Source organism: Primulina eburnea, chromosome 16, assembly GCF_022965805.1.
Source record: "Primulina eburnea isolate SZY01 chromosome 16, ASM2296580v1, whole genome shotgun sequence".
Lineage (NCBI taxonomy): Eukaryota > Viridiplantae > Streptophyta > Magnoliopsida > Lamiales > Gesneriaceae > Primulina > Primulina eburnea.
This window is the reverse complement of record NC_133116.1, coordinates 7,127,604-7,270,009: the sequence shown is the minus strand read 5'-3', so window position 1 is coordinate 7,270,009 and position 142,406 is coordinate 7,127,604. Positions and strand designations below refer to the sequence as shown.

The window sequence follows — 142,406 nt, the reverse complement described above, 5'->3', positions numbered from 1 at the left end:
ATTCTTCAGATCCTTTTTCATCGATCTCCCTCTGATCATCAAACCCTCGCCTGGATATTCTTCCTTTACTACATTCTTTCTCTGCAACTCCTTAGAATTAAGTGCATATCTCACTTCAGAAATTGTCAAGTTCACTTTTCCGTATAGTGTTGTATCAACGAAGTATTCATATGACTTTGGCGAGGAACTCAACAATAGAATGGCATAATCTTCTTCATCGATATTTATATTGATGTTCTTGATATCAAGTATTAACTTGTTGACATTATCCATGTGTTTCCCTATGTCCTTGTCCTCCTCCATATGAATCGTATACAAAGACTTCTTTAAATACAACCTATTTGCTAGAGACTTCTTGAAATATAGGCTCTCGAGTTTCTTCCATAGATCAATCGCAGAGGTCTGTCTATTCAGCAACTGCTCAAAGCACTTCATCACCCAATGACAGCAAGATCGCGCTACCTTCTTTGGAATTATGATCTGCAATTTTCTTTTTGTCAGTCAAATTAAACTTTCCAAGATTAATGGATTAATCGCATATGATAATTCATTGTGCACCAAGAAGTTCTTCATCTTGATTCTCCACAGACTGAAATCATTGACCTCTGTGAACTTGTCAAGATCAAATTTCGACATTGCCATGATCGCCTAACCTGGACTCTAGTACCACTTGTAGTGAAAAACAGCTCAAGAACTTTACTTTAGCTTAAAGATTCTTTGGCCATTTCACAGTGTGTTTCAGTGCATGAACTATATGAGCTGTGTATTGGATATGGACTAGTGATCGTGTGTTAACTATTTGAAAACAATCAGAAGAAATGAACACGCAAGATTTTTCGTGGTTCGATTTGTGATCTAATCCGCGACAGCCAACAACAGGAGAATTTTCCACTCTAAATAATGAACAAGAACAATGCAAATGCTCCTAACTAGCAATTTACAACCGCTAACTGAAATTAATAACTAGTTTATCATTGATTTTATAAAATACTATAAATAAATCAAGCACATCAAAAATAAAAATATAACATATATTCTGGACATATAATATTCATATATATATATATAAAAAAAAATGGTGGAAAACAAGAAATTTCCCTCCAAACTCCAAAAATTTATAGTTTCCTCGTACTAAGAAACCAAAATCCCCGAGTGATTTGGAGTGAGAAATCGCATTGAAGCGACTTCTGTTTCTCACTAATTGTTTTCTGTCAAATAGCTTTAAATGCTGGTGTGATACTTGTCCACTCCTAAAAATCACGCACCGTTAACTGCTTTAATTTTTTTGTTCTGCGTCTTTGCTTAACTGGAAAAAGGTTTTCTCCAAAAGGGAATTCACAAAATCTTGTCTTTTTTACGTTAAAAAAAAAGAAAAATCTTGTCCATTTCATTTCTCACGCTTCTTTCTTTCTTTTGAAGTCTGCGGAAGTAAGAGGTAGCGCCTGGAAACCTGTGTTTCGTGGGGTGTTTTCGCTGTATATACATGCATTCGTCGAATTTATATGCACGATTGGATTTATCTTTGTTTGAAAATTTGGTTTTTGTTTATTTGTTGAGCGTTTTTTTATCTTTAGATTTGTTTCCACCACCTGATAAAGAATGGGTTGTATTTTTCTTGGGTTTTTCTTTGTGATTCTTGATTGAATTTGCATGAGTTGGATTTATTTGCTGAAAGACTGTACTTTTTTGGTTCTGCATTGGTGTTGTGCGTGATCTCTTCCAAAACAAAATTGAGGGTTAGATTGGATTTATAGCTGTTAGATGAAGATTTGTTTTAGAATTTGTTATGAAGATGGGATTCACCGTGCTCTGTAGATTGGATTTTATCTTATGTTACGGTATCAAATCAGGTTCTTCGCCTTTTATCTTCTAGGGAGCCTTTGAACTTGTTTAAAACTAATTTAACATGGTCATTCACCTTTCGAGTATTTTCGCTTTATGTGATCATGCATGGATTGTCTTGCTGACCAAGATTGCTCTGGATTTTGCCCGGATATACTTGTCTAATTTGTAAAGTGAGTGCTTGTCATAAATTATCTGATATATTGTATGCATTGAGTTAAATACATAGGTATTTTAGCAAAATTGTATTGGTAGATAGCCCTTTATGTTACTTACTTCTATCTATGGAAAAATATGGATTCGACGTTGGAAAGTATTGGATGAATGTGTGGGTTAAATCGTCAATATTAATATTTGTTTGTTTTAGGTATGATTTTTCGGTTAAAACTTCTTTTAATCTATGTGTCCCTTATTGGAAACAAGTGTTTGAAAAGTGGTTAACTAGTTGCGCAACTGTTTTATGGGACTTTAGAAGCGGGAGGCGGTCTTTAACGGCTTCTAAAGATTCAGAAGCGGTTTTTTTCCGTTTCAAAAGAGACTGAAGTGTTTCACATAATGTTTGTTAATTAAATAAATTCCTTAAATCAACAGTCAATCAACATTGCATATGTCATCTACTCCTTTTGTCTTTGGTTATTTTTATTCGGTTTCATCATGAAATGATAAAATATGTTCTACAAGCTTCTGAAGACCATGAGAGATTCATTTACACAGGCTTCATAGTTCCATGTCTTTTAGTGTATTAACTCCATTCCTGCTTTAGTTTCCATAACTCTCTCTTTTTGATGCATATAGTTTTTGCTCCCAAACTGGTCCCTATGATAATATGGAACATTTTCTCACTGAATAATTATGATGGATGCAGGTTATTAGCATCTAGATTCGAATGATATTTAAAAACGATCTTTTATTTTAATGTTGTATTTATCTGGTATAGTTTTAAATGAATCTTTTATTAAATCATGAGTACGTATGCGCGTGACAATTGTCATTCAAACTACCGCAGATATGACAACCCCAAGGCCAAGATATTCTGCTCAGGAAGTGGCGAAAGCCTTTGTGACGAAATACTACATGATTCTCAATAAATCTCCTGAAATTGCCCACAAGTTCTATCAGGAGTCGAGCCTACTAGGCTGGCCAAGGCTCAATGGTGATATCAAGACCGTGACAACCTTAAGTGTAATCCTCTTGAGCCGTTTGAGTCACAACTTGACATTAGTTGATTTGTTCCTCTTTCAAACAGTTAATTTTACACAAAATTATCATCTTATCAGTTTAAATTACCTGGATATAACATATTTAATTTCTTCGCATAAGATTTCCATGGTGACAGTTGTCATGGTTGATCACACATATGATTGAAATTGCTTCCAACGAGCTACTTTCATTAATTATTTAGCCGAATACCAAGAGCTAAATTTCAGTTCATCGTCAAACTTTTTGTTCAGTTATTACTCAAATCTTATTAAAATTTATAAAGGACAGAATGTAAGAAATGATTTCAAAACTTGATGCAGGGCATTAATGGTGAGATCATGTCCTCGGATTATAAATATTGCTTATTTGAGACAGAAACGGTGGAGTTCCAAGAATCTTTGGAAGGAGGGATCCTTATCGCTGTAGCTGGTTTGTTGACTCTGAAGGATGATGTTATAAAGGGTTTTAGCCAGACGTTCTTTCTGGCAAAACAAGAGGACGGCTTCTTCGTCTTGAATGATATTTTACAGGTCGTTGATATATCTGGATTTTTCACCAATACTGCTATCCAAGATAATCAAAAGAAGGATCAAGTTGCTCCAACACAAAATTCAGGTAGAATCTTACCCTGTAGCTGTATATTTCTCCTAGTTTGTGCTCTTGATTTGTTCTCTGCGTTTATCTTTTACTCTCATATTAGTCAATTTCTTAAAAATGTTAGGTTTCATGCTTTCAGTTCCATGCGGTAAATCAGATCACCCTGCATCACCTCAAACCAAAGAAGCAGATGAAAATGCTAAGAAACCATCTGACTCTTCAGTTTCTAAGGATACTGATGCAAAAGTTGCTGCTACTAATTCTTCTGAAGTTGCATTGTCTCAAACCAAAGAAGCAGTTGAAAATGGAAATGCCAAGAAAACATCCGATTCTTCAGTTTATAAGGATACTTATGCAAACGTTGCTGCTACTAATACTTCTGAAGTTGTATCATCTCATACCAAAGAATTGGTTGAAAATGGAAACGCCAAGATAACATCCCCTGAAACTCATCACAACCTCGTAAGGGCGTTGGACTCTTCAGTTTCTAAGGATACTAATGCAAAAGTTGCTGCTACTAATTCTTTTGAAGTTGGATTGTCTCAAACCAAAGAAGCGGTCGACGATGGAAATGCCAAGAAAACATCCGATTCTTCGGTTTATAAGGATACTTATGCAAACGTTGCTGCTACTAATACTTCTGAAGTTGTATCATCTCATACCAAAGAATTGGTTGAAAATGGAAACGCCAAGATAACATCCCCTGAAACTCATCACAACCTCGTAAGGGCGTTGGACTCTTCAGTTTCTAAGGATACTAATGCAAAAGTTGCAGCTACTAATTCTTTTGAAGTTGGATTGTCTCGAACCAAAGAAGCGGTTGACGATGGAAATGCCAAGAAAACATCCGATTCTTCAGTTTCTAAGGATACTTATGCAAAGGTTGCTGCTGCTAATTCTTCTGAAGTTGCATCGTCTCATACCAAAGAAGTGGTTAAAGATGGAAAAGCCAAGAAAACATCCAACTCTTCAGTTTCTAAGGATACTGATGCAAAAGTTGCTGCAACTAATTCTTCTGAAGTGACGGCTTCGTGTGAAAAAGCATTTCCAGTTCTCTCGCCAGTGTCAGATGTTAAGAAAGAAGCATCCCCGAAAATTACATATGCTTCTGTGGTATGTTATTGGATGCTATCTTGAAGATTTATATATTATTTCCTTTCGTGATACCATATTCTTAGTAAAACTTGGATTTTATCCAAAGGTTGCAAAGGCGAGTCCCCCAGCTTCTCCAAGAAATACGAGTATTCATTCAAATTTTGACAAGAAAGCAGCAGCTCCTCCGTCATCCAAAGCATCGGCATCTCTTGTTAATGGTGCATCAAACGTATCAAATCCTAGCAGTACCGAATCAAAACCTTCAGCTCCTTCAAACGCCGCTGAACCTAATATGCAACCAGGTAGAAATGGTTAGACTAATAGTAGTCTCTAATGCAGAATACATTCTTCTCCATTTCTAGTCCTATTTGTTTAGAGCTTTAAGTCTTAGGCATCTGATTTTATCATACTGTTTAAATTGTGTGATTATCATCATAGCCAAGAGAATATACATAGGAGGATTGCCATATGATATTACCAAACAAAGAGTCCTGGAGGTTCTAAAACAATTCGGGCCAGTTAGAAGAAATTCAGACAGTATTCAGATTAGAAGACATGAGGTCCGCATCGGATTTGATTCAGACATTTATCATTACAGTTTTATCTCTTAGTATCTTTCTGACTTGGTTCAACATTCTTTGCCAGGATGGTTTTTGTTGTGGATTTGTGGAATTTGAATCTGTGGATTCTGCACGCCGTGCAATTGAGGTGCGTATTCCTTTTCAAAATTGAATGAAACTTGTGATATTTATCCCAACTTACAAACTGAGTTGATAACTGAGATCTTTTTCCACTTATAGTGGTCATATATTATACACTCAGACGATGTAACGTGAACATTTTTCCCTCTTGAAGATGTTTTGTTTCTTTTACTCTAAATTCTTCAGTTATTGATTTAATGTTTTTTCAGGCTCGTAGTGTTAAATTTGGCATAAAGGAATCCTACATGGCATACAGGAGATCGTCCTCCGATCGCGGTAAGTGGAAGAATTCTTTTACTTCCACATGTTTCCTGTTATACAATTTATAAATTACACCTTTATGTAATAGTTTGTTTAATCTTCTTCTTGATATCTATTGATTTCACGACTTTTAATGGATTGGTGCCATTTATCTTCTCCATAATCTATATTTTTTCTATAAATTTTACCCCAAGATATTGCATATTCTTTGCACAGGTATGAAAGTGTACCATATAATGCTGTTGAAAAGATAGCATCATTAATGTATGGTTAAGTTTTCGAGTATGACAACCGCGACAGCAATAACTGCACGTACTACTATGCACATGCGGCTTTTTATACTTCGTGTAGTTGTATAATTTAAAAGATTAAATGTGATCATGCTCGATCCTACACCACTATCATGCAAGACTTAAACAATCGTTTATTAATTGTGAAACTCCGAACACTCTAAATTGTAGCAATAATAGAAGAATTTCATGTTTTCTCAGGTAACAACGAGAAAGGAAAAGGAAGTTCTCCACCAAGAAATAATGGTCTAAATGCCAGGCGACGTATAATGGCTCAGATGGAAAACGCGAGGACTCGAAATTCAACTAAACCCAACGATGTCACGAAGGCGTACCCGAACAGATAGTTGGTCGAGTTAGAAGGGGGAGATTTGTTGAAATAGCTGGAATTGATATGCATTAATCTCCCTGCATTCCTGTGCAATAGACTACAATTTTTTGGCCTTAACAACCACATTCATTTACCTTACTTCATGTTTTTTCATTCAAGATCAAGAAAAGAAACCAAAAACAAAAAAATTGAATAGGCTTTGTGTGTTGGGCTGTCAATCTAAATTGAGAAACCATATGGCCCAAATAGTTTTCAAACCAAACGGATTGGTGCTGGTTTTTTACTCCTTATATTTATTATACATACTAGCAAACTTGTGCTTGGCTTTGTATAAATAATTATTGTTGGAGTTATATTAATATTTAGATTGCCAAAAATTTGTATTGAAAATGTTAATTTTAATTATTTTGTTATCTTTTGTATTATTGTGGATATTGTGCTGTTTTTTTTATTTTTAAATTATGATGTAATTTGTTGGAGGGATGAGGGTAGTATTATCATTTGGAAAATATTTTTTTAGTTAGTATTGTTATTTTGAAATGGTCTATACCAGGAGACAAGTAGATACTTTATATAACAACATAGTATATATTTTAAAACTTATGATTATGATTATTCATGAATATGTCATTAATCAGGTATACTGGTTTGTGGGCAAAAACTCATGTGAAATGGTCTCACGGGTCGTATTTGTGAGACAGATATCTTATTTGGGTCATACATGAAAAAATATTATTTTTTATGCTAAGAATATTACTTTTTATTGTGAATATGAGTAGGGTTGACCCGTCTCACAGATTAAGATCCGTGAGACGATCTCACATGAGACCCACTCTGGTTTGTGATGGTATATTATGGAGGGTTTAAATCTTCAAATCTATCGGTTTCAAACATAATTTTAAGATCACGTTCTGTGAAGATATGTCTAATATTGTGCGATAATTTTTTTGATTTACTTGGATGGATAAAATTCAAGTAGGTTCTACTCCCAAATTATTCCGTCCAAATCAAGTTCATCAATTTAAGTGCAATCTAGTTTGAGTGAGTCTCATGTGAGATCGTCTCACGGATCATAATCTGTGAGACGGGTCAACCCTACCCATATTCACAATAAAAAGTAATACACTCAGCATAAAAAGTAATACTTTTTAATGAGTGACTCAAATAAGAGATCCGTCTCACAGATATGACCCGTGAGACCGTCTCACACAAGTTTTTATCATCTAGTTTTTGAGTACTGGGGAAATGCAAAGTGTGTGTTGATAGTATTTGATGAGTTTAAAATATAATCATTTTTAGTTGAAATAATAAATGGAAGGGGAATTTACTACAAAGTATTATTTGAAAAATTAAAACCCAAAAAGTCTTACTAATTTTCACACCAAAAAAGTCAAATTGCTAAAATTGATATATTTTGGTTCCTAAAATGCTCTTTGTCAATATGTATTTCAAATAATTAGATTACATATATATATTTTCGATATATTGTTATGAAATTAAATTAATTTCTCATTGAGATATATAATAATAAGTGCGAAGATTTAGCCTGATTTTGTTAAAAAATTTAAAAAAAAATAATGAATTTTTCGAGGGTTCTTTTATTATGGGGACCCGGACGCTAATCATAATCATAATCGTCATTGGGACTAATTAATCAATTATAAAACATGGTCTAATTTTTTTTTTTAAAATGCGGAATGTAGTGAAATCAAACTAAGATACAAATCGATATATAATAAAGTACAAGTCCTGTACCGTCTACAAATCAGTACAAACTAAGGTTCAACAACTACTATCAAGTGTTCAGACCCTATATACAATCCAAGTCCGGAGTCTCCACTCTATCAAGATCTCTCCTCATCTCCTGGACCCTGAACCTGTCCCACCTGTTGTCAAGTACACATACAAACAAGACAACAGCCGGATAACTCCGGTGAGAATAAATCCCAGTATAAATCAACGAACATGCAGTCATATAATCAATATAAAGCATGAAACATGTGACAGTAATACAAATCAAAATCAGAAATGTAAACAATATCAATCTGTCGACAATACTCGTGACTCCACGATTCAGACTAGACTCAATCCTAGCCTAGGGATCCCGGTGTCCAGATGTGGCATTCCTATATCGACAAACAGTAATAGAAAAGACTCCAGTTCTATCCAAGTCGATATAACCAACATCCAGTGTCCAGACGCATCCGTCATAGACTATGGTCTATCGTCATATCTTGTGACATCGTGCAATGTACCCGTGGTTACCTGCCACTATCAGGTACTTCTGTCACAAGATTACTCGTCTAATGCATGCTCCTATAACTCCATAGAACAAGCATTTAAATCAAATCATTAAATACAATGATAAACAAATAATAAATATGTGATTTAGGGAAACTCAAGTACATCCTACTTGAGTCGATGTCCCAATACACATTGACTTATACCTTTCGTTGCAGTTTCGGTCTGGAATCCAAACTCTGTCAATCCCTCAATCTGACAATGGCAATACCAATAATCTCATATCAATATACCTTTCGAATTACTAACAATCTGAATTTAATTCAAAATCAACGGCATAATGGTACAGTCTCAGTATCCCCGTCAATACCAAATCACCAGACATCAATTACAAATCCTAACCCATATCCATTACAATCTGTAATTCAATCACCATTCAAATCTGTCTGGTATAAATCAATATATCCTAAGAATTCATAACAATTCCATAATCAGTCCGTTTCTCGATCTGACTTTGATTCTACGATGTCTAATATGTCAAAAACATCATATATGAATTCTATTCAATTCTGACAACATCATAATTTCAAAGTATATCAAAACGTAGCAAAACTTACGTCAAGTTGTAGCCTACGTCGATAGGATTGCAGTACTGAAGTCGGATTACAATTCAAACGGACGGATTTTTCAGAAAAGGCGTAAGGATTTTTAGCTCTTTCACAGAAACCTTTCTCTACGATTCTTTTCTTTTCTTCTGATTAATTGCAAGGATATACGTATATATATATCCCAATTGCATGTATAGCTACGTGGCTCATTTTCACAATTTTCAGCCGGCGTTCGGGCGGTCAAGAATTACCGCTCGGGCGCGTGCTTGGCGCTCGAGCGGTTAAAACTTACCGCTCGGGCGCGAGGTGTTCTGCCTCCCGATTACTCTTTGGCGCTCGGGCGGTCAGAAACTACCGCCCGGGCGCCACATCTTCTGTCCAAGACCTGTTTTTATGGAACTTTGGCGCTCGGGCGGTCATTTCTTACCGCTCGGGCGCTACTGATTCTGTCCATCTTTCTCGAATTTCACATGTAGTCTTATTTTCGTGTCCCGATTAATCCTTTCATAATCATATCAAATTATATATCAATAATTATAGATTACTAGGATTAAATTTCCGGGCATTACATTTATAATAATAATTTTAATAAAAAAATTATATTTTGGTCATATATATTTATCTCGTTATAATTTTGGTCATCTACTGTGTTAAGTTTCAGTCTTATTTCGTTATTTTTGTTTTTTGTAATTTTAGTCATTTTTTCGACGCTACATCGATGACATCAATGCAATTTTGGTTCAATGTAATGTTAATGTATTTGGTATCATGTCAGTCAATCTTGTGGGAAAAAAAATAAAATTACCAAAATCGAAAAATAAATTATTAAAATTGAAATTTACATCGGTGTATTCAACGTGGGAAATTTATTTACTTTTAATGACTTTTGTAGATTTTAAAAATCTAGAGGTATTCAATCAAGACTTTTGTATACTCTATAGAAGTCTTGTGGTATTCAAAATAGACTTTCATGGAGTTTTAAAAAGTTAAGTGGTATTCAACATTGACTTTTATAAACTCTATAAAAGTCTACAGGTATTCAAATTTTTCATGGACTTTTAATAACTCCATGGAATTCATTGACATACAAACATTAAAGCCTAAGGTACAACTACAAATTGTAAAAAATTGTATTTGGTTCACCCCAAAGATTTGAATGGATTTTTAAAACTTTTAACTATCTCTCTGTCGCTTCACATCACATATCTTCATATCTTCTCTCCTCTCATCTATTTCTATCACTCTCTCAAATTTTCGAAGTGTATCTCTATATATATTTTCATCTTTCTTTTTCAAATTTTTCATTTTTTGGCTGATTGTTCATTTAATAATTTTTTATTTTAATAACACGGGGAAATTTTGAATTATAGAATTGATTTTGTGATTTTTAATTTATGATTTATACAAATTAATGTAATATTCAATAATAATAAAAGATGATCAAAAAAATGTTGTTTAATTCTTAATAATTGAATAGTTCCGTAACAACAATGATTTTTTAAATTTATTTTCGTATTTTTAATTAATATGTAAGCTTTCAAAATTATATTCACACAATAATAAATAATATTATTTTTACATTTATATTATCAATTTAAAAATAAGATTACATGTTAATCAATTGATGTATTTTAAAAAATTTACAAACATGTATATAAACTCACATATATATACATGTAAGGATTAAACGATTTAATTTTTAAATAAGTAAATTTATTTATTAATATAAATATTAAAAATAATTTCAAATTGAATATGTTATATATGTCAATTAATTATTGGTTCAAAGAAATTAATAAAAATCACATGTTATAGTTAAGTACAAAATTTATAAAATTCTATAAAAAAAAAAATCTACAAAAGGCTATAAAAAATCTTGCAAAAAAGTCTACATAAATCCATATAAATTTGTTTATAAATCTGTGAGATTTCATAAAAGTCAATAAAAATTTATCAAATCCATAAAAGTCTATCTTTTAAAAAAATCATTAAAAGTCATCAAAACTCTGAATTGAATACACCCCACTTAATAACATATATAATCATATATCCTCCCTAAATTTTGTCATTATTAGCTAGTCGTACAAAAATTTTGAAAATGGATAATTTTGCCCACTACAAATACGGATTGAGATCCTCTGCTGTGGGGAATGCTGTTGGTTTCCCCACAGCAGCGGATACTATGCATTAATAAAAAAATTAATTTTTTTAAAAATTTATTTTTTTAATATTTTAATTATTTTAAAATCAAAATTATATTTTTTATATTAAAATATGTGATTAATAATCCAATTTAAAGTTATAAATTTAATTTTTGGTTACAAATATATGTTGTGGGGGTAAAATGACGTGTCTCTTATTACTTTTTCTTTTATAATTATTTCAACTAGTTTTTTTTTTAAAAATTAATAAAATTTTAATTTTTTTTTACAAATATGTGATTCCGAACGAACGAGAAAAAACGACGGTACATTCAATTTTTTTTTAAATATTATAGTTCTTTTTTAACTTGTGAATTTTTTATTTAGAACTTAAAATTTTATTAATCACATATTTGTAACAAAAATAAAATTAACGTCTAAATACATGAAATATATTTATTTTTTAGAGATATAAGAAATAATCCAAGTAAAAAAAATTCAAAAAATTTAAAAATGTTGAATAGATCGAATAATTAAAAATAATACCACAAAATTGACACGATATAAAAAGAAATTTATATTGTATAATTTTTCTTGTTCAAACGCTTAGTTTTTTTAAATTTTTTTTTTAAAAAATTGGGTTATTTCTTAAATCTCTAAGAAAGGAAAAAATATTTTTTGTATTTAAAACTTTAAAAGGAAGGAGAAAAATTAACAATGCAAAAAAGGAGAAAATAGTTTTTGCAAAATAATTAAAATATAAAAAAACTAATAAGATTATTATTTTTATTATAAATATGTGATTAATAAAATTTTAACTTCTAAATAAAAAATTAACAAGATAAAAAAAAGACAACATAGTTTTTTTAAAAGATCTATAATATTAAAAAAATTTGAATGTACCGTCATTTTTTCTTGTTCGTTCGGAATCTTATATTTGTAAAAAATAAATTAAATTTTTTATTATTATTTTTTAAAAAAAATTGAAAAAATTATAAAAGAAAAAGTAATAAGAGACACGTCATTTTACCCCAACAATATATATTTGTAACTAAAAATAAAATTATAACTTTAAATTGGATTATTAATCACATATTTTAATATAAAAAATATAATTTTAATTTTAAAAAAATTAAAATATAAAAATATCAAATTTTAAAAGAAAATAATTTTTTTTATTAATGCACAGTTCCGCTGCTGTGGGTTTCCCCATAGCAGAGGATCTCAATCCCTACAAATACACACAATGGTACTAAATTTTAAATCTAATATGATAATATCCTCATACTTAACTAATAATATATATTGTTTACATTATTAAATTTAAGTCACGAATTATACTACCAAGTCACAAAAAATGTTTATAATAATAAGACTTGCCAATAATTTTTTTCTAAAATATGCATAAAAAGAATTTAAAAATAAAATGGAGAAAAAAAACATGAAAAAAAATATAGGGCCCTACCGGATTCGAACCGGTGACCTATTGATCTGCAGTCAATTGCTCTACCACTGAGCTAAGGACCCCTTTGTCTTCTTTCGAAGACAAGATTTTATATATTGCAACATATTTTGTTCCTAATTGCATACAGCATAGCATTGTCAATGATCATATTTACGGTCCAAGATTGTTGAAGAAGATAGATTACCATTCTGCACAAATCTTTTCATTCCTGAAATGTGATTTTAATGGAAGTTTGAGGCAATTTTTGCATCTACCGGAGTTATTTGAGTCGTGATTAATACGAGACAAATAAATAAACTTCGAGTCTAACATTGTTCCATGACTTGCATCATCATTGGCTTATGTACATACTGTACCTCCATCGGAAGTCCACCAGAGCTCGCCGGAACACCCAAAATTAAATTCACTATTTGCCCAACAAACATTTTCTATGGTGAAGTGACAACTGTATAAATCTTTAAGATACCAAGTGGTCAAATATTCAGACTTCAAGGGGAGTTTTTATTTCTAATCTTCGGATGTGTAAAGGTACTTTATCTAAAAGATATTTTCTCCTTGTACAAGAAATATATATACACTCATCCTTTTATGTCTGAGTTCTAAATTCGTCAAAATTAAAGACAAAAGCAGAACCTGATCTCCTTTTCTCAACTATCTTCTTTATCAAAAGAATTTCTGATTCATCAGCTTCCTCGTCTTCACTGTCCGAATCCTCATCCAACATCAACCTTCTCGACATCTGCCTATCCCAAGTCCGACCCACATCTTGAACGAAATCCTCTTGTCCTCCATCTTTTTCCACAGCAGCATCATGTTGTGAAACTTTATTTTCTTCATTAAATAGACCATAGATTAATTTTTGTACAGACGAATGCATTTCAGGATCGCTGCCACAGCTACTAGCAGAGTTTTTCTCACCTCGTTCTTGCTTGTTATCTGTCGCCCTTACTAAAGTACCATTTGCCTCCTTGATTGAATCCAGGGAATTGCTAGAGATATTCCTAACCAATGATCCATCGGTCGAGTAGTGTCCATAATTGTTTATCGGGCTTTGGGGAGAGCATGAATATTCTGTTTCACTTAAAGAAAGTCTTCTTCCGGATACAATGCCTTGAGAGCCAAGAAGTTGAACTCTTCTTTCGCTGTTACTAAGAGCTATTTCTAGCTCCTTGATACGCGCTTCAAGCCTAGACTCTATCAACTTATGGAGGCGGAAACTCAGCTCCCGTGGTGAAACTGCGTAATTTGGAGGCTGAGAGTTATTGGTGGTTGTACCTGTAGATTCATCACCGGACTCAGATGCAGTATCTCGAGCTTCCATGTCCATCATTGCCTTTAAATCTCCTTGAGCAATATCTGGTTCGTAATCCGGATCAAGCTGGAAAATAAAGACAACGCTGAATCATCTTAGGGATATAAAAATTTGATCAGAAACTAATCCTCCACAGCGACTGGGATGAAGCAAAAGTTAGGTATCTAACCAGTGTTCTCTGCAGAATTTGAGAGACTGCAAAATTATATTAGTTCGAATAATTGAATTTCACATCTTTTGAAATTTGAATGATCTAAGAAACAAAAGTATTATTCTCAAAATAAAAAGAAAGAAGAAGAAACAAAAGTATCATTAGCATCCATCAGGGATCCAGTTAACAAAGTGAATAGTACATGTTTAGGTGAATGCCAGGCGGTCGAGAGACATTAAATTGGACATGCAGACTTAACAGATGGAAAAAACTTTAGGCAAAAAAGATCGAAGATTAACTGAATTATAGACCAGTTTCATGATGTTCATTAAAGTATTCAAATTCCAAAGGTAAAACGGTCTTACCTCCACAATATTAGATATGTTTTCAAGAGCAGATGCATTCATATTGTGTTCGAGCATCTCCAGTTCAGCCTGAAGCTCTTCCTCAATTTTACACCTTAATTTGAGATTCTCAGCAATATCATCGCTTGCCATAAAACTGTCAAATTTGGTCGATTCTTTTGCTTCTTTGTTAGGAGATGCAATTGGCTCCCTAATTGACGAAGGTGTATCATTTTTTTGAGGGGGTTGATAATAGCCCTCGTTCACAATCTCCTTCACAGTAATCATTTCTTTCATATTAAGTTCATCATGCAAATCTTGAACTAAATTCTGTCTCTGCGTTAATTGCATTTTCATACCATCTACTTCTCTTTTACTGGCCGTTTTACCAGAAAATATTCCAACACTCAATCCCATGATAAAGAGAAGCATTCCGTCATGTCCTGGTAACAGAAAAAAAAAAGTACAAATGAGAACTTAATTAGGCCCAAAAATTCAAATCTATAGCTTTCTCCCAACCACCCTAAACTTTATATATCTGCAGTTTATTGCTAGACAAATAAAGTAGCTGAATCGACCATCGATTTCTTGAACATGCAACGAAGTCATGTTTCTTGATGTACAATTAGTCCATTAATTTTTTGAGAAAACAATATCACTGCTCATCTCTCACCAGACCCCTGAAACAAATACTTAAGCAGAACTACTTTCCGAGGTAGTAAAAAATGCAAGCAAGTCAACAGGCAAAACTAAGACAGCATTTAGACACCAATCATATCGGCAAGCCATGATACAACCTGTACAGACATTCATCTGAGTCTAGATTTGATTACATTACATGTCCAAACAGTTACTTCAAATGACAGGCAAAAACTACAAAGTTAGCTTCACAACTCCTTAAAGCATTTCATTGACAAAGAAAATTTTTAAGTAAATATTCAGAGGTGACCAGGACAACGCAGTTCAGATAATCAATATGTGCACGCTGCATACAAATCAAATGAGTAAACAAGAGCAGACGGACAGACCTGATGAATCAAAAAGTCTATTAGGCACCTCATCAGCGGAACAATTCATTCGTGCAAGGCCAGAACTCCTTTTGGCCTTCCTTGGAAGCACAGCCGAATCAATATGTCCCATTGAATGAGACCTAAACATTGTACTCCTCACTTTTGAGCCAACAATATTTTCTCTCCTCCCCTCCTCCACTCCACCATCAAAAAGCGCCAAGGATGAAGCGCTACTCGATCTGCTGGTCAATCCAGTTCCATCAGTAACCAGCAGTGGCCTCACTGTAGACACAGAAGGAAATATGCCAAACACATTTTGTTCAAATCCTTCACCATCTTTACTTAGCTCATAATCAAGGTCATTTTCTACAGAAATCAATGGCATCGGAATATGCATGCTACTCCTCCTACTTCTAACGAACTTACCCCTTTTCAATCTAAAGGAATTTTTACTCTCGCCATCTTCAAATTCCGGAATTCTTTGTCCCGAAATGCCGGTACCACTAGAAGCTAAATCTTCATCATCTTGCACTCTGTTTTGCTCTAATCTGCGTAAGGGGCAGGTATTATAACGTATCTGCTGCAGGATATTCATGGATTCTGATTGAACATTGCCTGGATACTTAAGAGCCGGCTCAAACAAATCTTCGTTTTTATCCACCGATAAATTTTGCAAGTTCTTGGCTATGTATCCAGCTCCAGCAGCGGCTGCAACTACCCACAAATCCATTCTTCCTCAACACAAAAATATCCCCCACAAAATGGATTTTTTCCAATTTCCCGGAAAAAATACATCAAGCTTGACGCCCATGACAGTACTAGAGATCTTCAATTCATAGCAGAGCCCGCAAAAACAATGAAAATCATGCAGAAATCACACCCGACAACAAACTCGTGAAGTCGAAAACAGTTGATTATATGAACTGAATTGCTGAAGAATCCCTTTTTCCCTGATTTGGCGGTGAATTCAACGACGAATGAACCCCGAAGTTTGAAAGATTATCAGTAAAATCTATTTAATTCATGGTCTCGGTTGGAAGCGCGAATGTTCGACTCAAGTTTTAATATTATTTATTTTCAAGTGAAAAACAAGCAATTGTTTTGATTTCGAGGGGCCATGACTTGCAAGAGCCACTTGATTGTGGATAGTGAATTTGAGACCCTAATTTAATGTCGACCGTTGAATTTTGTTTGCTTTCAAACATTTTCAATTACTTTTTTTTAGTATTTTCAAGAAAATATGACCCCAAAAGTTATATAAAAATAATTTATTTTTCCCTTGGAAGATCCCCCTATGTCCCTTTACATCCTAGATGGTTTGTTATATATAGATTTCGAGACTGATATTTCATCTCAAACTTTATCGATCGTCCTGAAAATAATTCATAACTATTGAAATCAAGGGTTTATTTCACCCTACTTGTGAGGCACTGCCTCCATGAGGTGATCAAAGGCCCAGATTTAAACACACATACACCCCATGAAGTGATCAAAGGTCCAGATTTAATCACCATATAAAATCAATGGCTGAGATCCTGTGAGGGCACTGCCCCCACAGGTAGCATCTACTCTACCGAAATCAAGTTTACATTTTTAGTTTGAAACTCTTTTAGTTGTCTATCAAACAAATTATTGAATCTATTTCTCTCCAATGAAATTGATTAGTTGGAAATATAGTCTACATCAATGATATGTTGGGAAATATTAGGGATATAGTTAATGATACATTCATGTGTATATATTGCATGATAAATTACAAAAATATAATTGAATTCAATTAAATTTTTTTATTCTTTGATATAAAAAAAAAAAAAAAAAGTCATGTTGTGTATCAATTTAAATGTAAATCTAACGTGACTCTGACACGGTTAATCTAGAACAAAAGCACATGATTGTGTACATTGTACACTGCTAAAAAAATTGAGTGGATCGGATCATACACACTTTATGTTATTTTTGGCTGCAGAATGAGCCAACAAAACATTTAACTAAAAAACATAAAAAGACTTTATGACCAGTTATCAAATTTTATGGTTTTATGCATGTAGCTGTGGGTTGTGGCTGCGGCATGACTTAGTCTCTACCATGACTGAAAAATACCATTCTAATAAATTTATTTATTTAAAAATAACAATTATTTTACCGTCAAAAAAGAAAAAAAAATGTCTCATTGGAAAAAAGGGTATTCGTGGCTTCATAAAATTGCAACCAACAGTGCTTAATTGAAACTTTTGAGATCCACAACTTAAAAATGGTATTCCCAATTTCTTTCCCTCTGTTGCTCTTTCTATAAAGACTAGAAATGCAACATATCTTCAAAGGATTCAACTTTCTAACCTAAACAACTCCGAGGAAAATTTGCACCTCTATAGACACGTCAATCAAGATGCAAGGGTTGTACTTGAGCAGCTATCGACACTGCAAGCCAAGATATCTCTATAATCCCGGGATATTCTGAATGAGTCGTGAACCTTTCCATCGCTGCTTCTCTTGTACTCGAACAACAAGTTTGAATGGTCGAATGCCGTAAGTTTCACAAAGCCATAATCAGAATCCCTGAAAATACTCCAATTTGGTTGTAGAGTAGAGAAGCCGGTGAGACTGGCTCCTCCTCCTCCGGCAACAACATGTATCGTTCCATTCAAGCTACCTTGATAGTAGCGTTTTTCATTGCTTGTACAGTGATTCTACAGCAACAAAGAGAATAGCATAATGAGATAGTACATATTACAGCAACAATTTCTTGTTGTCCTATGCATCTGGCTATGTAGTACATCGCTTGAAATATGACAACTGGACTATTGTAAATACTAAAAATATTGAGTTGCATAGTTACTATTAGCTATAGAATGACAAATACTCAGTTCTATATACTATATAGTCTATACATGTGTTCAAATAAATTAACAGATGAGTTATTTGTAGTTTGGATAAGCTTTATCTCACAAAGTATGGTAAGTGTTTTTTCGGTGAAAATTTCAGCTTTTTTTGCAAATTTTAATTCATAATTTCAAGTATTATTTGCTCCAAAAATCTAGAATATGACTTTCACATGCATGTATCGACCATCACTTTTGATATTTGTGTAGTGTTAACCAATAAATCAAAGAGTTTCAAGATATACCTGATACGCAGGACAAGTCCTTTCATAACAGTGTGCATGCCCGTATATGGCTATATCAACTTTATACTTCTGCCAAAGCTTTTGAAGGTCGTCTCTCCCCATTGGTTCAGCAAAAGATCCTTCTTCTGCGTAAAATGCAGCGGAAGAATAACCAAGTACTCGATGGGCAAGAAAGATCAGCCAAGGCTGCTTCTGTCTATCTACAGACGCCAAACAGTGCTCAATGAACTTATATTGTTCGGTACCCTCTCTCCAGTCATGTTCTGTATCAGCAATGCAGAACCGAAACATGCCATAATCTGTAGAATACCTGCCATAGTAATGAAAAATTCCAAGTCTTACATTCTTCACTCTGAAATAAAACAATATCAAAGCATAAACTGAAAATTTTATATATCCATCTATGCTCAGTTACAACATAACACGGATAGTTTTGCAAGTCTTTCCTGATACATTATTGATCTAATTTAAGACAATACCATCATACCAGAACTTAGCTCGATTTTCAGCAGGAACATAAAACATAGTTTCAGCTAAGACCCCGCATTCTCCACCTGAATCATTGTTCTCGTAAAATGAACCTGATCCAGGCCAGTCTCGTTCATGGTTGCCACTGCAAGGATAACCATCAACATCACACACACAAGAAAAGAAGAAAATGATGATAATGCATAAAGATTTTTTTGAATATTATAGTGCACCTGGCAATCATGTATGGTACTCTTGAAGCAATCGGCTCGACTTGAGAGGTGAACTGATCCCACTGTGAAAGATACCCATTGGCATAACAGATATCTCCAATATGAAACACAATGTCAAAATTCTTCAAGTCATCAATCAGTTGCTTGGTGGTGTTAAGGGAGGCACGTTGAAAATTATTATACTCATTGGAACCATCAGCCTCATCCTGTAGAGAAATAAAAAACGAAAAATAACAGCAGCCATGTTGTTAGTACAATCAACTAAAAAAATAAAGGTACCAGGTAAAAGAAAACACTAGGAAGGTGTTGCACCTTGCCCAAATCACCAAAAATGATAACACGTTGTAAAGAGTTTTGACCAGGATATGGAGATGCTTTGAATTGACGCATATCACTCCACAAATAAGTACCATTTAACAATTTATGCCCCAATTTGTAAGTGTACCTGCATCATCAATGTTATGGTCATTAATCGCAAAGCAAAATATAAAAGTACAATTCCGTCTTCTGAGAAAAACAATTGGAAAATATGGACACATAGTTTGCTCCTAGGTCCGGGCAATAGTCGGGACAGTTCCTCACACTAATATCCAGTCCTGTATTAAATAAGACAGGATTTGACGCTTTTTTGTTTGGAGTTGTTATGTTTCTGAAACTTTTTAGTATTTGTTTGCACAATATTTGGTGTTGCGGGCGTGCCAGGTAAGAAGTGCACCAATTTGCGTAAAAACAACGAAAATCTAACTTCTAAAAACTTGACGATTATGGATCCTAAATTCGACCGTCAGTTCTAATCTCCTAAAATGACTACGACGCCAAAATAAAGAAAACTACTGGAATTTGGGGAATAAACTCCTGACATCATTTATATTTTCAACAAACAGTAGGAATTTACAAAATATGGAAATATAACACAAATAATTGCTGAAATCTAGAACTAGAAGACGCTAGAAATGTACTGGAAATACTTGAAAACTAGTGCAATGAAAGATTGAATTTTGCAGAGCGTATTTGCAGATTTTGTCTGTGTAGAGTTCTGTTGTGTGTAGAAGAGTTGTTTCTGTGCTTGCCGATCTCTTTTCTTCCTAGCAACGGGCCGTTTCTCTCCACTCCCCCATGACCCCATGATCTTTCCCACTTTTCACGCCACGATCTCAACCTCCCCTCCCATGATCTTTTCCCTTTTCAGCGCTTCATGATCAGTTTTTGAAAATAAATATGTTGCACTTGATGGGCTTCTAATTAACTTCTACTTGAATTGGTCTTCTAATTAAATAATTAAATTGGGCTTCTAATTTAATTATTTTAGCCCAAACAATTGCCCCCCGCAAGCATTGGCCCTTGGGCCAAAATGCTTGTATATATGCCCAATTATAATTCACTCATAGTGTGGCCCAAAATTGCATTTACTTGGGTCATCTGTTTTTGGGCGGGATACAAAAGCCCGCTTTGCTGTAAGATTTCAAATCACTGAGAAGTGAATCATCCCGCTCTTCTTCAAGCTCCTTCACTCCTGGCCTCACTCCCCTCAATATCCTGTGATCGCGTGCCACACATATACATATTTCAATCCATGCTTTTGTTTCGCTATGTTTACAATATTCTTGATCCCCATGGTATGACCCTTCTTGCTTTGGAACTTATTGTTTTCTTTGATTCCAGTTAACCTCAAAAGCTTTGGTTGCTTCACCTGTGATGCTTCTTTCCAGATTTCTTTTGGTTTATCCTCATCGCTTCCCACTGACTGCAAACCGTCGTCGATTTCACGAATTTTGGAGGTGCCCCACCAGCTTCAGGACTATGAAGATTGGCCTCCACACCTTCTTGAGTCACCTCTTGGTAAGAAAGCATCCCAAGTACACTACCCGAAGTAATCCACAATTTGAGGCAATTTCTTCTCCTGTCTTAACTTAAACATTCTGAGATGGAGTTTCACAGCCAGGATTGCTTCGTTTATGGCTCGTAAAGGATTATTACCTAGCACTGATGTACACCGAATGGGTGAAATTCAACGCCAAGATCTCATTATCCCCACTCTCTAAGCATAATTTAAGCCTACTCCCCTCACTCCCCTGTAGACTAGCTTTAAATGGACCTTCAATCAAAGGCAAAAATACTGTATAAACAATCTTATTTTCTTCATCCCCATCAACATCCGACTCCAAATGGGATCCATCCTTAGTTTCCACCAGCAAAAACTGTGTCTCCAGCGGAATATCACTCCCTCTATCTCCCATTCTCTGTGCATAGTTGGTTGCTTTCGTGAGGCTCAGCGTTGGTTATCACTGCAACGGTTTTATGTTTTGCAACTTCAAAAGCACAACTAAGGCCAGCCAGTCCACTTCCAATCACAGCAAAATCAAAATATTTTATATATCCATCCCTCAATCATTATTTGATTGTTACTCTGCTTTGCTTCCATTGCTCCTTGGATTTGGAATTATCATGGCTATTTTTATTGATTTGAATTACTTTTGGGACCCCAAGAGACCAAGAAAGCTCATTCTGCATTTTGGTGCCATTTCTACATGCGGTGAAAAGATGGGTATGTAGTCTCTTGTTGTATATGCGATTCGCATGTTTGCTCTTCACAGGTAATGCTGGATTGAGAATTGGCCATGGGTTGGCCTCAGTTCTTCATCGTATTCGACACCTAAGCATTAGTGTCCTTTGGGGTATCTTGCAACACAGGTACTTCTCAACTCTAATGTGCCCTTACGTGCCCTTATGTGTTGCATCCACTCAAGATGACTCCCTTATCCCTATCATTATGCATTGCACTTCAGTCGGGCCCCTTTCCCACATACACGTATATGCATCTGCACTTCAGTCAGACCCCTTATCCCGCATACACGTATATGCATTTGCACTTCAGTCAGACCCCTTATCCCACATACACGTTTACTTACTGTTCTTGCATGCGGTGACTCCACTTTTGATTTGTTGACTCTTGGTTTTGTGTTGTGGTTGTTGGGTGATGGATGTTGAATGAGGGTGGGTTTGTATGTAAGGTTGTGTATTGGAGGTTTGGGGAGGAGTTTCTATTCGTTCTTAATCCATTTAACCCAACTCATTTCAATAGCTTCAATCAAAATAATAGATTGGCTTAAAACTCCCCGCTCGCGATTATTTCCTCCCCTGATCTTTTATCAAAACAAAATGAATTCAATACAATAAAAGTGGCCTCCTGGCCAACTTGAATTGATCATCTTTATTTTTAAACCATAACGAATATTTACACTAGTGGCCCTAAGGCCTACTTCAAATAAAATCCCACTAAAAACATGCAACAATGCCTTATTAGCCTATTTTCCTTCCAAAGTCAACTTCTAGGTCTTCTTGGGGTTTGCATATTGCCTTTGTTCTCTTCAGTTCTTCCTTTATTACTCATTGTCCGCCAGGTGAGCTCAACTCCCCGCTCGCCTTTCCTGTCATATTCTAAGTGGCCTCAAGGCCTACTTCATGAATCTGTCACTGCACATGCAAACAGTCAATTTATAATGGCAGTATGGTCTATTCCACCATGATTTTTGGTACCATAAAAATATTGGAAATAAGTGGCCATAAGGCCGACTCCCTATCCCACTCTCCCCGATCAATTTTATTGTTGAATCATAAACAAAATATATTTATTTCAGTGGCCCTAAGGCCTACATCACATGACACCTTGAAATCAGGAACTTAATATATACACAAGTGGCCCTGAAGGCCAACTCCCCACTGAAAAATGCCAACTCCCCACTGAAGATTAGCCTTCGTGATTGCTTTACTTGCAAGCTCTTCCTACTTCTTCCCTCATACTTGGAAAATACGGCTTGAGATACTTGCCGTTTATGCATCTTTTGTGTGGATGGCCATCTATGCTTGATAGCCAATATGCATTTCCGTCTAATACCTTATGTACCTTGAATGGTCCCTCCCAGTTGGGAGACCATTTGCCCAGCTCCCTATCCTTTGTTCCTAGTGGTAGTATGGTCTTCCACACTATTTCTCCTTCATGGAAACTTTTCTTGTTCACTCTTTTGTTGTAGATTCTCGTCACTTTTTGTTTTTGTAACAGCAAAGCATTGTACGCTTGGATTCTCAGCTCATCTAGTTCTTCTAACTCCATGATCATTGCTTCATTATAATGCTCAAGGGAAAGTTCATTTTGCTTTGCCACTCACATTGATGGCACCATAATCTCTAATGGGAGCACTGCATCATGGCCAAAGGTAAGGGAAAAAGGGCTCACTCCAGTGGCAGTCCTCTTGGATGTCCTGTATGCCCACAAAGTTTCTGATAATAGCCTTGGCCAATCCCTAGGATTCTCTTCCATCATCTTTTGTAGAATCTTTATCAACACTTTATTTGACGCTTCTGCTTGCCCGTTGGACTGTGGGTAATGAGGGGATGAGTTTATCAATTTAATTCCATAGTCTTCTGCAAACTCCCTCATATCTGAGCCTGTGAACATAGTTCCCTGATCCGTGGTCAATGACTCTGGAATTCCAAATCTATGAATAATATTCTCTTTCACAAAGTTAATGACATCCCCTTGCTCCGCTTTCTTCAAAGGCACTGCTTCTACCCATTTGGTGAAAAAATCTGTAGCCACAAGGATGAACGAGTGGCCTTTAGATGATGAGGGGTAGATTTTCCCTATTAAGTCCATGGCCCAGCCTTTGAATGGCCATGGTTTGACAACGCTGTGAAGTTCATCCGCCGAAATTCTTTGGATGTTCCCGTGTCTCTGACATGGCTGGCATCCCCTAGCATATTTGATGCAATCTTTCAGGATGGATGGCCAATAGTAGCCATACCTCATTATCAACCATCTCATCTTTATTCCAGATTGATGGGCTCCACACACTCCCTCATGGACTTGCTTCATGATCTCCAAAGCCTCTGGGAAGCCTATGCATCTGAGGAGCAGACCATCTAACCCTTTCCTGTACAAATCACCCTCCACTAAAACGTAATTAAGAGCTCTCATTTTTAAACCATGTGGAATATCTTTCCCGGTTGATTCTAGCACCATTTTCATGTCATCCCTCCAGTCCCCAGCTAAGTTTACATCCAAGTTGAGTGTGTCTACCTGAATCCCTCTTTGCTGAATTGAAGGGTGGTTTTTCTTCTGAATCAACACTAGTCTGTGAGTGAGTTCTGGAGACATCTTCAATCCCGAAGCAACATGTGCCAACTCGTCTGCCTCCCAATTTTCTTGTCTTGGGACGTGGACTAATGACACTTCTTCGAAATCATCTAGAAGTTGGGATGCGGCGGTATGGTAAGGTGCCAAGGACAAACTTGTGCATTTGAACTCCCCTGACAGCTGTTTGAGTACCAGCTGAGAATCCCCTGATATCAATAATTCTCTTGCCCCTAGATCTTTCAGAATTTCCAATCCAATGACCAGTGCTTCGTATTCTGCTTGATTGTTGGTGCATGGGAAATCCAAATTAAAGGATAGAGCGGTTTTCACACCTCTTGGGGAGGTGATCACAATACCAGCTCCAGCTGCTGTTTCTGTGCTTGATCCATCGAACTTCAACTCCCAGGGTTGGACTCCAACTCCACAAACTGGAAACCCAACCTGTTCTCCAATAAACTCATCAAGTGAAGGGTGATCAGCTAAAAAATCGGCGATAGCTTGGCCTTTTACTGATTTTTGGGGATAATATGTCAATGTAAACTCGGCCAATGCTAAAGACCATTTGCCAATTCTCCCAGAGAGGATGGGTCTATTAAGCATGTATTTAATCAAATCGGTTTTAGCCACCACAAACACTCTTGATTGAATTAAATAATGTCTTAACTTAGTACATGCATAGTACAGTGTTAAGCATAGCTTTTCAATCACAGAGTATTTCACCTCTACTGGAGTAAGGAATCTACTCAAATAATAGATAGCTTGTTCATTTCCTTCATGATTATTTTGAACTAGTAGACACCCAATTGATTCATGAGCAGCAGAGATGTATAATTTAAGGGGCATTCCATACCTGGGAGGCATAAGAACAGGTGGATTAGATAGATATCTCTTAATCACATCAAAAGCTCTCTGATGCGACTCTTCCCATTTGAACTCCCTGCTGTCTTTGAGCTTCAACAGCTGTGAAAACTCCTTTGTCTTCCCTGCAAGGTTATAAATAAAACGCCTCAAGAATTCACTTGCCCAAGGAAGCGTTGCAACTCTTTCTTGTTTCTAGGCGGATTTGCTTCCATAATGGCTTTGGCTTTGTTTTTATCTACTTCAACTCCCCTTTGATGTACAAGAAATCCCAAAAAGTTTCCTGCTTTTACGCCAAAGGCACATTTCAATGGATTCAACTTCAATTCATGTTGCCTCATTCTTTGGAAGCTTTTCCTCAAGTGTTCAATGTGATCAGCAGCTTGTTTAGACTTCACAACGATATCATCTATATATACTTCAATGTGATGCCCTATCATGTCATGAAAGATGGAGTTCATAGCTCTTTGATATGTGGCTCCCGCGTTCTTTAGCCCGAATGGCATAACAAGCCATTCAAACGTACCAACAGCCCCTGGGCATCTGAATGCAGTTTTGTGATTGTCACTTTCTGCTATTTTGATTTGGTTGTAGCCAGAGAACCCATCCATGAAAGATAACAGCTCATGTTTAGCCACTGAATCAATCCACATATCAGGTATCAGCATTACATACACATCCTTGGGAGTTGCACAGTTCAAGTCTCGGAAGTCGATGCATATTCTGACCTTGCCATTCTTCTTCATTACCGGCACAATGTTTGAAAGCCACTCGGTATATCGGATTGGCTTTATAAACTTGGCCTTCAACAATTTCTCAACTTCCTCTTTCACTTTCAATTCAACTTCTTTTGACATGCGACGAGATGACTGTTGAAATGGTTTGAAACCTTCTTTGAGTGGAAGTCGGTGTTCGACCAATTTTCGGTCCAACCCTGGCATGTCATCATAACTCCATGCAAAACAATCTTTGTATTCCTTCAACATGCTGATCAAGTCTTGCTTCAACTGCTCTTCCAGTAGCTTACTCACATATACCACTTTTGGATTCTCAAGCTCCCCCAAGTTAATCTCTTCCAACGGGTCTTGAACTTCATGTTGGCCATCTTCCAGTTGAGATGGCGCCATCAACAACTCATCGACTTGGAGCTCATCATCTTCGTATTCTTCTTCTTGGACAACTTCAGTTCCATAAGTGTCCCATGCTTCTTCTTCCTTTAGTTTTTCTAGTACTTGCTGCACATGTGCCTTCCATATAGAGGTTGCAGCTACCTCCTTTTCTTCTTGGTTCGAATCAATCATCAATCTCCTCAATCAGTGGCTGAATTATCGGCCTCGACGGCACGATAACAGTAGGTTTGAGGATTCTTTCCAACACCGAGCTTGGAGTTGGTGTTTGCATGTACAGTGGATTTTCTTTCTTGCTATTGCTACGGATTTTGATGGGCCCAAAATCCCCATTGTAATATCTGGCTTCTACTGCACTTGCACTTGTTTGGAACGGTTGTCCATCCGCTTCTACGACCTCCACGTCATCCCCCTTCCAAAATAACAACAGTTGGTGCATTGAGGATGGTATGCACTGGTTTGCATGGATCCAATCTCTGCCTAACAACGCTTGGAAGTTGGCGGAGGAGTTTACCACGAAGAATGCACATAAAGATGACATACTCCCCACAGTAACATCAGCGGGGAGTACCCCAATGGTCTTGGTAGTTTCCCCTGTAAATGCAGCAACCGAAACTTCTGAAGGAATCAAGTCTTCCTCATTTTTTCCCAGACTTTTCAACATTCTTACTGGGAGAACGTTTACCGCTGAGCCATTGTCAATCAACACTCTAGACACTGGCTTTCCATTCAAGTGGGCTTTGATGTACAACGGCCTTATGTGCTTGGTCATGGCCGGTGTAGGCTTTTCAAGTATCACCTGCTGAGGCTTGTTTCGGTGACCCTCCTTGATAATCACTTTTGAACTCCCTTCAGGGAGTTTACTTGCCTGATCTTCTTTTTGCGACGATTCATGGGGTATCAACTCCCCGTTCCCTTCTTCTACCATTTTAAATCTCCCGGGTAGTATCACCACTCCAGTGGCACAATCCACAGTGATGTGAAATTCCCCAACGCGAAAATTAATTGATTTCCTTGCTTGATCATCCTCTTCGCTTAATAAATCATCATCGTCTTCAACAAACTTGTCCTCAGTAGCCGATCTTCCAAACTTAGATTTACTCCCCACTGGCTCATTGGAGACTGGAACATCAATTTTGGATTCATTCCTCAGCTTAGCGGACTCCTCTCTTCTTGCAATAGCTCTTTCTCTCAACAGTCGTCTCTTTTGTGTCCTGGTCGGTGGCCTAGGGAACATTTTGTGTTGGGCCACTCTCCAAGACTCACTAAACTCCCCTCTGGCTGGAAGAACGTATCTCGGCTTTACTCCATTGTTCTCAATCATTTTTCCTTTTGTGATTTCGTATGAACGCCGTTCTCTGCCTTGATCAGCTGATAATTTTCTAGTTTCCACCTTTCGTGACTCAAATGCATATGCATTTCTCCTGTCCGAATACCTTTGACGATGATTGCAAGATGACTCCCCTCTAAACCATTGTTTCTCCACCACTGGTCTTTCAAGGAAATGTTGATTCCTCGGCCTAAAGGCCGCGGATTCACCAACATTTCTGGGGATACGTGGTTGAATTGTGCGCATTCGATCGGCACTATGTCTTCCAGGTGCTTCAAACATTTGACCCTTTGGAATCCAGTATTTCTTGATTACCCGGTCTTTCACTGCAAAGGATCGGCTTCTTTTCTCATTGAGAAGATCCCTCAAATCTGTCACGTTCACATTAACCAAAGCTACCGGGGGAAAAGGATCATCATCCACCGCCATAGACTCTTGTTTGTTGGGGAATTTCACAACTCCCTTGTTAATTCTATCTTGCAAAATGTTCTTGAACGCCCAACAAGATTTGGTGGCATGATTATAGGAGTTGTGGTATTTACAATACTCTCGTCCCTTCAGCTCTTCTGTAGGTGGCATCTTGTGATCAGGCGGGAATGTGATGAACTTTTCTTTCACCAAGAAGTCGAAAACTTCTTCGGTCTTTGAGACATCGAATGTATACTGCATGTCTTTGGGGAGTTGGGAGTTGTTCTTCTCTGTTGCCTTCTTTTTTAGCAGCGGAACTGTGTAAGACCCGGCCGATTGCATCTCTGCCAATGCCACCTCTTCCACCTCCTGATAATAAGACCCCATAGTAGTTTTCTTCTTGTACGACTCTTCCCGCAAGAGTTCTTCGTATTCAGCCACTTTGGCGGCTAGCTCGAAGAAATCCCTGAACTCCATTCCCTGGAATTTCTTCCTTAGTTCAAAATCCAGCCCTTTTTGTGCCATTTTCACGAACTCTGTCTCCGGTAAGAACACCTTGCATCTATTCTTCATCTTTTTGAACCTGTCGATAAAATATTCCACGGACTCTCCTTTCTTTTGAGTGACTCTCGATAAGTCGGCAATGCACACTTCTGGTTCTGTTCTGTAGAATTGAATGTGGAATTGTCTTTCCATTTCTTGCCAACTCATCACGGAATTTCTGGGGAGTGAGGCATACCAAGCGAATGCGGTTCCAGTGAGGGAATTTGGGAATAGCCGCAACTTTAGATTGTTTAAGTTCTCCAAGTTGGCTAACTCCCCGCATTGAATGGTGAATCTGGCTATGTGTTCCATGCTGTACTGGCCATCTTCCCCGGAGAACAAACTGAAATCATGAACTCTATAACCCCTTGGGTACGGGTTATTCACGTCAATGTAGTCTGGATAGGGTTTGTGGAACTCTGGGCGGCCAATTTGTTTCAAGGCCGGCCCATATAACTCTTGAACAGCTTCTCTCACCATTTCTGGATCAATCCCGTGCATGTTCCGAGCGGGGAGTTGTTGATTGTAGTAATTTGCCCCCCGAGCCTGGAACCCTGCATTTAGACCAAAATTACGTCCTGGGAAGCCCACATCTACTCCTTGATAATCCATGTGTGACATATCTTCATACGCTCCCGGTTGGTATAGAGGATTGGTCACGCTGTACACTTGACTACCTAGTTGTTTCGAGCTCCCCACTCCATGAGCACGTGGATATGGCTGTGATCTTCCACCTAAAGTTTCTTCTTTCTTATGAGGTGGTGTGTACCTTCTCTCTGGATGATTTGGGAGAGTGAACTCCGGGCGGCGAGGATCGCCAGCCCTTGAGTTTCCAACTCCCTGGTCGAATTCATGGACTTGGTTGCTTCCTTGGCCAGTCTCTTTGACGGTGGTATTTTGCTCCCCTCTGGTAGATTGATTCGGTCTACTCAATAAAGTCTTCAAACAGTCGGCCATTGCCTTGGACAGGGCCAGTGAGATTTCCTCAATCTTTATAGCAGTTAACTCTTCCATCACCTTGTTTGAAACTTGATCGTATGTAGTAGGAATCTGCAGATCTACTTCTTCAGTATGTGGTTCAACAGTAGGTTGCTCTGGCTGTGGAACCTGAGTTCCCTCTTGATTAGCCAGAGACTCCCCACTCTCCTGGTTGACGTTTTCTTTTCTCCTTGGCGCCATAGTGCGGGTCCCACCGGGCGTGCCAAAAATATGTTTGCACAATATTTGGTGTTGCGGGCGTGCCAGGTAAGAAGTGCACCAATTTGCGTAAAAACAACGAAAATCTAACTTCTAAAAACTTGACGATTATGGATCCTAAATTCGACCGTCAGTTCTAATCTCCTAAAATGACTACGACGCCAAAATAAAGAAAACTACTGGAATTTGGGGAATAAACTCCTGACATCATTTATATTTTCAACAAACAGTAGGAATTTACAAAATATGGAAATATAACACAAATAATTGCTGAAATCTAGAACTAGAAGACGCTAGAAATGTACTGGAAATACTTGAAAACTAGTGCAATGAAAGATTGAATTTTGCAGAGCGTATTTGCAGATTTTGTCTGTGTAGAGTTCTGTTGTGTGTAGAAGAGTTGTTTCTGTGCTTGCCGATCTCTTTTCTTCCTAGCAACGGGCCGTTTCTCTCCACTCCCCCATGACCCCATGATCTTTCCCACTTTTCACGCCACGATCTCAACCTCCCCTCCCATGATCTTTTCCCTTTTCAGCGCTTCATGATCAGTTTTTGAAAATAAATATGTTGCACTTGATGGGCTTCTAATTAACTTCTACTTGAATTGGTCTTCTAATTAAATAATTAAATTGGGCTTCTAATTTAATTATTTTAGCCCAAACAGTATTCGAATAAGAAGTTTTGGCCTCATCCTCCAAACATTTGTAGTCTTTGAACTTTTTCTGTTCTACTGTTAGGGATACTCGCCAAACCCCTTTGCACAGGCGGTGTTAATTTTTTTAAAATAAAGTTAGGGTTTTAATGAACTTTTGCAGAATATAAATATTCATATTAATAGTAAACCACAGTTAATCATATATAAACCCAATGATTTATTAACTAATTTTGTCTAAGCAAAGGCAAGAAATTTTTTGGAAAAACTGGGTATAAAGATTCAGCTGCACTGTGTACTTATGAACATTGCGAAAACTGAAAGCATGACATGAATCAAATTTTTAACTAGAACGCACAATGAATTGGGCCATAAATCCTTCAGAAAACTAGTATGAATGAATCCAGGATCACGCCATCCAACAGTTCTTGCTGGTGCACCTACAAATTTGTACACGAATGATAAATATTTATCATTATACTTAATATTACAAGGCAATCACTGGTTGTTTTTTAGCAGCAAACTACTAGAATAAAAGAATTTATATTGATTATAATCTCTCTCCAAAATTTAACTTCGGTAGAGTTAACGCACCGCACATGCTGTTGCGATCAAAAGTCAGTGTAACTGCTAAAGAACGCATTTGTTCTCCTCCTTTTTTACCCCATTCAACAAGTGGCTCTGCTTCATCAGTACTATACCCGCTAGTCCAGGTTATAGTCATCTAAATACCAATTTAAAATTATTCATTTTACTAGAGTTGTATATATTACAAATGAAGGTTAATCAACAAAAATATAAACTTACTTCATTCCATGTTTTTCCTTGGGCTAAACGTGGATAAAGGGGCACATTTGGATTAGCGAAAGCTGCTACATTTGATACTGCCACCAGCTTTGGCTGTTATAAAGTTAAAAAAGAGCCATAATAACAAGATTAATTATGGCCAATCATTTCAGCACTCCAAATTTTCATTCTACCCTCCATTTCAGGAGTATTTATGGGTGCTAAACACAATGGAGTTTGCTATCAACACCCTTGAATAAAATAAAATAAACTACCATTATCTTAAATGTTTCAAGCTTGATATCCATAAAAATACACAATGAGACACCGTTTGGTTCATGTGATGGAGTGATAAAAGATGTATGATAAGGGTATATTAAGATATGGATGACAAAAGGATATAAAACTCCATTATTGTAGAACTCGAGTCAAATGCTATTTGAAACAAAAATGTGGAAACAATCAATGTCTTATCATTCACATCAAACGGTGCCTAAGAAAATCGCATCTAGCGGTTTCAAGGGAATTCAAAGTTAGAGGAAAACAAACTAATGAATTTAATTTATTTTCTCCTTCATATCCACGATGTCATGCAAAAAGTGAAGCCATCTACAGATATATTACCAAGAATAGATATATATTATAAGTCATTGTTATTTCCACTCCAGTAAATGCTTTCAACTCAATGGTCTTAGCTGTAAATAGATGAAAGAACTTAGAGTTGTCATGTTAATCACTAATTTAACTTATCTGCTAAAGATTTTCTTACATTATTGAGATACAAAGACTAAACCAAAAGAACTTGATAGATTCTGGAAGACCTACTTTGGATAAGCCACCAGAAAATAAAGCAAACGAGTAGTCTGATCTCTGATTTATCAGCTGGAGCTTCAGAGATCCTCTACCTGTATCCTTGTACTTAGGACTGCTGAAATTAGCAAACTGATACTGCATAGGAATTGAATAAAGATTATATCATTAGGCACACAACCTATATATATGCTAGTTATCTGACAAATTCCAGGTAACAAGTGACTGGACAAACCTTTACGGGCGCTGTACATAAATATGGAGGGCCAACTCTGGGATTTTCTGAAATGCAGATTGACGAGCTGACAAGAACACATAAAAATTCTGTAAATAATGATTACTATATACCATTTATGTTAAATGCTCAAAATGGACAAAATTCTCACATGACAAAGTTGGATCCTTGGAGGAGTGGAGCTTAAGAAAATTGAAAAAGGTGAATTCGTGAAATTAATCCGTGTACATTGACACATTTATTGTACCTGAAATTAGCAGGAGAAAACACTCCGATCCAATCATCTATAGATGGATTTGGGCTGCTATATTTTAAAGTAACCAATTCATCGTTTTGCCCCTAAAACAGAGAGGAAATAATTAAACATGGAGAGAAGTTTACAGTCGTACAGGTTTTCATGCCAGTTTAACAATAACATAACATATGGCTGGATCAAATCTCTTACGCACACTGTTAAAAGAATGTATTATGTAGCCAAGACTTACGTTGGCTCCAAGAACTGATGGAGAGCATGTAATATAAGCCGAATCTTCTAAAGCAATAACAGCATTTTCAATAGAAATTCGTGAAAGAGGCTGAACCCCGTGTGATATAGCCCCTTCAAAAGTCGACAGAACCCACAAAACCACCACAAAATTCCCGAAGAGTGGCATTGCACAAGACCTCCAGTCTGAAAATAATGCAACGAAGAAAGAATTCAAAATAAATTTGCAAAAATGTCATCCCCGATCTTGAACACACCGAAAAGGCACCTTCAGCAATAAATAAACATATCAAAAACAAAAAGGGATCAGCAGAAATCTTACTGTAAACACCGTGAGTTTTTTTATCCTACCGATCAAAAAAGCATTGGCAAATAACGGCAGAAGCTAAAGGCTTAAAATTTCAATGCAACGCCCTAAACGAAACTTGGGAGCAGTACAAATAATCTTGAATCTGATAAAGTTGCCATATCAAGGATTAACAACCGATAATATTTTTAAATGTGTGGCAAAATGCGGGATACGCGAGCGAAGCCCACCAGGGCAGTGGCAATCTTCAAAGTTCACACATAATCATTCTAAAAAAATGGAACTTCCAAGCTAATCATTTCACTTCCACTACAGATGCGGGGTCACTGACTGCTAAATGCAGGAAGTAAAAAAAGCATAAAATTTGGACCTCGATGCAACAAAAAAGTAATCGGCACAGTCTATTCTACAAGATTACAGCAGACTTTGTAACAATTTCACAAGCCCACAAAATTTCCTTGGAGCTTCCGAAGAGCACACGCCGATTGTAACAATCAAGAATCAAGAAAAACGAATCAAATAATATCCAAAAAAGGAAATAGCATAGATTGAGCCCAAGTATGGGTACCCTTTTGCTGTCAGCACCGAATTTACGCGCACTGATTAGTCCGTGCTAGGCCAACAGTAATATATAATATATATTTTTCCCAAAGTATTACTTTTTTCTATTTTTTTATTAATATATATTTATTAAATTTTGTATTCTTGTAGTTTATTAAGACATCTTAAATATTTATTAAATAAAGATAAAATTTAAAAAAATTTATATTTTGGCCTTTTTCAATAATATTATAAATATATATATATATATTTATATTTGAGACCATAAAAATATATTCAATTTTATTTTAATTTATTTTATATATAAAATGTATCGTTAAAAGGGAATGTGGTTAAGAAAACAAAAAATATATTAAATATATTAATATTTTAAAAAAAAGTAAATAAACGCAATATGATAGTTGTGTGATTGATCAAATTAAGTTAAAAGGGAAATATTAAATCGAGGTTGAAAATTTATATAAGAAGAATATAATAGAAGGAATCAAAACAAAGAAGGAAGACTCGCTCGCTCTAACGTCAGAATATTAGAATATTCCCAATTTTAAACTTTAGTTGACTGTGTCCCCAAAATTTCTACCAAGATGCCTTTGGGTTTCACACCACAATATATAATTATAAAAAAATTATTGACGATATTTTATGAAAGACAACACGAATATTATTTTGTGAGACGGATCTCTTATTTAGGTCATTCACGAAAAAATATTATTTTCTTTTACTAAGAGTGTTACTTTTTATTGTGAATATCGGTAGGATTGACTCATCTAACAGATAAAGAGTCGTGAGACCGTTTCACAAAAGCCCTACTCTTTATGAAAATGAATATGATCAACAATCTAAAGAAAATGACTTCTTCAAATGTATTTAATATATACAGCAGAATCTGATCGAAGCCTTAATACCAACAAGTGTATATACTCACAGTTGTTTAATTCTTTTTTTTAACCATCATTAGTTCAATATCATGCTAATATTAAAATTGACCAAAATATTTGGTACGATATATCTATATTATATATATCTATAATATATAATCATGACACGAATATGGCCCTAACTGAATATTACACTTTAATATAGATTAAAAACATAAAAATTGTAGGTGAATTTCAAACTGCTGGAATAGCTCAGTTGGTTAGAGCGTGTGGCTGTTAACCACAAGGTCGGAGGTTCAAGCCCTCCTTCTAGCGGTCTCTTTATTTTTGTTTCGCTGTTTGCTTTAAATTTTCCTATAGTTTTCGTTTTAAAAAAATTCAAAATTAAAATTTATAACTAAAGTTTCCGTGGAACACATGCCTTTCAATTTTAAGCAAGGATTAATTCTTCTACAAGGTAAATAAAATATTTTAATCTTATCAAATTTTATACATAGACATAAAAAAAAAAGAGTACTCAAAAAATTCATGTTACTTTTAAGAGTTAGAGCAACAAGCACTGTGGTGTCCAATATTTGTTTCGAGTTCTACAAATAATTAATACCATGTATCATTATCTTATCCAAATATATTGATTTATCATCTTATCAATGAGTCAAACGAATATATATCTACATGTTGACATTATCTTTACGCGTGGAGTCCATATAATTTATCGTGGCACTAAGAATATATCAGTTATGCAATGTCAAAGTTTTAAATTCGAGGATGTAGACATTAAAGAAAAATGAAGTGAACACACACGCATATTTTGTAAAATTCAATTCCAAGAATTGATGTTCAGTTTTCCTTGGGGCCAGAAATGAAAAATCAATATATATTTTTTTTTCTCTTTTCCGAAATCAAGTGTTTGACTTTTCATAAACAAAAAAAAAAATTAAACCCAGAAAGAACATATTTTTTTCCGAAAAAAGAAGCTACTGTTAGAAAGAGGTAAGCCAGCCTAATAGATTTGGAAAAATAAAAGAGGGGGCATTCCGAGAATTGAACTCGGGACCTCTCGCACCCTAAGCGAGAATCATACCACTAGACCAAATGCCCGGTTGCTTTTTTGTCTGCTGAATTTGTTTTTAAAATTATATAAACCCAATCAGTCGATTTGCAGAAATCCTCGGTGATTTCTAAATTTAAACTGTGTGCTGTATCAAATGAAATTAAAATGTAATTATGAAAGAAAAGTAAGATAATTTTGATTTTTTTACTTTAATTAGGCTCGTATACAAATTTTAAAAGTAAAATTAAATTTTTAAAATTTTATTTTTTATGCAACAATGGTAGAGACGAATAAATAAGCTGTAATTAAATAATTTACCGCAAAAATAATAATAATAATAACAATAAAACGCTAAAATAAAAGTCAAGCTTTTAGCTTTTCCATAGAGGAAAAGTTGCGAAGATGGACACATGTAATAATTTTGTTGTTAGATAATATATAGTGAACTTGTGCAAAATGGGGTTTTCCCCATTTTTTAATGAAACAAATATCCGGTCTTCAGATTAGAGATGTAAACAAATCGAATCGACACAAATTAGAGCTACCGTATGAGTTTGACTTAAAATATTCAAATATGTTTATGAACTATTCAAATTATTGCTTGAACATAAATAAACAAAATACATTTATTATCTAGAGTGGGTCTTATGTGAGACCGTCTCACGGATCATAATCTGTTAGACAGATCAACCCTACCCATATTCACAATAAAAGTAATACTCTTAGCATTAAAATTGATACTTTTTTATGGGTGACCCAAATAAGAGATCTGTCTCACAAAGACGACCCGTGAGACCGTCTCACACAAGTTTTTGCCTATTATCTATTATCTTCGTCCCAATTATATAGATTTATTTCTTTTTCGCACAAACTAAGAAGCTCATTGAAAGCAAAAACTTGTGTAAGACGGTCTCACGGATCATATCTGTGAGACGGATCTCTTATTTGGGTCACCCATGAAAAAATATTATTTTTTATGCTAAGAGTATTACTTTTTATTGTGAATATGGTTAGGGTTGACCGGTCTCACAGATTATGATCTGTGAGACGGTCTCACATGAGCCTCACTCCTCATTGAAAACGTCGATTATACAAACAACTTTCTAATTTTTCCTTTATTTAAAGAGTGTTTGTGTAAATAGCTTGCTATATTTTCAATAGGCAGTTAATTACAATACCTCAAATTAAATAAGGAACTAGTTACTCTGCACATGCGTTGCGTGTGTGTACAATCTTTTTTATCATTATCGATGGACTAAAGTGAAAATTGACAAATTATGGAGGGACTAAATTGATATTTGAATGATTGAAATAAAAATAAAAGTGTGTGTTGAAATAAAAAAAAAACAAAAAAACAAAAGTGTAATATTACTATAACTATAAGGGTAAAACTGGAAAAAAAGATGGTGTCCTCCTTGACAGTTTTTATAAGGTGCTCAGCCTTAATAAATAGTATAAATATACAAGAAAATAATAGAAGAAATTTTGCACATATTCGAAACAAATGAAAAATGAAAGGTGACTTATGATCTATACTAGCGAGTCGAAAACAATGTATACTTTATAATTATATACAATCAATAAATAATTAAAACTCATGACCGATTCATGAGCTATCAAATAAAATATATTGAGCTCGACAAAAGTTCGATAATTTCAAATACACATCAAATATTTTTCAAGTCGACACAAAAAAACTCGTGAACCAACTTGATTCGTTTTCATCTTTAATCCGACAAGCCGAACTACCTAAATAATAACAAAAATAAATCATGACAAAAAGGGCTCCCTAGTTAGGTATACCGCACCCAGTCTAATTAGGCCAAATGTCACAATATGCTATTTAATTGATAGCACTAGCCAGAGCCACTATGGACCACTTCAGCGTATGAGAGTTGGACACAAAAGCATGAATCTTCGACATGTGGTCGCAATTTTCATTAAATTATTTGAAATAATAATAATAATAATAATAATAATAATAATAATAATAACCAATGAAAAGGTGTATAATAATTGTGTATCGACTAAAATAAATAATAAAAAAAAACAATTCCTTGTAAGCCACGATCCCTTCAAATCCTTTGCCATACCAAGCCATAAATCAAGAAATCTACCGAGAAACAAGCAAGTATAGATGTAGGCAATGCTTCGAGATAATAGCCTCGCATCAGAACCATTGTCAAAACCGCTTGGAGGTACAAACGAGCCTGGTGGGGAGAATGAGCCAGAACCTGGTGGGCTGAATGAGCCAGAACCCGGTGGGGAGTTTGGAGGTGTTCCTCCGGGGCTGAATGGTGGAGCTGTGCTGTTTCCATTACTACATTGTAATAATCGAACAAAAAGCAAGATTTATTGTATGTAAATAACAAGAACCTGTTATTGTAAAAGAACTATAGCCAAAAGTCTAAAACCAAATAGCATGTCTAAGAAAGCTAAAACGGTGGCATAACTTTCTTATTGCTCCAAGATTTACTGCTGCTGACCAACAGCATAACTTTCTTATTGGCTTACCATGAGAAAGACCTAAATCGATATCAGTATACTAAATGAATACTTGATCAGGTCATAAGTTTAGTTTTCAAGTTAATATGGTAGCTGAATCAGGATCTGCATCAGAATTTGAGATGCGGCAATAACGGTGATTTAAAAAAAAAAGACAAATGAATAAAAGTTCATGCATCAACATCTTGACAGCTCATATGAAATCAAGCAGATGCATTAGGGGTTGTATTGGAAGCATATGAAGGTGAAATATTAACTTACACCGAAAACCGATCTACCGGCCTTCTTTTTTTTATTCCAGGAAAGAATCTTAAAAGATTTTAAACAAGTTAACAGACGAGCAGAAGCCATCACCTAATGCAATATACAAATCATAGCAACTTATTTTATTAGCAATAACCATCAGAAGCATCCATGAGTTTTCACACTATCAGTACACTAAGTTTTGAATTTGTTTCACTTTACCTAAAGGAGAACTTTGAAAGAGCTTAAAATCTTTCCTTTTTCTCTAATTTAATATACTTATTTTGGTAAATAAGCAAGAAAATGACTCTGTTATTCTATTTTTCCTGGGTAAAATTGCATTCTTGTTTGAGGAGAGGCGAGACAATCCGCTGTTCGTCCCTCCATTGAGTCTTCCCCGTATCATGTTCATAAGTTATAAATGAAATGAGTTCTCCCGACAGGCAGTTCATATATTTGCCAAACTCCTCACACTTTTATCAGATATTAATATTCAAAATATGATCCAAAGTTTCTAGAAGAGAATGAGAAAACGAGACCTGGGACTAGATTGATACACACATCCTGCAGCTAAATCTGCAAATTATCAACGAAAAAATAGAGCAAAACAAACGAACAATGGTTAGTCCTATTTAATGGATGAAACAATAAAAAAGCTTCTATATTTTTTATGATTAATTGTTTTGAGTCTTACTAGAAGGAGGAGTTTGAGAGACCGTGGCACTGCCCTTAAAATCACAGCTCCCAGTTATTTGCCCCTTTCTCTGATAATAACTGTTCACTGCATAATTACAGTGATCTCTGATTGTGTTTGGGAGAAAACAAGCTCCATTTGGGAGGATTGCTGAACAATCAGCTCCATTTCCACAAGCATAATCTATGTTTTGCTGAAGAACTGTGTTGCTGGATCCAGTATTACATAGGCAATAAGTTGCATCTGTAAATCAAAGATCAAGATAAATGGACAAAAAAAATCAGGTCAGAACAAGAGTATCCCTTTTCTAGATATGAAATTATAGTTAAAGCCCAAGTCATAGAAAATGCTTGAAAATGGAAAAAAGATCACATCTTCGCAAACCCTTTATTAGTTGCCCCTGATCAAGAAAGGGAAGAATCGGAACTTTCCATTTTCTTTTACCTTTTCATATAATAGTTTATTCTAACTTCTAGTCAGTACCATAGATATATAACACATCAAATACATATCGGACCTCCCAAAGAAAACATTGAACTCAAGAATTCGAAAGCCAAGAGCTTCACCTGAAAAACCAACCATGGCTAAAAGAAGCAACAAACACACCACATAAAAAGCCATATCCTCCAAGACCCTTAAAAAAAACCTTAATTTTCACCCCAAGATGGATAAATTTGATCCAAAATAGAGAAGATACAGGTTAGAAACAAAGAGTGGAGTAGCGGGGAAACGGAGATTCTTGACAGGAGGAAGCTGAGAAGGAAGTGTGTCCCTACTGGTGACTTTTCTATCTGTCCCAATTTTGACATTTTTTTTTGTGGTCAGTTAATTAAATGAAACGTATTTGAGGAATCCAAGGCCAAAAAGTCTTTCGTCATCAACTCGGAACTGTTTTATACTATGTTATGAACTTGCCTGTCTGCGTGTGTATGGGCTTTCATTCAAACGGTTGTGATGTTGGGGGAATAAAAAATGCATGTAGCCCTGAGTAAATTTTTATTTGAAATCATCTGCCTTTAGAATTGAAATTTGGTCAAATGATCTTCTATTTTTTCAAAAAAAAAAAAAAAACAAGCAATTATATTAGAAAGGCAAAAACGTGAGATAAGTTTCCTTTTCCTCCCTCTCACCATTGATCGTCTCCTCTTTTTTTTTCCTTCCTTCATGGATTGAACTAGATTTTGTTGGAACAAAAAGAAGCACACAAATAGATCATGATGGAGTCTATTGCAACATGGATAACTGCGGCAAACTAACCTTAGAATCCTAGCAACATAGAAGACAAATGTTTAGTTGGGCAAAAAGTCAATATAGATATGAGATTCATCATAATCTTTATTATTGCTCTATAAGGCATGCTAGCGTAGAGTGTAGGAAGAGCGAGAGAGATGCACGTGAGCGAGAGCTCGAGAATGCTTGGGAGGAGCGAGAGAGAGTCGAGCATGGGAATGTTAGAGTTTGGGAAGCGTGGATTGTGATTTTTCTAGTGTAAAAGTGATTTTTTACTGAGAAAAGTTTCACGTTTGTGTCAAATATTTTCATGATCTTCGTTCAACTCAGTTGCATCCAAAGTCTTTCATATTAGGGCATCCGCATCCGTTCGAATTAATCCATGTTAATAACTCTCCATCTCATCAAAAATTATGGGGTCCACGAGCCACATATTCATTACATTAACACTTTCCCATTATTAACACACACCCACATTCATTTATTATCAACTTTCATTATTTATGGGTCCCACTGTCCACTTACTCATTTTTTTTATTTTTAATTATTTCAATATCTTTCTAATATTTTTAAAATTTTACAACAAATATTACTAAAAATAAATAGTATTATTATTTTAAAAATAACTTAATTACAATATTCATTAAAATATTATTAAGAAATGAAAAAAAGTTGGACTCTTTTATTTAAAATATTATTTAAAAAATGGAAAAAAAACTGTTTAAATAAAACATTTTGAAATTTGTAATAAACTGATTTCACTAATGTGAGAGCCCAGCCCAAACGAAAAGCCTAAAGCCCAGCCCATTTAGTAATTAATATATTAAAAAAAAAAGAAGAGATAAACGTAAAAAAAAAATTTTCTCTCTCCCCGTTTTCCGGTTTATTTCACCCTATCTTGTGAGGCACTGCCCCCATGAGGTGATCAAAGGCCCAGATTTAAACACACATACACCTCATGAAGTGATCAAAGGCCCATATTTAATCACCATGTAAAATCAATGGCTGAGATTCTGTGAGGGCACTGCCCCCACAGGTAGCATCTACTCTACCCCGTTTTCCTCCAGCACCGAAAGCTTCATCTTCCTTCTTTCATTTTCAATTTCGAAGCTTTGACCTTCGATTCTAACCGCTCCGGTCGCCGAAAATTTAAAAGAAATACATTTTCGAATAGCTCTCGTCGCAAGCTACGAATTGATACCCATTTTGCACAGAAATCTCACGATAATTTTCGAGCCCGTCGGAGAAAGCCGCTCGTTTTTCGCCGGAATTTGTGAGGAAAATCTCGGTTTAAGCTTACTAGAGCTTTACTAATTTACTTCGAAGCTTTGAGGTATTTAGGGTTTCGAAATTTTGGGTATTTTGAACAATTCGAATTCCAATAATTGATATATGTTGTATTATTGATTGTAGGTACTATATCGGAGCCGATTAGAGGTATCTAACAGATTTTCGGAATTTATTTGGATTAATTTCGAAAATTCAGATTTAATTATTTGGGATTTATGATTTTTGAAATGTTAAATCATTATTGGGATGTGTTTATAGCATTAGAAATAGAAAATAAAAATTTTGAAAATTTCTAGAAAATATAGAAAATTTCAGATTCGGTACGATTGAATTTTCGAAATTTCAAGTTGTCCGGTTTTGAGAGATTTAAATTAAATAAATCGGTATATTTGACTTTGCGATGAGTTTTAGAAATTTTAAAGCCTAAATTATGGATTTTCGGAATTTTAGGCTCAATGAGTGAATATTGGAATAATAAATTGAAATTGATATGAAATGTATTATTTGCCACAGGATTGGATTATTCGAGAAATCCTTAAGAAATTCAGTGGTAAATTAAGGGTTCAGTTGAGGTACGCATGAACTGTTTTATTATGACGTCTATAGTGATGTGAAATGACGTTAAGTATTATGTATGAGTTGTGGCGTGCTTTATGTGCTTTTGTGAATAACGTGATTGCATTCACGCATTTATTTGAGTTGATCTTATTAGTGCATAGCATTTCGAGCCTTGACTCCGTTGATTGCTATTGTTACTGATCTATCGAGTTGTAGCGTCATCGATGGAGTGGGTGGGTAGGATTAGCACTCCTGATGACTTGCATGAGGGCTGAGCGGGTCGCACCCGTACCCTCGATGCTACGTGCATGGATGAGCGGCGGCATGTTATTACGTTGCTGCAGTCCTGGCACGGGTGGCCACTGTTACTGTTGCTGATGCGTTTCATTTGGACTCCGCTTTGGTATCCATTATTTTGTTGTTACCTTTCACGCATTGCATTACATTGCATTGCATCACATTGTACTTGATTTTATTTCATGTCAGTTATATTTGTCGTAATATTACTGGTTCGTCGTACTGGGGCCCGACCCCTCGTTTCTTTTTATGCTGTGGTTGTTTTTGATGCCATAGCAGGTTATCCAGGACGATTTGACGCGTCAGGTGGAGCGTCAGGTAGTGGTGCCCAGTCGTCGAGTCGTGGTTGAGAATTCCCAGATATATATACTATATTATGGAGTCATACATTTACCGGGGAGATGACCCGTGTAGCTGTACTGTTATTTGTACGATGTTTTGAATTGATAGTTGTGTGATCGAGCCTTGCCGGCTCTGCATGTGTTTAGTCCTGGCCAGTGCGGCTATAGGTTTGTGAATTGATGTTGTGACTTTATTTCGAGTATATAAATATTGATTGTGATGTTTTGGATTTTTCTGGGATGTCCTATTTACGATTAGGTCATGCCGAAATTTTTGTAGGCCCGAAATGGAAAATTTTAAATCGCTTTCGCTGTTTACATTAATAAATCCTGGTTGTTTGGTCATTAAATATTAATCAGGAGCACGGGCCTCCACAACTAATTATTGTTGTACTCTGTCCAAATATGCTCAACTAAGTCGGCACGAAGTTGGTGATGTACTTGAGAGTCACGTACTTCGGAATTTCTACGGAGATAATAATGAAATCCTCGGTTTGAGCCTTGGACAGGTTGTGCGGGTTCGTCACCTTCGTCGTTAGACCAATTTTTCACGTTACACCCCTCATCCTCAACAATCATTTTGTGCAAAATAATGCATGTTAACATAATATATTTTAATTTTTTTCTGTACCAATAATGAGCTGGACCTCTAACAATCGCCCATCTAGATTGGAGCTCTCCAAATGCCCGTTCAACATCTTTTCTTGCAGACTCTTGTCTTTCCTTAAACAATCTCCTTTTAGGATCCTCCGGACAAGGAAAAGCCTTAACGAAAGTAGCCCATTCCGGATATATTCCATCCGTTAGATAGTAACCCTTCGTATAATGAGTACCATTAACTGTGAAATTGATCTCCGGGGCATTTCCTTGCAAGATATTGTTGAATATGGGAGATTCGTACAACACGTTAATATCATTACGTGAACCCGCGACCCCGAAGAATGCGTGCCATATCCACAGATCTTGAGATGCGACTGCTTCAAGTACGATTGTCGGCGACCCATGGCCTCTGGTAAACTGCCCTTTCCAAGCAACTGGACAATTTTTTCACTGCCAGTGCATACAATCAAGGCTACCCAACATGCGAGGGAATTTGTGTTTCTCTTCGTGCATTTGAAGAAGACGTTGAATATCATCAGCATTCGGCCTTCTCAGGTATCGATCACCAAATATTTCAACCACATTTTGGCAGAATTTGAAAAGACACTTGATGGCAGTTGATTCCCCCATACGTAGGTACTCATCAAGATGGTCGGCAGGGACTCCATAAGCCAATTGCCGTATAGCAGCTGTGCATTTTTGTTGTGGTGACAATCATTTCCTTCTAGCAGCATCGTTCCTCAATTGAAAATACATTGAATTGGCCTCAAGTGCATTCTCAATGTGAAGGAATAACTCTCGTCGCATACGAAATCTTCTTCGAAATATATGATCTTGATACACTGGGCTGGCGGAAAAATAATCATTGACGAGCCGCAAGTGACAGGCTTCACGATTTCTTTGGATGAACCTTCTTCTTCGTCGAATCTCGTTACTACTTTCAGAAGATTCATGTATTTTTCTGCTTAGTTCAAGCATGCATAACATCATTTCTTCTCCCGGATCATAAATTTCGTCATTAACTTCAACTTGTACTTCGTCTTCGCTTGTTGGGCTAGAGCTGGAGCTGGAGCTCAAGCTCGAGCTGCTCGAAGAATGAGACATTGTATACAAATAAGGATTAAAGAAATAAATATTGAACCTACAAATAGAAGTATGAGAATGGTAGAGAATATATATTGAGTGTGGTTGATGAGTAGAAATGTGTTGGTTGAATGAATAAATTTGTAGAAATTGATTTGTATTTATAGTGCTTTTTTGTTATTATTTTATTTAACTAGCCGTTATAGTTTGTATTTTATAATATTACATACAAACTAGCCGTTATGGTTTGTTAAATATGATATGTAGTATTTAATTTTCAAAAGAGCCGTTGGTGAATTATGTTAGCGACGGTTTTTCAAAAAAGGTCGCTATTTGCGACGGTTTTTAAAACACTATCGCAAATAGCGACTTTTTTAAAAAAAAATTCGAAAGTAGCGACGCTTTTGATGTTGCGACGGTTTTTCAAAAACCGTCGCAAATTACGAAATAATGCCGTTCATTCTGATGAATTTCTTGGCTGCCATGTCAGCCAAGATTAATAATTCATGCACCCACATTGGTGCATGAACATTAATGGGCGTTAATAACACCCATTAATGCACCAATGTGGGTGCCCTTATTCAATATCAAAGTTGTTTATATTTCATTAAAGATAGAACATTGTAGTCATTGTTTCTCTTAGCACAAGCCTCAATTTTTCTCAATATAAATAATGTAAAAGATTATTTTTTTTATATATATTTTCACCCTTAATTGTTCGGTCTTCCAACACTAAAATTTCACTTTGTGAAGACTCATAAATTATGGGAATTTGTAAAATCTTTAAATGTAATAGACATGTATAGAGTATTATTTTCGAATTTTTAAGTAATAGAGATTTTGAAAATAATGAATAATACATGTTATTCATAATTTGTTCCCAGTCAATAATTACCTTAAATTCGAAACCCAGTACAGAATATACCCATTAATTTCGAAATTTTGGGTTGATATCAACATATTTAGAAGAATATATTGCATGCAAGACAACTTTCTCAACAAAGAAGCTAGCAAATTTGCAATACAATCCAGATACGTCATGAACATATATGAGAAATCAGTCTACGTTCAACCATCATGTCCAGAAGCCATAAATTTGAAATTTGCAATGTATATTCATGTTTTTATTTATTTGGCATAATTTAAGTATGAAATATATATCTTGATAATTAAGGAATAATTATCTCGTGATTCTGGAAAGAATATCAACCGAATTATAGTAAGATTTTTACTACGGTCCTATATATAGAAGGACTCCCCTCATTCTAAATTCACACCTTAGAATTTCAAAATTCTCTCTAGCATCCTCCATATAATTTTCGAAGCCTTCATCCTCAAGTAGCGAAGCTCTGCCGCAATCCAGACCCGGAGGGAAGTTCGATCACCCAGCGCAGCAACCCTACACGTTCTAGCATTCGAAATACTGTAAGTGGGCTTGTCTTAAAGATTAAATTTCGTTATGCATGTTTCTTCGTTTTTTTGAAAATACGGTCGAGTGCACCTTCTTCTCCTACTCATTTTCTTGTGTTGGTTGTCATACGGTTTTAGGCACTGTGAGGAGTCGACTGTATATGGGTGGGAATCCCAACCATGACATGACCCTTACGTGGTGGGGATGTAACCACTATATGGCCTCACCTCCTTAGTAGAGTAAAAATTAGGGACTGATATCAGTAAACCATAGAAAGTAGAGGAATTTTAGTGCCTGATAAATGTTATGCATGTGATATGAATGATGTTATGCAAGTCATGTGATTTTCGAAATTATGCATGTTGTTATATTGTGTTCGATACAGCCCCACTTGCTGAGTATTTCCCAAAATACTCACCATTTTACAAGCATTTCTCAGATAAACCTGAGGAAGAACTCGAGGAAGAGGAGTCGGACCTGTTTTGGGGTTGGTGAAATTCGAGACTTGAGATTTTAAGATTTTAGATTTAAGTTTAAGTTTATTATTATTCAGTTGTCACGTTTCCGCTTTTGATTCTGTCGTTTTTTCGATTTTGGGGTTGTAAAGACAATTGCTATTTTGTTTGAGTTATGATATATAAATTGGTTTTGGTTTATACTGTGCTACAAGGCGGGTGTTTCTCGATTGTATGATTGTTAAACAACGCCGGTGTTAACCCTGAGTTTCGGGGCGTGATACACTCATCCAATAAAGTGTTCAGTCTCCCACCTTATATGTTACGTCATCTAAATATATGTTAAGTCCTTCAAATTTTATGACATCGTTATTACGTTTTTGTATAGGGACGACGATCATCCAAATATTTATTAACTCAAAGGGGAGTGGAAGATTGATTAACAAGGCAATTATACATGGTTATGCAAATCTAAAGAATGGCCGGGCTCTTTCGATTGATGATAGTAATTGACAATAATTTTGTTATGAATGAAATAAATGAGAGACTTGGTTTGGCTAAATTGGAGATTGAACAAAGGTTGAGATATTTACGAATCTAGTAAGGTGAAACTAGAAACTTATGAACTATTATAGTAGGGTGAAACTAGAGAAATCGGTTGATAATTTTTAGACTTGTTTCAGTTCATGTTTCATATCTATTTTTACGTAATTTTGGTATATTATTTTTTAAAATATAGGAAATATGTTTGTTTTTTTTTTACCGAACGACGACTATATCATATCACTCACCATTGGCTTCACCTCCTGGATGAAAGTGAGATGGAAGAAAAAAATATGCAGCATTTTGGGCTGGTGAATCTGCTGGACTGATGCTGTTTTGAGATTTCCTACGGTTGTCGCTTAGTTTTGCATTTGTGTTGTGCGTTTCATTCAATTTCAGTTGATATATTTGTATGCTTATTATTGCGTCAGTTTAAAATTTGTAAAACTGTTGGTTTAATGAATAAAACTCAGTTCTGAGTTTTATATTGTTAGGGCTTACTGTCGCTAAATTTTCAAGAGTACTGCCGATGCACGTGCCTCGTAGGCTCGAGGCGTGACAGATAGTTGATCCATGAAACAAAACAGCAGCTGCCATAAGGGAGATTATACATACAGAAAATCATGGTTAAACAGCAAAAGGTTACCTTTGCTTTAAGCTTATACAAATGACCAACGGAAAGAAAAAGAAGGTTTAATGCTCTGATAAAAGAATGCTGTAAATTACTGAACTTCCGATTGCAAGTGTTTCATCTCGAGTTGTCAACTCTTAAAGCAGCACATGTGGCACTGAATCTGCTAAATATGTTTGCAACAAAGTTTTCCTTGCATCCAACAAGTTCTGAGGATGTTTAAATAATTAACACTTTCAATACATAGTTTTGCTGCTAGAAAAATAAGCTGAAACAATGCTATGAGGGGGGATTTATATGTTAAAGGTTTTAGTAGTTTATAGTTCAGTAAGAGGTAAAGAAAAGAATTCGAGGGAAACTGAACTAAATGATGCAATTTGTCATATTAGAACAACCCACGTTCTCCATTTTTTCAAACTTGAGCTTTAGCAACTTCGAAATTCAGAGCCAAACAACATTTCTTGCCTAACCCAGGATGTTTAATAACTGAATGAAGAAATTTTTGACATAGGAACCATGTGACAAAGACAAGATAATTTAAGAATTTGTAACACTGTAAAAACCTATTACTCAAGAGAACAATTTCAACATTATAAAAGAAAAAATAAGACAAAACAGAAACCAATGTCAATCTATTATAATTGTAAGAGTAAATCTTTCGATAAAAATACATGATGATAAATAAAAAGGTCGGCAGAAACAATGACAACAAGAATGATCGATGGATGAACCATATAGAGGAACGCTGCATTGAGATGAAAGGAAAAAACTTAGTCGCGATTCTCATAAAAAAATCTTATCATGTCAAGTGAAACTCATTAACATGATAAGCAATAAAAGAAAATGCAGGATAGAACAAAGGAGTCGTGATTCATCAACGCACGATATCATTCTGCAGGTTCAGTCTTCGTTTGAAGATTTTTCGTTCTGCAAAGACTTTAAAACTCCATATGAGACTGTTCCGGCAACAAACAAGAAGACAGTTGGGGTGAAAGATGGATATAAATACTTGACAAAGAAGTCATCCCATGCTTCGGGTAGAAAACCTGCAAGCAACAATGATGTCACTACACAAGCTGCAAGTTTTGAGACATTGATTCATCATAAGACAAAATGATGCATCATCGGGTCATTACATGTGTATGCAAACAACATATATATACAGATTCTGCACTTTGCATAGATCTGTATACCTGATGAGGCGGCTCACGGCTGGTTCTCAAAATATATGAACTACATATAATTAAAGAGGTGGCTACTTCTCATAAGATATATTAGTTTTATCAAAACATATGAACTCCTGGTGTTGCTGGAAAGATTAGCTTGACGAATTCCGGTCTTCCAGATATGTTCTCACCCTTACACGTTCGGAGACATTATGTTAATGCAAAACAATACCTAAATTCTACAGCATTTTGAGTCTTGAAACAGGAGTGAGCACCTTGAATCTAATACATTCACAGAAATTTCTCATATAAAAGAAAAAATTCCACAGCCTCAATTCATAGTAACAAGAAAATAAAAAAAAAACACCGCGAAAAAACAATATTCTGCCAATACATAAACGGACTGTAAGTATCAAAGAACTGGATTTAACTTCAACCTAATCGCAGCAATGAAAAAATGTATTTTGATTGCTATAATCAAAACCACACCTGAGGCAGCAAGAGCAATGCCTTCAATAAGAATTATCGCGCCGAGGCCCAACCAAGCAAGTAAAAAAGCACTCTCGTTCTTCGTCAGTCCCTCAACTTTACCCGCCTGCTCCGGCGACGAGAAGCTCGGTTTTTCCCCCGGATCTCGGCGGATAACGTCTCTTTTCCCCTTCAGCTGCTGCTTCTTAACCGGAACATCTGCAGAAGCAGAAGCAGAAGTCGAGGAGCCGAATCCCCTTCCAGAAGACGAGTTCCCGGGATTTTTGGAAGATGGGTTCGAAGTATCTTCTTCTGTGGAAGAATCTTGCAGAGATTTGACGGAAAATTTGGTGGGATTAAGGTCTGGTTTGTGGAGGAGATGCGGTTTATTTGTGAATAAAGATGAGGAGTAGTGGAACATTAGCGCCATATTCAGTTTACTTTGTATAGATTTTTTTGGTTGAACATTACATGACCCAACCGCGCCTGAAACTAAGTACCTGAAAAGGAGACTTCCAGCTTCACGTAAAAAATAACATATTTCAAGAGTAGGTCTCTTGTGATGAGATGTTTTTATCTGTGATACGGGTAAATGATAGGCTCGTAATAGTTAATATTTTTATTTTCATATTTTCCAGTATTCCAACCTCCAAGATGTTTAATTGATACATTTTTGTGTAATTTTGTTGTAGGAGAATCTTTTACGATCTTGGAGTAAATTTGAGCTAAAAAGGTGATGTTTATCACATTCGAAGTTTTCAAGATAGATTTTGAAAGAGAATTGCCCAACCAAAAGAGATCTTGGAACAAGACGTGGCCACGCCTTGTTACTACTCTTCTGCTGCCAATGATTAGGTTTTATTTTTATTAATGGGCACTTGTACTTTGAGACCCAATTTTTACTTTCCCTTTTTTTTGGCTTGCCTGCACGTTACAAAAGAAGGGAGGCGCAGCCTTAGAATTCTTCCTCCAACCATCCAATCACTAACAATCCAACGTGAAGAGCAAAAAGAAAGGCGGAAGGATTTTCTCTCAACTTCTCTCCACAACTTTAGGCTAAGTTTCATTTCTATTTAGGGGATATTTTTACTATTTCAATTTATCACTGTGAGGATATTTGTATTTTAATTTAATATTCGTGTTTTGTTCAAGTATTTGTTGATTTATATTTAATTCTATGAAAGTTGTATCTCGGCTAATCTGACAATTTAATTCGATATATAATTTTCTACTGCTATCCATGAATTCAGTGATCCGTAATTGTCATGAATGATTGGTACATGAGTAGCGATAGATTATGTATGTTGTGCTATCATAGCATATTTAGTCTAAATAAATAAACAAAACTCGATCTATCAATTGCAGCTATCTCGATTGTTAGATTTTAGGATTAACTGTTTTCACAAAACGAAAATGCTATTTTTAATTAATATGGAACGCTATCGTGCCCAGTTAATTATTAATAAGTTTTGACTTGATGCTGGGTTTGGTCAATTAAATTAGAAAAACGCAAGAATTTTAGCGGTTATCCATATGATTCTAAGGTTAATTGCTTGTATCTGCATGAATAAATATATGTTAGCCGATGAACAGTGATACAATTGAATAGTAGAAATCCCTTGAATCGAGCTTGGTAATATTAATTTCCATTTAATTAGTTTTTCATCTTGATTTGTTATTTCTTCTTGCATGTTAAATTAGTTCTAGTATTTTATTTAATTCATATCCAAAATCCCCCCTTTATTTGCATTTTACTCGAAAGGAATTATCCCTCGTTCCCTGTGGATTCGACTCTGCTCACCATTACACTAGTTTTATTTAAAGAGTAGGATTTTAAGTTTGGTGGCACAACGACAGCACACCAGTAAACTCTAGATATTTACAATAAAAAGTAACACTCTAAGCATAAAAAGTAATATTTTTTCATGGATGACCCAAATAAGAAATCCGTCTTACAAAATATTACTCGTGAGACCGTCTCACACAAATTTCAAAACTAAGGCGTCTACAAAAAAATATTATTATATTATTTTAGTTTTGATATATTTTTATTATTTAAAATGATATAATGGTTTATATATTATAATATTTAAATTATTTAGAATCATAATTATTTAATTTATATATGAATCAGGGATTAATCAGGAAATTCAATTTGGGGAAGGCTCGAAGTTGATACTAAGGAGGTGGGTTGGGCTTTGGACGTGGAAAGGTTAGACTTTAGGGAGTCTTAAAAAAAGTGACACAGACAATTTTTTTTTGGTTGGGTCAGAGCATAAGGGGGTGTATTTATTCTATACTTTCAAAAAAATTTAATGACTTTTTTTAAAAGATGACTTCTGTGGAGTTGATAGATTTTTATTGACTTTTATGGAATCTCATAGAATTGTAAAACAAATTTCATAGACTCTTATAGACTTTTTTCAAGATTTTTGTAGACTTTTTTAAACTTTTTCATAGAATTATGTGAATTTTTTAGTTTATAATTGTGATTTAGTTTTTATTAGTTTTTTTAAAAAATAATTATTGGACATAAATAACCTTTTCAATTTTAAATTATTATTTTTATGTATGAATGTAAATGAACTATCCAATTTATTGAAATCAAAATTTCAATTCTTTATGTCAATTCAACATATTAATGAATAATATTTTTATAAGTTCATAATAAAATTTTATTAAAAAACACTCAAAATAATGAGTAGTCTTTTATAAAAAAAATCTAATTATTACTGACAATTTGATCAACATCGTTGACTATGATATCCTTCCATGCATTAGTATTTGCTCGTTGTTGTTTTTGAGTATTAAATAACTGATCAAAGTCGTCACTTTTGTGCTGATGAAGACAATTGAGCTTCATTATCTAGTTCAATTTGAAATTCATCAAATTGACACTTCTTTCAAAGAAAATTGTGTAATATAGCACATGCCAATACAAGCCCTGTTAGGGGTGGGAAAAAATACCGAATTTTCGGTATACCGAGATTACCGTAACAAAAAAATATTGAATTTACCGAATTTTAAGTATACCGAAGATTTCGGTACGGTTCGGTAACACTACCGAATTTTTCGATACGGTAACGATATTCAATTTGAAAATTTTGCTATATACCGAAATACCGGAAAAATATACAAAATTTTTGAAATATATAATATTTTAAAACAATAAATTATAATTTTTTTTTAAAAAATATAAGGTTTTTTTGGTTCGGTATACCCAAAATTTTGGTATAGTATCGGTATGAATTTGCTTATACCATAATTTAAGATATAGATTAACTAAAATTAAAGAAAAAAATTAAAAATAAAATGTTATATAATAATTAATAAAAAAAATTAAATTTTAATTTGTTTTTAAAAAGTAAAGGAAAAATAAATAGATGAGACAAAAATGAAAGTTTGTATTGAATTTGGGAGATTTATCAATTAAATGTACATCCAAATCTTTATGTTGAATCAAAAACTTTTGTTGATATTTTATTGTTGTACTTTATGCTATAATTCTTGTACTTAATAGAATTCCATAGAGTCATTAAAAGTCTATTGACATTTTGAATACCAATAAACTTTTGTAGAGTTTTTAAAAGTCAAGTTTGAATACCACATTAATTTTTAAAATTCTACAAAAGTTTACATTAAATACCACTAAACTTTTATGGAGTATATAAAAGTCTAGTTTGAATACCTTTAAACTTTTAAACTCCATAAAAGTCATTAAAAGTCTATAACCAATACACTCCCCTAAGACAGACGTGACTAATGAAATTTGAAGGAGTTATATATTTATAATGATTTATGTATGAATTTTTTTTTTTACAAATTTTTTTTATGGGTTAGATTTATATTATTTGTAATGAGACCATGAAGTTGGAATCTCAAACATTTTGGTACCAACTCTATGATACAAGGAGTGAATATAATTTTGAATGTCGGAAGCAAAAGTAAAAAGCTGGAAATGTGGAATTGCATTGGGTAAATGGGAGATAAACTCAAATTCGACTTTATCTTAATTCTCTATATATATTTTTTTTAAAAAAAAACTTTCTTTAAAATCCCTAATATAATAAAAAAGACAAAAATATACTTATATATCTTAAATTTAATGATTGATTTTTCTAGGAGAAAATGAGCAGAGGTAAAATTATTTCAAACTTACAAATTTATTATTATGTAATTAAATGTTTGAAGAGGAGAATTTACTCAAATAACGTGAATCTGAACCCATGTTCGAGATTAATCATTTACATGATTTATTCAATTTTGGAATATTTGAAGCATAAAGATCTAACAAAGGTTATACATCAAAAAAACTGACAAGTTTCTAGAGATAGTATAAGATTCTTCCAAAATTTTTGGAGATCTTAGAGAAATTCAAAAGAAAGAACAAAATTATGGCAATATATTCTATTATGTACCACAAAATGTGGAGAAAATCCTTGAAACCAGGAAGAAATTCTCGGAATATTGAAGGATATTCAAATAAGAATTCAAAACCTAGAACAACAACCAAGTTCTAGTAGAAAGACTTCAGAAGGAAGGTTATTGCCACCATTTGGTGCTGAACTTTTATTACATCTAAGAAAGAAGGCCAAATTGATGTCAAAACCTTTAACTGAAGAAGGAAAAATGATCAATCTAATCAAAACAGTCTCAGAAATAAATTAATCTGATGACAACTTTAGAAAAGATTGGTCTAGAGGATCTCCAAGACCTTGCAGAATCTTTTGCAAATCTCAAGCTCGTAGATCTAAAGATGAACACAACTGGGGGTGAACAACCCACCATAACCTGGTCATCTTCGTCGGAACTACCAAGAGAAAGTGTGGGATCTCATAATATAAATATGAGAGAATCCCAACCAGACTTTTAAACTGGTGAAGAATCACACCCAACAGGAATAAGTTCAAGGAAGAATCAAATTCCTTTGTACCAAATACTATATGAGAAATCTGTTTTAGAACATATACATCATTATGAGATTATGCTTAACCTAGATGTATTATACTTCAAAAACTGAGAAGATCTCATAGACGATTGGATATCCGCTATGAGAATCACAACATGTACACTTGATCTCAACAGAGAAAGATTCATTAAACTTTTAGAAATGAGCCTTATGGGATCAGTTAAAATTGATTGGAACATGACTTCGGTAGAAACCAAAGAATCACTACTCAGTCCTAGTCGGAGAATATCTTAACGAGATAGCAGAAAAATGACTACCATTTTTAAAGCACAATTTATAGGGGTAGATTATTTTAATAGTCAATATACAGAGAAGAAAAATAAATATACGCAAGTTTTCTATAGTCTTGAATTACACGACATATGTTTAGTGGATGAATATATTATGTTATTCATTAAATATAGATCAAATTCAAGGGTCGAATAAGATATAGCAATGGAATTTTTCCTCACAAAAATGCCAAGTCCCTGGAGAGAAATGCTAATAAGGAATATGTCCCTGTCAATCCAGATTCATTGGCACGAAGAGCCTATTTTCTCAAAGAAAAATTGGTAGAATGGAATCATCTGTCAGCATTACAAAAGAATTACAAAAGATTAAGGGGTTTTAACAAACGTACTCCTTTGTGTTGTGGAAAAAATAATCTTCCAACAATTATTGGAAGTAAACCACAAATAGAGAAGATGAAAAGTTTTAGAACTCGTCCTTATGTCAGAAGTGGAAGAACAGTTTGGTCTAGACAAAAGGCTAGATCTTACAAATCTGGGCAAAGAAATGAGCCATCAAGAAGTAGGATATCATCTCAAGCATCGAGTGCATCTCGAAGCACAAGAAGAATACCTACAACGAAAACTTTTAGAAGAGCTCACACTCGAACTAATGAATGTTTTAAGGATTGTAAATGTTGGACATGTGAAGCAATATATTATATTTCAACCTACTGTCCAGAAAATGAAAAAAAAAAGGTGTTAAACGCTTCGATCCAACCTCGAATATTGAAGAAGCAGTTTATTATCAAGACCTTATTCAAGTATACCGATTTGAGGATATTGCCTCAGACGAAAGTATATATAAAGAAGATGAAGTCTTAAGTCAGGAAGGATCTGATGGAACAGAATCAGAATCTGACTGAAGACGAGGTGCTTCGACACGAAACACATGAAGATTTGTCTGATTTCTTTAGTCAAACAACAATATCCCATAACATAGTCCAAAGGATCATGAGAGAAAATCCCAGTTTTCAGAGGTATCAGATATTCTCTGCAAGACATGTAGAAAAATTCTTAGGAAGTCTCGACCTAAAAAATAGAAAGCATCATCTAATCTATAAAGTTTCCAGAAAGGAAATGACAATTCCGATGGAACTTATAAGAAATAAATGGAGATGCAACTAATTCCTTCCAAAGAAATCAAGGATGAATTACAAAAACTCTAGATAGAAGTAGCACGAACCATGTCCTGGATTCATATTGGAGCAATCCATATTATGATAGAAGCTACTTTTAAAGAAAGAATAGATTCACCCATTGATATCGCTATATGCGATAAACGAATAGGTAACATTCAAGATTCAGTACTGGGAATAATATCAGGAAATATCTGTGCAGGAAAAATTATAGGAGTAATTTATCCAAAAATTGCTTGCAACTTGGCAGATCGAGATTTCAGCCGAGCTTTGACGTTGCATCAGAACTTCAAAGAAAAAAGACTGATGAAAGAAGGTAATAGACTATATTCTATTACCTATCAAATTTTATATACTCTATCTAAAACATATCATTCAGAATTGTTTATTAGAAATGAGTTTATTAAAATACCTGAAATATTTGGAAAAGTGGCTCAAGAAATTTATCCAAAAAGAGTTGAGTTTCCCTTAATACAAGAAATAGATATCAAAATACGAGACAAATCGATTCTACAGAGGAATCAAAGTTTTAAATTGAAATCAAGAAGACTATCTTTTCAAGGAAATAGAATTACGAGCTACAGGTGGGGAAAAACACATGTCCAAGAAACCCAACATGCACTAAAAAGCTTTTCAACAATAGGAAAGCTCAGATTTCCAAAAAGGTGGAAGGAATTATAAAAAGTATTTGATATTATGAAACAAATGAGTCAATTTTCTTGTAATACCATATACTATTTAGAACAACCTATGATAGTAACTTACCAAGGAATGATCAATATCGAAGAATTAGAAGTTCATATCAAAAGAATCCAAGGAAAAGAACCAGATCAATTGGTTCTTGGGCTAGAGCTTATTGAAGAACATAAATATTGGAAACGTCTAGAACATGAAATGAAGTTTATGGCTGAAGATAAAATGTGGAAAATTCAATAACCACAAGCTCATTCTCGATATACATTCCAGTAGGAATGTTATAAGAACAATATAAGGTAGAAAATTTTGTTATTTATATTGATTTAGGCGCTGGAACTTGTACAGCAAAAAGAGGAGTTTTTCCAAATAATTTGGAAGAAGATTTACCTAAGATTGCTGGGAGAGATGTCTCTAAAAGAATTTTAATCTTATGTAAATGAATTAAAATGACAGAAATCGTGATTGGAGGTACCGATTTATTTTCATGATACAGGAGCTGATAGTCTGTTCGGAAACAATTTCCTACAAATGTTTAAGTCCTACACACAAGAAAACGAGAGTAGACGCTAATATTCACAACACATTGTGATCACAATATCATGGTCCAAAGATTAAGAGAGGCATTTTATAGAAAATTTCTTATTCAATTTTGCAGCAAGCGTGGTGATGAAAGAAAACTTCTGAACCCAAAAATGAAGGATTCTAGACGGTTTGGAAAAACAATGCTCCAATTAAGTGCAGATAAACAGCTCCAACTAGAAAAAATAGAATGCCTCATGATAGCTCTATATTATAATGAGGGAAAGTTTGAATCAACGGTGTCGTTAGAAGATGTCAAGAAGATGATCAAAGAAAATTACAATGAAGATCCCTTGGAATGGTGGGATAAGAATCAACTCAAAGCCTGCCTTAAAATCAAGGAAGGAAAAGAGTATGAATTTGTCGGATGCAAGCCTATCCCAATGAACATAATTGATCAAAAGGATATGCAGATTATAATCAAAGAACATCTGGATCTTGGTTTAATAAAAGCAGGAATTTCACCATACAGCAGTCCAGGATTTCTTGTAAGAAATCATGGTGAGATAAAAAGCAAAAAACCCATACTAGTTATTAATTACCAAGAAATTAATAAGATTATGGAGTTTGATGGGTATTATATACATAGTAGAGAGCATCTAATTAGTTGCATACACAATGCAAAGATATTCTCTAAATTTGATTGTAAGTCTGGTTTTTATCAAATTCGAATGCAGGAAGAAAGCAAGAAATTTACAGTTTTCTCCACGCCACAAGAACATTATATCTGAGAAGTATTACCAATGAGATTGACTAATTCACCCCTCATATTTCAAAAGAAAATGGATAGTCTCTTTAAAAATTATTTCAAATTTATGTTTGTCTATATTGATGATGTTTTAATCGCATTTAAAAATATGAAGGAACGTATTAAGTATTTAGAGATTTTCTCTAATGTTTATATAAAAAAAGACTAGTTCTATCTGAAAAGAAAGCAGTCATTTCTACAAGAAAGATTGAATTCATCGGGATAAAAATCGTTGAGTCTGGAATAATTTTGCAGGATCATATAGTAGAAAATGTGCAAAATTTTCCAAACGAGCTAAAAGAAAATACAACTTCAAAGTTTTCTAGGAGTTGTTAATTTTGCTGGGATGTTTATTAAAAATCAAGCAAAACACAGGAAAGTATTCAGTCTATTACCGAAAAAAGATGCGAAATTTATATGGACGAAAGAACACACCTAGGGACTTAGCCAACTTAAGGAGATTTGTAAAAATTTTCCAAAAATGACTATTCCACAGAATGAAGATGATCTTGTATTATATACAGATTCCAGTGATCATTGGTGAGTGGCAGCTTTAACTAAGCTCACTCTAGAAAGAGAACAACCATGTAGATATTGCAGTAGGACATTTCTCAGATGCAGAAGCCATAAGATGGCTTATCAATGAAAAAAAATTTATGCAGTAAAAAGGGCTTTTGAAAAATTGTCATTAGTTTTACTTGCAAAGAAATTTACTTTAAAAGTTGATAACACAAGTAAAATATTTTCTAAGGAATAAAATAGAATCTAAACCCGAGAAGGCCAGATTATTAAGATGACAAGCGTTATGTCAAAATTATATTTTTGATATTGTGATTATTAAATCTCATTAAAATATTCTTGCAGATTTTTTAACAAGAGATTGACAATTGTGATATCGATGTCATCATAAAAATGCAGATGCATTTGAGGGAACACCTTAAAATGTTTCAAAACGAGTTCAATAAGCTTGCTCCAAATACAGAAGTTGCGGAAATGCTACAACAAGCCGATAAGAGAATTGTCTCTGATCGAATCACATGATGTTTACATGCTTATATTTATATATGATCTGTAATACAAAGACCTATCTTCCAAGGCAATGAGAAACCATTGGTTTCCTAAACGAAGAGTTTTCGAGTACATGACTCTATACCTGGAGCAGAGGATTCAAATACCCCTAGCATAAGTGTTAAGTTTGGATCATCTCTAGATGAGTCGGCCGAAACAAAAATTGAAACAATAGATTCAAATCTCGAGTATTCAAGTCAACCCTTAATCTCGAGGATCGAAGAGAGAAAGATCAACCTTGGACGTAATACAGAGAAGGGAAAATCTAAAATTGATACTAATGAAGCTACAATTTCTTCATTTCATGTTTATCAACAAATGTGGGAGAAATTAAAAACAAGAGTAGGCATTAACCCCGCCACAATCAGGGCTAATGTTTTATGAAAATATCTTAAGGTATGGATGAAACCAAATTCATATCCAAAAAAAGTAAAAGCCTTATATGAATTCAGGGATCATGCCTCGGTTTATACTACATCACCTAGCTTCTCCAAAATTTCAGGACTACCCAAATGGATTCAGGAAGCGGTTCATAAAACATGGGCAAATAACGACTATTTGTCCAGAGGAGATGCTATACTTCTTTAGTACAGCACCAGAACCAGCAAGAAAAAGCTCTCACGAAGCCTTTCATTTCATCAAGTTAAGGAGGTCATATATTAATGTTCAAAAATTCATTTTTAGGATCCTCCGATAGAAGAAACACCCCTTGTTACTTTAATAACTGAAGATGACATTTCCACCAGAAGTGCATGGGGTCTATGGGTCTGTCTAACCGAGATAGACAAAGTTAATTTTCCGTGTTTTATCATAATTCGGTAAATGGATCATTCATGTTAAATACTATGATAGGAAAAACAACAAGTTTTGCAGAAGATTTATTTGAAAAGTGAAGAAATCTTTTGTGGAATAGCAAGCTGCCGGGAAGTAAAGAAACTCGTCGAAAATTCTGCAACATGGCTTATGTAGGAAGATGATCAGAACTGATCCGCCCAGAATACCTAAATCAAAAGGAGCGAGAATTTTACAAAGACTTCAGACCTCGGTTAGACAAGAAGCATCTTGCAGAGATAGGACCAAGTGGTGAAGGACCACAACCATGTTTTCCTCAGGGACACCAAAAGTTTAAGATTTATCGACAAAAATAAGTGGACATGTGACTACAATCACTTTTCTTTGGGAATAACAAAAGACAAAGATTCCTCGACAAAAGCAAGTAGGCATGTAATTTGCCCACTAACTAAAAGACTTGGACTCAAATACACCTATAAATACAGAGTAAATGGAAACATATAAAATCAATCAAGAATTAAAACGAAGTTTGAAACCAAAGAAAATGTATTCTACGTATTTCAAGGTTTCTAAAAGACAGATTATAGCGATAAGAAAGCTACTGGTAATCTTCAAAGATCCAAACGGTTTAAAGAAGCAGTGAACGAGATTTCAGCTGATATGATCCAAATACATGTCTACTGGTTATGTCAAGAGATAAAGATGGAAGAATAAACAGTTTCTAGATTAATTATCTAGAAAAAAACTATTCAAAAAAAGTGGAGGGACCATTCAACCACCCACTCACTCAACTCACTCAAGAGATAATGTCAAATACAGCTAGAAGGCATTAGAAAAATTAAGGCAAGTTTTGAAGTCCAGAGTTCATATCCGCAAAGGACTTCTATAAAAACCAAGACAGAAGGAAGATGAAGGCATCATTCAACCTCTTCATTTTCTTTCAAAACATTATAACATTTTCTCTTTCTGGTTTATGTGTGTTTTAACTTTTGCTACTTTAAGTAGTTAAACAAGTTCCTCCTCCTCTACAGGAGGTTACTTGTTTATATGTTTGAATAAAAAACCAAGGTTTTTGCCCCTCTCATGTATTAGTTTCAAATTGAACTACTTTATTATACACCCCGAAGTAGGAAACGAAACAATGTTGTATTAACTGCGGTTGAAGGAATATGTGTGAGAAACCATCAGTTGTGATTATGTGGTTGGGGTGTGAGGAGCAATCTGTAAAAATCAGTGGATATAACATGACGGCACTCTGGTTAAAGAGATAAACTGTTGAATTTATTATACAGAAGCATGAAGAATCATTTATAAAAAAAATAAAAAAAAAGTCGATCATCTAAATATGGTATGTAGACTGGAAATCTTGTGTGACTATATGTCTTGAGGCTATACACCTTTAAAAACAGGCTCGATAAGTAAAACAATGTCATGTACCATAATTATGAGGAGTAAAGGTAATTTGGAAAAATTTTAAAAACTGAGGAGTTAAAACAAAGATTTGAGATGATGAGGAGTAAAGAAAAAGTTGAATATAGAGATGATGATTTTTCGTAAAGTTGCCCAATCGCATTTACTTGTTTCAGTTCTTTTTTTTTTTTTTACTCAACATTTGAAACGACTTGGAATATAATAATTTCAATCCATTTTCCCCTCCTACCTATAGTCAAACGATATCAAATGTGTATTTTTAAAAGATCACTTACATATATTTTCCTATGAAATCCTGAGATTGTTGAACCCTCTTGATTATTAACTTCTGTGTCCCTAAAAACACATATTTTTGCTCAATAGTTGAAAACATGACAATTTATGTACTCAAAATTTGAAAGCACATAAGAGGTAATAGATGATTTTTTACATAAAAAATTTAACAACCTCTAAATTTCACAAGAGTAATATATATATTTTAACTTTTTTTAAAAAAAAACATATAAATATTACAGCCGCAAAAAAATATATAATAAATTGATTCCTAGTCAAAAAGTCGAATGCCCCTGTTCACCTGAGTTTGTAATGGCCCATGAATTCATCATGGGAGTCAAGAAAATTTTCTACCTTTTACATACGATGATACAAATATCAGCTACCCAAACAACGCAAGAAATCAAAATCAATTCAATCCCAGCCAATTAACTCAGTTGTCCTTACTGCATCGCTTGCCAAGATGCTTCAGTCAAATTATTTTCTCCGAACAATGTAACTTTGCCCTTCTGTTCACCCGTCCGTCTTATTGTTCAAGAAACGGCCTCTATTTCTTCTTGGCTATCGTGGCACTTAATCTCTAGTTCACTAGCTTCATCTCCTCGCTGAGGCTCGTGATGTCAGGGATAATGCCTCCATCCAGATTTCTTATCACAGAATCCCCTACAAGGTCTTTCAATATGATGGCTGGATCCTTGGCTCCACCATGCTCTAAGAATTTCGATCTTAGAGCAGATCCTGCAGCTTCTGATAATGGGTCTTCCTCAAAAATCTTTTTCCATATTGTTGCAGCAAAGCATTTGGCATACAGGTAGCTGTAGTAACCTGCAATTTGAAAGAAGAGAAGGAAAACCAAATTTCAATGCGGCTGTAGTGCTCTAAATACAAACGAACAAGCAAACTAGATGGTAGATGTGCATAATTTCTGTTCTCGAACCTGCAATGTCTAAAACTAACTAATGTATTAGGCAGATAAATATCCAGAGCGCCCAATAGTACCTGCACCATAAGTAACAAGATGACTGAATCGTGTGTGCCAATGAGTTCCTTCCACGTGCCTCCAACTGGTGTGCTCTCTTTTCAGATCCGAGACAACAGAAATTGTATCTTGGATTGAAGAGGGCTGCATTGTATGAAGTGTTTGATCGATCAAGGCATAGAAGATCTGGAAAAGACGCAGGTGAAAGATTAAGTATGTCAGTGTGTCATCTGTAATGGACATAGCAGATGATTAATCCATTTGAGCATTGGACAACAAACCTGGCGTTGCAATTCGGTTGCAGCAAACATATTTTTTGCTCCTACTAGTGATTTTACCAAATTTTCAGGTATCGGTTCACCTGTTGAATGATGTTTTGCAAATGTCCTCAAGACTCGATAATCCCAAGCATAGTACCTGTCATTCACAATAAAATGAAAGAAAGGCCAATCATGCACATGATAGGGCTTTTATTCTTCCACCAGATAACAGCATGAAGCTTAGACCAATGTTTGACATGTAGTCTGAGATGTTTTCAAACTGCAATAGGAAATGAAGCCCAATCTAAAAGACCACCCACCCTCAATGTTATTCTTTTACTTACTATTTTGAATAATCATGTGTCGTAAAAAGCAGAAATTTCGGAATTGTTGTCTTAGTTTGTACATTTATAGTTGCAGGGCCTAGAAACAACAATCTACTCACTCAAAGAGATTTGAAGGTGTTTCTGCAAAATCAAGAACAACCCTGGTTCCGGAAAAATGTTGGCAATCCTGAAAGAGAAACCATTCAGAAGAATTATGATTGTGTTACTTCCTATTTAAGTGAAATCTATTCGACTTAGGTAAAAGGATAAACTTTACCGTTCTGGAAAGCAATGAATGAAGAGCATGCCCAAACTCATGAAAAAGTGTTTCTACATCAGAATGATGAAGCTTCACAGAAGCAAAGTTTGACCCCGGAAAATTGCAAACCAGGGCTACAATCTGCAAAAAAATAACGAGGAGATAATGCATCTGTAAGCACAAGGAAAAAAATAATGAACGCACAGATCAGTATCTATTATCTGCCAAATTGTATATGCTATATGTTAAAATAATCATCTTCCGTACTAACTGTTAATTTAGAAATGTCCACCCAAACAAATTTCAAATATGCAACTGCTTTTCATGTTCACCTTTTTATAATACCAGTAGTTGTTTCAAAATTCATTCTGACTTGAATTATCTTCCAAGCAAGAACAAGTAGTGAGCACAGATCAAGGAACATGCCAACTTCATGAGTTGTGTATTTTTTATAGCAATGGTATCAGATTTCTTGGCATTGCCACATAAGTGTAAAATAAATAAATAGATAAATAAAAGAAAGAAAGGAGGCAGACGAAATGTTTGCATACCGGTACTTGGTATTCTATTTCTGAAATCCGGCGCCCCCCTTTGATAGCAAAATGAGCACAGATAGGATGCTTACCCTTTCTCGATTTCAAATCAAGGTACAAATACCCCAAGTTACCCTGCATCATTGTGTACAATTAAAAAATTTAAGGATGAAATTACGCTCAAAGATAGCAGATATATTCATGTAGATGCCATATTCACTAAAACAACTCCGTTTCTTTCTGAGAAATGTGGAACACTGGAGCTACATAACACTAATTCCATATATTCAACCAACACAATCGAAGACAAAAATAATAAAATTAGTATTACCAGGGATCTACAACGGCTTTATGTATACAGATTAGAACACTCAACAGATTAACTTCAAATGCTTGACTAGCAGATAAGCAGTTACAGAAGCGAATGTAACTTCTTTGGGCAATAATAATTCAACCGGGTGCATGAAACTGGCTGGTTATCGCTTATTAGTTATTACTCTCAAAAGTCAGAAGAAATGAAAAAAACTAACTGGGAAGATTGAGGCTATAAAACTACCAAGCAATGCAACATGAATGGGAACATTCTGAACATATGATGTTATGTTTGATATATAAAGATCATATAATTTGCTATTAGTTATTTAATTTCTGAATGACTGGGTAAGGAAGAGCACAGAGTACATATATCAAAGAGAAGGCTCCATTTATGCACCTCATTAGGATGGTGAAGGGATAATTTCAGCACATCTGGATGCCATGATTCACCAGGACAAAGCGGAATCTCCTGAAATTTTAACCCAAATAATGACTTGGCCAGAACTTTTAGCCCCTCGATGCATTGTGGCAAGGAAAAATAAGATGCAACAACCTACAAAATTATACAGCAACATCAGCTCATTGCCTTTGAATAATAGACAAATAAAATTTAAAACCACAAAAATCAGAACGGCAGTATTCAATTACTAAACCAAACTTAGGCTATTTCACAAATAATAGCATTGAAATCAAATATAACCCTGATTGAGTTGATATCAGTTCAAAACTAGAAGATAAGAAAATGCTGGGAATGTCTACCATGCATTTGTCTCCTTACGTTACAAATCTCTCTAGGTAGAGGGTAGTGGAAATGGACAGATTTTCTAACTCATAAAAATCATGAGCATGCCATCACAAGGATTTATTAACTAGTTTGACTGGCATAAGCAGACAAAACATAAGCCGTTTATTTATAACATTTCCATTCACTATCTTGACAGCCATTGCCATCTCCAAATTTCAGTGCACTACTTGTGCGTTTTTGGACATGCACTAGATTTCAACCAACGTGTAGAGTGACTCATTCATAATTTTCTGCTATACAAAGTTCGTCAGGCCATTGTTTATTATCCAAACCTCTTATTTGCATAAAACACCCATATAGAAAAATTCATACTCTTTCTCAGAGAAATTTCAAATGCACGAGCTTCTTGCAGACAAACATACATATAAAAAAAAGCATACTCATTGCACAATCCACACGAACATGAGATATAAAGAGCAAATTAACTGAGAAATCCAAATCGTGGGTCGATGATTTCATCATTCGAGTGAAGTATGGCTCATCCCAAAAAAAACATATTCAATGCACAATCCACACGAACATGAGATATAAAGAGTTAATTAACTGAGAAATCCAAATCGTGGGTCGATGATTTCATCATTCGAGTGAAGTATGGCTCATCCCATGGCTCAACATCTTCACCAAATAGAAAACCTTTGCTGCTCTTAAAATTTGAAATATTCTTAAGCTCCTACAGTAACAATATGCAACAATCTGTCAAGCCAACCAAAAATCCCTGCAGCAATAATAGATAAATTATCAATTTTAATCTATTGTACATAAGGACTATCTAGTGGTGTACCTCTTCAGCCTTTGGTCTGACCATTTTACTCATGTCGCTTAGAAAAGACCGAACAACTTCAGGTGATGAAGCCATATTATCCTTAAGAGTGAATTCAGCGTAAGATTTACTTCCCATTATCTGCATATGATTATTTTGCATGACAATGAAAATGGTATGGATTTCAGTTCTCTGCAAGATATGCTCAAGGTAATTGACATGCAAGTAAAAAGAGGTGCAAAACAGTAGCGAATAGTGAGCAAAAAAAATGTATTTCGCCATGAAATAATCACAAAATCTAAATGGTGATATTCAAAATTAATCTTCCACACTTTAGATTTCATTCACTAGGTACATTACAAACCCACCTTTGTACCTACCCTCATCACAACTTCAACCCGTAAAACATAATTTACATCTTCAATAAAGTCAAAAATTGAAGTTTATTATAATGTGCTTGCTAACCTCGGAGAACTCATGACGTGCTGCAAGAAGCTTATCCAGAACTTTCAGATTTGCACGTGGAGCAGAATTTCCTTCGACGTAAGCCAACTTTCTAACCTGGACAAGTCTAAGAGATTATCACCATTTTTTTTAAATAAGATGATATAACGTCATGAAAAACAAAAACAAGTAGAATAAATGCTTTTATCAGAAATTGCTGTAAAAAAATCCATCTTGAAAATTAATCCCATGCACCCATCTAAATTGGTACAAGAAACAAGGAAATAACATAGATTAGAACTATCAACAGAATCCTAATCATTGAACTCAATTTCCCTAAAAATGTAATTAGTGAAAATGAAAATACCATTTGCAGCTCTGATTACCTTTTTTTTAAAGAAGAAATCATCAGCCAACAAATTTTTCCCCTCAATCTGAAGGGAAAACTAGAGGCTTACTCAGAAGGTGAAACTCCATTTCAAGATAGCTATGAAGCATAAAAAAATGTAGAAAGTACCTCAGAATCAGACGTCAACTGCAAAATAGAGCACAGAGCATCAGGTTCTGTCGCTAAACGAAATCCTCTTTCTTTCAAATAACAATCTGCTCCTGTTGATCTCCTTGAGACCACTAACGAAGGGCGGTTGATGGGTTTGGCGAGATGATGCAAATTTATTGGAATACGTGATGCTGGGAATATATCCACATGACCTGGGTCAGTGATAATGTTTTCATTAAACCTGATCCAGAGACAATTAATTACACACAAAGTAATTTGCAATTGATTAGGCAAAAAGCAAACAGAATAAGTTCCAGAATTGGAACTCTACAAACAGTTAAATGGTAGCACAAAATAGAGAAAAAATGTAAGATCTTCTCCAAGAAGAGATGTGTGCTTACTGTCTGCAAAGGCGGACAATGTCTATATTTAGCTGATTAACTCGGTCCAACTTTTCTGTCAAGTGACAGAATTTGAAAAGTCAATTATAAAAAAGGAAGCAGCATATGAAGAAGAAAACGTGAGAGCTACTTGAGAAGGATCAATACCAGGGCTGAGATGAATTCCACCTTTCTCCAAGTCAATGCGCAGATAATTCGCAGCCCTCGCAGCTTCTACAGTAAGCATGTGACAATTGGCCTCAGCTTTTAAAACAGCATGGTACAAGCTAGGATTCGAGTTAAGACACTGCAAAACAATGTGTTATGATCACAATTACACACACAATAAGGTCTTAGAAAAATAAAGAACAGGTACCAAAGAAATATTATATTCAATAGAAGATTAAGAACCCAGAGTTTGAAAGCTCTGTACAAAGTTTCCTCTCCCTAGCAAGTGCTAGTGTTCACGTAACAGAAATTATAACTGAATGCTCTCTCTTCCCCTATTATTGGTATTTAATCTCCTCCCTTCCCTATCACGTGTTTTCTCCTTTGTTTCTCCTGGTGTACACCTGTACTATCTTGGGCTTCTCAGTGTTTATTTTACTTGTTGGGCCTTTTGTTGTGCTTGGGCCTGTATTTGGGCTCACTGTATCTAAGCCTTCTATAATGGGAGTTGGGCTCGTAACAATACCGGCCTCTTCAAGAATCGCCTTGTCCTCAAGGCGAAAATCAGGAAATTGCTTTTGGAAATCCTTGTAGTCTTCCCATGTAGCTTCTTCTTCAGACCGTCCCTTCCATCCCACAAGAATCTGTTGACATGGTTGGCCATACACATCTTTAACCCTTCCTGCTAGAATCTCGTTGGGTTCAAAAGTCAGCAGTAGATCAGTGTCTAACTCCTCTGGTAGTTTGATCTCAGTTTCGGGATTGCCCACCGCTTTTTTTAAGCAAGAAACATGAAAAACCGGATGAACCTTTGACCCCTCTGGTAGCTGCAATCGATAAGCAACCGTCCCCACCTTCTTCATGATCATAAACGGCCCATAGAACCTACTGGATAGCTTCTGTGCAACTCGTGAATGAACTGAATTCTGCCGATATGGACGCAATTTCAAATATACCATATCTCCTTCCTGAAAATGAACCTCTCTTCTTTTTTTATTGGCATGCTTCGTCATCATTTGCTGTGCTCGTTCAAGATTATACTTGAGCTGTCTTAAAAGCTCATCTCTGTCCCCCAATGCTTGTGATACCGCTGCTACCTGTGTCTCTCCCGGGACAAACCTAATAATACTCGGTGGTTTGCGCCCATATACCACTTCAAACGGAGTCATTCCTGCTGAAGTGTGATAAGAGGTATTGTACCAATATTCTGCCCAATGTATCCACTGTGCCCATTCTTTGGGTTGCTCTGAACAGAAGCATCGCAAGTAAGTCTCAACACACTTATTCAGAGCTTCACTTTGCCCATCACTTTCGGGGTGATATGCAGTGCTCATTTTCAGTATAGTGCCCTGCAGCCTGAAGATTTCAGACCAAAATAAACTCATAAACACCGCGTCCCTGTCACTTACTATTGTTTTTGGGACTCCATGTAATCTCACGATTTGTTTGATAAATATTTCTGCCACTGCACTTGCCTTGTATGGATGCTTCAATAGCAAAAAGTGCCCATACTTTGACAACCGATCCACGACAACCAGTATCACATCATACCCTTTTGACTTCGGAAGCCCCGTAATAAAATCCATGGCGATGTCTTCCCAAATTACTTCTGGTAGAGTCAACGGTTGTAGTAGTCCAGCAGGCCTGGTGGCCTCATACTTCTGTTGCTGACATACTGTACACAAAGCCACAAACTTACTAATATCTTTCTTCATCCCCTTCCAATAAAAATTATTCGCCACTCTTTTGTATGTGCGGAATGCCCCGGCATGACCTCCAATTGGTGTTTTATGGAACTCATTCAACAATATAGGAACCCATTTCGAGGCTGGTGGAATCACTAATCTGCCCTTGTGCAACAAACAACCATTGACTAATGTGTAATGGCTATTGCCCTCCCTCCCCTCTCGGATGCTATCACAGATCTTTCTCAGCCCTTGGTCCTCCCCAACTGTCTTATTAAGTTCATCTATCTCGACCCATTCTGCTCTTGTTACTGCCATCAACTCTCCCAACCCAGTGAGGCTTCCGATAGTTTGATCAAGTTTCTCTAGCCTCTCTTGCACTTGTATCATGCTCTCCTGTAATCCATTCACAGAGCGTTCCATCGTTTCAAATTTGGCGTCATTTCTGGTGCTGGCCATCGTCTTCTATCGTCCCTCGAATCCGGCAGGTCGGACCAATGTTATGATCACAATTACACACACAATAAGGTCTTAGAAAAATAAAGAACAGGTACCAAAGAAATATTATATTCAATAGAAGATTAAGAACCCAGAGTTTGAAAGCTCTGTACAAAGTTTCCTCTCCCTAGCAAGTGCTAGTGTTCACGTAACAGAAATTATAACTGAATGCTCTCTCTTCCCCTATTATTGGTATTTAATCTCCTCCCTTCCCTATCACGTGTTTTCTCCTTTGTTTCTCCTGGTGTACACCTGTACTATCTTGGGCTTCTCAGTGTTTATTTTACTTGTTGGGCCTTTTGTTGTGCTTGGGCCTGTATCTGGGCTCACTGTATCTAAGCCTTCTATAATGGGAGTTGGGCTCGTAACACAATGTTATCGTTATAATACTAAACAAGCAAATGCAAGAAGCTCGATATTATAAGATACTTTCATAAATCATTTTTCAATAGCGCTTGTCAGCTGTGCCAGAGTCCGGTTATATCTTCTCAACATCAACAATTCAGAATAGCGAAAATCCCATTTTGGAATTTCTTAGTGAATCATTACCATCTTTCCAACTCGGTAATCCAACAAAAAATTTACATGCTGTAGATAGCAAAATTTTCAGCATTCATTTAAAGAAGACCATCACTTTGAGAAAGCCATAAGCTTTACCAACTTGCACCAAGTTGGTACGATGAACATAAACCACTATCAGCAGTCACCTCACATGTAGATATTCATTTATGCGCAGAGATGCCTTGCTCGCCTCCTCCACAAATTCCCTAGATACAAAACCAAAACCCACAAAGAAAAAAAATCACCAAACGTAAAAATCAAGTAGATAAGCTCACACAACTTAAGTAATAACAGCTCACATATCTGGATGTGTATGCCGACAAAGCTCCGCAGAGTCAACAACAGTACAAACCTACCAAATAACAAGCACCCCAAGCACATCACTCTAATTGAAAGTAAAAAATTTGGCATTAGTGTGCGTGTGTGTTTCATAGGAGATGCACCAATGCATCAACAATGATTCACTATCCACCATAAAGGGAAAACTGAGAAGCTAAAGAAAACACACCGTATCGGATATCTCATCCATTGCTTTAATAATTTCGGGAGCTGAAGGCATTCCGGCGATGTAATTAACAAGCTCGTTCGACCTAGCACAATAAATGTAAACATTGCACATACCGAATCCAAAAAAATAAGAAAAAGTAACAAGAATTTTTTTTCCTTACCGATCGATTGCATCATCAACCATGCGCTGGAACCCCTGCGGGGTCTTCAAGTGGTCAAATCCATATAGACCAGTTTCCTTGATCCATGGAGCCCTAGCGGAGTGTAGAAGGCGGCCTGAGCAGCTAAAATACGCCGAGGGTCTACGGAGCAGAGCTCGCATGGTGAAAACTAAATAATTTTTTCTGTTCCGTCCGTAAATCAAGTGACTAGCAAAACTCTATCAATTCAAGCTAATTTGATTTTTACGTAATTCAATTTATGTTTGTCAATTAAAAAAATAAAATAATAAATTATTAGTTTACTAATTATTTAATATTTTCCTAAATTAATAAAATTTCATGTCCTAATCATTATTGATTTATAAAAAATGTGTCAATTAAAAAAATAAAATAATAAATTATTAGTTTACTAATTAATTAATATTTTCCTAAATTAATAAAATTTCATGTCCTATCATTATTGATTTATAAAAAATTTACACATATATATATATATATATATTTATATATATATATTTAGGAAAGCTCTCTGATTACTTTCAAGTAACATGTCAAATAGATTTTCAGGCCTAAAAAAAATTTGACATATATCTCCGTAAATAATATGCTTTATTATATTATGACAAAAATTTGTGTGAAACGATCTCACGGATCGTATTTTGTGAGACGGGTCTCTTATTTGGTTCATCTATGAAAATGTATTATTTTTTTATGCTGAGAGTATTGTTAAGAAAATATTATTCCCAAGAATTTTGGTGTATGACAAAAACAAGTTTTTAGCTGCGGCTATCAAATTTGTAGCAGTTCAACCGCCCAAATATTCAACCGTGATCTAAGCCGTTTTCAACCGCTCACTCTCAGACTGTTATCAGAACAGGTCATTAAAGTGAACTAGCTATTACTCAAAAGACATTCTCTGACCGGCTTAAATACATTCAAGTATGACACCGCCTTGAAGTCAACAATCTCTTACATCAGTTTCAAAATTGATATACATTTGAATATCTTTCCCAGAAAGAGGAAGACCAAGCATAGACCTAAAGCACTGTTGCCCAAAACAGTTTCCTTAAATGGAACTCCTCAAGAAAAGCGTATCAGAAACGATGTTGTGCGAAAAGAACATTAAATGCGTTTATCAAAGATCATTTAATTCTCAAATATATTGATAGCAACTCGTCTATACAGAGTATCAGGTTATCGTTGTTATGTCCTTTCCGACCGTTAAGGAAAACGTGTATATCAACCGAAGCGTATGCAAGCAACAAATAAGGGATTTTCTGAGCTACATTATCACAACTAGTTTGCTATTCAAGAAAATCTCTGAGCGCTCTCAAAAGTTCATACAATTCATCGCTCAATCAGCACACACTCAAGAGAAATTTATCTGATCAATTAGGGATCATTTTCGTGCTACTAAATCAAAACCATTTACTCATATCAGTAACCCTTTGGTTATTTGATTCAACTTTGATATCTGGTGAACTAAGTGTTCTTAAAATATCCAGAAATGTAAAATGATCACTAAGAATTCCAAAACAGGCAGTGTGATAAGTCCTGATTGGAGTGGGTTGTTGCAAGAAGTTTGTAAAGTCAAAGTCTTTTAGTGGATTCTTTCTTAAGGAGGAAGAAGGGATGACGTACGAGTATTCATTCTCCGAACATCCATAACAAACCTGTGTTACTTTACTTTCTGCAATCATTTATCTATCAAGTATCTATTCATTGTTTTAGCCTGATATTGTGTATTTAGTTGCATTAAAGATTGTGAACCGTTTTCCGCACTTTATAGTGGTTCACAATCTCAATAATTTGAGTAGACATTTTCAACCGCCTAAAAACAGTTGAAATAACACTGTTACAAGAGAAAATTTGAACGAGTTCATTCACCCCCCCCCTCTAAACTCTTTCCCGATCCTAACAAGTGGTATCAGAGCGGGATTTCTCTCAAACACTAATATCTTTTGAACACTTATGGCATCTTTCACTAAAATTCCTATGTTCTCTAAAGAAGATTATTATGATTGGAAGATTCATATGCAGGCACATCTAGCAGCCCAAGATGATGATATGTGGTACATTATCACTGACGGGCCGATGAAAATTATGAAAGTAAACACAGCTGCTGCTACAATCGAAGGTTCTCCTCAGATGATAGAAAAGCACAGATCCGAATGGACTGCTGAGGATAAGAAGAAAGCAAATCTGGATAACGTTGCAAAAGATATCCTCTACAAAAATTTGGACAAGAATATGTTCGCCAAGATCAAGACATGCACCACTGCCAAGGAAATATGGGAGAAGCTTACTCAATTATGTGAAGGTAATGATCAAACGAAAGAAAACAAGTTGATGGTAGCTATTCAAAATTTTGACAATGCAAAAATAAAGCCAGGAGAAACTCTAGCAGAATTCGACGAACGGTTCATTGGTATCATTATCGAACTCATTTCATTAGGTAAAGACTATTCTAACCGAGAAATTGCTCTAAAGTTTATGCGAGCTCTTCCCAGAGAATGAGACGTGAAGACTATTGCAATGCGAGAATCCAAAGACTTGAACAAACTGGAACTTCACGATCTCTTTGCTGACCTTAAAGCATATGAGTTCGAGCTTGGTATACGAACAGAAGAAGATCCACTCACCTCTCAGCAGTCGAAGGCTTTTCCAGCTACTATAGTGACTCTTCCGGTCGAAGAGTCCTCAAGTAAGAAATCGGCCGAGAAATTAAGCAATGAAGCCATGTCATTATTCGTTAAAACATTCGGTAAATTCATGCGTAAAAATCAATCACAGATGAATAAACCTCACTTCAACAAGGACCATACTGATGATGGTCAAGCTTGTTTTAACTATGGAAAGAAAGGACACTTTATTGCAGAATGCAACAGGCCAAAGAAAGATGAAAAGAAATCAAGTGATATAAGACGATTTAAAGATAACAAAAGATACATCAACAAGAAGAATCAGCGGGTCCTAGTTGCAGAAGGAGATAAAAGCAAATGGGCTAATTCAGAATCAGAAAAATCTATTTCTGAAGAATCTTCAAGTAAAAGCGAAGATGAGAAAGTAGAGTGTCTCATGGCAGAAGAAGATCAAGAATCTACTGATGAAGTGGTATTTGACTTTAACTCTGATGAATTCACACGAGAAGATCTTGCTACCGCACTTCATGACATGTTATATGAGTTTAAGAGGCTTTCACAGAAGTTCAATGAAGCCAAAACAGAAAAACTAAACTTGGAAAACAAGTTAACTCTCTCTAGTTGTTCGCAGCAAAAAGAAGTTAACGGTTTGAAAGTAAAGTTAAGTCTGCTAACGGCTGAGAACGATGATCTGCGAAGATTGTTCCATGTTACTTTGAAAGAAAACAAATGGTTAGTTGAGACCGTCAACACTTGGAACATGTCCTCTGATTCTCTTAACAAGATGCATGAAATGCAGAAACCATTCGGAGACAAGACCGGAATAGGTCTAGCATTAATGAATGCAGTACTTCCAGAGTATCAACTCAACCGTTACTAGATAAAGACAATTTAAAACCAATTAAATTTGTCAGATCTAGCACGGTGTATGAACATGGTAAGACTGAGGATCAAGGCACTCAAAATGCGAATCTTGAAAACAACAGAAGGCGATGTGGCTTAGGATACGTCGAAGTTGAGAATTCTAAAACCAACAGATCATGGCTCAGAAAGCCGGGATCAACTGGAAATCATTCAAAAATTAGACCTAACCGCTACCACAATAGCCGACTTGTTCAAAAGAGGTATCGATTGAGTGACAATGGCAAACGGTTGAAACAGCATACTTCACAAGCACTGCACACGTCACTTGATTACGCACACAACAGCAACTATTTCAGGACACATCATGAAAAATCCTTCAGGATAATTCAACTGTGGATCCCTAAAGGACTGATAAACTCAGGACCAAAATAGAAAATGGTACCAATTTCTATTTTTCAATAATGTCAGGTGCCAAAGAAAAGGAGCCTGGAAGAATCCATCTGGTTCTTGGATAGTGGATGCTCTAGACACATGACTGGAAACAAAAATCTCTTGTCAGAAGTAGTTAACTGCAAAGGTCCAACAATCACCTTCGGCGACAATTCTAAAGGTAAAACTGTGGGAAAAGGTAAGATCATCCACGGCAAAATTATCATCAGAGATGTACTGTTAGTAGAAAATCTTTGTTATATCCTGATAAATATAAGCCAACTATGTGACAGTGGTTACATCGTAGAATTTCAAAAACTCATGTGCACTGTGAGAACCACAGCAGGTAATACCATGATAACTGGACATAGAGAGCATAATACATATAAAGTCAAATGGAATGATGATTGTCTTAGCATACCTACTTGTTTTGTCACATTAAATGGAAATAAAAATTGGCTTTGGCATAAGCGTCTTAATCATCTCAATTTTAAATCCATTGCTACTATCAGTAGACTTAATCTTGTATCTGGTTTGCCTAACATTGATTTTGCCAAAGACAGAGTTTGCAATACATGTCAATTAGGTAAACAGGTCCGTTCAACATTCAAAAATAGAGGAAGAAACTCGTCAACTAGATGCTTGGAACTTCTTCATATGGACTTATTCAGACCAATATCGGTGATAAGCTTAGGGGGAAAGAAATATACTCTTGTTGTAATTGATGACTTCTCCAGATTTACATGGGTAATATTCTTGAGCTCTAAAGATCAAATCGCTGATAAACTAATCAAGCTGCTCAAAAGGCTTCAGAACGAGAAAAGTAAGGCAATTGACAGAATCGGGAGTGACAGAGGAACTGAATTTCTAAACAAATTCCTATCATCCTATCTTGAGGATCATGTCATAAAACATGAACTGTCAGCAGCAAGATCTCCACAACAGAATGGAGTAGCTGAAAGGAGAAACCGCACTTTTAAGGAGGCAGCTAAAACCATGTTATCTGAATCTGGTATCTCACAAAGGTTCTAGGCTGAAGCTATCAATATAGCCTGTTACACTCAAAATCGGTCCATGATTAATAAAAATCATGAGAAGACTCCATATGAGATATGGACCGGTAAACAGCCTGATGTTATGTACTTTCGCATATTCGGTTGTAAGTGTTTCATCCATATTAATGGTAAAACACATCTTACTGTCTTTGATGTAAAAGTTGATAATGGTATATTTTTAGGCTATTCAGCAGTAAGCAAAGCATATAGAGCTTACAACCAAAGAACTCTTAATGTTGAAGAATCCATGCATATTGTCTTTGATGAATCATCTATATGTCATGACAATAACAATAGCAGCATATATGATTTGCTAAATAATTTTGATGCTACTAACCTTGAGGCAAGCAGTGAGGATGAGGCAGATCTGAGAAAACAGGTGGAAGCATAGCACAAGAAAATCCAACCGCTCAAGAACAAACTCAACAAGTGAACGAATAGGAAGACAACCAGCAACCGCAAAATGCACAAAATGGAGAAGGAGCTTTGGAACAAGAAGAAGAAATCACTCAACCAACCGAGCTAAATCCATATGGACCATGTCTCCAGTGGAAAAAGGATCATCCACTTGAGCTGGTCATCGGTAACCCTAATGCTCCTCTTAGAACTAGAAATCAAATGATAAATGAATTTTTGCATGCTGCATTTGTCTCTCAGATAAAACATAAGAAAATCGATGATGCACTGCTTGATGTAAATTTGATAGAAGCCATGCAAGAAGAACTTAATCAGTTTGAAAGAAGTAAGGTCTGGCATCTAGTTTCTCGGCCAAATAACACTCATGTAATTGGAACTAGATAGGTATTCAGAAACAAGATGGATTAAAGTGGTTTGATTATTAGAAACAAGGCTAGACTAGTAGCTCAAGGCTATAGACAAGAAGAAAGTATAGACTTTGATGAATCCTTTGTCCCTGTAGCCAGATTAGAAGCCATTAGAATATTTTTAGCTTTTGCAGCATTTAAAGACTTCAAAGTTTATCAAATGAATGTTAAATCTGCCTTCTTGAATGGATTGTTAAATGAGGAAGTTCATGTAGAACAACCACCCGGCTTTGTTAATCACACATTCCCTGAGCATGTTTACAAACTTGACAAAACTCTATATGGAATTAAACAGGCCCCGAGAGCATGGTATGACACGTTAACCATTTTATTGCTTGAGCACGGTTTTACAAGCTGAACGGTTGATAAAACATTGTTTAGATTCTCAAAAAATGATCATTCACTGTTTATACAAATATACGTAGATGATATTATTTTTGGATCAACTAACTCTAAGTTATGTGAAAGATTTTCCAAGATGATGCAAGAGCAATTTGAAATGAGCATGATGGGGGAGTTAAATTACTTTTTGGGACTACAAGTCAAGCAGTCCAAAGATGGTATATTCATAAATCAAGCCAAATATACTCGAGACATGCTTAAGAAATTTGGCATGGAAAATTGCTCTCCAGCTTCCACCCCAATAAGCTTATCAATCAAGTTGGAAAAAGACCAAGGGGGAATCTCTGTTTACACAAAAATGTACAGATGATTAATTGGTTCTCTGCTATATCTGACTGCCAGCCGACCGGACATTATGTTTGCGGTTTGTTTATGTGCACGTTTTCAAGCTAAACATATGCAATCACATTTTATTGCCGTTAAACGCATTCTTAAGTATCTTAAAGGAACTGCTAATGTGGGTCTTTGATATCCCAAAGATTCAAGTCTTAATCTTGTAGGATACTCAGATGCAGGTTATGCAGGATGTAATGTAACGATCATGGGCCATTAGGCTGAACCAACAAAGGCCTCGGCCCATACCCACGCACCACTACTGGTCATGGGTCGTTAGGATGGTCCAGCATGGGCCTCGGCCCATGCCCATGCACCGCCACTCATAGAATATCACATTCCCTGGAAAGTGGTTTCTTTCGCCTTCGATAAAATTTGGGCACCGATAAAAATAAAAATCATGCGGGTAAAAATACCCAAAAATTATCATTTTTGAAAAATACACTTAGAAATGCTTTAACTTAATTTATAAAAATAAATCGTGTAATAAAATAATTAGGCACATAATAAAAATAAAAATCCTAGGTTTCATGCACTTAGGTTTCGCGAATTAAATTTCTGGGCCTCACAACTCTCCCCTCCTTAAATGAAATTTCGTCCTCGAAATTAGAACGTACCGAATAACTCCGGGTAGCGACTCCTCATCTCGGTCTCTATCTCCCACGTGGCCTCCTCCTCGGAATGATTCAGCCACTTGACTTTGACCATCTGGATCACTTTATTCCGGAGTCTCTTCTCCTGCCTGTCCAAGATCTGGGTCGGCCACTCCTCGAAAGATAAGTGCGGTGTCAGCTTAAGTGGCTCATAGTTAAGCACATGTGAAGGATTCGACATGTACTTTCGCAGCATGGAGACGTGGAACACGTTATGAACTCCCGACAGATTCGGCGGTAACGCAACTCTGTACGCGAGTGTCCCAACTCTCTCTAGGATCTCGAATGGTCCGATGAATCTAGGGCTGAGCTTGCCCTTCTTCCCGAACCTCATCACACCCTTCATCGGTGCTACTTTCACGAAAACATGATCCCCTACTGCGAACTCTAGATCACGTTGTCTCTGATCAGCATAACTCTTCTGACGGCTCTGTGCAGTCTTCATCCGGTCTCTAATCCTAGCCACTAGATCTGCTGTCTGTTTGACAATATCCGGACCCAACTCTGCTCGCTCGCCTACCTCATCCCAATATACTGGCGACCTACACTTCCTCCCGTACAGTGCCTCGTATGGAGCCATACCTATCGATGCCTGATAACTGTTGTTGTACGTGAACTCCACAAGAGGTAACTTCGGCTCCCAGCTGCCCTGGAAGTCAATCATGCAAGCTCGGAGTAGATCCTCAAGAATCTGTATCACCCTCTCTGACTGACCGTCTGTCTGAGGATGAAATGCGGTACTGAACAATAGCTTCGTACCCAATGCCTGGTGAAGACTCTTCCAGAATACAGACGTAAATCTCGGATCCCTATCTGACACGATAGACACCGGGTTCCCATGCAGCCTAACTATCTCTCTGATGTACAGCTCTGCGTACTGAGTCATGGTGAATGTCTTCTTGATCGGTAAGAAATGAGCAGACTTGGTGAGCCGATCAACAATCACCCAGATGGTATTGTATCCTCCAGTAGTCCTCGGAAGGCCGGTCACGAAATCCATAGTAATATTCTCCCATTTCCACTCGGGAATAGGGAGTGGTCTCAGCTTCCCTGCAGGTATCTGATGCTCTGCCTTGACCTGCTGACATGTCAAACACTCGGAGACAAACCGCAGGATATCCCTCTTCATGCCCGGCCACCAGTACAGTGACTGCAGATCCTTATACATCTTCGTACTCCTTGGATGGATAGAATACGGAGTGTTGTGGGCCTCACTCAGGATATCTGCTCGAAGAGAATCACTGTCAGGAACCCATAGGCGGTCCCTATATCTGACTATGCCATCCACAACTGCGTACAGTCTCTGGCCTTTAGTCTCGTCTCTATCTCCACTTCTATAGCTGCTCATCAGAAGTCTGCCCTGCTCGGATTCTGTCCCTCAGAGTCGGCTGTACTGTCAGAGTAGCAAGATTCGGGCCTCGCCCCTGGCATAAACTGCAAGCTCAAACTTCTGAATCTCAGCCTGTAGCGGTCTCTGCACTGACAGATGGGCAATCACTGCGTGCTTCCTGCTTAGAGCGTCTGCGACCACATTAGCCTTACCCGGATGGTAGCTAATATCACAATCATAATCCTTAACCAGCTCAAGCCACCTCCTCTGTCGCATATTCAGTTCCTTCTGAGTGAATAAGTACTTCAGGCTTTTATGATCTGTGAAAATCCTACACTTCTCCCCATACAGATAGTGTCTCCAGACCTTCAGGGCAAATACCAATGCTGCTAGCTCGAGGTCATGAGTCGGATAATTCTTCTCATGAACCTTCAGTTGTTTGGACGCATAGGCTATCACTCTGTCCTGCTGCATCAGAACTGCGCCCAAACCAAGCTTCGATGCATCTGTATATACTACAAACTCTCCCTGCCCTGATGGCATGGCTAGCACTGGCTCTGTGGTCAAGGCCTGCTTCAGTCTGTCAAAGCTCTCCTGGCACTCTGGTCCCCAAAAAAACTTGGCGTTCTTCTTCGTCAAAGCGGTCATAGGCACCGCAATAGAAGAGAAGCCCTGGATGAACTTCCTGTAATAACCTGCCAATCCCAAGAAACTGCGGATCTCTGTTACGCTCTTCGGAACTGGCCAATCTCTTACTGCCTCTACTTTGCTGGGGTCGACCTCTATGCCATCCTGAGATACGATGTGGCCCAAAAATGCCACTCTGTCGAGCCAGAACTCACACTTGCTGAACTTGGCATACAGTCGTTTATCCTGTAGAGTCTGCAATACTGTCCTCAGATGATGACTGTGCTCCTCCCTGCTCTTCGAATAGATCAGGATATCATCAATGAACACTATGACGAACTGATCCAAGAATGGCTGGAATACGCGATTCATGAGATCCATGAAGATCGCTGGCGCGTTCGTCAAACCGAAGGGCATCACCAAGAACTCATAGTGCCCATAACGCGTCCGGAAAGCTGTCTTATGCACATCTGACTCTCTCACCTTCAGCTGGTTGTATCCGGATCGAAGTTCTATCTTGGAGAACACTGAGGCTCCCTGAAGCTGATCAAATAAGTCTTCGATCCTAGGTAATGGATATTTATTCTTCACTGTAACCCTGTTCAGCTCTCGGTAGTCAATGCACAGACGCATGCTGCCATCCTTATTATTAACAAATAGCACTGGCGCGCCCCATGGAGAAAAACTAGGGCGAACGAAACCCTTATCCAGCAGATCCTGAATCTGATCCTTGAGCTCTTTCATCTCTGTAGGAGCTAATCGGTAGGGTGCCTTAGATATCGGCACTGTCCCTGGCATGAGCTCAATAGAGAATTCCACTTCTCGGTCTGGTGGAATGCTTGAAACATCGTCAGGGAACACGCTCGAAAACTCTCTGACCACGTCTACATCCTCCAGCCTCTGACTGACTGGCTCCGACACTGATACTATGCTGGCTAAAAATGCCTGGCATCCTCTCTTAATAAGCTTCCTCGCACACATGCAGGAAATGACGTGCGGGAACTGCTGATGCCTAGCTGCCTCAAATACAAACGGCTTCCCACTGGGAGGTCTAACAGACACCGACCTCTGGCGGAAATCTATGACTGATCCATGAGAAGAGAGCCAGTCCATGCCCAGTATGATATCAAACTCTGGCAGCGGTAGTACTATCAGATCTGCCCGTACTGCTTTCTGTTGTAACCTGTGCTCTAATTCTTGCACTATTCGGGATGTGAACATCTGATCCCTGGATGGAATCGATACCCTGAATCCTGAATCCATCGCTACTGTCATGATCCCTAGTCGCTTCATGAAAGATTCAGATATAAACGAATGCGTAGCCCCTGAGTCTAGCAATGCATGCGTGGCTACACCTGCAATATATATCCTCACTGCGACAAATCATACCATCAAGTCTAATATTGTTGAACAATAAGGATTCCTTATCGGCAGTTAACCCAAAATTCCCTAAAATTCGAAATTCACCCTCAGAAAAATCAAAAATTGCAAATTAACCCCCTTAAAGTTCGAAGATTGTACCATGCCCCTTCAAATTTTCGAAAACTGCAACAAAACCCTAATCTCCTATTCGAACTTAACCCCAAAATCAACGAAATCTCAAAAATTAACATCAAATTACTCCTCAAAATTGCATGAATTCGAAAATGATCTCAAACTAGGTAGAACATGCATCCTAATTCTTTCTATGTTAACGGTCCCAATAGTCAAATCACATAATGATCAAACACTTACAGGCAATAAAAATCATAAACAATTAGACTTAATCGTAAAATTTACCAGTGATCAGCGTAGAGTCGGGCTCCGCCTCAGCCTCCTCGGCATGCATCACATATGCCCTGCCGGTGGTGGGACCCTTGTTCCGAGGGCAATCTGCAGCCTTATGCCCCTCTTGTTTGCATATGAAGCACATGTAGGTGCCTTGCATGCATTTGCCGTAATGATATTTGCCGCACTGTGGGCATGGTGGTCCCCCCTCCTGTCTAGGAGCCCCTGGTGCCTGGGGTGGTCTCTGCTGTCCCTAGGGCTTCTGCTGCCCCTGCTGTCTAGATGGCCCTGAAAACTGCTTCTTATGTGGCTGCACACTGGACTGAGTCTGATGCCGCTTCCGCTGCATCTCCAAATCTATGTCTCGCAATGCCTGCTCTGCCTGAAAAGCGCAAGCAGTAGCCTCATCATAACTCGTCGGCCTCATCAGCATGACGTCACGGCGGAGTGTGGGTCTCAGTCCATCCAAGAAATGCCTCAGCTTCTGGGCGGCATCCCCTGCTATCATGGGCACAAAGTGGCAGCCCCTGTCAAACTTGCGGATGAACTCCGCCACTGATAAATCTGTGTGCCTGAGGCTCATGAACTCCCTCGTCAGGCGGCTCCTGACGTCCGCCGGGAAATACTTCCCGAAAAACATCTCCCTAAATCTGGCCCATGTGAGAGTAGCCACATCCACAGCATGTGCGGCTCCCTCCCACCACAGGGACGCATCATCCCTCAGCATATAGATGGCACACCTGGCCCGGTCGCCATCCCTGATACCCAGATAATCAAAATGCCGTGAAATTCTTTTTCCTTTCCGCAGAGACCAGGAGATTGGATCTAGATCCCCCGAACTCCTTCGGGTTGAGCCTACGGAACTCATAAAAGATGTCGGTCTGCTGTCTAGGAGTCTGTTGAACCTGCTCCAAAAGTCTGGCCATACCCTCTAAGACTCGGGTCGCGGGGTCCCTTGGCGGTGGTGGTGGAGGACCCCTGCCACCCTCTGGAATATCGTCCACCCTGACCATCCTAGGCTCACGTCTGGGAGGCATATCTGAATACAGTCCAATCAACACGTAACCCATCATGCAATTAATCTAGTTTTGAAATTAATGAACTTTAAATCGTAAAACAGTTAAACATAAGCAGTAACTCATCAAAATGCATAAATCATGAAATCATGCATGTGATAACAATAAACCATTTTAAACAGTAAAATCGTAAAGCTCACAGACTTGAGGCTTTGAAGACTGAGCGGCAGAAGCTGGCGGTGGTATAACCCTATATAGGACCCTTGCTCTGATACCAACTGTAACGTCTGCTCGTTTTAAATTGCGGAACTTTTTTTTTTTGAGCTATCATTTTAAAAAGAACATTTAAAAGATCATATTTATTTAGCAATGAAAATATCGCAATTAAAAATAACAAATATCAATGTAAATGTAAATTAGTAAAAATCATGAAAATCCTCAACGTAAATAAAATGTTTAACTCCTCTCCCAAAAACCATCACTCAAAATGCGGAAAAACGTGCGGTCCTCGGGTTATGTCACCGTACCAGGACTGCCTACTCAGAGTTCAGCACCTCCTGTCTCCTGCTCAACATGCTCACCTGCATCACACACGCCTAGTGAGTCTATAGACTCAACACGCCTGTACCAGTAGTAACGAATACATATACGTAGCACACAGCAGTGAAAAATAACATAATGAACATACATTTCATGTCAGCAGTAAAATCGTATACATAAACGTGTCCTGTCAAATTATGGTAAAAATCATAGCATGTATAATCGTATCAGCATATACGTGTTAAATTTCTTAATTTGAATACCGTTCATTAGCTGTGACTTTCGTATCATCGTGTCATCATGTCAGTCGATGGATCCATCTACGTGTAACCGCGGTACCCGGCGGCGAGGGACATCAGCGACGGCATTACCCGCCCACTGAGCCCGGGCCTTACATGTCATCGTGTCATCGTGTTAGTCACAACTAAATCACTTCCTTCAAAACGTGTCATCATGTTCATAACTTAATAAAAAGAATGCGTATACATAATTTTTTCTTTAAACCAAGCATGCACCATAATTATCATAATAGCGTAAAAAATCATAAACATGATGCATAAACATTTAAAATATCATGATTTGTGCTCAGGGCGCTGCCAGGACCAAATTCTCACCCCGAACGCAAAATGACCATTTTGCCCCTGGAAACCCAAAAATTATCGTTTCACCCCTGAACCTCTAAAATTGACCCGAAGCTTACCAAACTCCTTAAAATGTCCCAAAACATTTTTAAAAGCGTTCTTCGACGTAAACTTGAGCCCATTTCACAACTTATCCAATTCGTTTTAAATCTTGGACCGAGGTCTCGGTTCTATCCCGAATCGACTCAAAACTTACCCAAATTCTTCCCAACTTTTTGTTATATCTTAAAAACACTCTAAAGGTCTTAACATCTTAAAATTAGCCTAATCTAATACGTCTAAAAATTCCAGAACTCACCAAACCACTCGGCCCTTCCTTATTTGCCCTCCACCACCGTCACTTTCCCAAGAACTCACGTCCTAGCCTACCTCGACGACATCAGACCCGATCCAAGCCCTCTAAGACCTAGCCCCGACCCTAAAGAACACCCTGAACCAACGCTGCTGCCCCCATGCAGCCTACCCGCTGAAACCGAACACAAGAACCCAAAGCCTCTCCCACGCGATCTCCTCCCTACATGCTGCGATCTACTCTCCCAGGTGGTTCCAGAGCGTGCCGAGCCCTCCCGAGCCTTGTCTCAGATCCTCAAGGATCTAATCCATGGCTCAGATCAGTCCTTGTGTTGCTAGATCGGTCCTTGGCACGCGATCTACCCCAAAACCGGGACAAACTCCTTGCTGCCTTAACCATCCTTAGCGTACAGCCCCTACAACTCAAACCCAACCTAATGACAGAATAACCTTGGCATAAAGAACACCTCAGCATGCCACATGACAGCCCCCTTGCAACAATATCAAGGAATTAGTGAGTAGAAATCAAGAAAGTGCAAGAACATAAGTATGAACCAAAAATTCTTCATGAACTAAGCTAGATCTGAATTGTCATGCATGAATACATTCTCCAGCATATAAAAATAACGTGTATGATGCAGCAAGAGATAATACAAAGCGTGCCTTAAGTTTGGAGAGGAAGAACAAGACAAAACCGATGGGGGCCTCTAGTTGCAAATGGTGAAACCGATGGGTCCTCAAGATGAATGATGAAGCTGATGGAAATTAATGAATTCAGAAGGGTGTCGGCTGGTTTGGGGAGTAAAAGATTAGGTTTAGGGTTAAACGGTTGATTAGAAGTCTAATTATATGGATAATAATTAGTTAATGGGTCACAAATTGCATCTTAAAGGTTTTTAAAAAGGTTTAAGCCCAATAAGCTTAAAAGTAGGCCCATTAAATCCAAACGCACTCCCGGAAAATATTTCGTGTTTAAAAGATTTTGAAAATGTTAGTCGAACCCTTAAAAAGTCCCCCGATTCGATAAAATTTGGGCACCGATAAAAATAAAAATCATGCGGGTAAAAATACCGAAAAATTATCATTTTTGAAAAATACACTTAGAAATGCTTTAACTTAATTTATAAAAATAAATCGTGTAATAAAATAATTAGGCACATAATAAAAATAAAAATCCTAGGTTTCATGCACTTAGGTTTCGCGAATTAAATTTCTGGACCTCACATGTAAAGTCGACAGAAAAAGTACAAGCGGTTCTTGTCAATTCTTTGGCGAGCGGTTGATATCATGACTTAGTAAGAAGCAAAATTCTATTGCTACATCAACTGCTGAAGCAGAATATCTTGCGGCTGGAAGTTGCTGTGCTCAGATGCTTTGGATACAACAACAATTAAAAGATTATGGCATACAATCTACAGAATCGCCTATTTTTTGTGACAATACCTGTGCAATAGCCATCACATACAATCCAGTCATGCACTCTCGGACCTAACATATTGATATTAGACACCATTTCATCCGAGAACACGTCATGAAGAAAGAAATACGGCTCGAATATGTACATACGGATCAACAAACAGCCGATATCTTCACAAAAGCCATTGCCCGAGGCTAAGTTCTCTCATTTTCGTAATATGCTTGGTTTGGTTGACTTATCGTGTTAAGAATGTTTCTTGTATATGCTTAGTTTTAACTTGCAGGATATAAAAGAAAAGACTAAGAGACGGTTGATAATATACAATATTTGATTTCATTTAAAACGGCTGGAGAGTACATTAAAAAACGACTGAAGAATACATTAAACACGGCTGAAGAGTACATTTTCAATTTCCTTATCAACATACCCACTCCAGAGTGCCAACCAGCCAGTCAACCCTTCGGTGGAGGTACGTAAAAACTCATCTGAGATGGCAATCCTCCTCAGAGTGCTCTGCTCCTTATAGAGCACGAGGAGATAAATGCCGTCATCAGAAAAGATATCAGCATTATCGGCGACGTGAAGACTTCGCCGATATCTCCTCAGAGCTGCCATCTCGCGAGAAGTAGCCCCTAGTTCACCCTCAAGAACGCACTGGAGTTTTTGGGCCTTAGTCCACACGGCCAACGTCTTCTCCAACACCTTGTCTTCCAACGCTGCTTTGCGCGAAGCCACCGATGCCTTCATGAAATCCTCGGCTAAATCTAGATTGTTAGCTCTCTCCATTTTTTTCTCTGCCTATGTGTTTTAAAGTGACTATTGCTAACCTCTATGCATGTATTTATAGATAAAGAACCAAGTGTCGAAGCACATGTAATAATGACTGCCGCGGGGAATGTGAAGCGTTCTGTATTAAGCAACCGCCAATTCATTTTCTAAATTTTTTCTTTTGCATTTATTTAGGGGGAACAGTGGTTAAGAACGATTAATATATTCTTTAACCGGATCCTTCCTAATAGTATTACTTCTCCGGTCCAAAAATTTGTGGATACAATACCTCCACGTCATTTTCATAAACATTGCTTCAACTTTTCGACGGCTTCAGTCTGACGTGACGATTATCTCCTTGAAATTCGAAAATACTCATTTTACCGCCACCCAAGATTTTCAAAATTTACAAAATATATTTTTCACTGATAGTCCTCCATGTGGACTGACTGGTGAGTTATTGAACCGCACATACATACAACCACACCGAGCTTACATTTTTTGTTTACAACTCGATCGCACTCTCATCTAACTTACAGGTGTTGAATCCAAACTCTCTCAGTACATCAAGAAAATGGCTGCATCTATCACTCAGAACACTGTTGCGGTTAACTTCGCATCCATCTTTGCCATGCCCAACAAGTCCATGAAAGCTATGTTCCGAACATTCGAACAATCCGGGCTTCAAGTATTTCTGGGTTGCAGCTACAGTTACTCCGATACATTATTGAAAGAGTTCTTTGACTCTGCCCACATGAAGAACGGCGAAATTATTTGTTCTTTAAAAACAAAAGCTCACCTTCACACAGAATATGTTTGCTGAATTGTTCAGCCTACCCACTGATGGCATCACTGACTTCTCTATACTATCTATAGGAAATATCGATCTTTGGCGACAAAATTTCTCACTCACAGAGTCTTCTATCTCTCATCCAACATGCCCAAAACGCGATTTAAAGATCGAATTCCGCTTGATGGCAGACATTGTGGCAAAAGGACTCCTTGCCAAGGTTGGAGTCTATGATAAAAGCACCTTGGAGAAATTCTTTGTAATGGCCACTATCTCATCTGAATTATGAGTAAATTGGTCTGATGTTCTCTTCAGAATTTTGGTGGCTATGATCAACAAAGATAATCAATCACAAGGTTTTGCGGTATAGATTTGCCATATGCTGATTGATGCAGGGGTACAACCGGTTGACATGATTGAAATTGGAAAAACTAAGCTCTTCACCTGGGTATCAGTTGAAAATTTTATCAAAAAGAACCAACCAACAGATGAAGTATTGGCCTCAATCAAGACGGAAGCCGGGGAAGAATTCGTAAAACAAAAGAAATCATCCAAAGTCGTTTCGACCACAAAGGCAACTAAAAGGAAGCTGGAGCTAGAGACCAGCTCTGATGAAGAGTCCACAGATAACGTTCCAGTTGCTCAGAGCAACTCCAACCCTTGCTCCACAATGGAGTTGCTCCATTGTGGAGCAAGGTTTTTCACTCCAATCCAGCACCAAAAATGGTGCTGGACTGGAGTTGTCCTAAAACCCACTCTAGATGTGGCGCAGTACAAAGTGCTGCGCCGCATCTCTTTTATTTTTATTTTTTAATTTTTTTATTTGTTTTTAAATAATTATAAATATTTAATATTTTATTATATATTAATTATATAATTAATATTTTTATTTTTAAAATTTTTAAAATAATTTCCTCTTGAAACTTAAATATTAATTTAAATTTTTTTAAAACTTTTTTTTTAAAATTAAATAGATATTAAATTAATTTAATAAACAACCAAATTATATTACTAGTACATTAAAATGATACATTTTACAACATAATACGAAATAATTTTAAAAACAACAAAAAACAAACAACAAAATTACGATACAATATTCTTTTTTAGTGTAGAATGTAGTGTAGATATGTTGGAGATGAATTTAGTGTTACACTATTGTAGTGCAGAATATAGTGCAGAATGTAGTGCAGTGGGTTGGAGATGGTCTCAGGTCTTTAAGAAAAAGAGAACAAACCAACCAGCTAAGATCAAGCTGGTCAAACATCTGTCAGCACCATTGGTTCCAGCCCCAATTCCTGCAACCGCAATCACTAAGCTAAAGGGGATTCAAATTATAGAACCAGAAATTCAGTCATCTTATTCTGGAATTCCGATTATATTATCCTCAGATAAGGACAAGCAAGTCTTGATTGAAAATCCACCACAAAACAATGCAGTTCATACAGCCATTGTACTCGCAAGCGAGCGTGTAAATGAGGTTGTTCAGAAAAAGATCAAGATTTTTGATACATGGGTTCAGTACCGGACGGCTGCAACTTTTGATTCACTACTTATGTCTGGTAAAATAAAAGCAGCCGCTAAACTAGAGCGGTCCATCTTGGACTGGGCAGAAACGGATGTTATTCAAACCGCCCTTCATCGACGAGACTTTCTGGAACTTCAAATGAAGGAAAGTACTCTCCGAATCATTATTCAGCTGAAAAGGCAAAATTTTGATCCTGTTAGCCCTACTGCCATGGATGATTCTGCAGTTATATCTCAACTTGAGATGGATGCTTTGGAACTTGCTATGAGAGTCTCTCAGATGTGCCAAGATCTCTCTCTTCCACTTGCTACAAAACAGGGCAAGTTTGATTCTATAATGGAAATTAATGAAGAATTGAGTTCAGAAAAATCTTCCGGTTTCAAACCCTCTTCACCAGTACATACAATGTCAGCTCACCCGTGTGATGAAGAACCCATGTTACCTTCTTCTGAAAAACTCACGTCTGCAGATTTATTAAGCACTGAATTACAGAGCCATCTGATTGACACTGATACTCCATCTAAGTCTCCAACCGTCTCTATCATGAAGATGTCTACCCAGGAGTCTCAGCCTGATTTGTTAGCTGCTCAAATTGTTTATACTGATGAGGCAGAAAAATTCTTATTTGATTTTTGATCAAGCTGTTAATTTTCAGGGTCGAACAGCTTCTACACCAAGCTCTCCCACCAAACCTGATTTAGGGATGGCAGCTTTCCCCACGGGTTTGGGGCCCCGCGGGGAAAACCCGAAACGGGGATGGGGATCCCCGATTTTTTCGGGTTCGGGTTCGGGGATTTTTATAAATTCCCGATGTAATTCGAGGCGGGTATAGGATTACTATCCCCATCCTCGAAATCCCCGAACCCGTCCCGAAAATAATATCAATAATAAAATAATAGTATTATTAATATTAATAATATAATAATCAGATTATTTTTTTAAAATATTAATAATCTTATTATTATTAATATTGATACTCATATTAATATTAATATTGTCTCTAATAATAATAGATTATAATAACTTTTGGTTTGAGAAAAATCTCCGAATTCGTCATCGTCTTGCCATATTAATATTTTTGAAACGGGAATGGGAAGTCGATCCCCGAAGTTTCGGGTTTGGGGATTCCCCGAACCCGAAAAAGCGGGGATCGGGGCGGGTATGGGGGTGAGGATATAATTCGGGGATGAGGATGGTAATGGCAAACCCGCCCTCGTCCCGGCCCATTGCCATCCCTAACCTGATTCAACAATTCTTCCAGAACAAGTGTTGACCTCTTCTAAAGCAATACAGGACACCGAGCTGACCTCGACTTTCACTGATAATATTGATAAAATCATTTAGAACATCACTGCTGAACTTCATGAGCCAAAACAATCAAACATTGTTGAGAACCGCTTTTCCTCTGAACTGGCTCTTCTCAAAGACAGATCACTTTCAAACGAAGGACAACTTGTAGAGGAAGAAGTTTCAGAAACAAGTCGTCAACAACAAATTTTGACTCAGTTGAGTACTATTGATCAACCAATTTCGTCCCTCAATCAAAAACAACTTAATCTCCACGAAGACCTTCGCTCAGTCAAGATGGCTATCAATCAGAAACAACTTGCTCTCCAGGAAGATCTTCGATCAGTCAAGTTGGCTCTCCGAAATGATCTCTCCACCATGGAAACCGGTTTTTCGATCAAGCAAGCTCAACACAACGCTAAACATATTAACATGTGCCTTGGCCTCTCGAAGCAAATGACCAGTCTTTACTCTTCAGACAAATTTAGAACAACGCCTCGATGCCCAAGGTGCTCAGCTTGCGGAAATCATGGCTTTCCTCGTACATGGTAATGTCAAAAAGGGGGAAAGAGAGCGTCAAAAAACTATTCAAGCTGCTAAATTATCGGTCATGAAGGAATTGCACAAGTTAAAAGAAAAAGGAGATGAGGCGAAAAGCGGTGGAACGAAGTAAAAGGTCCACAATAACTTTCCTTGCAAATCAGCCAGTTAGTTACCTCCTATATATCTTCGTCTTTGTTAGTTTTGTCATTACCAAAAAAGGAGAAATTGTTAAGAAAATATTATTCTCAAGAATTTTGGTGTATGACAAAAACAAGTTTTTAGCTGCGGCTCGGATATCAGATTTGTAGCAGTTCAACCGCCCAAATATTCAACCGTGATCTAAGCCGTTTTCAACCGCTCACTTTCAGACCGTTATCAGAACCGATCATTAAAGTGAACTAGCTATTACTCAAAAGACAATCTCTGACCGACTTAAATACATTCAAGTATTACATTGCCTTGAAGTCAACAATCTCTTACATCAGTTTCAAGATTGATATACATTTGAATATCTTTCCCAGAAAGAGGAAGACCAAGCATAGACCTAAAGCAGTGTTGCCCAACACAGTTTCCTTAAATGAAACTCCTCAAGAAAAGCGTCTCAGAAACGATGCTGTGCAAAAAGAACATTAAATGCGTTTATCAAAGATCATTTAATGCTCAAATATATCGATAGCAACTCGTCTATACAGAGTATCAGGTTATCGTTGTTATGTTCTTTCCGATTGTTAAGGAAAACGTGTATATCAACCGAAGCGTATGCAAGCAACAAACAAGGGATTTTCTGAGCTACATTATCACAACTCGTTTGCTATTCAAGAAGATCTCTGAGCGCTCTCAAAAGTTCATACACTCCATCGCTCAATCAGCACGCACTCCAGAGAAATTTATCTGATCAATTAGGGATCATTTTCGTGCTACTAAATCAAAACCATTTACTCATATCAGTAACCCTTTTGGTTATTTGATTCAACTTTGATATCTGGTGAACTAAGTGTTCTTAAAGTATTCAGAAGTGTAAAGTGATCACTAAGAGTTCCAAAACAGGCAGTGTGATAAGTCCTGATTGGAGTGGGCTGTTGCAAGAAGTTTGTAAAGCCAAAGTCTTTTAGTGGATTCCTTCCTAAGGAGGAAGGAGAGATGATGTACGAATATTCATTCTCCGAACATCCATAACAAACCTGTGTTACTTTACTTTCTGCAATCATTTATCTGTCTAGTATCTATTCATTGTTTTAGCCTGATATTGTGTATTTAGTTGCATTAAAGATTGTGAACCGTTTTTCGCACTTTAGAGTGGTTCACATTCTCAATAATTTGAGTAGACATTTTCAACCGCCTAAAAACGGTTGAAATTACACTGTTACAAGAGAAAATTTAAAAGAGTTCATTCACCCCCCATCTCTAAATTATTTCCCGATCCCAAACAAGTATTACTTTTTATTGTGAATATTGGTAGAGTTGATCCGTCTAACAGATAAAGATTCGTGAGACACTCTCACAAGAGACCTACTCTTATATTATTTACTTTAAAAAACAAAAATTACCTAATAAGTATTGGATTTGTGAATTTTCATCGGTTTCTCCTCAATATTCATAAACTTCGTATATTGGTTTTTAATATGTTGAAATACGTTTTGCTATTTTTATTTTTGTAAAAAAAATAGAATAACAATATAAAAAAAATAACAAATACATTGCAAGTGTCAACAACAGCAAAACAATTATAAGGTCATGATTTGTATACTATAATAAAATAATATATTAATGAAATCAACTTTGTAATAGTCATAGAATAACAATGTCAATGAAATGATAGGTTTTTTCAATTCAATTGATTGGTAAAAAAAAATTTAGTATTTTAATTTTTATAATTATAAAGTTAAATAAGGAAAACATTTTATAAGTATAGAAAATGAATAGTGAGGATGACCATTCTCATCTAAAATGGATGAAATGACTCTTATCATGAATAGGAAATGACACCTCTAACATTTTATAAACATGTCTTAATATTATTCTTAAATAATGCAATTGGTCAAATTTTCATCAAAAGTCAAATCAACAAAACTAAGTTGAATTGATCATTTCAGTTAGTATCCAAAATAATTGAGTTGTCTATTAATCTTTAAAACGTAATTTTAAAAATACAATAGAAAAGTGTTTTTTTTTTAAAAAAAATGGATATATCAATTATTTGGGTTGACTATTTTTTCTTTTAAAAAAAAAAACCAGATGTGATTTTTTAAAAAATAAGATTGAACGGAATGTTTAACAAAGCTGTCGGTTTAAGCATGTAAAGTTAAAATAGTAATGAGATGGGTGACTCATGGGAAGTGATCATGCGTCAAGCTGTTGACGTTGCAACACTTGATCTGGTTGGCTAGGTGGCTGTAAAATAGTGACGTTAAATCTTAATGGATAATATTGTCTATGCTAGGGACATGCCCGACAGTAGAAAAATGGTAAGACTTATCTTTAAGGAATATGAGAAAATACCATCAAATAGACATGCATCTCCCTGGACATGAGTCTAATAATTAGACCCATTAATATCCAAGTATGTGCTCTTTGTTTTATCACATGTATAAAGAAATAAAGTTGTATCTTGGTTAAAAAGCCCATGATATTATCATGGGCCCTTGATAAATACATTTTTAGAAGGATAAAACATCCTTAATAAGAGGTGTGATAGTTTTAATTTAATGATAAAATATACTACAAATTACTTAATTACTCTCATTTATTTAAATGTATTTAAGTTAGTGTTAAATGTTTATTAAATACATACATATATACAAATGTATAAATACATATATATATATATATATATATATATATATATACATAAATAGTTACCAGACCCCTTCGATATGAAAAAGATTATAAAAAAATAAAGAAAAATGCAAAAATCAAATTTAACCGATGATCACCTTTGAAAAAAGAAAAGAAATTGTTTAGATAATTTCCGAAATAAGACAAAAGAAACGAAAATTATTCTTTAGGACCATATATTTATATATATATATATATATATATCGTAATTTAAAAATTGAGATATGCAATTACAAGATCTTGATAATAATGAAATATACGTTTTTGTGATAGGATTAATTTTGTCTCAATATATAAATTTAATCACTCTTGTTAAAATCATACCAAACATTCAACATATTATCTTATCATTATATTTATCCTTATACTGCATATCTCTTACTTATCTTATCTTATGTACCAAACTGTATCTTAGCATAAAAAGTAATATTTTTTTCATAGATGACCCTAATAAGATATCCGTCTCATAAAATACGACCCATAAGACCGTCTAACATAAGTTATTCTCTTTATAAAAAACAAATTTTTATATATTCATTAATAACTAAAATTAAAGAAATGATAATTAGTTTTTAAATAATTTAAAATATTAAATCAAAATAAAAAATCCCCCAATCCCCCAAAGCCCTAGCAGCTCCACTTCACTTTAGATTCACAGTCCATGAAATAGATATATACATACTCATACATATATACTATATATCTACGTTTTCGCATTTCGCCGGAAATGGCGCCAATGGCAGTAATCGCCAGATCAAGGCCGCTGATTAGACGGCAAAACTTGAGATATATTTGCACCTCCATCCACCTTCACCAAGATGCTCAGCTGGCCGAGCCTCCGCCTTATACGCCAACGCAAACGCCTCTGCCACCTAACCCGGCCTCTGGTAGTCCGCTCTACAATGAGAACTGGAGGAGCCCTCTGCCCTCCGTATCCGCTGCAGATGCGGCGGTTATTCCGATCAGTTTAGGATTTCTTCACAACACCTCGACGTCGCGTATGCAATCTCTTTCTCAATCGCTGGACAGCCAGGGTTTGATGAATCATTTTGCTGATTGGATGACCTCTCAGAGATGGGATGAAATGAAGCAGCTTTTTGAGTTTTGGATTAGGTCTTTGGATAAGAATGGTAAGCCCAACAAGCCGGATGTGAACCTTTATAATCATTACTTGCGGGCGAATTTGATGATCGGGGCATCTGCGGGAGAGCTGCTGGACCTTGTTGCGCAAATGGAAGCTTACGGGATCGTACCCAATGCCGCGTCGTATAATCTTGTATTCAAGGCTATGAAACAGGCTGGTGAAGCGCTCGCGGCTGAGAAATTGATTGAGAGGTTTGAATTTTTTTGGCAATTTCTCTTTGGAAAAAGATGTTATCTTCCTAATTAAAAATTAACTGAAAAGATTTATGACTTCTCGAGCGGCAATTTATCTTATTGTAGTTTTACCTGTATTTGTCATTGCACTTCTTTTTTACCATTGTTCTTTATTTGATGCTTTCACGGAGGGAATAAGCAGTCTCGTGGATTCTTGAGGGTTGATATCCTACTTCCGGTGTAGTAGGATTTGAGAAGTCATGAATTATATCAGACCTGTTGCAGTTTTAGAGGTAGAGGATAAAGAAACTCTTAATGTTCGGTCAAAGCGATCACGATGGCTTGAGTTGCTAACAAGGAGTGTAAGAGCTGGAGGATAAACTTGGTCTCCCATTGTTTCTTTTTTTACATCGAAGTGTTGAGCTGGAGCATGTATTAAGTAATAGGAAATATAAAATATGCGTGGAATGTCTCTCGTGTCTTCGTTGATTGATTAATCTTAGAATACATGGTTCAACATGATTTATACTCTCGACATGCATCCGTTGTTGATGGTTTTTATGGTTTTATAACTTTCTGTTGCCCCATGCATCAAATACAATGTTCGTTGTCATGAGGGACAGAGGCATGGTGAAAATTGTCGTACTTGATTAGGTAAGAACACAATGAAAATTGTTTCAGATGCCTTCAGTTCTCTCTGAATCTCTTTTGTTTCGTTTAGTTGGTGGACTTAATTCTATTATTCACTCTGTTTACCCGGACTTAATTCTAATAATTCACTCTGTTTACCCCCTCCCTATTCTGTATTTCCTCTTCAAGTCAATCTTGTTTAGTAACTATGAACTAAAAATGAAGATTCTGTTAGCTCCATCCACACTCCTTTATTTATTTATTATTTATTATGTCTTATAAAAGTAACTGCGGGTCATTGTTTTTATTGGTTCTCCTTTCTGTTCTATTTTCTTGTTCAGCTCCTTTTATTGTTTCTCTGAATGAAACTTCTGCATTGCGTTCTCGTGGGGTTTTGTTGCGCATGATCTTCTTTCTTCTGTTGTTTTGTATGAAATTTTATTGCTCGGTGTTTTATTAACCATTTTACTTGACACGAAAATAATATTATGGTGGGATTTATATAATTGACTCCAGGATGCTCCAAACAGGAATAGAATACAAAGAATCTCTACCTGATGATGAGTCTTACGACTTAGTAATTGGCATGCTCCTGTCAACTGACCAGATCGATTCTGCTGTGAAGTACATCGATCTGACCTTGAAATCTGGATATATGCTGTCATTGAATGCATTCACGGACTGTGTGCGAGGATGTGCTAGAAATGCCAGACTGGACACCTTGTTATCAATTATAGAGAGATGCAAGGTGCATATCTTTTTGACGGGCTGCATGATTTGTCTTTTCATTTTTATGTGCAGTTTGTTCGAGTATACCGATTACTGACTCTGACTACATGGTTGTTATTAGGAAATGGATCAGAACAAGTCTTTGTGCCCCCCTTGGGTTGTCTGCAATTATATTGCTGATATAGCAATGCAATCAGATAACAGCGAATTAACTTATTATGCTCTTGAATTCATGGCTAAATGGATTGCTCGAGGGGAGAAATCACGGCCTGCTACGCATCTTTCTATAAATGAAGGATTAGTTGTCTCTGCTCTTGGAACTGCTAGTAAAACATACAATTCTAGACTCCTTGATGGCTCATGGGCTGTTCTGAAGCGCTCACTGCGCAACAAGCAGGTTCCTGGTCCTGAAGCTTATCTTGCAAAAATGTATGCCCATGCTAATTTGGGGAATTTACAGAAGGCTTTCAGTACTCTCCATGAATTTGAGAGTGCTTATGGAAATTCTAAAAGCGAAGATGGAGAAGACCTATTCTCCCCATTTCAATCTTTGAATCCTCTTGTAATAGCGTGTTCCAAGAAAGGTTTCGAAACTTTGGATTCAGTAAGTTCTTTTGACTAGAGTCTAGACGCATATTTTTGAGCCTTTGTCAAGTAGGAATAGTTCATCTTCGCAATTTCTGGAAAATTGCTTCTTGATTGTTTGTCTAGACAGATGCCATAGGCCAGATTACTAACACTTGCATTTCACATACATTTGATGTAGTTAAACCCCCTTTATGGCACGTCATATATGGCACAACTAGTTCCTTAAGAAAGTCAATATCAGAAAGATCGAAGAAAACGATCACATTTTCAAATTCATTTTTTTTTTTGTAACTTGTGAACTGACATCGATGATTTCTGATTGTCAGTCGGGATTGTGATGAAACCTTGATCATGAGTTGTATGGTTAATAGGTTTGAAGTATCTTAACTAATCTCTAACTAGTAGAAGTCTTAGTTGGACTATGCAACTAGTTAAAATCCTAGATGGATTAGTAAGCCCATGCTTAATATCTAAATCTAGAGTTTTCACTTAGACAAAGAAGTTGTTTGACATCAAACCCATAGAATCCTCTTTACTTTCTCGTAGATTTTCGGCCACTTTATTTTTAAGGGATTTTGGCTGCCGCTTTGAAGACCACCACGCCACTGCCTTAAACTGCCGTCGTCGGTCTTTGTTTGTGTCTCAATGCAAAATTTTTGAGTTCTCAAACTAAAGAAAAAATAGAGATTTCGGTCGTGGACTTGATTAAAGAGGAGATTCAAGTTGATTGTTCATAGGGAATCACCTGAAGAGTTATTTCCGTTTAGACACTTCAAAGTAATCATACAATTACCCTATGCATGTTTATAATCCAAACGACATTCAAGGTATTTTGTATGACAAGATATTTATAAAAAATTGGAATTTCGTCGCGTTCTTGGATACGAGAAAATGATACTACAACAACGCTATGGTGTCATATTTTTCAAGCTTGCTACATATGCTTTAAATTTTTTAAAAAAATTGAAGCAAACCAACTAGGTGATCACGTGAATCATTTCTTGTTCTAGCTAATTGCCCAGGCCTTAAAATTTTCTGCATTGTTTTCGGAGTCGAGGACCAAACTTAAACTTGACATGGAATCCGTTGCTATGTATTTTCTTGTACCTCTATTGGATTTGCGTGATTTCTCATGGTTAGAGTGTAATGTGCCCTTAAAATACCCATGCCCTTTTTGACTCTGTTTTTGAAGTGCTCGCTCAGGTTTATTATCAGTTGGAGAATTTAAGTCGAGGCGATCCACCGTACAAGTCTATTGCCGCCCTCAATTGTATTGTTCTTGGATGTGCAAATATATGGGATATTGATCGTGCTTATCAGACCTTTAATGCAATCGATGCGAATTTTGGATTGACGCCAAATATCCATTCATACAATGCCCTGATATGTGCCTTCGGAAAACTCAGCAAGGTAACTTGACGCGAATCTCTTGCTTCCCATTGTTCACAACTGCATAATACTCTGTTTGGCCTATCATACATTTGACATTAAGAGATCCACATAAAGTAGATAATGGAAGTATTTTCCAGTCTTCCATTTTTAACTGTTAACTCCTTCTTGTTATTATTTTATATATTTTACATCCTACAAGATTTGTTCTCTCAAAACTACTTGTGTAACCTGTGGATCAAACCAGATACATTTTGATTCTCGGAGAGATGATGCATGTAACATATATTATCTTAGCTTTTCATCAAACTCAACTGTTATTGTAGACGGTCATGTTCACTTCATGGACAGTTCCTTTACTCTGGTATCTAAGTCTCGTGTTAGCCATTTTTTTACATGTCTGTTCCCTAAATCTCTCACAGAGGCTTTCAAGCTAAATCACGTTGGCTTGATATCAGTTGTAGTCTGTATGAACTCCATATTTAAATCAGGATTGTAAAGGAGTCTTGAGCAAAATACTAAATTCGTGTCCCAGTTGAAAAAGTGTAAGCAAGTAAAGTCGGTCAATATGTACTCAGAATGTGGTACACAAGTGTATTAAATGCTTCCTTTGATCCAGCCCTAAATACTGTTACACGCTTCTATTGAATCAATACTAAGGCCTTTTTGATAATACAGAGGGATGAAGCTGTAAAAGTATTTGAGCACTTTGTTGAATTAGGCATGGAACCAAATATGACGACATATACTCTACTTATTGATGCTCATCTTATTATGCGGGATCCTAAAGCTGCTCTCACCGTGGTTGATGATATGGTAATTTTCACTTGTAATTGATACATATCGTTTAGCTTTTGCCAATTTTCTATTGAACCTAGCCCTGAACTGGAATTTAACCCTTCAAGCAGATGCAAGCCGGATTTGAACCCTCAAAGGGAATACTCAAAAAGGTGCGTAGGCGATGCATTAGAGAGATGGACTACGAATCTGATGACAAGGTGGAATCAGTAAGTAGGCAGTTTAAAACTCGAATGGGTACAGAGGTTCGCAGGGACCTTCTGTTTAATCTCAAGTACAGTACAGATTACTCATGAGAGTAAGTTTTCCGGATATGGTTGCTCGCATCTTGATAAAAGATAGCCTTGTGATGCCCGCTTTTATATGTTTTTCGTGTTACTATGTTCACAGGTCTCTGTACACTATGCGGAAGATGTAGGCTCTCGAATTTTTTTCATTTATCAACAATTGGGAGGATGTAGGCTCTGGAGTTTTTTTACATTTGTCAGCAATTCGTGTTGTTCGTTGTTAGGCCTTCGCCTTTCGTAAATTACGGAACCTCTGACCGACTAGTATTTTTTGGCCTTGGCAGGATGAATGTTACCAGGCAGCTTCTTCTTTTTCTTGGCTTATATGTACGGAACTTTGTCATTTTGTTTGAGGAATAATATGCTTTAGAGGATTCGTAATGGAAGTTAGATATTAGACGTTTTTCGCATTTACGTGCGCTTGGATTAATTTGTCATCATAATTGATGTATACTACCTCAATCAAAAATATGTCCGAAGTCGAACCATGGCTTCTACTGTCCCAAGTTAAATGGTTCCATCCCGTTTTTCAAACATAAAAAGAATGGACGTTTTTATTCCAATTTTTGTTCTTTGTTAATCAAAATTGTCAACTTTAAAATATTCTTTATTTTCGATTAAGTTGACCGGCTGTTATCATATGAGGTTGTTAAAGCTTATACCAAAGAAAACATGTCATCTTCTTAATTGAATATTAACACGAAAATATGCATAAACCATAAAAAATATGATACGCCTGTCCTTACATATAAATCATATCGTCACTTTAAATATTCAGTTGAAAAAAACAGTTTCTCAGAAGCCAAAACAAAAGGTTTTTGCAGTAGCAACTTGTGGTAGTCTTAACCAAAGGGATTATTGGCATTTCAAAAGTGGCCGCCTCGTGCTCAGATGAACCAAAAACATGTTCTTGATATATATATTAATTTATTCAGGTGTAGTCAAGTCCTTAATTCTGCAAAATAGACACAATAACAATAGCTTAGTGATGAAAGAACAGTTCAAATCTGTCATCTCCTACGTGTATCAATATAATTTTGAAAATGATCCAAGAAACACTTCTCATTAAAAAAAAATTTATGGATCGAAACATAATTACGCAAGATTTGAAAGAAAAAAGGATTGGCAAGTTTGGATGACATTTAGGTCGATATATCTTACCTCAGGCGGCGGTTGTGCTGCTGGCTTAGATTCCTCACCTTTGTTGTTCTCCTCACCTGAACCTGCCAGGGCAAAGAGCGATTTATAGCCTTAGCTAATCAGTTCTAGGAAGACTCTGGCTTATTGAAGCTGAAGTATTACAATCAAACATCATTAAAACACCTTCAACTGAAGTTATTGAAGCTGAAGTATTACAAGATTCTAAACAGGGTCATTATTATTGTCGTTATATTTAATATAATTTGTTAAAGGTTCCCTAGGATTGGAAATTAAAAGACATTTTGAGAATTTAAGATGATGTAACGAGAGTTTCCACTTGATTTTAGAAAAAGGATCAGGCGAGAAATCTTCAAAACTTTTGAATGAAAATACCTGAACTGAAGATATGAAATAACTAACGATACACCACCACTTACCTCCATCTTCAGGCAAATCTGAGGTCCAAAGAGTGAGATTGTCTCTCAACAGCTGCATAATTAAGGTGCTGTCTTTGTAAGACTCTTCACTCAATGTATCCAACTCAGCAATTGCCTCATCAAATGCTTGTTTAGCCAAATGGCATGCCCTGACATTTTAGTTAAAACAATCTGATTCCGAGAACGCTTTAAAGAGTCGAGCTCAAGTGAACATGAAAGACTACTATGAAATTACCTCTCAGGAGAATTCATGATCTCGTAGTAGAACACCGAGAAATTCAAAGCTAGACCAAGACGAATAGGGTGGGTGGATGGAAGATCTGTATTTGCCGTGGCTGAAGCGGCCTACAGATCATTGGAAAAAGATATAGCTAAGGAACACGGTTAAGCCATATTGACTTGATTGGTTGATTATTTCTCTATATTGTTTGTACATGCACAGAGAAATGCACACACCTCATAGCCCTTGAGTGACTGTTCAGCTGCCTCTTTCCTTTCCTGATCGCTCTTGAATTCAGCAAGGTAGCGGAAATAATCGCCTGTCCTGAATTAGAATATGCCAGAAATGAGTCAGGCGCGGCTGATTGACTGATGTTCCAGAAGGCAGCAAATCCAACATAGTCAATAATTCATGAAAACACATATTAACTTTGTTGAACTCTAATGAGGAGTAAGTAACTTAACACACAGACCCAAAAGTATGGCTTTGACCTGGCTAAATCAGGAAAGAATGTGAAGCAATTTTTTTCCCTACAAACTCACGAGCTAGAGAAAATGAACTGCTAAAGATATGGTTTTCCCGGCTCCTAGAGACTAGATTTTCTTAGCAAGAAGAAGATAAAAAGTTATTCCAAGAATACTGAAAGAATACGTTCATTTAAACAATAGAACCATTTGACTTACATCTTGTAAAAGAATACAGTAGCTTCTGCTGAACCAGAAGAGGGAATTAGATGCTTGTCAATTACTGAAAGAATATCATAGCAGATTTTGGATAGCTCATCCTCCACCTTCTGGCGGTAATCTTTAATCAGTTTCACATTATTTTCATTTCCTTTGGCCTCTTCCTTCTGCTCAATCGATGACATGATACGCCATGAAGCTCTGCGTGCACCGATTACATTCTTATATCCAACGGAAAGTAGGTTCCTCTCATCGACTGATAACTCAACATCAAGTTTTGCAACCTTTTTCATACTTTCAACCATTTCTGAGAAGAAAAAAATATGTAGCAGTAGCATTCAGCATGACCAGCAAAGTGGATGAATTTGTTTGACCATTACCAATTAGCATAGCTCAATTAAGTAAATGACAAGGCTCAACTTTGCGAAACTAACATAGCAACATAGTTACAACTTTTCATCTCCTGTATACTAGTTCAGTTGTAAGAGGCAAAAAAGTGGGAGGGGAGAAAGGCCTGCAGCCTGCTTAAGATGCCAAAGCAAAAGACGTCAAAGAAATTCAATATCCTAGCAATTTTCAAATGAACGAATAACTAAATTCGAAAAAGAAACAGTGTAAACCTTTTGGGAGATTTAATTTCTAGCAAACTAAAAACATCAAGAACACATAATTATGGTATCAACCCTTAATTTAAATATTAGACAAACAACACCATGCTCCTTGAATGAATATGATAACTCAATGATAGGCGTGAGCCTAAAGGCTCAAAGATGAAATTTATACACGTTTGTTTTGGAAGTTCTAGTTTTTGCACCTTCAAAAAACATTAAATTTCATCCTCGTCATTTGTTATACAAAAAATTCAGTCCATATTACCTCAAGCACATCTTCATGGAGTTTTACAGCAAAAAATTTCCAACATCACCAATTTCTCAGGTGCCCGACTGTCCACCAATATATTCCGACCAGCAAACACACATCTCGCGTGCTTGCAACAATTGCATGCATGCACAGATCAAATCTAAAAAAAATGCCGTGAATTTTTACAGACACGCGGATCCATCAGAAAATCACATCCTCTCCACACACACGTGTGCAGAAACAACGATCTACACGAGGCAATTCGATCCCACATCCTCAGAGAACACAAAAAACACACACGGAAATGGAAATCATACGTCACAAAACAACGCAAATACACATAGCAAAGTACATTATACAGAAACATTTATACCATCATAACGCTCGGCCTGCTCCGCGAGCTTAGCTATGTACACCAGAGCCTCTCGCCCATTTTCCGTCGACATTTTCCCCGACAAATAAAATCAAAGATTTAGAGAAAAGTGAGAGCTTCGTTTGTTCTTTTTATACAAGTTATATATAATATATTGTATTTCTGTGGAGAACGACGAAAAACGGGGGAAACGGAAGGTGAAGAGCTGTAGACGGTTGGATTGGGGCGCTTGCGTAATTTCAGGAAAGATAGGGAGTGAAATTATGGAAACTGGCAGGGGACACACATGCTTAGTTTTTTTTAAAGAAAATTGATATTTTAAGAAATGATATATTATTTGGGATATTGAGTTATATATATTAGTTTGACCAACTCGATCCATATTTACAATAAAAAATAATAATTTTAGTATAACAAATAATATTTTTATTATTTTGGTTGAACTATAGATACCTATCATACAATTAATTCATGAGACAGTGTCTCGAAAGTTTGTGTAGGAGGCAAAGCCAGATAGACGCGGTGCAACCGTTGGTAGAGGACTCGGTGTACTTGTAAAAACAGTATCACTTATGCGATGAAACAATACTTACAGAAGAGAATCATCGGAGCAACAAAACTCGGGATCAGAGTTCATACATTTGTGAGTAGTTGTCATATATTCAGTTCTTACATTTTGTGGCTTTTTTAGCAATTACAGCAGATTGGTTCAGTTGTTTAACAGCAAACACTATTCGATCACATAAATAATCAAATAGACCTTTAAAAAACAAAAAAAAAACAAAAGAGGACTTAGAAATGGATCGATGAATTGCTGTGAACTAATTGGAGAAATCCTCTTTTCTTCGAACTGGATATCCTCTGCACCAAACCTCTAATCTACAACGTTCAAAATTTTAGATACCATCTTCGAAAGGACATTTAGCTCGAGGAAAATCATCATGGCTGTGTGGAAACCTTAACCAGCAGGCATGTTTGTCATTTGGGTGATAGCATTGCATCAAAACTTATACATGGAACCAGTGGTGGACCTGAATGTTAGTTTTTTTCCCCCCGGGAGGAGTGGGCAGAAGACACGGGAAAAATTTAATGCTTTTAGAAAACCTAGGGATGAAATTTTTTTTTTTTTTTTCATTTCTAGAAAAACAACTAGCCATACTTGCCCAATAAGCCCCGCCAGGCCACCGAGAGCTTTCATAAGAGATCATTTTCTCACAAATGGTTTTTGGCATACTAGCAGCCGCTGGTCACTTCCATTCTGAACATCAATAACCCGAGCTTCCCAGCGGAGCTGTGTAACAATGGTACGTGCACTCTCAATAGGACCAACCTTATCAGATATGATAACCCATCCCTGCATACATTTATGCTTGTCATTTGAGAATGCTAGTATCAAGAGCGGATAAAAAAATATGCTCATAAGATCTGTACTTTCAACAGGATAAGATGAAGAAAATCATCGAATGATCAAGAACTTTAGAGCATCTGAACTATGGGTCATTGACTATTACCTCAGGCCGGAGAATGCGATCCATCTCAAAAATTAAGTCAACCACACTGCACTGTTCTGTAGCAAGGTGTGAAAGTAGTCCCTTGGCGTGAAGTAAGTCATATGTCCGAGGGTAGGTAGGGAAAGGTTCACACCTGCATTGTAAGAACTGTTTTCTCAACACTCCATGGAAAGGTTTAGAAAATTCAAGAGATAGTGCAACAAGATAAACCACATAGAAAATTAACTGAGTAGAGAAAATATTTAATTCCTTTTAGTCATGGTTTGCATATTGGTAATAGAGGATACACTTTTTGATCGTGAAATTGGAATTAAGAGGGTGTTATCCAAATCAGACTATGTCTCGAACTATTTCAAAGAAGCTTGATGTGCTACTATGAAATTCCCACTCCACCTCCAAACGGCCTTAATGACTGATGGCTAATGTTCTTATATCCCAATATCTCAACCAAACTTGGGGAGGGAGTTCAACAATAAGCCATCCCAAGTAAAATACTAGTAAAACACAGCTGTACGAATATAATTTATATTATCCTATACTTAGAAACATGATGTCAAAAGAAACTTAAGCCCGAAAAGGGATTTCCAGAATAAGCAGCAGCTTATCAGTTCACTTTTACTTAAGAAAAACAGCGGTGAACTAGTATAGGGCACCTCTAGAACAAACATCTTACCAGTTATGCAAGACGCCTGCAAAACCTTGGTCAAAAATGATAGGAAGCGTATTAGGTTCACCTACGGGCACAACATTCATTACCCACACAGACTTTCTAGCCTCCAACAGAGCAGCATTAAAGCCTCCATAATGTGTATGCATGTCCATCACATTCCGAACCATATTATAAGGAGGCAATGGGTCTTCGTCACCCGGTCTCTTTGGGTGGTCAGAGAAAATCAAGGGAGAAAGCAATGACCAATAATTTCTTAATGACGATCTCCAGAACTCAAAGTCTTCAAAGAAATCTTCAGGATTAATTCCTGTCAAAATCGAATGATATGACTAATTGACTTTGTTTACAAACTAAAAAGAGCAGGGTTTAGAATGTTGGCAGTGCACAAAAGAAATACCAATATAGCAGCTCAAGACCTGTATGTCATCGAACTAGCGTTACTTACCATAGACATCCAGCTGATCAGAGGTTAATGAACCATATGGTCTCTTCTGAATTGGGATCCAATGCTTGGTTGTCGTCCCACTTATACACCGCGCAAGTGGTCTATAATATGACTGGACATCCTCTGCATTACAAAGCGGGGTGCTGCCCTGCTTCCTAAAATTGAACCAGGAATCATGGATAAATGAAAGATGCATGATGGCGAAAGTGGGGAGGTAGAGAGGATACAAAGTTAGCTGAAAAAATAAAATTGAGCAGTGGTGGGGAAGTGAACGAAATAAAGGAAACATCAGGCATAAGATAAAGAGTAACAAACTAGCCTCACCTAGAAATATAGCATTGAGTATCTGCAGTTTTCTGCCAGATGAAAGTCTCCTCTCGCTCTGCCAAAAGATTCCAACATAGTTTTTGAGTGAATTCTTCAAAAGGAGTTGCGATGCTGCCTTTCTTTGTGCCTACAGAACTTCCTTGATGTCTGCTTGTGGGTGATGTTAAAACAAAGTATCCTCCAGGCCTGAGTACTCTGTCAACTTCGATTAGAAAGATTCCATCTGATAGACAAACTCAAAATAAGTTCAAGAAATCATAAAAAAAATAAATTAAATCCATCACATTATGTCAAAAAACTTCGGCAACACCCACCCAATTATCCTCTTTCATTGTGCCTAGAAAGCATAAAAAAACTAATTACTAACTTGCCTTGTAGTTTAGTATAAGCATCAAAAACAAATCCAGCAGATGAAATAAATTAAATGGGTATCTTTATGTCATTAGGTGTTAAAATGCATGTACAGACAAAGTCATTATTTTTCTCTGATGATACACCTCTCTGCTGCTTATTCCAGACAGGCAAAATCTTGATTATAAAGTTCAATTTCTGTTCATCAGCTTGAAGTGTTTGAGTAATTAAGCCTTCATGAATTCATTTTGTTCTTTCATTCCAGGTAAAGCCCCCTTGAAGTATCAACTAATGTATGAGAAACACTATTACGCAACTTCTTCTTTTTTACAAATAGAAAGAGAGTCGTTAGATATTAAATGGATTACCTATCTTTTCTATTTAACCTAGGTTTTTAGTACGAACTTAGATCTAATGCATTTCCAAATTGTCACATATTCAAGAAGCATAAAAAATTTACACAGCAAAATATTTTACTTTCATTAACACGGAGAGAACTCCAAAACATACATATTTCACACAAAATTTCTGTGTTGTAGTAGGCCGACATCAAATCAAATAATGGTAGCTGCAACAGGAAATCAGAATGACGATAGCTTGACATATGTGCTGAACCCAAATATCAATTTTATTTTCCTACAATGTAAAAAGTTACGATAAAGTACATTGTCCACAGTTGCTTAGTTTAAGGACTCATTCTTAGAGAAATAAGAAAATTCTCCACGAACCCAAGGGGGGCAAAGCATTGCCTTAAAATTGCTTGACATGAAGAGGAAAGACCATCACCCCAATGCCAAACAAAGAAAATACCTTTGTCATCCCAGAAAATGCCACACTGAGTGCAATGAACCATGTCATATGATAGCGATGGAAATGGTAGCTGTCTTGAAATGAAGCTTCCAATGATAGCTGGTAGACCTCTCTCAAGGGCTAGCTGAACTTGGCTACCGGTTGACTCATAAGCTGCTATACAAACGGCCATCAACTTGAGCGTGAGCAAGTGAGCGTCAAAGCTACCAAATCCACAGCCAATGTCTAATACATTGCGCACCTGTAATTTAGCAGAGACAAATTCATCAACTACCAAATTAGGTAGATAGAAATTTATCTGCTATGACGAAAGATAAAATGCATAACAATTTCACAAAATAAAAGAAAACAAATTTTAAACTTTTCGGGATTTTCCTAACCAACACAACTTGCGTTTGCAAAAGAAAACCTGGTGCAGTCGGCAAAACTGTGAATTAAGAAGAGATGATAGGCTTGGTAGAGATAACTTACACCAGCTTCACGGAATTCAGCATCACTTCCCAATCCTATCATCTCAGCAATCTGGTGAGAATAACCCTTGACACCATCAACAATCGTACCATCATCCGAGTGAAAGGAAATTTGATTCTCTTCCAGCAACATTAACCTGCAAAAATTCAAAGGTACAACAATAATGGAATAGATGACAAATATAATATTTAAATTACAGAAGTTGCATATGGCCACTAATACAATGGAACTGAAAAGTTTGAATCCAAAAATTTCCAACCAAGTTAAGAATAACTACCTTTTTGTCATGCTTCCAGATGAAAGGAATTGGTCTTTGCTTAGTTTAACATTCCCAGTCCATACAACATCCCTACTACTGGGCCAATTCAGAGGAATCTTATAATCTTTAGGGGGTCGGATCAAGCAACGTTGATGGTCGTGTAATACTTCACAGTGACGATCAAACTCCTCCCCATCTTTAAAACCAGCTAGCAAACTAGCAGACACATTGTAGCATGGCACATGATTCTCTCTTTCCTTCCCACAAAGATCGAAATCCTTTACATTAACAGACCCTAGATTTTTTAAATCGGAATAATCACTCAGTGCTCTCTCTTTCAATCTTCTATAGTTCAAATAAATTTCAGGTCTTGCAGAAGCAGTCACAGCATCAAATGTAGTGGAAGAAGATCCAAAAAGTGCGATCAAAACAAAGACACTAACTAGACACAAAATCAACCAGTTGAGCGGGGGTCTAGAGCCGAAAATCAAAGATAGTTTATTGTACCAAGAGCTTCTCATGTCCAAACTCTGCAATAATCTTCAAACACATGCAAAATTCCCCCTCAGTACTCCAACGTCAATGTCAAAGAATTCCAAAAGCCGTGAGTATCATCAGACACAATCTTTCATGCATAAAGTGATCAAGACTCCAAACTTTCTCAGCCAGCATCGGCAAAAATCCCAAACAAGCATCCACAAACCAAAGAATAGCCAATTTCTCGGTCACTTTCCGTAGTCAAGCATTAACCAAATATCAACAAATGGCGGCACAATGATTCACTCCTTGGCTATGACAACCAAACTCAGAACACAAAAACCTCCCACTCAAACTTATACTTACACACATGAACTGCCACATGAAATCAATTAACCTCCACAATTCCGTCTGAAAACAATGCTGAATCCAAGATATCAGAAAGCCTTTCTTTTTCAACAATCAACAACTCTGAAAGTAAAACAAACAAAAATCCAGATCAAATCAAACCTGCATGACTGCGTCGTCAGAGCAAAGAAAAATCAACAGAACCACTACACGACACAATCTAATCCCAAAAACCTTTCCCCAGAAACTCACGCAGATCCTTCACTCGGATCAGATCCACCACACGTTACAACAACGCAATAATTCAGCATTATCACAAAACATAAAGCAATAAAAGATAAAAATAACCAAATAAACCTTAAAAAGCGATCATCCGAGGTTTCGCTCACCTGTAGCTCAAGTGCGCATATACTGAAGAGAGTACACAAATATCAAGCAGAGCTCAATTCTTCATCGACATTTAGACAGGAAAGAGAGAAAGTTGCAGCTTTCTGACCCGTGAATTATCTATAACATGGGAAGTTTACGAGAGTACATATAGATGAAGCACAGTTCGATCCGCCATTGACATGTAGAGAGAGAGTTGCAGCTTTTTGCTGCGTAAATTCTCTATCTTTGATTAAAAAAAATTTACTTTCAGAGAGCGTTGGATTTATATATAAATTCCAAGATCCAATCCGGTAAGCTCGCACATTGAGAGATGAGGAGGGGGACGATTCTTAATAACTGATGAAAATGGAATAATTATTTCACCACCCCACAGTTATTGGTATTTACACTTTTAGTCCTTTAGAAATTTTAAACTATTTATAGTAATTTGATTGTTTTGCTTTTTCTAAAGTTGCCATCTTTGTTAAAAGTTGGGGCATTGTTCCGGTAAAAATCTTGGGGATTGTTGATTTTTATACTTCTTTTGACCAAGAGCATTCAAATGTTAATTCATAGTAAATTAGGTTATTATTTATGTCTTGTGAATCGAAATAATTTTTTTTTTAAAATATATATGCTCGTTTTAAGTATGAACATATATAATTGTCGTTGAAACGATCGTCGTACAACTTAAATTTTTTAAGTTTTCGTGATCTTAACTACACAAATTGAAATCTTTAAAATAAAAAAATTTCCAAAGGCCAAAATCTTCAATGATAAGCTTGACTTTTTTGTTTACACCTAGAAGAAATGATGAGGGATATTAGCAAAATATAATTGTGATGCCAAAGGGATTATGAATGAAGCTCATGATGTCCCCATCTTCACTAATACGACTAGGACGTTAAGGTATAGGTGACCCCAAATGTTTTTATAAATAATTTAGATTTTCCTATTGTTGTATAGCTATCAATCATCAAAGGGAGCTTCTTGATCATTTAATTGTGAACAACGATTTTTTTTATTTCTTCATATACATGTGTGTATATGTGATAGTTTAATCATGAGACCGTCTCACGGATCTTAATATGTGAGACGAGCCAACTCTACCCATATTCACAATAACAAAATAATATTTTTAACATAAGAAGTAATATTTTTTCATGGATTACCCAAATAAGAGATCCGTCTTACAAATACGACTCGTAAGACCATCTCACACAAGTTTTTGCCCATATAGATATAGTGAATGACATCTCAAGAACCAAACGATGGGATTAAAACCAAAAAAAAAAAATGAGACAGAAATTCTCCCCCATGAGTAAAGACAATAATTAGATTAGTAAATTGCAAAAAGGGGACTCCAATTCAATACAGATTTGCTAAATTTAAAAGTATGTGCAATAATTTAAGAATTATTTCGTGAAGTCGAAGAATATATATATAATAATTAAGAAACATCTAGTGCACGTTAGTATAATAATTGCACTCTTTAATCATATTGTCGTGTATGTTTTATTTCATGAATATAAAATTAGTGCATAGTTGGTGTAAAATAGGCTCGTCACATTACCTAATATTCGTTGGTTAGGTAAATTGGCTCGTAAATTGTCTTTGATGACGGTTTAAATCTTCTCAAATAATATAAATAAATAACTTCTAAAAATTAATTCAATTTTATACATATCGTTTCCCAATATAAATAAAATGCATACAATTATTTAATTATTGAAAAATAAAATTTGGAGTGAACATCGTCCGTTAAAATGTATCTTGAATGCGAAATATGAATTTTCAGAAATTTAAATTTATGAAAATTCATTTTTTTTCTGGCACAAGGAAGATCAACTTCCTTAATCTTAGCCATAACAAAGTTGGCAAAAACTTGTGTGAGACGATTTCATATGTCGTATTTTGTGAGACAGATATTTAGACCATTCATGAAAAAATATTACTTTTTATTTTAAGAGTATTACTTTTTATAGTGAATATCGGTAGGACTAACTCGTCTCACAGATAAAGATTCGTGAGACCGTTTCACAAAATATTACAATAAGAAGTTTTAACCCCTCCACAATTCTATATTGGAAGCTCTAATTCTCGTATCACCCATTAACAATCTTAATTCGACTTCTTCCGGATTATGGCGATCGAGTCGAATGTGAAGGGAAGAGATGAACAACCGCGTCTCCAAAACTCGAAGTCTCCAAGGTCGTCATAAAATAATAAGATACGATTTGAAAACCGTAGAATTTTGAGATAATACGACCAATTATCAGTTGGTTAAAATAAAAAACTCAATGTAGAATATTGCTGCAGGAAAATGAGTTGTGAAGACTTGGCGTGTGCCATGACGTACAAGTTCTAAGTTTGACAATTTTTTATACATATAGATCCAATGTTTCATGCATGCACACTTTTGAATTGGTAAAAAAATATTATTATAATCGAGTCTCGAACCTGAGTTTTTATCTGAAACTTACAATGTTGATGAACACTAAACTATTTTATATCGGGCATCAAACTTTTGCTCCATGTACTTAGAAATGTACGCAAATATCACAGATCTATTAAATATTTTGAAATGGTATTAAAAATACGTATAATGATGCAATTCTTCGTATGAAGAAGAGTTGAAAAATAGAAGAGATGCGATAACTGTGGTCCCAATTACATAGGTGATAGGATCGGGCAAAAGATACCGTGATGTAAAAATAGCTTAAAAATGCATCCAACACCTATAAAATTCTGCAACATCTAATATAGTGGGCGATAGTTGAACCATCACAATTTCGAGTTCGCCGGTAAAATACGACATCTGTCACTCTATCTGCAGAAGGGAAAATATGATAAAATTATGTAATTTTTCTAACGTTGTGAAAAAACCAATTTAAGATTTTTAAAACTGTTGATCATTGGATTAGAAAATGATATAAAGCCCGTTTCTACTTGAGTTCTGAGGACAAACTACTCAAAATATGGTTGGAAGTTGATGTATGGTAGAAGTTCGGCTGTTACTAAAAGAAACCCCTTTGGTTTCTTCAATTCTCAAAATCAAGCCAAAAAAGTAATATCAGTCAAAAAGTAAGTTCTCAATTCTCCATGCAAGAAATCTTAGGGGTGTTGGCTGTCGGCAACTAAAAAGTTTAATGCAGGACCACTGTAGGGGACCTTCTATTGCCAAAAAAGGTGTGCCTCCAAAACAAAATGTAAGGTGATTTAACTCTAGCATATTCCTAGTTGAGTATCTGTTCTAGATTAAAATTACCGAATCAAATGAAAAATTAATCACCATGTAATTTCATCACTACTAAATTTGGAGTATTTATTCTGTAATTTGTCGAAATTTTGACATGTTAAACTATTAAAGAAACTATATAATATATTAAACTAGATTAAAGAATCTATATTTTGACAATGACAACCATCGGGATGATTTGAGATCATGCTCGGACGTAAAATCATATATTAAGATAATAATTGCATGATAGGATTAAACTCATTAAAAAAAGTTCGGAAAGTGATAAAAGGATTATATAATTTACAAGATAGAATCCAAAAAAGAGTAAAAACATAAAGTAAAAAATCAAACTATAACTACGCACCTTTAAAACATTTGGCAGTCTTACAAGGTGCAAGCTCCCATTGTATTCACAAGAATCTCCTCATTTAGTGAACGACCTACACATGAGTAATCCTTGTTTTAAATCTGCCAGTCGGTTATGTATCTCGAAATTTATGAAAAATATACCTATGAAAACAATTTTGTTGGTTTTGTTCTCCCCATCTCTCCACTGGCGACTTGGAACAATCTCATATATTTCTCTCACTGCCTGCAAAACAGTTGTAAACCTATTAAGAAATGATAAACTATAGAAAATGCAAGTTACAAAAGATAAAAGCATGTGCTGCTAAAATAATCGAGAGACTAAAAGGTTCTTTTCATTGCACAAAATGAAAATCGTGATCAATTGTATAACAGGACTTGAGATCAATCAAGTTGCAAGTTGGTCCTCGAACAATAAACATTATAAAAGTATCTTCAAGTTTAACTTTCACAAAATTTAGTTTAACACAGTACCTGCAGTGTGTGAAGTTGATTTGAATTCCTGACATTTAGAACCCCTTTGCATCGATAAACATCCATTCCATACTTCTTATCCCAAAGAATTTCCTCAATCCACATTCTAACCTAGATAAAGACAGCATTCCTGAGTATAATTGCAACATCGGTACTAGGCAAAATAAAAGGCCCTCTGATAAGCAGAAACTGATGCAAGATTGCACTACTACTCCATTAAAGGCACATTCAAATAAATAAATATATTATGAATACTCATATACTAAAAAAATCATAAATATTTTACTATCATCACATTGAAAGCAAATTTCGAAAATAGGTTCCCCGGAAAGCTAAACGAAGATGCTCTGAATGTTACATATATCCTGACAACATCTCATCTAGCAGCCGTTTCAACAAGTACCTTCTCAAGATCAAGTTTCTTTGGCTCACAAATGCACAAGGTTCTCACACCACTATCATGAATATCTGTGGTAGATAGAGTTCTATTTTCTTCCAACAGAGCTTCCAAATGAGCACTACGCTGAAATGAAAGGAAACTTTGATGTTGCTCACTTCCTCAACTGTTAAATAGAAAACAAGAGAACATGTGCATAAAGATAATTCTAATGGGTGACTAACTGTAGCACCATATGCTTGACGATTTAGTATCATGGACAAGTCGACTTGACACTGCACTGAATGAATGATGTTGGCAAGAGAATTGATACTAAATATATCCTTTTCCAAATCTTTCAGAACTGCTTTCGAATCGTCTGAAGACACTAGATCGACCTTATTAATAATCACTACATCCTGAAAAAAGAAAAGAAAGAAGCATCTGAACTGTCCTTATCACATAACCCAGCAAAAACCATGAGGACTGTGGATCTTTGGAAGAGGAAACAATCACAAAGAATGACGAATTACCGCAAATGCTATTTGATGGTATGCTTCTGGAAATGAAGAAGATTCCTTATTTAATTTGAGCTGATAACGTAGGTTTTTGGCATCCACGACCTATAAGAAAAGAAAAATCCAATGACAGAAGCTTCATTAGAATCAAAATGAGATAGGAGTTACCAAGAGTTCTATTTGATGGCCATGACAAGAGACTCACAGTGACAATAGAGTCAAGCCTGACAGCTGATTCCAATTGGTCATCCAACCAAAGTACAGATGCTAGAGGAGCAGGATTTGCCAACCCAGTGGTCTCTAGTAATATATGGTCAAGCCTATACAGAACAAAAAACAAAAGTAACTTATGGACTTTCCTGGGTGATCTGCCACCACTGATATCTTCTACGAAGACTCTATTTCGTTTTCTGAGAAATGTTTCCTCGAGAAATTTTCCCAAGAACTTGGTTCGTAGCAACAAAGGTCAGTCATTATATGCGCGCATCATATCAATTACTAATATTCATCTCAACGAGGTAGATGCAGTGATATTGAGCTCCCTTTACTCAAGCTTGTAAGTTGTAATAAAACATCAAAGGCAAAAGTCACATGGTGCGAGAAACTAAGAAAAAAGATTTTCATTGAAGCGTATATGTGCACAAGCATGCCCTCACATTAACTTTCTTAAACAAAATGTAGTCTATGGTATGCTGCCTGCACATATATATTAGTTATTGTTGCAATTACCGTTAAAACGACAAATTAAAGCATGCCAATGGAACACATGATCAACTCATTTCTTGATTTCACTTCAGAAGTCACATAAAATATAAAAACATATAGATATGCAATTGGGAAAGAATAATATTAGTAATTAAAAAAAATGCCACATTTGCTCTGGAGATTGAAGAATAAAATTTTCTTTGAGAAGAATATAATCGAAAAACAAACATTACACATGATAATGCATTTCGTCATCAATTACCATCTAAAAACCCACTAGTTTGCAAATAATCAATCAGAAACCGAAACATAGTAAAGAAAATTAAACCTTTCTTTTCTCTGCACGAGTTGCTCTAGAGCCTGAACCAAGCTATGCTTTACAGTGCAGCAAATGCACCCATTTGCAAGCTCAACCCACTCCTCCACAAGTGCCCCACCTTCTCCTTCATTAATCATTGCTCTCTCCACTCCAATCTCTTCCCCAAACTCATTTAATATAACTGCAATTCTCTTCCCATGCTTCCCATTCAATATATGGTTCACCAACTGAAAGGAAAGGAAAACACGAGCGCAAGTTCAATCACACACAAGTTTAAAATATAAAGTGCACATAACAGTGAGCAATGACATCATATAATTTTCCGATTTTCTTACAAACCGTAACAGCAAATTTTTTACTCATAAATGTATAGAAATGAATTGCACGATTCAATCTACTCTCAGAATTCCTCGGAACAGGCAAAAATAACTTCAAACAGTACAAGTTAAACTTCATAATCTACACATATTGTATAATATCTACAAAATCTTACGAAACATCAATAAAAAAGACAATTCAAGAGAAATTGAAGACTCAAGGTTAGCTCAAATCTAGTTAGCATCTGCACTTAATCAATTAACAAGCAAGAATTGATCATTTCCTTGAACTCGCATTGATGCATTCATGCTAAGTTTTATACGGACATATCAGCAATCTTAGGTTAAATAACACTAATCTCTTCCTAATTTCATTATCTACCGTGGATTTTCCGGCGCCGAGATAGCCTGTGATGACGGTGACGCCGACCGCCGGAGCTTCAGGGACATCCATCCGAAGGATCTGATCGGAAGCCTGCGATGGAGCATATTCATCAACGGCATCGCTTATAGAAACGGCGAGAGGTGCCGGATCCTCTTCGGCCTCGTGTTCCATGTTCGGTAAACAAGACGGTAGAAAATGTTTCTGGGTTGGGCCACAGATAGGAGAGCAATGCGGGTTGGCCAAACCCGAGACCCATCCCACTTCATATTGGACTACTCTCATCTCACCTCTTGAATTTACGGATTCAGGGTATGTCAACTTGCTCTTTTTTTAAAAAAAAATACAAAATAAAAATATTTTAAAATTAATTAATTATTAAAATTATTTTTCAATTTATATTAACAATATTTTAAAAAAATATTATAAATTAAAAAACAACAAATTTTACTCGATTAATAATTAATAAAAACATATATGATTATATATACACATATTAAATATATCATAACAATTTAAAGCATTTTGCTCATACAATGACATTGGACAATTTCAAATCACAGATTCTCAAATACATCATCTTCATTGGGAACCAATGCCACAATATCAGTTCCGACAAGCTCAAGATGAAGATTCAAGCCGCCAACATGAATGCTGACATGTCCACGGGTGAAAAATCACATTGAGGCATCTCCAACCCTGCGCCAAAATGGCGTGAAACGCCATTTTGGCGCAGGGGAGAAGCTCCAATGGGAGGTGCGCTATCTTCAAAATAGCGCACCTCCCATTTCCTCTGCGCCAATAACCCCTGCGCCAAATTGGCGCAGGGAAATTTATTATTTTTAAATTTATTTTTTGTTTTTTTTAATTATAAATATTTAATAATTATAAATATTATATATTTAATAATATGATATTATTATTATATTAATTTAATAATTAGATATATTTAAATAATATTTTTTATTATTTTAAAAATTAGATATTTAATAATAAAAATTAAAATATTTAATTATATAAATATATTTTTAAATATTTTATAATTAAACATCTAACACACAAATTTATTGAATAATATTTAAACATTCAAGTTCACAGTTAAAATAAAAATACAAATTCGAATTCAGATAATTTAAATACAAATATAATAAAAGAAAACAAACTAAATCACAAATAATTTGAAAATTCGAATCCGAGAATATGTAATTATACTAAAGGATAAACAAATTAAATCATCAATAATTATAAAATGTAATTATAATTATATTACTAAATTTAAAAATTATAAATCTGATAACTAATATTAACATTAATTATAATTATATTGTTAAATTTATAGATAAATAGTAAACAAACGGAATATTCTAGGAATATACTTTTTAGGTTAAGATTTGAAGTAAATGGGTTGGAGATGAATGTTATATTTGATGCAGAAACTGCACTATTTTGGTACAAAAATTGCACCAAAATAGATTTATGGGTTGGAGATGGCCTGATACAAAAAATGAAGAAGCTGATTGCAAAAAGCTGAAAAAGAAAAGAAAAGGGCGGAAAGGGCTAGAGGTCAAGAAAGTTGAACAGAAGAAAAGTTAAGATGAAGAAGCCAAAAGGAAGAGAGGTGGTGGTTGTGGCAGTGGCAATGGTGGCGCAAGATTTCGTTGATAATTTTGTTTGTTTTTAGATGTAACAGGTTATTCTTTAATATTTACAATTGTAACAATGTCATTTTATTTACTCAATTAAATATATTTTTTAAATTCTCTCTTATACTTAAATGTGTTTCTATGTAACAATTATACCTCGTTTTGAAGATTTGATTTTGTCATTACCAAAAAGAGAAAAATTTTAGTTTGACAGATACCATAATTTTTGGTAATGCCAAAAATAACATCAAATTGTTTCAGCTCCAACTATTATTCTTATATATATACATGACTCTAATTTCTGGACAAGTCAAGCTCGTATCGTTCTATCAGAAGCTCAAGTTGCACAGATCATCTAAAGATCATCACTTGAATCTTTTATATCCAGACAGTTCTATCGAAGAATAGTTCAGAGTCTTACGGTTCAACTCTAACTGCAATCCAACCGATTAGATATTAACAGATCAATATAGATGTTGGATAAATGAATAATGAAGAGGTGTTGAGTTGTATAGGGAAGTGGGATGTCTCAATATGGCTTGTCCCACATTGAGAAAATCACCACATGAAGTTTCCCTAATAAGCTCCAAGTTGAGACAAGGGTTTGGGCCCCAAGGGGTACCAGAAGTTTTTAGAAGGGGGAAGACGCTCATAGGCTGTGTCTCGGTGAAACACACGCGCGCGCGCTCGTCTCGTCTCGGGTGCGATGCGGTGCGGTCTTTGACCAAAGTTAATCTTTTTAGACCAAATTTATTTGGAAACTAAATTTTAACTCAACAAAGATGCACAAGAGTGTGCATGGTGCACGCACTCGGACAGAACTGGGCGCGCGGGGGCGCCACATCCCGCGCGGACGCGCGCATGTCACTGGAATTCGAGCATCGGGCCAGAACTGGGCGTGCGGGCGCGCGCGCCCTACTGTGAAATGCGCGCACCTTACAGTGCAGGGCGCGCGGCCGCGCAGCTACTCGCGCGGCCGCGCGCGCCCTACTGTGCGCGTACTCGGGGAAAACAGAACAGCGCGCGCGGCCGCGCGTAATGTCGCGCGGCTGCGCGTGCATGTCTGGTCGTGAGCGCACCAAACGTTTTGCGCGGCTCTTGATGGTCTAGGCATGCTTTGAAGGCTGCTGTTGCCCCACCAATGTACCCCTTGTCTAGAAGTGTGTCTCCTCATTACATCCGGTCTGAAGAAACATGTCTCTTCAAAGCAACCGGTGATCATCTATAAATAATCCCTCCATTCTAAGGTGGCTGAATTTTTGTGGTCTCTCCTCTTGTCATATTGCTGCACAAATTTTCGAAAAACATTTAGAAAGCAGTTGCATATTTTTGTTCGCTGATATCAAGGCTTTGTAGTGCTGCAAAGTTTTGACTTGAAGTCGTTGTATCTTGGGGACGATTGCTTGAAACGTATAGCACTTTGATACGGGCAATTTCGTCTTGCGGAGAAAGGATCTTCCTTGCCTCGACTTGATCTTTTGCTGCTGTTGTTCGTGATTCAAGAGCCAAATTTCAGAAACGCAGAGAAGAGGTAACAACAAGCGCAAGACGAAATTTATCGCTTATTCTCTTCTCGTTTCTGAAGAATGTCGACTCCTCCTCCTACGCCAATGCCTACCGTCCCTACTGCTCCTGCACATGGCGAAAAGCCTGCAAAGTTCAATGGTGCCGACTTCAAACGTTGGTAGCAGAAAATGCTATTCTACCTCACAACACTAAGCTTATCTCGATTCCTTAAAGAGGATTCCCCTGTCATTGATGTGGACGATGACGACTCCCAACGAAGATCTGCTGTGGATGCGTGGAACCACAGTGACTTTCTTTGCCGCAACTACATCCTTAATGGCCTCGATGATACACTATACAGTGTCTACTGTTCTGTTAAAACTGCCAAGGAACTTTGGGACTCATTGGAAAAGAAATACAAGACAGAAGACGCGGGCATAAAGAAGTTCGTCGTTGGCAAATTCCTTGACTTCAAAATGGTGGACACCAAATCCGTAATAAGCCAGGTACAACAAATTCAAATTATAATTCATGATTTGTTGGCAGAAGGAATGGAAATCAATGAACCATTTCAAGTGGCGGCCATCATAGAGAAGTTGCCACCAATGTGGAAAGACTTCAAGAATTACCTTAAGCACAAGCGCAAGGAGTTGAAACTTGAAGATCTGATTGTGAGGCTTCGGATTGAGGAAGACAGTCGTACTTCTGAAGCCAAGTCATACAAGAGAACAATGGAGGCCGAGGCCAAAGCCAATCTAACAGAATCGAGCACTAGCCACAAAAGAAAGCGCCCTCAAAATGAGAAGCGAGGGCAGGCCAAAAAGTTCAAAGGAACTTGCTACAACTGTGGCAAGCCAAATCATATGGCCAAGGATTGTCGTCTTCCAAGGAAAGACAACAAAAACCAGAATCCAAGGCAAGCCAATGTCGTCGAAGAAAGGCATGTACCAATAGACCTATCAAGACTTGATCTATCCGCAGTTGTCTTTGAAACCAACTTGGTGGATAATCCAAGGGAATGGTGGGTAGATACCGGATCAACTAGCCACATATGTGCTGAAAAGGCAATGTTCTCGTCCTACACTACTGTAAGTGATAGGAAACTGTTTATGGGAAATTCTACGACGTCTGAGGTCGTAGGAATTGGCAAAGTGGTGTTGAAGATGACTTCCGGAAAAGAGATGACATTGTTGAATGTGCTGCATGTGCCAGACATTCGAAAGAACTTGGTTTCTGGATCGTTGTTGAGTAAGGCGGGTTTTAAACTTGTGTTTGAGTCGGACAAGTTTGTCCTTACTAAGGCTGGTGTATTTGTAGGAAAAGGGTACCAAGATAATGGTCTCTTTAAACTCAATGTAATGAATGTTTACCGCCATGAGGCGAAGAATAAAGTGAATGATTCTGTTTACTTGGTAGAATGTTCTAATTTATGGCATGAAAGATTAGGACATGTTAACTTCAACACATTAAAAAGACTTGCAAATTTAAATGTAATACCTGCATTTAAAAGAAATCCACAAGATAAGTGTGAGATTTGTGTTGAAGCAAAGATGGCCTAAGCTTCATTCTATTCTGTGACAAGAAGTACTAATCCACTTGAGTTAATTCACACTGACGTATGGGATTTAAAGTTTGTGCAAACTCGAGGTGGTAATAAGTACTTCATAACATTCATTGAGGATTGCACAAGGTTCTGTTACGTCTACTTATTGAAAAGTAAAGATGAAGCTATAGAAGCTTTCAAAAATTATAAGAATGAGGTGGAGAATCAATTGAATTCAAAGATCAAAATGATTCGAAGTGATAGAGGTGGAGAGTATGTCGCTCCATTTGAAGAATTGTGTACAAACTTTGGCATAATTCATCAAATAACAGCACCATACTCACCTCAATCAAATGGAGTTGCAGAACGTAAAAATCGCACTCTTAAGGAAATGATGAATGCTTGTTGATAAATTCGGGCTTACCTCAAAACTTGTGGGGGGAAGCAATACTATCTGCAAACCACATTCTTAATAAAATACCACACAAAGGGAAAGATGAAACTCCATATGAGTTATGGAAGGGTCGCAAACCATCTTATAAATACCTAAAAGTGTGGGGGTGTTTGGCTAAAGTAGAGATACCAAAGCCAAAACAAGTTAAAATTGGACCCAAAACTGTTGACTGCATTTTTATTGGATATGCCTATAATAGTAGTGCATATAGGTTTTTGGTGCATAAGTCAATGATTCCTGATGTTAATGAAGGAACAATTATGGAATCAAGGAATGCAATATTTTTTGAAAACAACTTTCCTTGTAAGGAAAGAAAAGAAGGTTCCATTAAACGGTCTTATGAATCTACTATTGATTCTAAAGAAGTAAATGAAGAACCAAGACGTGGAAAGAGAGCAAGAATTGAAAAGTCCTTTGGTCCTGACTTTATGACTTACATGTTAAATGATGAACCAAGAACTATTCAAGAAGCTCTATCCAATCCCGAAGCTCCTTTTTGGAAAGAAGCTATAAATTCTGAAATAGAATCCATCATGCATAATAATACGTGGGAGTTGACTGATCTCCCTCCGGGTTGTAAGCCTTTAGGATGCAAGTGGATCCTTAAAAGGAAATACAAAGAAGATGGATCTATTGACAAATATAAAGCCCGTTTGGCGGCTAAAGGGTTCAAACAAAAAGAAGGATATGACTTCTTTGACACATATTCTCCAGTCACTAGGATTACGTCCATTCGTGTCCTCATAGCTATTGCTGCATTGCATAACCTAGAGATTCACCAAATGGATGTAAAGACAGCCTTCTTGAATGGAGAATTGGAAGAGGAAATATACATGGAACAACCCGAGAGGTTTGTCGTTCCCGGACAAGAAAGGAAGGTGTGTAAACTTGTCAAGTCACTATACGGACTCAAACAAGCACCTAAGCAATGGCATGAAAAATTTGACACTACAATGAAGTCAAATGGTTTCAAAATCAACGAATGTGATAAATGCGTTTATATTAAAGGCAATGCAAGTGATTATGTCATTGTATGCCTTTATGTAGACGACATGTTGATAATGGGAAGTAATCATGAGTTGATTATAAATGCCAAGAATATGTTGAAAAGGTCTTTTGATATGAAAGACTTGGGGTTGTGTGATATCATATTAGGGATTAAAATCTCTAGAATGCATGAAGGAATAGTGTTATCACAAACTCACTATGTTGAAAAGGTGCTTGAAAGGTTCAGTACCTTAAACATTCGACCTGCTAGAACTCCTATAGATTTAGGTGTTCATTTGGCAAAGAATAGAGGAGAACCCATCTCACAACTTGAATATGCAAGGATCATTGGTAGTCTAATGTACTTGACTAACTGTACTCGTCCAGATCTTGCATATTCAGTGAATAAGTTAAGTAGGTTCAAAAGTAATCCAAGTAAGGATCATTGGAAAGCCTTAATGAGAGTGCTTGGATATTTGAAATATACATTGAAATATGGTTTAGTATATTCAAAATATCCGGCAGTATTAGAAGGATACTGTGATGCCAATTGGATATCTGACACAAAAGACTCCAAGTCCACTAGTGGATATGTATTCACAATAGGTGGAGGAGCGGTGTCATGGAAATCGTCTAAGCAAACGTGTATAGCTCGATCCACTATGGAATCCGAGTTCATAGCATTAGACAAAGTTGGGGAAGAAGCTGAATGGCTAAGAAACTTCCTAGAAGATATTCCTTGTTGGAATAAGCCAGTGCCTTCCATTAACATTCATTGCGATAGTCAATCGGCAATAGGAAGAGCACAAAGTAGTATGTACAATGGTAAGTCTCGTCACATTCGACGGAGACATAATACCATAAGACAATTGATCTCAAATGGGGTTATTTCTGTTGAATTTGAAATCAAAGGAAAACCTAGCGGATCCGTTTACTAAAGGTATAAATAGAGATCAAATGTATAAGTTGTTGAGAGGAATGGGCTTAAACCCACAAAATGAAATATTTATAGCGGTAACCCAACCTCGTGAAGTGGAAATCCCATGACCTTGGTTCAATGGGACAACTAAGTTATAAATATTAGTCTGAGCACTTGGAATAAATAAAGGCTCATTCCTATAAAATCCAAGTAGAAAATACCTGCAACATGTGGTGAGGTTAAGTTATCTTTTAATGATTCCTATACCTATGAGGTAGAGTATGGCAGGATACTCTAGATAGAAGATCACCTATATAAGTGAGAAGTAATGGCCGCTTCAATGGAAAACACTTATGAATCTAAGATATGGTCCAGGGCCGAAATGGACACAACGTGAGAACAAGAATATGTTAGAGTTATTATTGTGTAAATACTATTGACTTGGTTTACATAAACGGTTGACTAGTTCAAGACATCGTGTCACTACTCAACTAGTAAATCCTATAGTATGTTACTAAGGAAGGTTCAAAGTCAAAAACTACCTATCCCAATGCAATAATAATTCATAAGAGCTTTCAAGTAAATCTGCATACATGCATTAAGTTCATTTATGTGGGGCATTGTTGGATAAATGAATAATGAAGAGGTGTTGAGTTGTATAGAGAAGTGGGATGTCTCAAGATGGCTTGTCCCACATTGAGAAAATCACCACATGAAGTTTCCCTAATAAGCTCCAAGTTGAGACAAGGGTTTGGGCCCCAAGGGGTACCAGAAGTTTTTAGAAGGGGGAAGACGCTCATAGGCTGTGTCTCGGTGAAACACACGCGCGCGCGCGCGCTCGTCTCGTCTCGGGTCGGGTCGGGTCGGTGCGGTGCGGTGCGGTGCGGTCTTTGACCAAAGTTAATCTTTTTAGACCAAATTTATTTGGAAACTAAATTTTAACTCAACAAAGATGCACAAGAGTGTGCATGGTGCACGCACTCGGACAGAAGAACTGAGCGCGCGGGGGCGCCACATCCCCGCGCGCATGTCACTGGAATTCGAGCATCGGGCCAGAACTGGGCGCACGGCCACGCAGCTTCTCGCGCGCCGTACTGTGAAATGCGCGCACCTTACAGTGCAGGGCGCGCGGCCGCGCGTAATGTCGTGCGGCTGCGCGCGCATGTCTGGTCGTGAGCGCACCAAACGTTTTGCGCGGCTCTTGATGGTCTAGGCATGCTTTGAAGGCTGCTGTTGCCCCAACCAATGTACCCCTTGTCTAGAAGTGTGTCTCCTCATTACATCCGGTCTGAAGAAACATGTCTCTTCAAAGCAACCGGTGATCATCTATAAATAATCCCTCCATTCATTTTGTAAGGTGGCTGAATTTTTGTGGTCTCTCCTCTTGTCATATTGCTGCACAAATTTTCGAAAAACACTTAGAAAGCAATTGCATATTTTTGTTCACTGATATCAAGGCTTTGTAGTGCTGCAAAGTTTTGACTCACTTTGATACGGGCAATTTCGTCTTGCGGAGAAAGGATCTTCCTTGCCTCGACTTGATCTTTTGCTGCTGTTGTTCGTGATTCAAGAGCCAAATTTCAGAAACGCAGAGAAGAGGTAACAACAATAGATACAACAACTTAAATTGTTCAATGTTATTTGATAAAATATCATGCACAATATCATACCAACTCATGGTTGACATAAATGTTTCTTAAAATGTCAAAAGTCAATTAACTTTTCAGAAAATAAAAAAGTCAAAAATCGTAATTAAAAAAAAAAAGAAACATTAAATGAACATCTAATGCAATGTACGATGAAGAAAAGTTGACAATACCAATATGTCGAGGAATAATACAGATGATCGTTAAATTTTTTTTTCGACCATTAGAAAACTTTAAGGTGTAAATATACATATTCAGACCTTTAAATACATCTCAATAACAATAAAAACGAATACAACATTCAAGAATTCATGATCTCCAATATATGAGATCTCGAACATATTTATTCTTTTTAAATATCAAGCCGCTCCCCGTGCACACTTCTACTTGTTCATATGAGATTACCAAAGATCAATTTGTGCTACTTAACCAATTCTAGTTGTTCCAAAAGTTACCTGTTGGAAAGTTAGTTGTTGCTGGTGAATCGATAATTATTAAACAACCTGAATTTTTTGTGTTGATTTATCACCAAAAGTTTTGATTTTCACAGCGATAAGTCTTACTTGAAGAGATTTTGTACAAGAGTTGTACCAATCAAAGTCTTTCAGTGAATTTTCTCATAATTGGAAGAACTAGTGACACATGAGTTGTTATCTCCAAACATCCATAAAATCTTGTTCATTTAAATTACGCACTTAATTCGATCTTTATTTATATATGTGCTATGTTGATTGATTGATTGATTACATTAGGGATGTCAAAATAGGATCTAACCTGCGACTCGATTCGATCCAAAAAATCATTTTTGAGTTGAGAATTTTCGGGTTCGGGTCAAATCGGTTGGAACCGATATAATTAATAATTATTTTCTATATTATTATATATGTATGTTTTAATAAAAGTTATTATATATTTATATCACAATTTTTCATAATTTAATATTTATTTTTTAATTTTTTTAAACAATTATTTATTTGATTTAGTAAATATATTTTTAATTCTCTACTATTAGACTTTCAAATTTAAATCATATATAATAGAAGTTTGTTATTATGAGTTTAAATTAATTTTTTTTTTGTTATTATGAGTTTAATTAATTTTTTTGAATTTTATTTAATTATTTTAAAATAAATAAAAATCAGATTGAGTCGAGTTAGTCGGGTACATGTTCGGATTGGGAGTTTTCGGGTTCTGGTCAGGTTCGGGTTGAACAGTTTTTTAATACTATCATGCGTCAACTCGACCTGAACTTACCCGAATTGATACCTCTAGATTGCATGCCGCACTTAAAATCTTTTAAATTGTCCAGTCAAGTCTAATTGTTCAAGAAATGGTTTTAACAGATAAAAAAATATTAAAGTCGGCTTAAGTTTTGCAAAATATTTTAAAAAAATTATTCACTCCATCTCTAAACTCTATTTTGTCCCAACATAATCAATATATTAATTGGGAAGCTTAAAAAAAACTCATATGAGACTGTTTCACAGATAAATTTTGTGAGACGAATTTTTGACCTAGCTCAGCAAAAGTTTTAATTTTTATGTGAAGAACGTTCATTTCACTGTAACTATGGATCGAGTCTACTCGTCTCAAAGGAGATCTATTATTTTTTTAAAAAAAAAAGAAGCCAAAACATGTTGTGACAAGTTCGACATCGTAAAAAAGAATTATATTTTAACCTCCTGATGATTAGATGGCTTTTGATCTTGAAACTAAAATTTAATCATTCATGTCGATGATTTACAGTCTATTTGATATCAAAGTCTCAAATTCAGATGACTTTTTCATATAAAGAAAATATATTAATTTAATTATTTCGGCTTTAGATTTCTAAGACTTCTTGCAGTTGCACTTGTAATAACGGGTGTTTTTTTAATTTTTTTTTGGCAAAACATCATAAAGAAAATTTCCTCAGCATAGGAAAAAGCAAAACTTTGAATCAAACAGATAAAAATCGAATTTTTATCATATGGATTTATCGGAGCATTTGCTTATTAAACTATATTCACATAAAGATAACATAATTACTTTGGACTGGTGGTTGACAAATGAAACGATTAATGATGAATAATGGAAGGAAAACCTGTATGAATTCTCCGACAGTCAGCACGCTGCTCTTTTAATTTCAAACCTAATTTTGTCCAGCTTTTCTGCATCTACTTCACATGACCGGCCAAACTATATGAATGGGAACTCATGCATGAGGTTTGATACACATAGAATTTTGATAGTGACGACGGTATGTGTAAAGGCTGAAATTTCTTTTTTTAGCTTTGTTGTATCTGAATTATTTTTCTCAAAAAAACTATCGTGAGAGTTGAGACCGTCTCGAGTCAATTTCATAATACGGCTCATTAAAAAAGTTTTAATATTATTTCAAAATAATTACTTTTTATGATAAATATTGATCGGATTGACCCATATCATATATATATAAATCCGTGAGACAGTCTTAAAAAAAAACATATGCTAATTTCTAATCATGGTTCGAATCATAGAGGTCAAAACAAATTATGGAAAAGGAATAATTGACGGACATGGAAATTTAATTTGGACAGCGTAGAAAATAATTGAAAAATCATTTGACTATGAAATACGCGACAATATATCTATAGTGGAAGGACAAGTTTAAAGTTTCAATTACCTCCATTATTATTATTATTATTATTATTATTATTATTATTATTATTATTATTATTATTATTATTATTATTATTGTTTTACTGAGTGTAAAACACAGACAAATACGTGAGTGGACACCAGGACTCTTCTTGGTAAAGCCAATAATTTGCTACTCGAACCAAAAGATGGGAAGATATCCGGAAGGTTAGAAATGATTTGGGTTTCTACATTAACAGAAAGTAACAGTTTATTTATTGTAGAATTAATCGTTTTGTCGCTTTACCAATTTTTTTTTAGTTTGGTAAAGGTTTTTGTTATAATTGAGTCTACAAACGGAGACCTCATCCCGAAATTGGGACCGCAGTATCACATGAGTTACAATTCATTCACGTCAAATCATATTATCATAATGTTAAGTACCAAACATTTGGTATATTTGTGATAAAAATAAAAATAAAATTTGATTTTTAAAATTTTCGAATTTAATTTCTATTTTTTTCTTACAAAAATAGTAATTATATATGTGTTTATATGTGTGTATATTATAAATAGTTTGTATAGACATGCAACACGTACATATGGACATTATATATATACAAAATTTTTGTGAAACAGTCTCACGAATCTATTTTGTGATACATATATTTTATTTGAGTCACCTATGAAAAAATATTACTTTTTATATCAAAAAATATATTATTTATTATTGTAAATACGAACATACTTGACTCGTATCACCAAAAAACCTAATATATATACATTGGCACAAAAGATAACCGAGTCAAATTATCCCTCCATTGATAAAAACTCACAGGAGATAAATGAGGCGCTAAGTGGGATCAATCACAACAAGATAATTACCATGCCAATTTGTACTATACTTATGCATTTATATATAATTAAATTAAACACAATAAATAATACACCTTTTCAAGATAAATATATGAATATCCAACGTAAATTATATATATATGTGTATATATATATATGTGTGTGTGTGAGCGCAAGCGCGTGTCACTCCATAATTCCATTTTGTATTTTATGCGTATAAAAAATATAATAAATATAAATACATTTATTTATTTGAAAAAAATTAAATAAAAATAACATAGAGTTTTTGTGGCTATATATATAATTAATCCTCTACACATAACATAGAGTCATCTTCCTCTCTCTTTCTCTCTTCCTTAATTTCTCACACACGAACAAACACTCCTGACTCCACCATTGTTACGGAATAGTAAAGATTCTGTAGCCATCCCATTTTTCTTCTACGTGATATTTCTTCCTTTTCATCCATTTTTCATATTTAAATATATACAACATTAAATACTGAAAAAAAATATAAAGAAATATATATAATTTTCACAATGTGGCTCGAAAAAGTTGTTTCTTTAATATTTGTATTTATCGTGGCTCTTGAAATCCAAGAATGCTGTGGCCAGAATATCAGTAGACGAAGATTTCCCGAAGGTTTTGTTTTTGGGACCGCGTCTTCTGCTTATCAGGTTGGTTTTCCTTCTTCTTCTTCTTCTTCTTTTTTTTTTTAAATTTAAAAAAAAAATCTTGATCATACATTTATATGTTTCATAGAGAATTTAATTCGTAGTTGAGCTCGAATATGTTGAAAAATTATTTCGAATATTTTGCTCGATAGTTTCCGAGCTTTAGTTTTTAGATTGATGGATTCCATTAGGTGTTTTGTAAACAGTTCATATAAAAGTTTATAATCGAGAGATATCAAGAGTAAAAACAAAATTCGAACGAGACTCGGTTCGATTTTGTCCAGTCTTCACTTGGAAGAAATTTGAAGTCGCATTCTTTGTTTAACAAAGAAAAATATTTAATATTGCATAATCCTTATTTGTTTTGCTTGAAAGACACCTCTTAAGTACTAATCAAACTTTGCTAAAAGACTAACACATCTCCATTAGAGAGTGCCTTTTCATTTGAATTGCTACGGCAATTAATGCTTTTGAAAAGGGAACAAAACGTAAACTAAAAGGATTTATTTGTTAATTTTTTTATTGCAAAAAAATATCCAAATTTAATTTTCGGTTTAGGAAAATATTTAACTTGCGATTTGAAATTCAAAATCCCTTCTACTTAATTTTTTTGAAAATATGAGACAAGTGTGTATCGTTTAGTCTATCTCATATCGATTGTGTTTTTATACAACAATATCAAAAACGAAATTATTGTGGGTCCACAAAAACTTATTTTTTTGTTTTTGTAAAAACATATAGCAAAAACTTGTGTGAGACGGTCTCACGGGTCATATTTTGTGAGACAGATATCTTATTTGGGTCATCTATTAAAAAATATTACTGTTTATATTACTTTTTATTGTGAACATCGATAGGATTGACCCATCTAATATATAAAGATTCGTGAGACCGTCTCACAAGAGATCTGTTCAAATCATATTAGTTGTGATATAACTGGTGTAAAATAGACTGACTCAGTGTGTATCCGCACCATAATTTTTCAAGTAAATGTACTCTAGCCACATATAAGGACTTTTCATTAACAGGGAGCTGTCCATGAACAATATACAATGCGACAAATGGATTTATTGGTAGGCTAATTTTGGAAAATAATTAATGGGTCTCTTTTTGTTTTTGTCACGATTCAAGTTGTTGAGGAAAACCAAAAATAGTCGGGGGAGGTATGTGAAAAAGTCGGAGAATCACGTATGGTATAGCCATTGGATTTGTAAAAAGAAACAAATGCAATCGAGGGTGGGGTTCAACCTTGATCTAACGACCACTTTTTTGCCAAAAAAAATAATAATAATTTAGCAAAGTTGAAAGTTTATTTTAATTATTGGGTGAAACTGCAAAATAATGAAAGATGTGGGCTTGTTTGTAAATAAGTATAATGAGTTGGAAGGCATGCAACAGTATAAAATATAACTCCTCACAAATAAAATGAAGTGGATACTAAATTGGACCGTTTGTTATGGTCTCTTAAGTTAATATATACACAAAAACAACAGAGAAAAATGTAAACGACGTTGGAAATTTCTGGGAAATCCTTATGAAAATTATTAATAAGTTCGATGAAAAGTGAAGAAATGGCTGAAAAACCTAAAGAAGACCTACTAATAAACATAAAGGAAATTTGAAAATCTTGTAATTTTGCAGAGTAGTTGTTGTAGAGTTTGTTTGAGTTGTCTTTTGTTCATCTTTCAAAATTGAACAATTGTTATTTTGTCTCAATCCCTTGCAAATTGTTATTTCACTTGAATCGAATCACTTCGGCCTATCCTACAGCTATTTGTTCATTGATGGGTTTTTTCAATTTTTATACGAGTTTTTCAAATATTGGATCTAATTTTATTTTTATCCCTTTTATGACGTCATTCTTATCTTCGAGAAGGATAAAGCTAATCATGTTATTTTGATTCTGCTATCGATTAGTTTGAAGGAGCTGTGAAAGAGGATGGAAGAGGTCAAACTATATGGGACACATTTGCTCATACTTTTGGTAAAATTACGCATTTTTTATTTCATTCGATTCATGAAAAAATATGTCATCGAATTTTACATGATTAATATTTAGATTATAAAAAAAATTTATAATCTATTTTTTAAAACATGTAATATTATCATAATTATAATTTTGATTCTATGTCACAGGAAAAGTTCTTGATTTTAGCAATGCGGATGTTGCCACCAATCAATATCACCTCTATTCTGTCAGTTTTACTACTCTACATCAATCTTCAATCTTCGAGGGAATTTTCAACGGGAAAAAAATATTTTTCTATTACATTTTTTTTCGATTTATTTTTATCCCCTTGCGCAATCTTTTCCGGTTGAAAAATAATGCTTCATATTAAAATATAATAGTAATATAGAGCTAGATTTAATTTTAGTGATTCGTTTGATTCAGGGAGACATACAACTTATGAAAGATATGGGCATGGATGCCTACAGGTTTTCAATTGCCTGGTCCAGGATTTACCCAAGTAAATTCATTCTTTTATATAATTTTGGTTTTTTATGTGTGTTTTCTCGTGATTTTAGTCATCTATATTGTAAAATTTCAGGGTTTTTTTTTTTAGTTTGGATGGTTTTTATTCTTTTTCATCCGAACTGATTATTCGAATATTCGACAAAGAATATAAAATTTTATGAAATTATATTAGCTTCTGAACTTATACTTAAATTTGAGTATCTGTGGTCAGATGGAACTGGGAAAATCAACCAAGCTGGAGTCGATCATTACAATAATTTCATCAATGCTTTATTAGCCAACGGTAATCCTTTTTTTTTTTTGGGGTTTAGTTATTAAATTATTTATTAACCTTAATATATACAAATTTTATGTTAGAATATTGCATTTCTGTTCTAATGAAATATATTGGGCCAATGTATTTTTCTCGCTTCAAATATGTAGGAATCGAACCATATGTGACACTATACCATTGGGATCTTCCCCAAAGTCTCGAAGACAAATACGCTGGGTGGTTGGATCCTCAAAGCATGTAATAATACTACTCCAATGAAAATGATACATTAATCTTTCCCTCGAAAGTTCTCTGAAAATGGTACTAAATTTTTGACAGAAAAGACTTTACAATGTATGCGGAGACATGTTTCAAGGAGTTTGGTGATAGGGTGAAGAATTGGATCACTTTCAATGAGCCACACACCTTTGCTATACAAGGATACGACGTCGGGCTTCACGCCCCGAGCCGATGTTCCATCATTCTTCATGCCTTTTGCAAGGCTGGGAACTCGGCTACTGAACCTTATGTCGTTGCCCACAATGTGCTTCTTTCGCATGCTTCTGTGGTACATGTTTACAAGCAAAAATATCAGGTAATTGAACATCGAGTGTCGTCCAACTTCTAAGTCTCGTTCTTAGCTTGATTCTACTTGGGATGGCTTTAATGTTAACTTCTATATCCTCCACCTAATAATGTTATAATAGTTGCATTATTCTTATAACAAATTGAGTTAATTATTTACGAACGGATTCAAAATAGTTGCTACGCGAGTTTAATATGAAGTCATGCTTGCGTGGGCCTGGCCCCGAGGCTTGACATGGAAGGAAAAGCATTTTTCAACCAAACAACAAAAATACGATGAATAATAACGTCATCCCATGTTATTTGTGTTTTTAGCCACATCAACATGGTTCAATCGGAATAAGCCTGGATTCCTTTTGGTACGAGCCGGCATCGAACTCTTCTGCCGACATCGAAGCAACACAAAGGGCCTTAGATTTCAGCTTGGGTTGGTAAGTACTCTATATATTCCAAGCACCACTCGATCTTATCGCGACTGGTTCGATTCACCAATATATACATATTACGCCTCGACAATTTTTATTTTATAGGTTTGTCGAGCCTCTCATATTTGGTGACTACCCAAGCTCGATGAGAACAAGAGTGGCCAGCCGGTTGCCAAGATTCACCGAGGCCGAGTCCAAACAACTGAAGGGTTCCTTTGATTTCATAGGCATAAATCACTACACCACATGGTACGCAAACGTTAACAGTACAAACATCATCGGTGTCTTGCTCAACGACTCCCTCGCAGATTCCGGCTCCTCTTCTTTACGTATGATCTTTTTTATTTACTCAAATTAGCAATATTATATAGTGATATCTATTCTGTGTCATTTTCTAAATTATTTCTGGGATATATTTATTATTTTTTGCAGCATTTAAAAACGGGAAGCCTATATCTAACAGGGTATGTATGGACTTAATGCCATTTAAAAATGAAGATGTTTATAATTTATTTATTATTTTAACTTTGTATATATTTGTTTGGTCGCAGGCAAATTCCATTTGGTTGTATATCGTGCCTCATGGGATCAGAAGTTTGATGAACTACATCAGGCAGAAATACGGGAACCCTCTGATAATAATCACTGAAAATGGTATGTAATTCTTGAATGTTAGAAATTAAAAATGAAAAATTGTAGACTAACAACTAATTTCCTACAAAAAATAAATCTCATGTCTTAGGGAGTTAGCTATGATTCTTGTTATATTTTAATTTAACTTCTAGTATTGGAGTCCTGGTAGGAGTAGGATTCAAGTTTATGAATAGAATTGCAACTCATGTAATTCATTCTGGCGGAAATAGTTTATTTGATTCACTGACTTGTTTAATTTTGGATTTTAGTCAGCTAAGTTCTCAAAGTTTGATTTTGATACACAATAAGATCCGGTCTCCAACAACTAATATAGTATACGCTAGCTTAATTACACGTTTTATCGAAATTTATAGCTCTTTTCATGGCTTAATTTGGGTGATCTTCTCTCCATTTTTGACATGTTTCACTTATTTTTTCATAGGCATGGATGATGCAAACAACCCATTTAAGTCCATTAAGGATGCTCTCAAAGACGAGAAGCGGATTAAGTACCATAACGACTATCTAACAAACTTGCTAGCCGCAATCAAGTAAGTTTACGTACTATCTTTCGATGAATTTTGTCGAGAACATCGTCGAGTATCGCATAATTACTTGACAAACCTGATATTTTCAGGGAAGATGGTTGCAATATTAGAGGGTATTTCGTATGGTCCTTGCTTGATAATTGGGAATGGGGAGCTGGATTTAGTTCAAGATTTGGTCTGTACTTTGTGGATTACGATGACAACTTGAAGAGATACGCAAAGGATTCGGTGAAATGGTTCAAGAATTTCTTGGCTTCTTAGTTCAATTTCATTTGTGAAAGTACACAGAATCAAACAAATTGGTTATGTAATATTTATAATGTATCTCTATTAATAAAATACTTGTGTGCATGCTTGGAATAAAAAAATTGAGTCATGTTAAATGTTGGGCTATTGGATGAGGAGACCCGTAATTGGCTCGAATTTCATACCCGAATGGGCTCCCAAGTTTTTCTTTTTATGATATTGCTTTGAATATATACCGAAAAATATATTTATTCTATTATATATGGCCAATAATTTAAAAGATTGACTTCACTTTTCTTAACAATATATCGATTGACGTCTATATAGCAAATAGAATACTTTTTTCTTCATTTTATTTAGTATCATCTCACGTTTAAAAGTGATTTAGGTAATTGAATATCGTTATTATACTTTTCTTTTAGTCATTTAAATTTGTTATTGAGAATTTATGGTGAACCGATAGTTCTTAAACAACAAGAATGTGATGTGTTGATTACCATTAAGAGTTTCGATTTAAGCAGTGACGAGTCTTAACCGAAATGGGTTTGTACAAGAGTGGTATTAGTCAAAGTCTTTTAGTGAATTCGTTCATAAGTGGAAGAAATTGTGACATATGAGTTGTTATATCCGAATATCCATAAAATCATGTATATTTAATTTACTCACTTACTTCAGTTTTTATTTATCTAGACACTGTGTAGATTAATTGATTAATTGCATTGTATATATATTATATCACTAGTCTAGTCGGATCGTTTTCATACTTAAATTCATTTTAATGTTTTGGTTAAGTCTAACCATTCAAAAAAAAGATTTTAACAGCTAATAACTATTAAAGTCAACTGAAATTTTATAAAATATTTTCAAAAAGTGTATTATCTCTCCTCTAAACTATATTTCAATGTCACCATGATATTACCTTTGAACTGTGATTCAGCAATTATTTCAACATTTGATTTGCGTTCTAAACTCTCTCATTCTTCGATATTCTTTCAAAAATATTTTATGAGTAGGTCTCTTGTGAGATGATCTCACGAATATTTATCTGTGAGACGAGTCAACCCTATCGACATTCACAATAAAAAGTAATACTCTAAATATTTTATTGATGGGTTTATTAATCAAATAGTTATCCATAAAATTGTGTCCTCTATTTTATTAAAAAAAAATCTTTCGATTTTATTCAATTTTTACAATTAGTTCGATTAATTAATATTATAAAATAGGGATATATATTATTTCCAATTAGTTACAATTTGGATCGGATTCGAAAACCGACTTCATATTAATGCCGACATGGACGAGACATGTTTCACTTTGCATATAAACTAACCTAATACACGACAGGCAGCCGCAAACCACCATTATTTCTCTGCTTCAACAAAATTTGTACAAATATTAATTTCTTCAACTTTTCATCAGCTTCACGAATCCAGCTGCCATCCGGGTTCCGGTTCGACCCGACGCAGAACGAATTAACAGAATATTATCTGTAGGACCGAGTGCTTACCGCTTTACCAAAAGCTATAGCTGGTGGTAATGGTGCAACTCAAATCTTTTAAACTACACAGCAGCACAAGCATCATGGTTCGATCGCTCTACCAAGCAAAGACAATTATTGCACCCAACAATCTCCCTCCCAATAATTGCACTCCTTGCAATCAATGGGAATCGAATCCATGACCCTGTCTCTGATACCAATTGTAGGATCGAGTGCTTACCGCTTTACCAAAAGCTATAGCTGGTGGTAATGATGCAACTCAAATCTTTTAAACTGCACAGCAGCACAAGCACCATGGTTCGATCGCTCTACCAAGCAAAGACAATTATTGCACCCAACATTATCTGATTCCGAATGTAACAGGCAACGAGCTGCCCTCTTGCGGGCTATCATATGGATCTGGATGCGTACAAATTTGAGAAAATACAATTGTAGGTGATAATATGATCATATTTGGGTGGAGTGTGAATATTTAATCCTCCAACAGATATGAGGATGAGATAAATTGAATATCCGACGAGGACTATGATGAATATAATAATGAGGATGGAAAATATGAAATCTAACACAACCCCGCCGTCCCACAACCATCCCTAATTGGCGGTTATTTAGAAATAGATATATTAGATTTAACTCAATGCAGAATTATTGTTTTAAATCGAATATTTAAATTCTCATTGAAATAAATTTGATCTCGAATTATTCAAGTTTGGCAGTATATATATAGTCGATATTATGTTATCCATTGAATTGTGTAAAAACTCGTATAGAACAAGATAATAATTCAGACACCGCTTCGCTAGTGTTATGAAATGATAGAAGATTTATGATACATTGAATTATAAAGCTAATATAGTTATTCTTTAACTCAAATTATTGTAAAATTGAGTCAAGCACATACGACGGCTTAATTGTAAATTAAAGTTCAAATTCAAATTACCGCACATATTAGAAAACAAACTAGAAACATACTTTGTCTATGTTATATCGGGACCGAGAGTAACACTCCCGATGTAGTTTTATGTAACATCTCACATGAAAACAAACTGTGTATTGGGTGCAATAATTGTCCTAGCTTGGTAGAGCGATCGAACCGTGGTGCTTGAGCTGTTGTGCGGTTTAAAAGATCTGAGTTGCACAATTACTACTAGCTATAGCTTTTGGTAAAGCGGCAAGCGTTCGGTCCTACAATTGGTATCAGAGTCAATGTCATGGGTTTGATTCTCATTGATTGCAAGGAGTGCAATTATTGAGAGGGAGATTGTTGGTGCAATAATTGTCCTTGCTTGGTAGATCGATCGAACCGTGGTGCTTGAGCTGCTGTGCGGTTTATGATATTTGAGTTGCACAATTACTACTAGCTATAGCTTTGGTAAAGCGGCAAGAGCTCGGTCCTACATCGTGTATGGTCCATGATCAATTTTTCGTTTTCACTTCAAATGTTAATGTAAACTTACAAAACTCCCTGTGTAATATAGACAAAGTTTATAAACATACCACAAGAATGGATTGGGACGAATGACAGGTTTATATTTATAATCGATACTGGGCAAAATTAGCATAGATTGGCATTTATATAACCAATATTTAGGGTGTTTTTTTTTTTCTTTTGGATTAGTTCATGTTCATCTTAGATTGCATACGAGATTTTTCTTTGAAGGTTTAAATTGTTGTGACAAAGGGCCATAGCTTGCCTCTTTTACACACTGATGAGACTTTTTTTCGCCTCTGCCGGATTACCATTTTGGTTGGAAAAAACATTGTTGGCAGCACTTTTTTTTAGCACCTGCACCCTATAAAAAAAATTAGATTGGTCCCTTCATTTAGGTAATTGAATTATTGCATTTGATTTTATAATTCCATCTTTGGTGACAATAATATATACACTATTAATATTAGCCTCAAGGAAGTTGTCAAATTGATAGAATATGTGAGCGTTTAACTAATTGTCATATATTTTATTCTACATATCGCTACCATTTCGAGTGAATGTATCGCATAAAGATCGCTCAGTTTAGTTTACCTGACTAGCGTTATTTGCAGGTTACTGCATTAGTCCCGGGTTTTACCAAGTGCATACCGGAGAGTAGGGATGACAATGGGGCGGGACGGGGGCGGGTTTGTCATCATCATCCCCGTTTTAAAAATATTAACATGACAAGACGATGACGGATTTGGAGATTTTCTCAAACGAAAACTTATTATTATCTAATAATAATAATAATAATAATAATAATAATAATAATATTATTATTATTATTATTATTTTATAATATTATTATTATATTATTGATACTAATAATACTATTATTTTATTATTAATATTATTTTCGGGACAGGTTTGGGGATAGGGATTGTAATCTCATTCATGTCTCAAACTACATCGGGGATTTAAAAAAAAAAACTCCGAAACCGAACCCAAACACGAAAAATCGGGGATCCTTATCCATGTTTCGGGCTTTTCCCGCGGGGCACCAAACCCGTGGAGAAAGTTGTCATCCCTACCAGAGAGTGGTATTTGCAAGTTCTCAAGTGGAAAAAAGAAAAGAAAAAAAAAACTAATCATAATGATATAATCAACTTTTCATGAATTTATAATCTCACTATAATACACTTTTCAGAAGATTTGAAATTTTTTATATTTATTTTTTATGTTTTAGTGTAGAGTTTCAAAGAATATATATATATATATATATATATATATATATATATATATATATATATATATATATATACACGCATTAGTTTCATCCTTGAAATTTAATGCTCGCACCCAAAAAAATTGATAATAGGGTTCCACCTTGGGAAAGACAGGACAACCCAACATCCACAACTATATGAAGAACCATTTCGTCTTCTTAATTGATATTCATGTGATTGAAAACAATTGAGGGGAAAAAAATTATGGATTTGGCTAAGGTGGTCAACTATTTGAGAAATGATGACAATTGATTCATTTATGATCAAAATTAATTTTTTTTTTAAATATTTTATAGGGAGTTGATATTTGTAGGCAATATGCTAGGTTGTCGGCGGACAAAGATTTAATCAGGATTGGCGAAATTGACAAAGAAACACAGTAATTTGTTTTACACCATAAGATATTATAGTGTAATTCTTTTTATCTTGTCCACAGTTTTTACCCTGATAATTTTAGAGAATTTTCACATAAATCTCGGTGTACAAATTTATACTTTATTTTCATATTATTATCTCAAATTAACGCACGTGAGACCAACAATATTACACTTCATTTCTTGTTATTTGAACTCTATTTGTAAATAAATTTGACATATATTTTACACATCAAGTGGAGTGTATATAACATAAAATTGAGCGTAAATATCAACCTTCTGTTTTATATGGATCTGGAACTTAAAGAGAGATAAGGTATATCACTAGAAGCATGTGACATCGAAACAATATATGAATGTTATATCAAGTGAAATTCACATGTGATAGCTTGCAAGTGTAACTCTTGATTGAGAGAGAATGCGATATCTTCGAATTTTACTGGACGTATATAACATCTTCGAATAGGGGAAATGTGTATATATTTTTACCCGAGTAAATTAAGTTCTTTGTTATTTAGTTAAACTGGTTGGGCGACGTCTAACGGAAAGTCTTGTAGGTCTTGATCGTGATGAATAATGGTATAAAGGATGAACATAACGTATTGCATTTTTAAAAATCAACTTGTTACAAAGTCTTACTTTTGTTTTGTTCAACCTAAAACTAGTTGTGAGTCTTGTGATCAATGTTTTTATAATTGAACTAATGATCGAACCTTTTTATCTTATGAAATTGGTTTAACTGGTCGAACTGTGCAACCAGATGATTAAATCGGAAAACTATTGTATTATAAAAATAATAATTTAATATAGTAGATAATATTTTAAATATATATATAAATAATAATACAAATATTTATCAGAGTTTAAAATCAAAACACAATATATATATATATATATATATATATATATATATATATATATATATATAATCAATTATAATTATATTTATATTTTGTTAGCAAAAAAATCAAAATAACCTCTAATATTACTAAAATAATATTTTTAATAAAGTTCAAAATCTAGATAATCATATATATAATTACAAATACAATTTAAATATAAGAAGCAATTTAAAAAAAAGAAATAGAAGAAAATAATTAAATTCTAAAATTATTTAAAAAAATTGTAAACCGCTCGGACCTGTTTTTAACAGGTTCTCCAATTCACGATTAGTCCGACCGGTTTTTGGTCGGTTTTGATCGGTTCGACTAGTTTTCGTTTAAAAATTTTATAGAGTAGGTCTGGATCGAACTATTCGCCGACTTTTGATCGAACCGATCTGTCCGATCTGGTTTTAAAAACAAGGATTGTGACTATTACGTTGTCAGTCTAGTTTACGAGGAAATTATATCAATTTTTTCCCAAATCTTACTAGTAATTGTAACTTTTCAGTTACGAATTTTTATCATTGACAGAGCTAGGGATTTTTATCATGGGGGCGAAAATATTTTGAGATAATTGTTTATTAAAAAATTATAAATATAATACTTAACTATATAAATAACTTTTGACTCATATCGTAAAAAAAAATTGATTCTAATTAGAAACAAAAACTTAATTTCCTATAATGAAAATTTAAAAATTTTAAACGTGTTGTTTCGTAATAAATTACTTAAAAATTAGAAGTGACTACATCAAAGTTTTCAATATTTAGAATACTAAAATTAAAACTCTATTAATAATTGCAAATAAATTATTAACATAGAGATTTAAATTAGAAATAATATATATATAAAAATTATTCTTACATATTTATTATGTTCAGATATTTTATATTATGCTCGATTTTTTTATACAGCTTCAAATATATCAATGACTAAACTAATGTTGAAATTTTGAACAAAATTTGTATCAATGTACATTGAAAAATAATTATCGAAACATCTATATTCTACTTAATATCATGTTTCCAATTTTAAGTACTAAAAATTCACGTTCTATCGTTATAATTAACAATGAAAAATTTAAATAAATCTAATAATTATATCAATGACATACTTAGTTATTATGTTTCCGGTTTTCTAGAATATTTGTGACAATTTTAATAGTTTGATTTTCGAAATTTTGTAATTGTGTTGAATATAAAATTCAAAAAATATAAATATACTTATATGTGATTGTATTTTATTTTTGAAATCATCAAAAATAATTTTTAAAATATTAGCAAATGTAATTGGTAAAATGTGATTTTCTTTTTACAAATTTGGTCTTTAGGGTAGGAATGGATCGGTAGTTCAGGTCAGTATCCGATTAGTAGGGCAATGTTTTTTGATACCCGAACCCGATCAAAATTTTAAAATACCTGATGAGTTAACCGAACATCAAAATCAAATAATTTTTTATTTTTAATTCTTAATTGGTACCCGATCGAGTTATTCGGATAGCATTTTACTATCCCAAACCCACTCGATTAAGAATAGTCGAGTTCGGGTAAAACTAGTGTTATAAAAAAGGTTATACCTAAATATCTAATTCAGTTTGTTAATCTCCATATTTTTCCAATAATTCCTTTATATGAAATTCAAGCTCAAAATCAATGAAATATTTTTCTCTCTGATACAAATTGATTAAAAATTATGACAAACAATTTATATATATATATATATATATATATATATATATATATATATATATATATATATATATATATAATTATAAGATTCAACTTATTACCAAGTCAAAAAAGGCCTTGTTTTGCTCAAACAAGAACTACTTGTGACTATTGTGTTGTTAATCCAGTCTACTAGGAAATTATATAAATTATTTTTCAAAATGTTTGCTCATAATTAATTGCAACTTGCAAGTTACGGCTACGAGTATTTGCGGACACCACATCATAGTATTTGCAACTTCTAAAATTATATCGTTGGTTGATGATAAGATATTCTAATTTGGTTACGTATGAAAAAATATTATTTTTTATTATAAATATGGACATGATTGATCTGTCTCGTGAATAAAAATCTATAGCAAAAAGTTATGTGAGACGATCTCACGGGTCGTATTTTGTGAGACGAATCTCTTATTTGGGTCATCCATGAAAAAATATTACTTTTTATTGTAAATATTGATAGGGTTGATATGTCTCACAGAAAAAGATTCGTGAAATCGTTTCACAAGAGACCTACTCAAAATTTACAAGACGTGTCTCACAATAGATTTATTAAAAGATAAAAAATTAGTAAATTAGGATAATTTCTTCAACTTTCAATTATTAATTGGTCTAGAACACACACACACACACACACACACACATATATATATATATATATATATATATATATATATATATATATATATCGGTTTTGATATCTTGCACACCTACCGTACACACCTATATGAGCACCGATGAGGTGTCACTCACCCATTGGATGCATAATTTTTCTATATTTCATCACATCTATTGGATGAGTGACACCTCATCGATACTCACATAGATGTACACGGTAGGTAGGTGTGCAATAAAATATCGAGTGACTAAATTTATGGCAGTAGATCTGCTAAAGATTTTATGTAATCTCCTTTATAAAGCAATCAATTTCCGCCATCAAAAGGAAATCTTTTCCCCTTAAAACCACAATGAGATAATCACAATATTTCCAGGAACGTGGAAAAAATGGAAATTATAATTTGATTATAGCTTTGGCGTTTTCTCTATGGTTTGGTTTCCTTTATATGTCAATAAAATTAATAAGTGAAAAGTATGAATGAAGAAATAGAGTACTCAATAAATAAATAATGAGACAAATAACATAAAATGATGGCTTTGTAAAATTAGTAGTTTCACTAGTTATTATAATATTTTATACATAAAAAGATATAATTGTAAATGTCATTTTTTATGGCAAAAATATATGTGAGACGGTCTCTAAGGGTCGTATTTTGTGAGACGGATATCTTATTTGAGTCATTCATGAAAAAATAATATTTTTTATGTTAAGAGTATTACTTTTTATTGTGAATATCGATGGATTGACCCGTCTCACAGATAAAAATTCGTGAGACTGTCTCAGAAGAAGAGACGTACTCATTTTTTATTATTGTCTTTCTTTTTACTCATTATTATTAAGCTGAGTACATTCAAGAATATATATAATTAGATATAAATAATTATACCTAATATCATATCCAAATCCAAAAAATTAACAATTCTTGGGAATGAATCTTTCACATTCTGTTAAGGATAATATTTGACTTCCTCGACTTCTTCAATTTCAAATGACATTTATTTCTCCAGATTCACCTTTACATATATCAAAATTTACATGATATAAATATAGAGTAGGTCTCATGTGAGACCGTCTCATAGATATCAGTCTGTGATACGGATCAATCATGCACATATTTACAAAAAAAAGTTATATTCTTAACATAAATAATAATATTTTTTCATGGATTATCCAAATAAAGATCCGTCTCACAAAATACGACCCGTGAGACCGTCTAACACAAGTTTTTGCTATATTTATATATATATATATATATATATTTATATATATATATATATATATATGTGTGTGTGTGTGTGTGTGAATCAATCAATAACATCTAATAAAAATAATCACTAATATTTTCAAGGCAAAAACTTATGTGAGACGGTCTCACGAGTTTTATATGTGAGACGGATCTCTTATTTGGGTCACCCATAAAAGAGTATTATTTTTTATGCTAAGAGT

At 35.6% G+C, this 142,406-nt stretch overlaps 12 protein-coding genes, 2 long non-coding RNA genes and 3 other non-coding genes across 30 annotated transcripts; 6 read left to right on the top strand and 11 right to left on the bottom strand.

The window, feature by feature from the left end:
• The first annotated feature begins 2,850 nt into the window (after positions 1-2,850).
• Positions 2,851-6,676, top strand: LOC140815970 (uncharacterized). The gene is made up of 8 exons (XM_073175033.1): positions 2,851-3,024; positions 3,363-3,657; positions 3,764-4,752; positions 4,841-5,036; positions 5,173-5,294; positions 5,380-5,442; positions 5,645-5,711; positions 6,188-6,676. The coding sequence occupies exons 1-8, from the start codon at positions 2,851-2,853 to the stop codon at positions 6,331-6,333; spliced, it is 2,052 nt and encodes a 683-aa protein (XP_073031134.1). The 3' UTR covers positions 6,334-6,676.
• A 6,086-nt stretch (positions 6,677-12,762) lies between these two features.
• TRNAC-GCA (transfer RNA cysteine (anticodon GCA)) lies at positions 12,763-12,834 on the bottom strand. Its single transcript has one exon. It is a non-coding gene; the product is annotated as a tRNA-Cys (tRNA).
• Positions 12,835-13,120: 286 nt separating this feature from the next.
• LOC140816719 (uncharacterized) lies at positions 13,121-16,676 on the bottom strand. Of its 2 annotated transcripts, XM_073176140.1 has the most exons (4): positions 15,608-16,676; positions 14,601-15,022; positions 13,691-14,150; positions 13,121-13,603 (listed from the first exon to the last, which is right to left on the bottom strand). In XM_073176140.1, exons 1-4 carry the CDS (start codon positions 16,317-16,319, stop codon positions 13,359-13,361), a joined length of 1,839 nt encoding a protein of 612 aa, XP_073032241.1. In that variant the 5' UTR covers positions 16,320-16,676; the 3' UTR covers positions 13,121-13,358. The 2 variants fall into 2 exon arrangements, with proteins under 2 accessions (XP_073032241.1, XP_073032240.1); XM_073176139.1 differs by having other exon boundaries at positions 13,123-14,150; positions 15,608-16,673.
• A 1,062-nt stretch (positions 16,677-17,738) lies between these two features.
• On the bottom strand, positions 17,739-33,902 carry LOC140816603 (probable inactive purple acid phosphatase 1). 6 transcript variants are annotated; one of them, XM_073175979.1, is made up of 13 exons: positions 33,854-33,902; positions 32,980-33,164; positions 32,742-32,833; positions 32,495-32,561; positions 32,275-32,397; positions 31,471-31,563; positions 31,258-31,387; positions 31,022-31,103; positions 19,727-19,859; positions 19,415-19,620; positions 19,201-19,326; positions 18,714-19,023; positions 17,739-18,276 (listed from the first exon to the last, which is right to left on the bottom strand). In XM_073175979.1, exons 2-13 carry the CDS (start codon positions 33,145-33,147, stop codon positions 17,971-17,973), a joined length of 1,836 nt encoding a protein of 611 aa, XP_073032080.1. In that variant the 5' UTR covers positions 33,148-33,164; positions 33,854-33,902; the 3' UTR covers positions 17,739-17,970. The 6 variants fall into 6 exon arrangements, with proteins under 6 accessions (XP_073032080.1, XP_073032085.1, XP_073032079.1 ...); XM_073175984.1 differs by lacking the exon at positions 33,854-33,902 and adding an exon at positions 33,711-33,846 and having other exon boundaries at positions 32,980-33,157; XM_073175978.1 differs by lacking the exon at positions 33,854-33,902 and adding an exon at positions 33,656-33,843.
• A 1,063-nt stretch (positions 33,903-34,965) lies between these two features.
• TRNAN-GUU (transfer RNA asparagine (anticodon GUU)) lies at positions 34,966-35,039 on the top strand. Its single transcript has one exon. It is a non-coding gene; the product is annotated as a tRNA-Asn (tRNA).
• A 714-nt stretch (positions 35,040-35,753) lies between these two features.
• On the bottom strand, positions 35,754-35,825 carry TRNAP-AGG (transfer RNA proline (anticodon AGG)). The gene has a single exon. It is a non-coding gene; the product is annotated as a tRNA-Pro (tRNA).
• A 1,819-nt stretch (positions 35,826-37,644) lies between these two features.
• LOC140817062 (uncharacterized) lies at positions 37,645-40,053 on the bottom strand. The gene is made up of 4 exons (XM_073176626.1): positions 39,787-40,053; positions 39,221-39,463; positions 39,066-39,102; positions 37,645-38,098 (listed from the first exon to the last, which is right to left on the bottom strand). Exons 1-4 carry the CDS (start codon positions 39,839-39,841, stop codon positions 37,660-37,662), a joined length of 774 nt encoding a protein of 257 aa, XP_073032727.1. The 5' UTR covers positions 39,842-40,053; the 3' UTR covers positions 37,645-37,659.
• Positions 40,054-41,507: 1,454 nt separating this feature from the next.
• On the top strand, positions 41,508-43,203 carry LOC140816862 (uncharacterized). The gene is made up of 3 exons (XR_012114669.1): positions 41,508-41,783; positions 41,864-41,887; positions 42,254-43,203. It is a non-coding gene; the product is annotated as an uncharacterized lncRNA (long non-coding RNA).
• Positions 43,204-48,276: 5,073 nt separating this feature from the next.
• On the bottom strand, positions 48,277-49,787 carry LOC140817226 (protein LPA2). The gene is made up of 3 exons (XM_073176868.1): positions 49,315-49,787; positions 48,543-48,705; positions 48,277-48,404 (listed from the first exon to the last, which is right to left on the bottom strand). The coding sequence occupies exons 1-2, from the start codon at positions 49,721-49,723 to the stop codon at positions 48,560-48,562; spliced, it is 555 nt and encodes a 184-aa protein (XP_073032969.1). The 5' UTR covers positions 49,724-49,787; the 3' UTR covers positions 48,277-48,404; positions 48,543-48,559.
• Positions 49,788-61,476: 11,689 nt separating this feature from the next.
• LOC140816202 (mitochondrial intermediate peptidase, mitochondrial) lies at positions 61,477-70,606 on the bottom strand. Of its 3 annotated transcripts, XM_073175296.1 has the most exons (17): positions 70,395-70,606; positions 70,235-70,316; positions 70,026-70,078; positions 69,878-69,932; positions 66,983-67,121; positions 66,836-66,890; positions 66,453-66,675; positions 65,957-66,052; positions 65,513-65,632; positions 65,276-65,401; positions 64,324-64,479; positions 63,630-63,746; positions 63,097-63,219; positions 62,939-63,006; positions 62,515-62,650; positions 62,254-62,419; positions 61,477-62,079 (listed from the first exon to the last, which is right to left on the bottom strand). In XM_073175296.1, the coding sequence occupies exons 1-17, from the start codon at positions 70,553-70,555 to the stop codon at positions 61,835-61,837; spliced, it is 2,121 nt and encodes a 706-aa protein (XP_073031397.1). In that variant the 5' UTR covers positions 70,556-70,606; the 3' UTR covers positions 61,477-61,834. The 3 variants fall into 3 exon arrangements, with proteins under 3 accessions (XP_073031397.1, XP_073031399.1, XP_073031398.1); XM_073175298.1 differs by lacking the exon at positions 70,395-70,606 and having other exon boundaries at positions 69,873-69,932; positions 70,235-70,299; XM_073175297.1 differs by lacking the exon at positions 70,395-70,606 and having other exon boundaries at positions 69,823-69,932; positions 70,235-70,279.
• A 1,759-nt stretch (positions 70,607-72,365) lies between these two features.
• LOC140815969 (uncharacterized) lies at positions 72,366-72,911 on the top strand. The gene has a single exon (XM_073175032.1). The coding sequence runs from the start codon at positions 72,366-72,368 to the stop codon at positions 72,909-72,911; it is 546 nt and encodes a 181-aa protein (XP_073031133.1).
• A 20,689-nt stretch (positions 72,912-93,600) lies between these two features.
• On the top strand, positions 93,601-99,119 carry LOC140816494 (pentatricopeptide repeat-containing protein At1g26460, mitochondrial-like). The gene is made up of 7 exons (XM_073175817.1): positions 93,601-94,311; positions 95,440-95,671; positions 95,774-96,256; positions 97,444-97,650; positions 98,308-98,445; positions 98,538-98,725; positions 98,818-99,119. Exons 1-6 carry the CDS (start codon positions 93,704-93,706, stop codon positions 98,721-98,723), a joined length of 1,854 nt encoding a protein of 617 aa, XP_073031918.1. The 5' UTR covers positions 93,601-93,703; the 3' UTR covers positions 98,724-98,725; positions 98,818-99,119.
• On the bottom strand, positions 94,444-95,433 carry LOC140816495 (uncharacterized). Its single transcript, XR_012114598.1, has 2 exons — positions 95,056-95,433; positions 94,444-95,022 (listed from the first exon to the last, which is right to left on the bottom strand). It is a non-coding gene; the product is annotated as an uncharacterized lncRNA (long non-coding RNA).
• Positions 99,120-99,394: 275 nt separating the features above from the next.
• On the bottom strand, positions 99,395-102,663 carry LOC140817420 (14-3-3-like protein GF14 iota). Its single transcript, XM_073177088.1, has 7 exons — positions 102,429-102,663; positions 101,195-101,501; positions 100,748-100,835; positions 100,527-100,636; positions 100,292-100,440; positions 99,876-99,937; positions 99,395-99,669 (listed from the first exon to the last, which is right to left on the bottom strand). The coding sequence occupies exons 1-7, from the start codon at positions 102,499-102,501 to the stop codon at positions 99,664-99,666; spliced, it is 795 nt and encodes a 264-aa protein (XP_073033189.1). The 5' UTR covers positions 102,502-102,663; the 3' UTR covers positions 99,395-99,663.
• Positions 102,664-103,038: 375 nt separating this feature from the next.
• On the bottom strand, positions 103,039-108,800 carry LOC140815909 (probable methyltransferase PMT5). 3 transcript variants are annotated; one of them, XM_073174940.1, is made up of 10 exons: positions 108,487-108,800; positions 107,291-108,220; positions 107,014-107,149; positions 106,543-106,783; positions 105,379-105,604; positions 105,055-105,209; positions 104,613-104,916; positions 103,940-104,072; positions 103,588-103,782; positions 103,039-103,459 (listed from the first exon to the last, which is right to left on the bottom strand). In XM_073174940.1, the coding sequence occupies exons 2-9, from the start codon at positions 107,791-107,793 to the stop codon at positions 103,633-103,635; spliced, it is 1,848 nt and encodes a 615-aa protein (XP_073031041.1). In that variant the 5' UTR covers positions 107,794-108,220; positions 108,487-108,800; the 3' UTR covers positions 103,039-103,459; positions 103,588-103,632. The 3 variants fall into 3 exon arrangements, with proteins under 3 accessions (XP_073031041.1, XP_073031042.1, XP_073031040.1); XM_073174941.1 differs by having other exon boundaries at positions 103,039-103,782; positions 108,455-108,800; XM_073174939.1 differs by having other exon boundaries at positions 103,039-103,782.
• A 2,348-nt stretch (positions 108,801-111,148) lies between these two features.
• LOC140817156 (uncharacterized) lies at positions 111,149-115,382 on the bottom strand. Of its 4 annotated transcripts, none has more exons than XM_073176782.1 (10): positions 115,165-115,381; positions 114,475-114,692; positions 113,647-113,761; positions 113,457-113,546; positions 113,169-113,342; positions 112,951-113,070; positions 112,548-112,658; positions 112,218-112,299; positions 112,059-112,147; positions 111,149-111,284 (listed from the first exon to the last, which is right to left on the bottom strand). In XM_073176782.1, the coding sequence occupies exons 1-9, from the start codon at positions 115,336-115,338 to the stop codon at positions 112,092-112,094; spliced, it is 1,140 nt and encodes a 379-aa protein (XP_073032883.1). In that variant the 5' UTR covers positions 115,339-115,381; the 3' UTR covers positions 111,149-111,284; positions 112,059-112,091. The 4 variants fall into 4 exon arrangements, with proteins under 4 accessions (XP_073032883.1, XP_073032884.1, XP_073032885.1 ...); XM_073176783.1 differs by having other exon boundaries at positions 111,149-111,292; positions 112,065-112,147; XM_073176784.1 differs by having other exon boundaries at positions 111,149-111,296; positions 112,072-112,147.
• Positions 115,383-127,639: 12,257 nt separating this feature from the next.
• On the top strand, positions 127,640-133,277 carry LOC140817205 (beta-glucosidase 6-like). The gene is made up of 13 exons (XM_073176845.1): positions 127,640-127,992; positions 129,907-129,973; positions 130,126-130,184; positions 130,382-130,457; positions 130,677-130,748; positions 130,889-130,976; positions 131,058-131,313; positions 131,619-131,734; positions 131,834-132,057; positions 132,161-132,192; positions 132,280-132,382; positions 132,804-132,912; positions 132,999-133,277. Exons 1-13 carry the CDS (start codon positions 127,855-127,857, stop codon positions 133,168-133,170), a joined length of 1,512 nt encoding a protein of 503 aa, XP_073032946.1. The 5' UTR covers positions 127,640-127,854; the 3' UTR covers positions 133,171-133,277.
• Positions 133,278-142,406: the final 9,129 nt, after the last annotated feature.

Excerpts from the sequence above, each read along its gene's own strand:
- LOC140816603 (XM_073175979.1), bottom strand. The coding sequence starts at position 33,147 with ATGCCACTCTTCGGGAATTTTGTGGTGGTTTTGTGGGTTCTGTCGACT. Across the intron at positions 31,388-31,470 it reads AAGGAAAAACATGGAATGAA|ATGACTATAACCTGGACTAG; the intron begins GTAAGTTTATAT and ends ATTGGTATTTAG. Across the intron at positions 31,104-31,257 it reads TGATCGCAACAGCATGTGCG|GTGCACCAGCAAGAACTGTT; the intron begins GTGCGTTAACTC and ends ACAAATTTGTAG.
- LOC140817205 (XM_073176845.1), top strand. The coding sequence starts at position 127,855 with ATGTGGCTCGAAAAAGTTGTTTCTTTAATATTTGTATTTATCGTGGCT. Across the intron at positions 129,974-130,125 it reads CACATTTGCTCATACTTTTG|GAAAAGTTCTTGATTTTAGC; the intron begins GTAAAATTACGC and ends TCTATGTCACAG. Across the intron at positions 132,193-132,279 it reads GGAAGCCTATATCTAACAGG|GCAAATTCCATTTGGTTGTA; the intron begins GTATGTATGGAC and ends GTTTGGTCGCAG.
- LOC140815909 (XM_073174941.1), bottom strand. The coding sequence starts at position 107,793 with ATGAGAAGCTCTTGGTACAATAAACTATCTTTGATTTTCGGCTCTAGA. Across the intron at positions 104,073-104,612 it reads GCAGGCGTCTTGCATAACTG|GTGTGAACCTTTCCCTACCT; the intron begins GTAAGATGTTTG and ends CTTACAATGCAG. Across the intron at positions 103,783-103,939 it reads ATCGCATTCTCCGGCCTGAG|GGATGGGTTATCATATCTGA; the intron begins GTAATAGTCAAT and ends AAATGTATGCAG.
- LOC140816494 (XM_073175817.1), top strand. The coding sequence starts at position 93,704 with ATGGCGCCAATGGCAGTAATCGCCAGATCAAGGCCGCTGATTAGACGG. Across the intron at positions 97,651-98,307 it reads CCTTCGGAAAACTCAGCAAG|AGGGATGAAGCTGTAAAAGT; the intron begins GTAACTTGACGC and ends TTGATAATACAG. Across the intron at positions 98,446-98,537 it reads TCACCGTGGTTGATGATATG|ATGCAAGCCGGATTTGAACC; the intron begins GTAATTTTCACT and ends CCCTTCAAGCAG.
- LOC140816202 (XM_073175296.1), bottom strand. The coding sequence starts at position 70,555 with ATGCGAGCTCTGCTCCGTAGACCCTCGGCGTATTTTAGCTGCTCAGGC. Across the intron at positions 66,891-66,982 it reads TGGAATTCATCTCAGCCCTG|AAAAGTTGGACCGAGTTAAT; the intron begins GTATTGATCCTT and ends GTCACTTGACAG. Across the intron at positions 63,007-63,096 it reads ATTCATTGCTTTCCAGAACG|GATTGCCAACATTTTTCCGG; the intron begins GTAAAGTTTATC and ends TTTCTCTTTCAG.
- LOC140816719 (XM_073176139.1), bottom strand. The coding sequence starts at position 16,319 with ATGGATTTGTGGGTAGTTGCAGCCGCTGCTGGAGCTGGATACATAGCC. Across the intron at positions 15,023-15,607 it reads TAGACTTTTTGATTCATCAG|GACATGACGGAATGCTTCTC; the intron begins GTCTGTCCGTCT and ends TTCTGTTACCAG. Across the intron at positions 14,151-14,600 it reads ACATATCTAATATTGTGGAG|CTTGATCCGGATTACGAACC; the intron begins GTAAGACCGTTT and ends TTTATTTTCCAG.
- LOC140815969 (XM_073175032.1), top strand. The coding sequence starts at position 72,366 with ATGGCATCTTTCACTAAAATTCCTATGTTCTCTAAAGAAGATTATTAT.
- LOC140817226 (XM_073176868.1), bottom strand. The coding sequence starts at position 49,723 with ATGGCGCTAATGTTCCACTACTCCTCATCTTTATTCACAAATAAACCG. Across the intron at positions 48,706-49,314 it reads CATTGCTCTTGCTGCCTCAG|GTTTTCTACCCGAAGCATGG; the intron begins GTGTGGTTTTGA and ends TGTTGCTTGCAG.
- LOC140817156 (XM_073176782.1), bottom strand. The coding sequence starts at position 115,338 with ATGGAACACGAGGCCGAAGAGGATCCGGCACCTCTCGCCGTTTCTATA. Across the intron at positions 114,693-115,164 it reads TCGGCGCCGGAAAATCCACG|TTGGTGAACCATATATTGAA; the intron begins GTAGATAATGAA and ends CTTTCCTTTCAG. Across the intron at positions 112,300-112,547 it reads ATCAACTTCACACACTGCAG|GCAGTGAGAGAAATATATGA; the intron begins GTACTGTGTTAA and ends ACTGTTTTGCAG.
- LOC140817420 (XM_073177088.1), bottom strand. The coding sequence starts at position 102,501 with ATGTCGACGGAAAATGGGCGAGAGGCTCTGGTGTACATAGCTAAGCTC. Across the intron at positions 101,502-102,428 it reads GCAGGCCGAGCGTTATGATG|AAATGGTTGAAAGTATGAAA; the intron begins GTATAAATGTTT and ends TTTTCTTCTCAG. Across the intron at positions 100,637-100,747 it reads AGTCACTCAAGGGCTATGAG|GCCGCTTCAGCCACGGCAAA; the intron begins GTGTGTGCATTT and ends AATGATCTGTAG.
- LOC140817062 (XM_073176626.1), bottom strand. The coding sequence starts at position 39,841 with ATGGCTTTTTATGTGGTGTGTTTGTTGCTTCTTTTAGCCATGGTTGGT. Across the intron at positions 39,103-39,220 it reads CTCTCAAACTCCTCCTTCTA|ATTTAGCTGCAGGATGTGTG; the intron begins GTAAGACTCAAA and ends GATAATTTGCAG. Across the intron at positions 38,099-39,065 it reads GTGTATCAATCTAGTCCCAG|TAATGGAAACAGCACAGCTC; the intron begins GTCTCGTTTTCT and ends ATTACAATGTAG.
- LOC140815970 (XM_073175033.1), top strand. The coding sequence starts at position 2,851 with ATGACAACCCCAAGGCCAAGATATTCTGCTCAGGAAGTGGCGAAAGCC. Across the intron at positions 3,025-3,362 it reads AGACCGTGACAACCTTAAGT|GGCATTAATGGTGAGATCAT; the intron begins GTAATCCTCTTG and ends AACTTGATGCAG. Across the intron at positions 3,658-3,763 it reads TGCTCCAACACAAAATTCAG|GTTTCATGCTTTCAGTTCCA; the intron begins GTAGAATCTTAC and ends TAAAAATGTTAG.